The sequence below is a fragment of the Mustela putorius genome, unplaced genomic scaffold (assembly GCF_011764305.1).
Source record: "Mustela putorius furo isolate JIRA1106 unplaced genomic scaffold, ASM1176430v1.1 tig00537227_pilon_pilon_pilon, whole genome shotgun sequence".
Classification (NCBI taxonomy): Eukaryota; Metazoa; Chordata; class Mammalia; order Carnivora; family Mustelidae; genus Mustela; species Mustela putorius.
In genome coordinates, this window is record NW_025422368.1 from 1,783,949 (window position 1) to 1,924,225 (window position 140,277).

The 140,277-nt window shown below is 47.4% G+C and overlaps 4 protein-coding genes across 21 annotated transcripts; 3 read left to right on the forward strand and 1 right to left on the reverse strand.

Moving 5' to 3' along the window:
* The first annotated feature begins 16,840 nt into the window (after positions 1–16,840).
* On the forward strand, positions 16,841–23,875 carry NFE2 (nuclear factor, erythroid 2). 3 transcript variants are annotated; one of them, XM_004774555.3, is made up of 4 exons: positions 16,841–17,125; positions 18,801–18,963; positions 21,257–21,425; positions 22,603–23,875. In XM_004774555.3, the coding sequence occupies exons 3-4, from the start codon at positions 21,312–21,314 to the stop codon at positions 23,608–23,610; spliced, it is 1,122 nt and encodes a 373-aa protein (XP_004774612.1). In that variant the 5' UTR covers positions 16,841–17,125; positions 18,801–18,963; positions 21,257–21,311; the 3' UTR covers positions 23,611–23,875. The 3 variants fall into 3 exon arrangements, with proteins under 3 accessions (XP_004774612.1, XP_004774611.1, XP_004774610.1); XM_004774554.3 differs by lacking the exon at positions 18,801–18,963; XM_004774553.3 differs by lacking the exons at positions 16,841–17,125; positions 18,801–18,963 and adding an exon at positions 19,499–21,050.
* Positions 23,876–26,073: 2,198 nt separating this feature from the next.
* HNRNPA1 (heterogeneous nuclear ribonucleoprotein A1) lies at positions 26,074–32,565 on the reverse strand. 3 transcript variants are annotated; one of them, XR_006604638.1, is made up of 12 exons: positions 32,422–32,565; positions 31,757–31,873; positions 31,320–31,466; positions 30,965–31,175; positions 30,781–30,873; positions 30,608–30,700; positions 30,323–30,397; positions 29,976–30,134; positions 29,251–29,406; positions 28,939–29,004; positions 26,446–26,562; positions 26,074–26,215 (listed from the first exon to the last, which is right to left on the reverse strand). XR_006604638.1 is itself a non-coding variant. In XM_045073068.1 (11 exons), the coding sequence occupies exons 1-10, from the start codon at positions 32,434–32,436 to the stop codon at positions 28,949–28,951; spliced, it is 1,122 nt and encodes a 373-aa protein (XP_044929003.1). In that variant the 5' UTR covers positions 32,437–32,565; the 3' UTR covers positions 26,074–26,215; positions 28,939–28,948. The 3 variants fall into 3 exon arrangements, 2 of the variants coding, with proteins under 2 accessions (XP_044929003.1, XP_044929002.1); XM_045073068.1 differs by lacking the exon at positions 26,446–26,562; XM_045073067.1 differs by lacking the exon at positions 26,074–26,215 and having other exon boundaries at positions 26,371–26,562.
* A 525-nt stretch (positions 32,566–33,090) lies between these two features.
* CBX5 (chromobox 5) lies at positions 33,091–70,871 on the forward strand. Of its 4 annotated transcripts, none has more exons than XM_004774556.3 (5): positions 33,091–33,244; positions 52,440–52,618; positions 57,049–57,235; positions 60,743–60,843; positions 62,505–70,871. In XM_004774556.3, the coding sequence occupies exons 2-5, from the start codon at positions 52,482–52,484 to the stop codon at positions 62,653–62,655; spliced, it is 576 nt and encodes a 191-aa protein (XP_004774613.1). In that variant the 5' UTR covers positions 33,091–33,244; positions 52,440–52,481; the 3' UTR covers positions 62,656–70,871. The 4 variants fall into 4 exon arrangements, with proteins under 4 accessions (XP_004774613.1, XP_004774617.1, XP_004774614.1 ...); XM_004774560.3 differs by having other exon boundaries at positions 60,746–60,843; XM_004774557.3 differs by lacking the exon at positions 33,091–33,244 and adding an exon at positions 50,526–50,631.
* Positions 70,872–106,364: 35,493 nt separating this feature from the next.
* Positions 106,365–112,998, forward strand: SMUG1 (single-strand-selective monofunctional uracil-DNA glycosylase 1). 11 transcript variants are annotated; one of them, XM_045073107.1, is made up of 5 exons: positions 106,381–106,444; positions 107,144–107,216; positions 108,080–108,235; positions 110,296–110,588; positions 111,626–112,998. In XM_045073107.1, exons 3-5 carry the CDS (start codon positions 108,136–108,138, stop codon positions 112,151–112,153), a joined length of 921 nt encoding a protein of 306 aa, XP_044929042.1. In that variant the 5' UTR covers positions 106,381–106,444; positions 107,144–107,216; positions 108,080–108,135; the 3' UTR covers positions 112,154–112,998. The 11 variants fall into 11 exon arrangements, with proteins under 11 accessions (XP_004774623.1, XP_044929045.1, XP_044929042.1 ...); XM_004774564.3 differs by having other exon boundaries at positions 106,385–106,444; positions 108,080–108,305; XM_045073109.1 differs by lacking the exon at positions 106,381–106,444 and adding an exon at positions 106,451–106,746.
* The last annotated feature ends 27,279 nt before the right edge of the window (positions 112,999–140,277 follow it).

The window sequence follows — 140,277 nt, forward strand, 5'->3', positions numbered from 1 at the left end:
AATTCATGAACAGCAAAAGATAATCAATTTGGTATACATGGTATCAGGGCCTTCACAGCCACCACAGGTTTTCTCTTCTCCATCCATTATGTTCTTATTAAATTCTACTTTACTTCCATAGGAATTGTAATAGTTTCTCGCCAACCCTGCAGCCACTGGCTGGGTCCCCACGCACCACCACAGCCCCTACTTCAAAACCACCCCTTCACCCCCAGCTGCCTGCCGCCCTGAGGCCCATTATTTAATATTTTAAGAAAATCTTTATGAGGTAGGTGATTATTACACCCATTTTATAGATAAGAAAACTAGAGTTTAGAGCAACTACATGATTTACTTAAAACCTTACAAAGATTGTCAGCCATACATTCAGACATAGCAGGTCTGGTTCTAAACCATGTTTTATCCACAATCCACTCTTCTAACTTGTGGTACAGCCTCTTATGTATTCCAGTCCTACCTGAAGTTCCCTATGTTCTGTAGGGACTATGAGGAGTAAAAGTGTGTGAAGGCAGGGGGTCCTCTTTCTTTGATAGAGTGACAAATTTTAACAGTCAGACATTGTTCCAGAAGATGGCTCATTGTTAGCTCTCCAGCCTATGAGGTCACTGTGCTGTAGGGGGAAGACAAGTGGCTGGATGGGAGACATTCTTTTTGTGACTTGGACTTAATAAGCAGGAACCTTCTGGAGCACCTGGTTGGCTCAGTCATAGAGTCTTCAGCTCTTGACCTTGGGGTTGTGAGTTTGAGCCCCATGTTCAGGATAGAGATTATTTAAAAATTAAAAAACAAAACAAAACAAAAACAAACAAACAAAAACCCCAGACTAGAGCTATCTAAAGCCCTATCTAGAGTTAAAATTTTATCTTCCATCGCCCCTTCACTTGGAAAACTTTTAAGAATCAATCAAATAGGGAAGCCTAGGTGGTTCAGTCAGTTGAGGGTCTGACTCTTAATTTCAGCTCAGGTCATGATCTCAGAATGAGAGTCCTGAGACTGAGCCCTGTTTGGGCTTCTTGCTCAGTGGGGAGTCTGCTTGAGATTCTTTCCCTCTGCCCCTCGTCTTGAGCACAAGCATGCATACACATACGCTCTCTCTCTCTCTCTCTCTAATAAATAAATAAAATCTTAAAAGAAAAGAAAAATACTCAGGGGCACCTGGGTGACTCAGCTCATTAAGCATCTGCCTTCAGCTTGGGTCATGATCTCAGGGTCTTGGAATCAAGCCCCATATCAGGCTCCCTGTTCAGCGGGGCATCTGCTTCTCCCTCTTCCCCCTGCTCCTGCTCTCTCTCTCACTCTTTCTCTCAAATAAAATAACATCTTAAAAAAAAAAATAAAATAAAATAGAAGAATCAATCAAATGGGAAATGCATATATGCCTGATCCCCTCATACATATGCATACAATATAAAACCGTGTGTATACGGTTACAAACCATAAAAAATGCATGGGAGGGGCGCCTGGCTGGCTCAGTTGGTAGAGCCTATGACTCTTGATCTTGGGATTGTAAATTCGTGTCGAGTGTAGAGATTCCTTTTTTTTTTTTTTAATTTGATTTATTTAAGGGCTCCTGGGTGGCTCAGTAATTAAGCGTCTGCCTTGGGCTCAGGTCGTGATCCCGGGGTCCTGGGATCTAGCCCTGCGTTGGGCTCCCTGATTGGCAGGGGGCCTGGTTTTCCCTCTCCCACTCCCCCCTTGTGTTCCCTCTCTCACTGTGTCTCTCTCCGTCAAATAAATACATCAAATTAAAAAAAAAAAAAAAAGATCTGATGTATTTATTTGAGAGGGAGAGGGAACAAGCAAGGGAGAGGAAGAAGCAGACTCCATGTTGAGCAGAGAGCCCAATGTGGGACTCAGCCCCAGGACCCTGAGATCATGATCTAAACCAAAGTCAGATGCTCAACTGACTGAGTTACGCAGGTCCCCCATACTTCAAAATAAAATCTTAAAAATATATATGGAAGGAAAATGGAGAAAAAGCCTGGAAAGAAATATACCAAAATGTAACCAGTGTTTTGTTTTGCTTTGTTTTTTAAGTGCTATAACTTTTTTCAATGTTTCCATATTTTCTGGGTGTTCTAAAATGTGTGAGTGCTATTTAAAAGGAGAAAAATGGGGCACCTGGGTGGCTCAGTGGGTTAAGCCTCTGCCTACGGCTCAGGTCATGATCTCACGGTCCTGGGATCAAGCCCTGCATCAAGCCCTGCGTCGGGCTCTCTGCTCAGCAGGGAGCCTGCTTCCCCCTCTGTCTCTGCCCGCATCTCTGTCTACTTGTAACCTCTCTCTGTCAAATAAATAAATAAAATCTTTTAAAAAATAATAAAAATAATAAAAGGAGAAAAAGAAGCATTTTTTATAGGACAAAATCAACTTCTTTCCATGAAGCCTTCTCTGATGTCCCCAGGTGAAGTCAAACGTTTCCCCTTCATTGCCATCGTCGACTCTACTTTTAGCGTGTTGTAACACATAGATCTAACTCACTAGACTTGCCATCTATGTCCTATTCATTTTATTTCCTCAGCACCTCACCCTCAAATGGTAACACTCAGTGTTTACTGAATGGAATAAACATTTTTGAAAATGCAAGATACAAAGTGCAATGAACGGTGGGTGTCAAAGAGAAGTTTAGGATTAAAAGACTAGTAAGGAGCACAGATATTGAAAGGGAGTGATCCCTCAGGATGGGGGCAGGGGTTGTCAAGGTCTAGGAGACGCTGAGGTGTTGAGTTAGGCTTTGATTCATTCATGCATTGCTGAAATGCCAGGTAGAGTTTACAGTTTGGTATAAATAAAGATATGGAGGTTGGAATGGGTAAGAAAGCTTTTTTTTTTAACTTTTTAATTGTAAAATAGTTTAATTTATTTTATACATAACACACATCTTACCATTTTAACCATTTTTAGGTGTACAGTTTATGACATTAAGTACATTTGCACTGAAGTGCAATGATCACCACTATGCATCTCCAGAACTTTTTCATCATCTAAAACTGAAACTCTACCCATTAAATAATAACTCCACATTCTCCCCTGCCCCCCAGCAGTCTTTGGTAACCACTGTTCTACTTTCTGTCTGTATGAATTTGACTACTCCAGTACCTTCTATAAGTAGAATCATATAATATTTGTCCTTTTGTGTTTGACTTATTTCATTCAACATAATGACTTCATGGTTGTGTCAGAAATGTTTGAGAGATTGACCTGATGGCACAGAAGATTCAAATAAAGAAATACAGAAGAAGATGAAGATAAAACTGGAAAGATACTTTATGGCCGATTGGGAAATGCCTTGAATACAAACCTAGGTGGCTGCTGTAGTGGGACCAGTTGATTGTGGGAGCTGGAACTGTTACAGTCTCTTGGAAAGTATCATGGTGATATTCTCTAAAGTTAAACATAAGTACATCTTCACCTACAGAAATAAAAATATACCCCAGTACATAATGATAATACAAGAATGCTAATTGCAATGTTGTTTACAAAGACAACAAATAGTATTATTGTGTATAAATAAGGGAATATTTATACATTATTATTGTACATCCAGACCATGGAAAAATATGCAACTAGAAAAAAATATGTTCTGGCTGTATGCATTAAATTGGAGAAGTAGTAGAGTGGCATGTTAAATGAAAAATGTTGCAGGGGCATGTGGGTGACTCGGTCAATTATGTGTCTGCCTTCAGATCAGGTCATGATCCCTGGGTCCTGGGATCAAACCCCACATTGGGCTCCTAGGTCAGCGGGGAGCCTGTTTCTCCCTTTCCCTGGCCTGCCACTCCCCCTGTTTGTGCTCATGTATGTGTGCTCTCTCTCTCTGTCAAAATAAAAAAACGAAATCTTTTTCAAAAATGTAAGTTGCAGAGAAATTTATATAATATGATTGCATTTTATTTATTTGTGAATGGTAGAGGGAAAGGGAGAAAGAGAATCCCAAGCAGGCTCCACACCCAGCATGGAGCTGGATCCGGGGCTTGATCTCACAACCCTGAGATCATGACCTGAGCTGAAACCAGGAGGTGGGCACTTAACCCACTGAGCCACCCAGGTGCCCCAAAAGAGTGGATTATTAAATAGTTTTCCTTTATATATGTTGGTATTTTTTGACTTTGTTAGAAGCATGTGTTTATAATTAAAAGCTAATAAAGAGGGGCCCCTGGGCGGCTCTGCCTTCAGCTCAGGTCATGATCCCAAGGTCCTGGGATTGAGCCCTGCATCAGGCTCTCTGCTCGGCGGGGAGCCTGCTTCTGCCTCTCTCTCTGCCTGCCTCTCTGCCTACTTGTGATCTCTCTCTCCATCAAATAAATAAAATATTTTTAAAAACCCCAAAACTAATAAAGGGACGCCTGGGTGGCTCAATGGGCTAAAGCCTCTGCCTTCGGCTTAGGTTATGATCCCAGCGTCCTGGGATCAAGCCCCGCATTGGGCTCTCTGCTTGGCAGGGAGCCTGCTTCTTTCTCTCTCTCTCTGCCTGCCTCTCTGCCTACTTGTGATCTCTGTCTGTCAAATAAATAAATAAAATCTTAAAAAAGAACTAATAAAGAAAAAAGTGAATATCAAAATGGGGACAAAGTTGTAAGGATTAAATGAGATAATAAAAATATAAATAAGCTGTTAAGTGTTCTACCATTGTTATTCATTACTTATAAATAGTTGGAACCCACTGGATATTTCTGAGCAAAGGCATGAGATTATGGAAGCAATTTTTTAGATCTTTTTAAAAAAGATTTTATTTATTTATTTGTCAGAGAGATAGAGAGCATAAGCAGGGGGAGCAGCAGGCAGAGAGAGAAGCAGGCTTCCTGCTGAGCAAAGTGCGGGACTCCATCCCAGAATCCTGGAATTATAACCTGAGCCAAAGGCAGGTGCTTAACTGACTGAGGCACCCAGTCTTCCCTGGAAGCAATTTTTTTAACTGGAGCACAAATCATATCACAAAAGATTTGCCATTTTATTATTTTTTTTTAAGATTTTATTCATGAGAGAGAGAGAGTGCACAAGCAGGGGGAGAGGCAGAGGGAGAGGAAGAAACAGACCCCCTGCTGAGCAGGGAACCCTAGGACCTGGGGCTGCATCCCAGAACTGGGAAACCATGACTTGAGCTAAAGGCAGGCATTTCAACAACTGAGTCACTCAGGCACCCCCCAAATTAGCTATTTTAAAGCATATAAGTTAGTGGTTTAAGTACATTCACAATGTTATACAACCACCACCTCTATCTAGGTCCAAAACATTTTCATTATCCCCCCAAAAATACCCAACACCCATAAAGCAGTTATTCCCAATTTTCCCTTCCCTCTGGCCCCTGGCAACCACCAACTCGCTTTCTATCTCTATGGATATTTCAGATAAATGGAGTCATACCGTATGTGACATTTTGTATCTGGTTTCCTTCACTTAACACAATGTTTTCAAGATGCATACATTTCTCACCAAGGATAAGTATTTCATTTCTTTTCATGGCCATGTGATGTTCCATTGCTTAATGTACCTTGTTTTGTTTATCCATTCAGTGGATGGACATTTGGGTTGTTTCCACCTTCTGGTTATTATAGATAGAATAGTACTGCTATGCACATTCATGTTACAAACATTTGAGTACCTGTTTTCAGTTCTTTTGTTTAAATTCCTAGGAGTGGAATTGCTAAGCCATATGTTAATTCTATGTGTGACTTTTTGAGAAACCACCAAGCTCTTTTCCACACCAGCTGTACCATTTTTACTTTCCAGAGTACAAGGGTTCTAATTTCTCCACGTTATAACTAAGATTTGTTGTTTTACTTTCTTTTTTTTTTTTTAAGATATTATTTATTTACTTGAGAGAGCATAAGAGGGGAAAGGGTCAGAGGGAAAAGCAGACTCCCCACTGAGCAGGGAGCCCAATGTGGGACTAGATCCCAGGACTCCAATATTATGACCTGAGCCAAAGGCTGAGCTACCCAGGCACCCTCCTTTTTTTTTTTTTTTTTTTAATGACTATCCTAGTTGATGTGAAGTGGTGTTTTGATTTGCATTTCCTTAATGACTAATGACCTGACCATCTTTAAGTACTTGTTGGACATTTGTAAATCTTTTTTTTTTAATGTCTATTTAAGTCATTTACCCATTTTTAAAAAATTGGGTTGCTTGTCTTTTTGTTGTTGAGCTCTAAGAGTTCCTTATATACTCTGGATACTAGACCGTTATCAGACATATGAGTTACAAGTATTTTCTCCTATTTTGTAGGTTGTATGAAAGAAATTTTAAGACAATTAGTTGGAAAACAATGTGTGTAGGAAGGATTCCAGGAGCGATGAAGGGCAGAAAGACCAACTAGGAAACCATTGCAGTTGTAGTGAACACAGATTAGTAACAATGGGAAAATACCTCCAAAAGATTGTTTACCACAAGTGAAATTAGGAAAAGTCAGAGTATAATGGTTAAGATTAGCCATCTGTAGAAGAAGCAAATGACCTGCTATAGCTTCAAGAAAGCATAATTCTATCAATATATCTAAAGCTCTAGCAGCCTAATTACTTAAAGTAGAATGGCTAGAGCCCTAACACAATCAAACTCTAACCTAATCAATTATAACAAAATGGCTGAAGTGAACATAAACAGAATCAATTATATTAACTTGGCTGGAGCTGAGACTCAATCAATTGAATTGTACCTTGTCTTCACAAAAGGGGGAGATAATCTGCATAGAATTCCCCCTTCCCCACCACCACCACTACCACCACCAACAACAACAAAGTCAGTATTTCCCCAGTGACATTTAGGAAAGAAGATTCCTAGTTTGGCCTACACATGTATCTTATATATTTATAAAGAAGATGCATGTAGTTCTATTAGTTATTGAAATTATCCAACTTGGGGCACCTGGGTGGCCCAGTGGGTTAAAGCCTCTGCCTTCAGCTCAGGTCATGATCCCAGGGTCCTGGGATTGAGCCCCACATCGGGCTCTCTGCTTGGCAGGAGCCTGCTTCCTCCTCTCTCTCTGCCTGCCTCTCTGCCTACTTGTGATCTCTGTCAAATGAATAAAATCTTAAAAAAAAATAAATAAATTAAAAAAAATCCAACTAATTCGCTTGTTCACTAAACAGCCTTCTAATTATAATATTTGACTTCCAAAATTGTCAAGTATTTTGATTGGTCAGTAGGTTTGTCTAGGCCACTATAAGGTATATGTGGAACATTAAATCAACCAATGGCTTTTATTTCATGCTCTTTTGAGTTTGGTCAGCATAAATGATTTCTCCTAAAGTGAATTAAATGGACAAAATCAACTTCTCAGCATTCAAACTGAGGCTCAGATCCTCTTAAAGAAGAAAACTCAACAATGTTTCTATCTCTTGTTGCTCAACTCAGGCTTGGAAGGAGTCTTCTTTCATGGACTCAGGAGAGGTAGTGAGAGTTTTTGTTGTTTTGTTTTTCCATTCTAGAGTGGAAGGAAGACTTAGAAAGTGCTTACATCACCTAGGGCTGCTCATAGTTCAACTAAGTTAGGTGCTAAATGCTCCAACTCCCAGCCCAGGGCATGCTCTGCCTCTTGCTAAAGCAATCACTGATGGTTTCTACAGAATGGGAAACAGCACAAACAGGGGGGATTACAGACAGAAGGGTGTCTGCAGCCACAGCTGATGACCTGGAGATACGGGCACATCCCCTCCACAAGATGACTAGTAAGGGCACCAAGATTCTTAGATGCCCAGTAGGGGCACATTCTGACAGTGAAGCAGGTGGTGGGGAGACAAGAGAAGAAGGTAGAATCTTTCTGACCTAATAGCAGTCTGACATTGTCTCTGAAGTATAGGAAATGTCTCCCCAGCATACGACTATGACGACACTTAAGACCACAAAGAGGAAGCTTCCTGGGGCTATCTAGCTGCTGCTTTCATCTAAGAGAATGGGGTGGGAATTCCACTGGATGAAGTCTTAGGACAGCCATCTTGTAATTCAGCCCTACCTCTGAATTATTTCATTCCTCTTTCTCAGACTTGGAACCAAAGAGTCAGTTGTACAGAGAGCAACCTTGCTGTATGTGGTGCAGAACTGGATGTTAGCTATGCACGCAGAGGAATCAAATTTTCTCATTTTTTCACAGAACTGAGAAGGGATGGCCTTAGTAGCAGGGATACTTCTTTCATCTCAATACGGGAGAAGGCCGAGCATATGGAAATATACACAAATAAGACAGTGGATTCAGTATTGGAAAAATAAGACAATCCATTTAGCTGTGTCTATTTTATTAATGAAATGTGAGTCGAGGTCATCTGCTGACAGAGAAGTGGGGGGGAGTGGGTGTTGGAGATTTTCAAAGCGAGAAGGTATGAAACAAGTCTTGAGCAGAGTAGAAATGAGAATTTACCAGGGAAGTATAGTATTAGGTAATGTTGAGTTTTGGGGTCAGAAATTTAAGTGATACTAGTCAGCAAGAATCTGTGATTTCCTCTACCAATATTAAGCTGCCCAGGTATAGATACAGAGAAGCTAAATTGTTGGATCTAACCAGAACTTTTTTTTTTTTTTTTTTAATTTCCTTAAATAATCTCTACACCCAACATGGGGCTTGAACTCACAACCCTAGGATCAAGAGTCACATGATCTACAGACTGAGCCAGCCAGGAGCCCCAGAATTGATTGTTTTCCCCTCAGGAAAGTTCAGTGGAGGGAGAAATGGGGCAAGGAAGTGAACAGGTTTATAGTTCTAGATATAAGGGGAGGGGGTGGGTTATTTAAAGACTAAAATAAAGGGGAGCCTGGGTGGCTCAGGCAGTTAAGTGTCTGCCTTTGGCTCAAGTCATGATCCCAGGGTCCTGGGATGGAGCCCTGCATCTGGCTTCCTGCTTCACAGGAAGCCTGCTTCTCGCTCTCCCACTCCCCCTGCTTATGCTCCCTCTCTCGCAGTGTCTTTCTCTATCAAATAAATAAATAAATAATCTTAAAAAAGAAGAAGAAGAAAATAAAAAGATAGTATCAATGGTTTAAAAATTATTGAGAGAAAAGAGGTAATTGGGTGGGAGGACAGGTGTTAGGGTGTGAGAAGAAAAGGCAGAAAATAATGAACAGAAGTTAAGGTACTTGGATGTTATGGAGAATTTTATTTGGACTAAATTGTTCTAATATTTTTTTCTTTTCCAACCATTGGTCTTTCCTTATTTCTTCTTTGCACCTCTTCTCCCACCAGGAAGTAAGAAACAATGAAGTCTGCTTTTCGTTTCTTGTCTGGGTAACTGAGCTGCTGGCTCTCCCCCAATCCTCAATATGGATCTTGCTCTTTTTCTGTTTCTTCATTCTGGAGAAGGAAAGCTGATAGTTGAGGGAAGATGAGGTCAGGAGCACTACACCTTCCTCCTTGTGGGTGTCTCATTCTCTGCCAAGTGATCTCTTTGGGGAAAATATGGTCAGAGGGACAGCAAGCAGGTTATGAGTGTGGTTTTAGCTGCAACCGGAGAGAACACAGACAAGAACTGCCGACAGGGCAAGTATGAGGCCCTGGTGTGGAGATAGGCTTTTTGAAAGAAACTTTAAAAGCAGAAGACTTTGGGAAGGGGCCCAGAGGCACGTGGAAAATTCCACCCTTTATTTGGGGTCTCCATGTGCTATACAGAGGTCAGCCCAGGCTCACCACAGTGAGGAGAGCCCCCTTGTCAGTTTTGGCCAAGTTGGTCACTACTAGAGACTAAAAGAACCTCCGTAAAGCCCTGTAAGTTTTCCCAGGGTAGGACATCTCAACTTGCCCCAGAGTACTTGGAGGGAGCCGTCTACCTGTTAACTTTGATAGGCAACTAGATAGACTCCCTGGGGAGTGGGCCCTGAACCTCCTCACTAAGGCCTACTCCAGGAAACTTCCTCTCCACCCAAACCTCTTTTAACAACATTGGGGTTCTCATACACTATAACTGGTCAAATCTTATAGGGCTTCCCTCCACAACTGTGCATTTATATATATCGTATCTTCTGCTCAGAATGTTGTCTCCCATTTTTCTCCTAGGAAATTCATATTTTTTTCATCTTTCAAGACTAGTTGAAAGGTTACCTCCTCTCTGAGGCCTTCCAAGGGACAGTTGCTTCTTTTTTTTTGTTTCCCCCAAAACTAATTTTTTTTTAAGATTTTATTTATTTATTTGACAGAGAGAGATCACAAGTAGATGGAGAGGCAGGCAGAGAGACAGAGGGAGGGAAGCAGGCTCTCTGCTGAGCAGAGAGCCCGATTCGGGACTCAATCCCAGGGACCTGAGATCATGACCTGAGCTGAAGGCAGCGGCTTAACCCACTGAGCCACCCAGGTGCCCCCCAAAACTAATTTTTTAATTTTTTAAAAAAATTTATTATTTATTTACTTGTCAGAGAGGGAGGGAGGGAGAGAGAGAGAGAGAGAGAGAGAGCACAAGCAGGGGGAGCAGCAGGCTTCCTGCTGAGCAAGGAGCCCGAGATGGGACTTGATCTCAGGACCCTGGGATCATGACCTGAGCCAAAGATAGATGCTTAACTGACTGAGCCACCCAGGCCTCTACTCCCCAAAAACTGATTTATCTATTCTCACATCACTGGCCATATTCACTGACCTGTTTATACTTGTGTCTGCCCCATCAGACTTGTGAGTGCCTAAAGACAAAAGATCACAATTTAATCATCTTGGTATCCTCCAAATTTAGCAATTTGGCAAATACTCTATAAATATTTGTTGATTGAGTGACAGTATTTAAACTCAGAACTAGACACCTTGAGGTATACACAAAAAAAGACAAAATATGAAATGCAATCCTTCTTAATAAGTTTACCTATTCATTAACAACAATTTAATGCAATAATTTAATATATTTAATAATAATATTAGATGTGCCATATATGTGCCATTTAATAATGCTTACTATAGCTCAGGCACTGAGTCACTGAATTAAACACACATACCTGGTTTTAAACTCATTTACTTCTCACAATAACACATAAATATTGCTATTATCCCCCAAATTACTGGGTGGGTAAAATTAGGCTTGGAGAGATTAAAGAACTTGCTTGTGATCTCAAAGTGATCAGAGTATCAGAGTATAGGCATTTCTGACTCCAAAATTCATGCTCTTAAAAAAACTTTTTTTAAGATTTTTTTCTAAGTTTTTATATATTTACATAATCTCTACACCCAGTATGGGGCTTGAACTCACAACTCCAAGATCAAAAGTCTCTTGTTTTACCAACTGAGCTAGCCAGGCACCTATCAAATTTGTGCTTTTAGCCTTTGTGTTACAGGGCCTGAGTCAAGTTTTGTACAATACAGTTTATACCACCATTATTACAAGGCAATATAATAAAATACAAAATCATATGGTTCAATTTGCAAATAAAACATTTAAATCAGGGGCGCCTGGGTGGCTCAGTGGGTTAAAGCCTCTGCCTTCGGCTCAGGTCATGATCCCGGGGTCCTGGGATCGAGCCCCATGTCGGGCTCTCTGCTCCGCAGGGAGCCTGCTTCCTCCCCTCTCTCTTTCTGCCTGCCTCTCTGCCTACTTGTGATTTCTCTCTCTCTGTCAAATAAATAAAATCTTTAAAAAAAAAACATTTAAATCAGGTTATTAATTATTTGATATGTATAAGGAACTGGCAGTCATGGACTTTCCATATAAGTACTGTATGTACATCATCTCATCTGATCCCCCACCGTCACTTGTGTTGGGAGCTCTATTCTGCCCATTTAGGAGAAACTGAGGCAGGAGGAGGTTTAAATAAATTGCCTAAACTCACAGTGGCGTGTTGAGCAGACCCTCAAACCCAGATCTCTCTTCTACTCAGTACTGCCTTGGGTTGGTAGGAAGGGCCAAGCAGAGCATTCTGGTGGAGGGGAGTGGCTTGATCAAAGACAAAAAGCTGGAATGAGCTGGATGGCTGTGAGAAGGAGTAAATAGTCAAGCATCTGGTTGATTCAGCGGGTGGAGCCTGTGGCTCTTGGTCTTGGGGTGGTGAGTTTAAGCACCACGTTGGCCACAGAGTTTACTTAATTAAAAAAAAAAAAAGTTAAAGGGATGCCTGGGTGGCTCAGTAGGTTAAGCATCTGCCTTCAGCTGAGGTCATGATCCCAGGATGGTGGAAACAAGTCCCGCTTTGGGCTCCTTGCTCAGCAGGGAGCCTGCTTCTCCCTCTGCCTGCCGCTCCCCCTGGTTGTGCTCTCTCTCACTGTCTGACAAATAAATAAATAAAATCTTGTAAAAAATGTTAAAAAAAAATAGGCATGTAGCAAGTCTCATCCTCCAAGGAGCAGAGGGTGGGGCTTCCTAGCAGTTCTGGCCCTGCAGAGGATTGCAACAGGGTGAGGTGGGGGTAGGGGTTTGGGTTCCTGGAAGGTGACTGAAGCCCAGAAAGCTGGCCCTGTGCCCACTGTGTGGCTAAAGCAGGCCCGCCCAATAGTGCTGGTGGGAGAGCCATGGCCTGAGGGCTAGTTCCTGGAAGTCTGGCTGCCACCTGCCCCCACAAACTGCTGCATCCTAGGCCTGGATGTCTCCCCGAGTCAGGCTGCCCACTGGCTGGCTGCAGTTCTGTTCCAAGTGTCTCTCACATATGAGTGTGGCTTCCAGATAGGTTAGTCTTATTCCCCAAACCCCTGAGGGGCTCTGGCCTCCAGGCTTTGAAGCTCCCATCTCCTAATAATAATAGACTCACTTTCTTGTAGATTTCTTGTCATCTTCTCAACACCACTAAATAGGTATCATCATTATCATCATCATCTCCATTTTTCAGGTGAGGAGAGAAAGCTCAGAAAGGTTGGGCTGCCCAAGCCCACATAGCCAAGAAAGGTTAAGACTCAAGCCTGGGTCTCAAGATGCAGGATCTGGTCCTCCCTCATTCTGCTCTACACCATGCCCTTGTCTCTTTTGAGATTTAGAATGAAGCCCCAGGGGTTATTTCTTCTGGGCTACTCTGGACTCATCTGTTAGCCTTCATCCATTTTGGGTTCAGGGCTAGGCTCTGCTAGCAGGGCACAACTCTTAGAAGTCAGAGTCTGGAATCTGCAGTCTTACCTACTCCCTGGACCCTAAGCCCTAAGCAATTTTGGTCTGAGAGTGGGGCTCAGTCTCCCCTCAACTCCTGAGAAAATCCTTTAGGAATTCTTTTTTTTTTTTTTTTTAAGATTTTATTTATTTATTTGACAGAGAAAGATCACAGGTAGGCATAGAAGCAGGCAGAGAGAGAGAGAGGAGGAAGCAGGCTCCCTGCGGAGCAGAGAACCCGATGTGGGACTCGATCCCAGGACCCTGAGATCCTGACCTGAGCCGAAGGCAGTGGCTTAACCCACTGAGCCACCCAGGCGCCCCAATCCTTTAGGAATTCTTATCGCTGGAAAGCAACTTCCTCAAAGACTTTTTTTAATCCTATCTTTCCCCAAACTAGAAGACAAGGAAAAACATCAGCAGATGGCTTAGGAGATCTGGCTCCAATACCTGGGCCTCGGTTTACTTTAGTAAGAGGGGCCTCAACTATTCCCAGGTCCCAGACCCCCTCCTCGACCTCCCCCATCCATCCGGGGTAACCGCCGGGCTCTGGTGCCTAGGATAACACCCAGCCCTCCCCTTGCCTCCTGTGGCTGCCTCCCCTTTCCGTCTGTTGAGAGAGGAAGCCAGGGGGTGGCGGGTGCAACCCTGCAGGGCACTGATAAAGGGCCAGGCCTGCCCCCGCCCCCTGGGGCCACTGCGGTCAGACCAGCAGGCAGGCAGACAATGCAGCCGTCTCCCTCTGGGACCCACGGCCCTCCCCTGGTTCCACCTCTGCCCACCCCGCCCTACTCAGGAAGCTGGTTGCATAACCCAGTGGGGTGTTTGGCAACATTGCCTGTGGCTTGACCTAATGCTGGTGGTGGTGTGCACATGCGTTGGGGCGGGGTGGGGAGGGTGGATTGATCGGGGTGACAAGTCAGACTTTTGAGAATAGGTGAGCAGCCTGAATGGAGAATGGTGTAACAGTCAAGACATGTTGCCATGTTTTTCTCCACATTTTGTTTGCTACCTTTGCCGAAAGCAGGAGAATCTTGGGATTGGAAAATGCTAGGGATCCTGCGTTGCCAAGCCACAGGCACTATCCAACGCATCCAGGCGCCTAATCCCCTGCTAATCATAAATCAGACAAAGGAGACTGAAGAGAGAAGGCTGTTGACTCTGGACATCAGGAATCAGAGAAGAGGAGGCTGAAGGAACCATTCCCACCCCTGAGGGCTATCAAGCATGTTCTGGACTCAGGATGCAGGGTGGGAATGGCAGTCATGGCCTTTTCCTATAGGAGGGGAGTGGGAGAGAGGTGGGAAAGACAATTCTGGCTGGCCAAGCTGCCTCAGTGAAGGCTGTCTGTTCACTTAGTTCACCCTACTTGCTCATGTCTGTCCCCCCGAAATAAGCAGTAACTGCTTCAGACACTTCTGTAAATGCCTATTGCTTACAAGATGAAATATAACCTCTCTAGCTTGACTTTCAAGACTCTTTACAATCTTGCCCCAAACTTCCCGGGCTTATCTTCTAGTACTTCCTACCCCCACGCCCCACCCTAGTAGACCCAAAGTATTACCCTATGTTTTATGGCTCTGTGCCTTTATATCTTTGCTTGGAATACCCTTCTTCCTCTCTCTCCCTTGTGAACCCCTAGTCATTCTCCACAGCCCAGCTCAATTGTCATCTCCTCTGTGAAGACTTTCCTGAATTTCATCAAGCAGAAATTCAACTTCATAGCCCTTAATTTTTTTAAGGGCTTCCCGCTGAGGAGGGAGCCCAATGTGGGGCTCTATCCGAGGACCCCAGGATCACGACCTGAGCTGAAGGCAGACGCTTAATGACTGAGCCACCCAGGTGCTCTGGGTGACCTTTATTAGTGTAATTGACCTTTATTAGTGTAATTCCCCATCTAGACTGTGAGTGAGGGCATAGACTATATCTTATCCATCTTTGTGTTCCTGGAGTATAAAACATAGTAGACACTCAATAAATCTTCATTGAATGGATTAATGAATGATGAGGCTTGTGTTATCCACAGTTGTATCTGCCATGCCACAACAGTGCCCTGAGTTGGTAGTTTTCATTCAGTAAATGTTTGTTCACCAGCTGTAACCTGATATCATTATTTAATCAGCCACAAGTGTGACTATCATCACCCCTCATCCCCTCTGAGGGGCCCGAATAAGTATGCCACTGAGAGAGCTATATCTGAATGCCCAGATTCCAGGTATGTGACCTAGATTCATGCCCAGGTCATCAAGAGATTCTGAACCCACAAGTAACATGCCATGAAGCCATGGGTCCCCTCCTGTCCCACAAGGATCATGCATATAGAATCATGATCTCCTGGAATAGAGCCAGAACCCAAAGTGTTTAATCATGGGTGTAGTGTGGGGGTTGATCAACACCCACCTCCTCATCCTCCCCCCACCCCCAGCCTCCCAACCCCCGCACAGACACAAGCTGCCAGGAAGCCATATCAAACTGCCTCTTGAGTTGCTTGGTTGTGTTGCTGGTTGTGGAAGGTCCCAAGGGAGAAATGTAGTGCTGATGTAGGGGTGTAAGGGCGGGGAACACTTGGAGGAGGACTCCCAGCAGCTATTCTTTATGAACTGGGACAGAATATTTTCAGTATCTTAACAGTGAACATAAACTTTTTTTTTTTTTTAGATTTTATTTATTTATTTGAGAGACAGAGATCACAAGTAGTCAGGCAGAGAGAGAGGAGGAAGCAGGTTCCCCGCTGAGCGGAGAGCCCGATGCGGGGCTCGATTCCAGGACCCTGAGACCATGACCCGAGCCGAAGGCAGAGGCTTTAACCCACTGAGCCACCCAGGCACCCCCAGTGAACATGATCTTATCAAAGAATGTTGGTTGGGTGCCAGCTCTGCCTTGGGGTGACACCCATCTGCCTCCCTGTCTTTAATGATTTCCAATAGAACTTGAACTATTATACAAAGAAAAAAATAGAGAAAAAGTTTTAAGCTGCAGTTGTAAGGACTGAAGCTAGACATGGGAAGGACTTTCCTTACAGCTGAGAGCCACTAACGGGAAACTAGAAGGAAACAAGACTCCTGTGGTCTCTGGAGAGAGATCTGTTTGGCCTGGGTCTTGGATTGTGCATTGGAGACCAAGGGATGATGGAGCAACTTCTGGGGGGTACTTCCTGCCCTGAGAAAGAGCTGCTGTGGGTGCTGGGGGATCAACCCGATATCCTAAGACATGTGCGGGCCCGTCCAGAGGATGAGGCTGCCCTGTGTTTGGGATGCCCTGCCTGGAAGAAAGGAGGACAAAGGGCACCCAGGGCCCCCTTTAAGAGAGGTGAATACTGTCGCTGCTGGGTGCCCTGTGCACATCTAACTCCCCTCACACACTGACAACAAACCTGGCCAAGAAAGAGGCCTTTGTCCTAGGACATCTGAGGCTGCTGGGGGAGGGGAGAAGGCTACAGGTGAAAGGACACATCAAAGCAGCCACTGCCCCTCCTCCCCAAAATAGCTCCCCTCCCTCTCTCCCAGACCCGAGGCTTTCCTTAAATAAAAGCAATGCCCTAAAAGCCCACTTGCCTTAACAGCTGGGACACTAGACATTGGGTCCCTATCTTCAGCAGCTATGACTCAGTTTCCCTGTCCCTAAGAGAGTTAGGGGGCAGAGGAAGGAGGTTAGACTTGTATGAAGTTTAGAGGTCACCTTGGAGTGGGCCACTAGGTTGGATTTCATCCTATGCAAGGGAGAAACGCAGGCCTGGCTGGACTCCTGGTCTCGGAAGGAGGGCTGAGAGGCGCTGGAAGCCATGTGTGCCCCCGCTGGCCGGGAGCAAGGTGGGGGGCGGGGTGTGGGCAGAAACCACACCAGGCTCAAGTTTCCTCTCTTGGCCAGAAGGGGCAGGAGGAGAGGAGGGCCACGGGGAGAGGGGAGGGCTGGAGGAAGGACGGAGAGCTCAGGCCGAGGTCTTCAGAGAGGAGGCTGGTGCGCCACCAGGCGCTCCCCGTGCTCAGGCCGAGCCTCCACACTCGGCGCTCAGAAATGGCCCGGGGGCGGGGCGCGGCCTTCCCCCGTTTCCAGAGGTAGCAGGGATCCTCACCCGGGAGGTGTCAGCGCAGGCCCAGCCTCCCCAGAGACAGCAACGGGAGCCACATCTCTCTCCTCGCCCAGCTCGGACCCTGCCACAGGTGCCTGAGGAGCGGGGTGGGAGGTAGATTCCAGTGGGATCCCACGGGCGAGCTGGGGAGGTGGAAGGGGCAGAGGGAGAAAATGACCAACTTTCCGCACACCCGCAGGAGACCTCAGGCCTTCCCTGGCTGCCCCTGGCTTGGGAATTAGACATCTTTGGGAATTCATCTGGGAGAGAACCTAGATGGCTTATTGAGCACTCTTGAGATTCTTGGGTGAGAGGCTGTATGTAGGTGGGGACCAGACAGTCATCCTCTGAGGCCCCTTTGAGGGGGTGGGGGTGACCCAGAGTAACCTTCAGCAGGAGGGTGACCCCCCCAGGGGGGGTTGCCAACAAAATCTTAGGCCTATGGTACCCCCCTTTCCTTTACTCAATTCCATCATGCTGCCCTGACTGGCCAGCTGGGAGGATTTGGGGGAAGGTGAGGAACTGGAGACCCTGGATGCCTGGATACCTGGATGGGTGAGGAGCTCTGCAGAAGGATGGGATGGTGGGCGCAGAGCTGTTGAGGTCTTGCCTCCTTTGCTCCTTCTGGGCCTGGGCAGTTGAGCTCACTAGAACTGACAGGGAGAAGAAGGCATCCTACCCCGGTACAGTTTCTTCGGACTGGAAATCTTAGCAGCTGGGAAAGTAGGAGGCTGGGTAGCAGTGGAAGAGAAGAGGGGAGGTAACAGATCTGCTGGGGCTGGGATTCTCTAGTCATTGACCCCCAAATGACTGGCGTTTGGTTTCTAGGACCGAATGAGGATAACAGAAACTTGTTCCTTTCTGCCTTGTTCCCATCCACCTGTTTGAGTTGTGTATGTCCTCAGGAAACTAAATCTCACTCTGATCAACTCTCCCTCTCTCTTCCGGTTTCCTCTGTTCACCTCTATGTGTCTCTCCCTCTTTGGGGATGGTTCCTAATATTTCTAAATAGCTTGCTCACCTGCCACTCCACACCCCAGGTTTCCCTGATACTTCCCTATCTTTTCACTGCTCCTGTTGACACAGGGAGAGGTGGGTTGACCTACTAAACCTCAGAACAGGATCCCAGAGGCAAGCGCCTTCTCTCGTTCTCTCCATCAAGGCACCCCCACAAATGGTCCTCATCTTGAATTCTTGAATATAAAGCTGTGTGTCATTCTGTGAGTACTCAGAGACTATGATAAGAGCTTTCTGGGGAGCACCATCAGATTAAGGATCAGAGTAAGGAGGATGGATTATAGCCCCTGGAGATGGCGCCAGTCCTACCTGGTACATGTTGGTAGGGAGGAAGAGGGCTGTGTGACTTCAAAGTGCAGGTTAAACTGGAAAGTGAGAACTGTTTATTGTAAAGCAAAAGGGACACAGGGAGACCGGCTCTAGTCTCCCAAGAGCTGTTGTTTCTGCATCCTCTGTGACGTTTCGTTGGAGTCAATTCTGACTATGCCGTCCTCCCTACTCTATATCACTAGCTCCCAGTCCAAGTCACCCAGGCCCCCAGGCCCATCCTTAGAAAGGTAGGCTCCTAAGGTCCAGAGGGGCCTATGCCTGGTGTATAGACCACCAACAACCACTGACTATCTAGGGGAAACCATACTATTCCCTTTCGGCCCGGTGCAAGCTTGCCACTGCCCCAGAGAGGTGGTTGGAACTAGTTGATCTAGAGATTCTCATCAACTCCCTCTTCTCCGACCTCCTGCTTCCCACAGGGACCCTTCTGGATTCTCATTTCCCTGTCCCAAAGGTGCATGAGGAGGGGCTGATATTCTAGTCTTAGAGACCAGGACAGCCTAGAACCCAGCCTAGCCTGGGTCTGAAGCCTGCGTCTGGAGATCATTTGCCAGGCTCTTTTCTGGCTTTGTGTTCTTTCCTGTAAGTACATATGGTTGGACTAGTTTAGCATTTTTCAAGGTGGGATGGGCCTCTGGCATCGGAAACACTAGGGCACTTGTTAAAATGCTGCTTACTGGGTACCCGCACTTATGAATTCAATTCAGTGGGCCTTGGAGGGGCCGGGATATTGACAGGAGCCTGTGATTTTAGAAGTACGACAGGTGAATTCGGTGCAAAATCAGGTTTGTGACTCCCTGAGCTAGATGCCGTGTACTGCAGCATGGAACTTCTCTGGTCCTATCTCCATTTGATGGAAGAGACTGAATGGGGAACTGATTTGACCAAAGTCATGCTTTTGGAAGGCCAGAGAACCTGGTCTCCTGCCTCCTAGGGCAGGATCTTTGCACTGCACCTGCGAGTCAGATCCAGGAAGATACAAGGAGGGACAAAGTTGGGGTGGGGTGGGGGGTACGGTGTGAAGGACTATGAGGCAAGAGTCATTGTCCCTGCCCCCTAACCCCCTTCTCCATTCACTTTGCCTTTGGGCAATTTCCTCCCGAACCTGGGTGGGGGAGGGTGGGGTTCCGGTGTTGAAATGGCATCCTGGGCAGACATAAACACCCCACCCACTTTGCCCACGGGCCAAGCTCCTGGGCCTACACCAGCTCCCAGCACTAGGGATGGCAGTATAACAAAGGGGCAGGGGGCAAGAACTAGGGAGATCCTCCTTCCAAAAGATAATTTGCAGTCCTTACTAATTTTGGATTAAGTCAAAGAGTGGATTTCATATTGGATAGCTGTGATAGGCCATCCTTGTAGTGATCTAAGGTCATGCAATTTGAGGTCATCCAGTCCTGGCCTCTGTTCTTTTCTAAGTGTCTCCCTCTCCCAGCCTGCCTGCCTTTACTTATATGGTAGGGGTGGGGTGCTGTGTCTGGCCAGAAGATATTGGGAGGTCCCTGTGAAATCTACTTGTCTTCTCTTGTTGAAGGCTGGGGGGAGCAGGTGCAGGGAGACAGGTGTTAAGGAATAGGGAGGTGGGATGAGGAGAGGGGCAGATAGAAGGGAGAAGATGAAGACAGGGGTGAGGGTTTGCTGAGAACTGTAAGCTGCCCAAGCAGAAAGGGACCTCGAGTTCGACTTCTCCAACTCCCTAGTTTTATAAATGAGGAAACAGAAGCTCAGAGCAGTGTGACAGCTTTGCCCAGCCTCACATGGCTGCTCTGTGGCTGACTGGCAGCTAGAGCCCAGATCAAACATGGGTGGGGGTGCTGAAGGGGACTGTGTTTTTAAGATTCCAAAGAGATACTCCCCCAGAAGAAAAGAGATACCACAGGATGAACTGACTGAGGTGAACCGCCAGGAGAGGCTTGGAGTCTGGAGACTCAGGAGTGGGATGGGAAGGTGTCTGAGAGGCTGCTGCCTGCTAGCAGAGTTGGCTAGTAGACATTCCAGATGTATGCCGGCTCTTTATAGGGTTGAGTCTCAATTTCTGAATGGACCCTATAGAATCTTTGTGAAAATCATTCTCAAACTAATTCTTGTAAAACATCAGCATAGCTCTTGACAGTGCTTAATAAGCTTTTGCTATGGTTGTTGTATGCCCTTAGGAACCTTGGAAGCCTGGTGGTTTGGGTTGGGGTATGGCCAGGATGACCCTGTAGGGCCATAGGACAGAGGTCCAGTGTCTCCAGAGACCATTCCTCCTCTGCTGCCTCCAGCTGATAAACCTCTTATCAGGCTCAAGCAGGGGAGCCCAGAGTCAGGATAGGAGGAGAAGGCAGAACTGCTATCAGCCACCAGGCCTGGGCCGTATCTCAGAGAAGGGGAGGGGCTATCTGCTTGGCTCTTCCCACAACACGCTCCTTGGGGATCCCGAAGTACTCACTCTCAACCTTGGAGGATGAGACAGAGGAGGAAAACTGAGGACCGAGGGGGAAAGCAGGAGTGATCCCTGGAATTGCCCCAGAAAATGGGGGAAAAACAACCCCAGAAGATGTGACTTCTTCCCTGCCCGCTGATACAGTTTTGGGGAGCAAGAAGAAGGGGAAAGGGAAGGCACCTTGTCTGAAAAAGTAGGTAAAGACCTACTGTGCTCCCAAAGGACCTGACTACAGCCACAGCAGGTGAGGTGGAGATCACATGGCAGGGAAAGCCTTTGTAGCATAAGGAGTTGGTTGATGAGGACAACAGAGCTGAGGGCATGAAGCCTCTCCTTCTCTCAGCTGAGGCTGCTGGGAGATCTCCATGGAGGCAGGACAAAGTTGCTGGCCCCTAGCAGGGCATGCTTTAACCTAGATCTTTTTTTAAACCTCTTTCTCCTTTGACACAGGTTGCTGGGGCCTTTTGGGCTTTGGGGACCCGGGACCAGGCCCTGGCCCAGTAGGATGCCCCCGTGTCCTCCCCAGCAGAGCAGGAACAGGGTGACACAGTTACCCGCTCTGGAGCTGGGTGAGATGGAGTTGACTTGGCAAGAGATCATGTCCATCACTGAGCTGCAGGTGAGCAGGGTCGGGGGTACCTGGGAAAAGGAAGAGCAGAAAAATACAGAGTCTGGCTGGGACCTGAGGCAGGGGGTTGGAGCAAGCAGGGAATGTTCCAGGCACTGGAAAAGGATGGGCTGGAGTAGGAGGGAGATCTGGATGGAAGACCAGAATATGAAGGGGAAAAGGGTGTGGAAGAGCAGGGGAAAGGAGTGGTGGGGAAGAGTATAAGCTCTCTGGGCAGCCACACTGCTCACATCTCTCTATCCCACCTTCTTCCCCGCCTTTCTTTTCTCACCTTCTTCCCTTCTGAACTCCTCTCCTCCAATCCTGCCCATCTTCTTCCCTCATTTCCTCCCCCTGTCTTCAGATGCTGGGCCCCTTTCCCTCAGGTAGCAGAGCGGTAATTCAGGGGCCTGGAGAAGGGGGGGGGGTCAGACTATGACAGGGTCCTTGCCTCCTGCTAGTTGGACAAAGGGGTGTCTGTTGGTCTAACAATGATGCCTTTGTCCCATCTGGGCTGGAGCATGGTGTCTCCTCCATGTGGGTTGGGGGCCCTGTTTTCCAACATGTTCTCTCCTCCTCTCTGCACCTGGGCAGGGAGAGAGGGACTGAAGAGGAGAGGGTAGAGCTTGTGCTGGCTCCCCAAGGTGCCTCAGCCCCCAGACCTGGCTCTGCCCACTGACCCCACCCCTCTTTTCTCCCCTGTTGCAATGCCTGGGCCCTCAAGATCTGCCCTGAGCCCTCCTCCTGCTCAGCAGCTCCCTCTGCTGGGAACCCATGGGATGGCCAGGGTCTGAATTTGACCCTTTGACCCTAGATAACCACAGCAGGAAAGGGTTTGGGGAGGTGGGGGGATCATCATAGATAACAACTTCTTGTCTTCCTGAAGGAACTAAAGGAAGAAGTGCCACTTCAACCCAATAAGAACTTCTCCTGAGGAGGAGGAGATTCTATATTGTTGCAGCCTTAGATAGTCCTTTCCCAAGTCTGACATCAGTGACTTCCATTCCTGTTTAAGCTGCTTTCTGATTGAAATAGCTTCAACCTTACAAGAAGCTTTGAATGATTTTTAGCACTTTTATGTTCCCCTGTTATCTCACTGTGTCTTTCAGAAGGACCCAGCTTCTTCTGGAGAAAGAACTGGTTTCTGTCCCTCAGGCTGTCTCCAAAACCTCTTTGTCTTTTCTTGCAGGGCCTAAACGCTCCAAGTGAGCCATCATTTGAGGCCCCAGCCCCAGCCCCATATCCTGGGCCCCCACCACCCCCAACTTACTGCCCCTGCTCAATTCACCCAGATGCTGGCTTCGCCCTTCCTCCACCACCTTATGAGCTTCCAGCACCCACATCTCAGGTCCCAGAGCCTTCATACTCCTATGGCAACATGGCCATCCCAGTCTCCAAGCCACTGACCCTCTCGAGCCTGCTCAGTGAGCCCCTCCCAGACCCCTTGGCTCTCCTGGACATTGGGCTGCCAGTGGGGCCCCCCAAGCCCCAAGAAGACCCAGAATCCGACTCAGGATTATCCCTCAACTATAGTGACGCTGAATCTCTTGAGCTGGAGGGGACAGAGGCTGGTCGGCGGCGCAGTGAGTACGTAGAGATGTACCCAGTGGAGTACCCCTATTCACTTATGCCCAACTCTTTGGCCCACCCTAACTATGCCTTGCCACCTGCGGAGAACCCCTTAGCCTTAGAACCCTCTTCAGGCCCGGTGCGGGCCAAGTCCACTGCACGGGGGGAGGCGGGGAGTCGGGATGAGCGTCGGGCCCTGGCTATGAAGATTCCCTTCCCGACGGACAAGATTGTCAACTTGCCAGTAGATGACTTTAACGAGCTGTTGGCACGATACCCACTGACGGAGAGCCAGCTGGCCTTAGTCCGGGACATCCGACGGCGGGGCAAAAACAAGGTGGCCGCCCAGAACTGTCGCAAGAGAAAGTTGGAGACCATTGTGCAGTTGGAGCGGGAACTGGAGCGGCTGGGCAGTGAACGGGAACGGCTTCTCCGGGCCAGAGGGGAGGCTGACAGGACCCTGGAGGTCATGCGCCAACAGCTGACGGAGCTGTACTGTGACATTTTCCAGCACCTGCGGGATGAAGCGGGCAACAGCTACTCCCCTGAAGAGTATGCTCTCCAACAGGCTGCTGATGGGGCCATCTTCCTGGTGCCCCGGGGGACCAAGATGGAAGCCACAGACTAAGCTGGCCCAGAGGGGTGGGACTGGTGATGGAGATTTTCTTTATTCCCTTCTGATAAATGTTCTCCCCAGAAGAAGCTGGGTTCTCCAGACCAGAAGGGGACAATGGGAAACCTGGCATTTGGAGGACCCAAGGTGTATTCAGTAAGGCTTGCCTTGAGACAAGTGTATGAGGGGAGGTTGGAATCTCTTTTCCATGATTCAGCTTCCTAGGTCTCCAACCTCCACCTCTTGTTTGAGCTTTGGTCTATAAAACGCTCTACACAAATAGCCTTCCACTGTGTCTTCCTTCTCAAGAGAGTGATGAAGCTCAGTACTGAGTTTAGTGCTTGTTAGTGGCGGGAGGGGAATCCTGCCAAGCTTGTTTCTTTCCCCAACAACTTTGTATGAGAGATACACAAGAAATTTGGGCTTGAGCAGTGTGATTTACCACCTTTATTTCCTTTTTCAGAGCCCGAGATCATGGGTGATCTGAGGAATCACCAGGGAGGCCCACCCTCCCTGGTGGCCCACTATTTACAGAGCAGGGATTGCCGGCAGCACTGGCTACCTCTCTGTGCAAGGTCACTGAGGTTTAGACCTCTCCTTTGTCAGTCTTTGGAACACAGAATAGTCTAGAATGCCCCCAGGCCTTTTTTCTGTTCTCTCCCTCCTGCCTACTAATATAGGATGTCCTCATCCTGATGTGCCAGAGCTCTCTCAGAAGACAGAGATGCTCTTGATTGGAGAATTTGACTGGACATTAGTTTCAAGGGACTTCATACCCGAGTCTGGGCAAAACCTGCTCTCCTGTGGAGTAGGTTATGCCTTTTGGTGAACTCTTCTCCTTGGTTACATTAGACACACTATCCAATCTTCATTTCAGGACATCCCTTTTCTAGATCTTCAAAGATCTAGGTCTCTTACTTTCTTGAAGTGAATGCATTAAGTTCTAGAATCCTTTATCACATTGAAGTCCCATCAAACTTCTCAGACACTACACCTTCATCTCCCTGGATGGAGTTGGGTGGTTCCTGATCTTTCCAGTCACTGAATTAACACAAATTACCTCTTTGCAGGTATTTTACTTCTATTTACACTTCTACTCAACTTTACTAGCTCCAACAATGAAAACTTTCAAGTTCTTATAGACGCTCTACACAAATAGCTGTGAGCTATGAAAAGCAGATGATGATCAAAGTGGTATGGAGTCTTTATGCTTTAAGATTCTCAGAAATGTGGTCTCGAAGCTGGGTTAGGGAATGAAAAGTTTAAAGCTTCTGATTCCTAATAGATCTGAAAACAGACGCCTTGTCAACTTTCTCGAGAAATTGAAAATGCAGAATCAAGTTGTGAAGGGAAGTGCCTGGGATTACCTGTTCAGAAACTTGTTCACCTAAGGGACATCAGTTAAGATTTCACTTCTAAGGAAGCTCCCAAGTAGTAATTCTGAGGCAAAATTTGACCTGTACCCAACACTGAGCACCTAGGTTCTAGTACAGTTCTAGGCACTGATTTTATAATGGGGAAAAATGCCCCCATCCCACAGATAAACTGCAGCAGGTCAAGACCATACAAACAACTTAATACCTAACTAAAGCAAAAGGTGGAACGGTTTGGAGTATGACCTAGGTTCTATTCTAGAGGTTGCAAAAACTTGCAACAGGTAATCATCTAAAATTATAGAACTTACCATCAACCTTGTATTTGTAAAGCATGTAGCAAAATACATGACAGATACAGGACTCCATTTTTTCCAACAGCAATGTTTTGCACACTGATGGCCTGAGTTGCCCTCCTTCTAAACCATGACCGTGAAGAGAAACCTGTTCTAGGTAACTTCAAGCAACATGTGATAATTAAAATCACAACAATGGAGACTGCGTATACATTTACACCTTCCTACCCCTTCTATTAGCTGAAAATTGAGGCTAGATCTTCTCTTGAAGATGATTAAAGTTCAAACATTTGCTGGGGGATTTAATTACAGCTCCCAAATTTTGGGATTACTTCTGAAAAACTTGTTCTTCCCCTCCAGTAAGCTTTACCTGGTTCCAGATTTTTTGGAAGCCAGAGATAGCTGGCCAATAAAGGCTTGTGGAACAGTTAACAGCTTACTTCTAAGTGAGCAAGAGCCAGTTTCATTTCACTAAACCATGCTGCTGATGGGATAAATTTTACGTATTAATGTTAATAGAACCACTTACATTCCTAAAGGCCAAATAAGTTATCATTCACTATTTAGTTTGGGGAGAGGTGGGGTGGGGGGAGAAGCACTCCCAACAACCTAATTGTTCCCCCTGAATCTCAATTTCAACCTGTAATTTTAACATGTTTATGTTGTCCCACCTTTAATATACCTATTTTACTTGTTCATTTAGAAGGATCCAAGGAAGCATAAGTTAAGGAATGAAGGGGAAGGACTTCCAACTCCACTAAAAAATTCTGATTTATCATTATCATTTAAGGAAAAAAGTGAAACAGAACCAAGTTAAAAGCATTTTATTAAAAAGTCCATTCATAAAACTGAATGATTAATTCAAGCTGCATAGCAGCTAATAACCCCATGGCAGTGAAAATGAGGGGCAGTGGCTCAGATAAAGGTTGTCCTCATTAAGGAAGGATGTTGCTGCAAGAGAGAAAGAAAGAAAAAGTTATGAAGTGTTTACATATGCACTTGAAAGATTCTGCCAATTACTCATTCTGTTTACTGGGAATTCAACCGCTTTAGGTATTTTGTGGGCAAAATGGTAGACTATGAGATCCCATTTTTTTTTTGTTGTTGTTCTTAGGCAGCTTGTCATTCTCTACTTTGGTAATACCAAGCACTTTTGCTGATTAAGTTCATAAAAAGCTTACCTTTTAGCCATAAATTTGGACAGATGAGTTTCTGATTTTTTTTGTATTTTTTTTTGTATTTTTTTTTGTTTTGTTTTTTTAAAGAGAGTTGATTAGCCTGGAGTAGCAGACTCCTCCCTAGAAAAGTAAACAACCTTTAGAACTAGCTTTTCTGAGACCAAGTCCCAACTCCGGGTAAATCCCCCCACCCGCCAAAATTAATGGTCCACCCTCCCTCCCACCATGTTTTGGGGAAGATTCTAATGCATTACTTTGAGCCATTGTTTTAAGGAAATGGATTAAAGGAAGGCATGAAATAAATCAAAATTAAAGGGCAAAAATATATTGTCATAGAATTAGTGTTTACTTCCTTCATTTGGGAGCCAAGTCTAGGGTGTCAATTTAAAGCAATTGATCTCCAGAAAAACCAAGTTCAGCTTAACTGGACTAGTATTGGCTCAATACATTAAGAAAAATATAACAGAAAACTGGATTTTAGGTAACACTATATGGATGGAAGTAAAATCTGTTCTTACCTACCAGCATAGCAATAAAACCTTTCCTCCTGGTTCTGACTGCTAGTCCTAAGAGTCAGGTGTGCCTTACTCTTGTCTGCCTCCTTTCTTGCGATGGTCACTGAAACTTCACTCCCTCCGTGGCCTGCCCCTGGCTTATCTGTACTCCACATACCACAAGTGTCTACTCTCAGCTGTAGAGTGTCTGAGCTCGGAGCCATTCGCGCTATACTTGCTAGCAGTTCCTAGTAGCTGAACATCTCTCCTGGATCTTTACAAGGCATTGTCACGAATCCTGAGGTATCTGCAAACTCCCTCAATAGTTAAGGTTCCACCTGCCATTGCAAACTCAGCCAATATCAAACTCATGGAACTATCAACCATGCTTTCCCACCCGCCTCCCCTCCACCCCCCCCACCCGCCTCCCCAAACTTCCAAGTAACACACCCACGGGATGGAATACACAGTCCTAGTGATAAACAATTCTCTATGCTACCAGGTACAATGGCACTGAAATTGAGGGTACCAAGGGAGGGCTCAAAAGAACCTATGTAACAAATAACAATGATTGGATATTAAGTAACTGTAAAAGGCTTTAAATAAAAATAATTTTCTATACAATTAACATTTTAGGATGGTTGTGTGATGTACCATATTTAAAGGAAAACTGCAGTTAACATGAATATAATAAGGTTCCTCACCATCTCCATAATTTTAATGTCCAAACAGATTCAATAGTATGGTTAATCTATAAACCTCTATTAGGGACCCACCCACCAGAACCAAGTAAAACTGCTGTTTTCCTTTAATGTAAGCCTGTTTTTGTATTAAAAATAAGATATTCTTACTGGTGCTGGTCAGTTTAAAAAGGTCTCCCAAACACTTCTAATCTGTGGACTTATGGGGTGGCATTAGCCAGCAGCTGGTTTCTATTCTCTGGCAGAGTTTTGAACTTGAATTGTGATAGAAGCATTCAACATTATGAGGGGTAGTGGGTAGGGAAGTCCAAAGCTCTGCCAGTCCCAAATCCATACAGTTGTCATTCCATTCAAGAGAATATTAAATCGTTTATTGATTACACATGATAATGGATGATACACAAGCTTTAATCCCATCTATAATTTTATCTGATACCATAATTCAATTTAGATATATTGCATAGGATGTGCCAACAATCATATTAATAACCAAATAAACTCCAGGACTTTGCTTGGGTGACCTTTTAATGGTGAACTCCAGGTCACAACACATTAACTGTCAGTTCAACTACACCAAGGTTTGTGGAGACAATGGCTTCTGTGCCCAAGCAGTTTGCAAATAAATTTCGAATGGAACCTGGCATCACCCTGAAGGAATTCTAACTTCACACTGTTGGGGTAGTATACCAAGATGGCTTCAGAGTAGACTAACTTTACACAGCACATTTAAAAAAAAGACACATTTATTCAGCGTCATGATCAGACTATTACATTTAGCAATCAACAGCATGGGTGCAAAAAAAAAAAAAAAAATCTACATTAAAACCCTTTGTTGGAATGCTTTACACTTTCCACAGAACAGAAACTAAAATAACCTGTTATACAATTAGTCACAAATACAGTCCTCGAGTTTTTTTGCCCATACACATGAGTATTGTCTAAAACATGTCTTCTTTGTAGCAGCTAGGCCCTGCCACCACTGTGCTTGGCTGAGTTCACAAATCTGTTGTAACCTGTAGCTTCCCTGTCACTTCTCTGGCTCTCCTCTCCTGCTAAGCTTTGTTTCCTGTTGAACAATATGGAATAAAGTTGTTAATCTAAACATATTAAGACTCAAGGCTACAATCCAATAGCAAGTTTTTGTTTCCCACAAATTTTGCTGATCTGAATATTAACTTAATATTCAAAATTTTACTGCAATTATAATGTTAACTACTTTGCACTGCTCAGCTACATTAGGGTTACTGGGTTCATTATCATTTACAAAAATTAACTTCTAAGATAAAAAGTTGTTTACTTACCTGGCAGTAATTAAAACCTTCTGCCACTGCCATAGCTGCTGCTGCTGCTGGAACCACCATAGCCACCTAAGAAGAGAGTATGTCCCTGTTAATCTTTGGAAGTGCCAACAAAATTTTTTATACTGGGGGCAATGGATGTCCATATTTTCCAGAGTTTGAGCTCACTTGACTTTCCCAATTTGACTGCATATACCTAAAAGCTTTGAATTGTCAGTGTTTCACTACTATACAAACATTACCTAAAAATTAGTATTTTTTTGCTAGAACCAGCTACAGGTAACTAGCACTTCCAACACTGCATATATACGATACCTTGGTTTCGTGGTTTGGCGAAGTATTGGCCTCCACCACCATAAGGGCCAGAGCTTCTGCCTCCAAAATTGCCTCCTTTCATGGGTCCAAAATTTGAGGATTGATTGTTGTAATTGCCAAAATCATTATAGCTTCCGCCACCTCCAAAGTTGCTTCCTAGGAATGAGAAGAGGGCCTTTATATGCTACTGAAGATGGCAATTGTGAATTCTATTTAGTCCTCAGAGCCAAAAAAGCTGCATGTTCTGCTTGCCTTCCTCCCAAACTGATGACTCCAATATTCGATTATCTGTTTCCTCCTTTTCTGGGCAAAGCACTTAGCTGAGTAATCCACTACACTTTAAGAAGGTTTACCCAATTTACCATGGGGTTAACAGATGGTCTAGAGCCTTTGAAGGCTACTACCCATCAAGGGCACTACAAACACATGCTGGATATATCAACTAAGTGCCTAAGATCCCAAAGGAGTTGAAATATTAAATCCTGCTAGAAGCTAATCTAATTCTGATTAAAGACACCGCTATCCACTTAACCATCTATCTATCTTGGGAGTGAGGCGGCCCCAGCTTAAAGCTAGGAGGAGGTAGCATTAGCAAGCCCATTAAAAAAGAATACCATGCACTGTACCACATAATGCTTTTAAGAGCATCAAATCCCCTTATGGGCGTAAACTCTAAAGGGCTAATCTAGCTGTTGCACCAAGTACTTGGATCACTGGATACCTACCACTACCACCGCCATAGCCGCCTCCGCCTCCTCCGTTGTTATAGCTGTCATAGCTGCCACTCCCGCCATAGCCACTGCCCTGGTTTCCATAACCCTGTCCACCACTTCCATAGCCTCTGCTTCCTCCAGAGTAACCAGGGCCGCCTCCTCCATAACCACCTACAAGAATACAATTCTTCTCAATAAGACAAAAGTATTCAACAATCAAAACCTGTGCAAATGTAATGCCTAAAAGCCTGCACACCGCATGCTGTTTGTTATCAGAGCTAAGCTTGTCATGCACTAGTTTACTAACCTAGTCTAAAGGTTGCCAAATGAAAGTTCACCTATATACTCCTTAAACTTACCATCATTACCAAATCCGTTATAGCCATCCCCACTGCCACCATATCCACCACCACCTCGACTGCCACCAAAGCCACCTGGAAAAAAAAAAAAAAAAAAAACAGAATTTTAAACTACTTTTTAAAGTATATAAATTATACACAATTTATGCCCTTAATTTTATACTCAAGATTTAACCTTCTGGTTAGTTGAGAAGCCAGAACTACACTTAGATAAAATTTAACTTTAGGGATAACTGAACCACAAGGCTCACTATTAACTTAGTGGTAAACTATAACCACACATACCTCGACCACTGAAGTTTCCTCCGCGACCAAAGTTGTCATTCCCACCAAAACCACCTCCACGACCACCACCAAAGTTTCCAGAACCACTTCGACCTTTAAAGATAAGTTTTAAAGGTTAAGTTATACAGATTATAATTATTTAGCTGTCTGTAAAAATTATCAAATAAACCCACCTCTTTGGCTGGATGAAGCACTAGCCATCTCTTGCTTAGAGAGCGCTTTCCTTACTTCACAGTTGTGGCCATTCACAGTATGGTATTTTTGAACTAAAAAATTACCGAGAAAACACGATCTCAGGGCTTTGAACAGAATGTGGACTTCAGAACCCCTAGCAAAGAGCATGCCCCTGATACTTACTGACAATCTTGTCTACAGAATCATGGTCATCAAATGTTACAAAAGCAAAACCCCTCTTTTTGCCACTGCCTCGGTCAGTCATGATCTCAATCACTTCGATTTTCCCATACTGTTCGAAATAATCTCTTAGATGATGTTCTTCAGTGTCTTCTTTAATGCCACCAACAAAAATCTTTTTCACAGTTAAGTGGGCACCAGGTCTTTGAGAATCCTAATAGAGAAAGCCCAATTAAGTTTCTTGTATCAGCAAAAGTATCCTTAACAAAGATCACTAAGTGTGTTAAGAACCCCAAATGGGAAATGCACTTAGTGACACACTTCTAAATTGTTAGAGGCAGGAAAAAGTATCACTCACTTCTCTTGAGACAGCCCTCTTTGGTTCCACAACTCTTCCATCCACCTTGTGTGGCCTTGCATTCATGGCTGCATCCACCTCCTCCACAGTGGCATAGGTGACAAACCCAAAGCCTCTGGAGCGCTTGGTGTTCGGATCTCTCATTACCTGAAATGTTAACTCATTTAACACACAGTAAAACCCCAGAACCCCTGGTCATTTCTATCCCGGGTAACGTAATAAATTCTTTCAGCCCTTTATGCAAAGTCCTCCCGTTTCCCACTACCCGTCTAATCTAAATTAACTAGTACCTCCTAATTAAGTAAAACCACACCTTCCCTTGCCAAATTATTTTCAACCACAATCCTGTTAACAATCTTCATAAGCACAGTACTTAAACAAAATAATCCAAGTAAACCGACTAGTTCTACTGGCCTTTTGTCTCTCCCAAGTCTTACCACACAGTCCGTAAGTGTTCCCCATTGCTCAAAATGGCTCCTCAGACTCTCATCGGTTGTTTCAAAGCTCAGACCTCCGATGAAGAGCTTCCGCAGCTGTTCAGGCTCTTTGGGAGACTAGCAGCAGGGGAAAAACTCGTTACATATGGGCTATAACGCCAGACACTTTTCAGTTAGGAACCGCAAAACTAGGCAGCAACGTTACGTAGCCCTTATTGTTCCTTCGGGTCACAGCAAGCCACGTGCTTCTCCCCATTAGTGGAGACGTATGTGGGGGCTGGGAACCACGAGCGCATGCGTCTCTACTGTCCCTCCGACGCACGCGCAACAAAAGGACTAGGCTAAAAAATACATAACCAGCAAGGAACTATAGCTGTTCTTTAGAAAACTCGCCCCCTGTGACGAGGTAAAACAAAACCAATCGAATGTGCCTAACTGTTTTGCCAGGAGGGGCAAGCCTGGCGTGATAACCAAATGTTGCAGGACGGCGGCCTCATGGCGACGACGAGGACAAAATGGCGACCTGAACTTTGGGAGGGGTAGGCCCTGGCAGAAACCGAAGAACTGCCGCAGGAGCTGGCGCGAGCAACCCAACGAGGCTACATCCTACAGAACTCAGGAGGGAGCGAGGAAGAAAATGAGATTGGAGACAGCGTGTTACTCACCTCTGACTTAGACATGACGGCGGTGGGAGGGGAGACTTTAACGATGCTTACTCGGCGGCGTCCACAGGCAGAAAGGAGTAACCTAACGAACGTATCTGCCAGCCTACCTTCGGCCTCGCTTTTTTATCCCGCCTCCTCGCTTTAGGCATTGGTAGACTCCGCCCCTGAGTATCTCTGATTGGATATTTACAATAGCTTCCCCTTGCTATTGGTCTGTAGTCCCGCATTGCTGTTTAACGTCATCCGTTTGGGCGTTCTACGTAGTCTCCACCCCTTAGAGGCCATTGGTTCCCGAGTAATATTACCCTTAACTAGTGTGATTGGCTCGCCAACCAATCATTCATATTTGAATGTACCTAAAGTATTTAAGTAAATTTTTAATCCTTCATGGCCCGAAATTACGTTCAACTCACTTGACAAAGCACGGTTAATACTATGTATTAGGAAAGAAGTTATCAGGTGACTTTTTTTTTTTTTTTTTTTGCAAAGACCGCCTGCTGAGCGCATGTGTAGTAAAATGGCGAGTTTACGCAGGCGCATTAAGAAGTTCCGCTTGGCGCTTGGAGCACGTGAAATGGCGGGCGGGAGACGGCGGCGAATCTACAGCGCCTGCGTAGTGGCGGGAGTTGTGCCTCGTTTTGCGCAGGCGTAATGGGCGGAGAAAGGGTTCAGTCCCAGGATTGGTCGCGCAGGCGCAAGGAAGGATCCGTTTTGGCGGGCGGTTGGCGTTGCGCAGAAGGCGGCGGCCGTGGTGTCTTGTGGTCCGGCCTCACCACAGAGGATCAGGGAAGACATTAGCGTGAGTGATCGGTCTCGATTCCGGGTAAGTGGCGGATAGTCTTGCCTACCCATACTAGGTCTTGAACTGACTCCAATTGGGTCCGTTATTGTGTGAAATGAATGGACCGCGGGGTGGGGGCTAGTGAAGGGGGAGCGGTGGGTTCGGCCAACCAATGGAAGAACAGGGGCGGGATGTTTTATTCCTGTAAGTTCTGTGGAGCGTTGCAGTCGGAGAGTTTGACTGGCTTCTGTATGGGCCAATTGGCTCTACTTTTAGCTGCCGACTGATCGGTCCTTGGGCCATCGGAATGTGGGAGGCGGGTTTTCCGCTCCTGAGCAGCGTCTCCCTAAGCCAATGAGCACGGAGCGCGCGGTAGGTTGGGCTCCTCCAAGAGGCAGCGGGTTGACTCCAATGGGGAATGCAGGAGTCGGGCGGCTAAATGGATGGACCAAATTTGGAGCCAGTAGGCGGGTACCCTACGGAAAGCGCTCGCGCAGGTCGTCCAATCAGCGTTCTAGAAGAGGAAGGTCTTAAATTTGGGGTTGTGACGAGGATTCAATGTCTGTGATGGCGCGGCGGGCACGTATTTTATTCACAGTGACTTCTCTAACAAAGTCTTTAGGCTCCCATCCACATAGCTTTCTGGTAGGGAAACTATAAGTTTGCTCCTGTGTTGCTTCGAATTTGGCATCCCCCCCCATATCGTTACTTCTCACCACTTCACACTTTTTAGGTTTTTTTTTTTAATTTACATATAATGTATTTGTTTCAGGGATACAGGTGTGTGATTCATCAGTCTTAAACAATTCACAGCACTCGTCATAGCACATACACTCCCCCATTGTGCATCATCCAGCAACCCTCAGTTTTTTGGTTTAGAGAGGGGCAGGATATGTCTTTGGGAACTCACTTCTTTAGGACGACTGACTTGCAATGTTTGAACCAAAAGGATAAATCTCTAGTGTCGTGGAAAGGCGCCCAAGAAAAAAATACATAATGATGCATGTTTCTACGGACAAATAGATATTTGTAAATCCATAGAAAAAGTTTTGGAAGTCTACACACTAAAGTGTGTTATCTTTAGGGAGAGACTGAGATCTAGGACGTTGGATCTCTAATGTTTAAGTCTTTCAGGGATTGTAATTTGTGTCTAAAAATGAAAAAGTCAGTTTTTATGTTTCCAGTCATAATCACCTGCTTCTCATATTCTCTTTTATCCTTACACCTGGAGAAGGTGCTGTTTTTCCAAAGAACTAAGGTGATCCTCTGGATAAAAATACAAATTTTTAAAGATAATTTTTTTGTGTGTATTTAGTACCTGCTAGGGAGACATTGTGCTAAGGACTTTATAAGCAATATTTGTGTCTCAATGCTTTTATCTTAGTCTCTTCTTTGAGGAACTTTCCCCATATGTATATCTTTACACCTTTAAAGAGAGTTTCTAAGCCTTCTTTCTGCCCTTCCTTTAAGGATGCCTTAATTTTGATAAGTTGCTTAACAAGGGTGGTATTTAGGGTGGTAGGGACAGGAGGAGTCAGCCATCACCTGGATTATTCCATTGCCTTGATTATATTTCCTTCAAAGTGTTTTACAGACATTGTAATCACCTGTTGGTAACAACCACTGAGCTGATTTGAAGATGTTTTATAAAAATAAAGAAATTTTCATTACATGATGGTTTTGTCAGAACCTAAATTGCTCTCTTGTTCACTGACTTAAAGTTAATAGAAAAATGTTTAAATACTGTAAGTTCAACTATATATGAAGTATACTTCTGATTACAGACCTTTGTGACATTGTACAAAAAGTTAATTTTACTTGCTCTTAAAATGAACAGAGGAGAGATTTCTGTGATCTCTGACACTTGCAAGAGGACAAATCAGTTTCGTATCATTAAAAACTGTTTGTAGGTATGCTAATAATGCAGCTGCTTCTGCTGAGTTTATAAGAACTAAAGGACTCTAGATTAAGGTTATTTGTCCCTAATATATTTAGGTTCAAAAGGAATACAATCTTGGGGCGCCTGGGTGGCTCTAGTGGGTTAAGCCGCTGCCTTTGGCTCAGGTCATGATCTCAGGGTCTTGGGATTGAGTCCCGCATCGGGCTCTCTGCTCGGCGGGGAGCCTGCTTCTCTCTCTCTCTCTCTGCCTGCCTCTCCATCTACTTGTGATTTCTCTCTGTAAAAAAAAAAAAAAAAAAAAGAAAAGACAAAGAAAAAAAAAAAAGGAATACAATCTTGATCTATAGGGTTTCTTGCAGCATTATTGATGTTTTGAGCTAATATATGCCTCTCACCTCTTCCCTCACCCCCATTTGTGACTTATTAGAATGCCTCTACACGTTGCCAGATGCCCTCGGGGTGTCAGTGGTGGTGGTGCAAAATCACTCGAAAACTATTGATGTAAAACTATTGATGTAGGGGCGCTTGGCTGGCTTGGTTGGGGGAGCATGTGACTCTTGATCTCAGGGTGGTGACTTCAAGCTTCACGTTGGGTGTGGAGATTACTAAAAAAAGAGAGAGAGAGAGAGAGAAGAAAACCATTGATTTAAAGTGACAGATGCTGGGGGTTCCTGCATGGCTCAGTGAAGGAACATGTGATTCTTGATTTCTGGGTCATAGGTTTAAGCCCCACATTGGGTGTAGAAATTACTTAAATAAACTTATAAAAATAAATAACATGACAGATACTGGAGTTGATTATCTTGTCAAAATCTTTTATTTTAGTAATTGGAAATTGGAGGGAGAAGATGAGTGAAGTGTCTAGGAAGTAGCCTTTGATAAATGGATCACTACCTAACAGTTATCTCTTCAGAAGTAGAGAGATCATCACTCCATTGGATAAAAGGAGAATTTAATTAAGTTTTTACCATTTCTTGCACTCTAAACACGATTGCATCCTGTGTTTGTTTGGCTGCCTAAAATAATGGCAAATGTGTTTTGGACAGAGGTGGACTTTGCATTAGATGCTTATTAGATTTTCTCCTCCTTTAAGCCTTTCCTTTCCTGGAATTCTTTTGGATAAATGTGTCTCAGACTTTTGATCTTGACCCTTGCTAAGATACACATTTACATTGACCCCGTACACATATGGAAATAAGTTTCACTATATGAATATATGTGCAAAGCAGTCTGGTACTTTCTCATCTGCAGTACACTTTCATTTTTTTAAAAATGCAGGTCGGTTTTTGGTGGTTTCGTGGCTGTGTTTAGACCACAGATAGGGGAAAAAAGAAAACTGATCTGAAGAATAGGTAAATCATGTCGTCTTAGAGTACTCTGAATGGATTCCACCCATCTCTAGCCCAAGCTCCTTGGATTTATAAACAAATTAACCATGACCCTTTATTTGATTATTTTAATTTGAAAGATTTCAACATAAGCTTCTTGGTTTACTATGGTATGCAAGTACACATTGCTTTTTTGTGAATTCTCTTACAGCGTTAGAGTTAATAGGTCTGATGAACATTTCTCTCTGGTAGGGAAATTTTAGTGGGTTAATTTTTCATTGATATTCTGAGACTATCACATTGAAAACTTTTTTTTTTCCCCTTAAGATTTACTTTATTTGAGAGGTGCGTGGGTGGCTCAGTGGGTTAAGCCTCTGCCTTCAGCTCAGGTCATGATCTCGGGGTCCTGGGATCAAGCCTGGGATTGAACCCTGCATCAGGCTCTCTGCTCAGCAGGGAGCCTGCTTCCCCTCACCCCTAGTCTGCCTCACTGCCTACTTGTGATCTTTCTCTCTCTGTGAAATAAATAATCTTAAAAAGAAAAAAAAAGATTTACTGTATTTGAGAGAGAGGGAGAATGTGCACGCTTGTGTGCAGGAGCCAGGGGCTGGTGGGGGCAGAGAGTAGGAGAGGGAGAGAATTCTTAGATCCAGATGCGGGGCTCAATCCCAGGACCCTGAGATCATGACCGGAGCCAAAATCAGAAGTTGAATGCTTAACTGACTGAGCTACCCAGGTATATTGAAAATCTTAAGTTTGGACTGACTGACTTGCCTTTGGAGAACCTGGTTTGGTTCATTTATACTGGTCTGTTAACAAGACCAGATGTTTAGCCTTTGTTACAAAATTAAATTTCAAGTACTTGTGCTTACAACTTAAGGATATATTATATTATTGCTGGGACACGTGGGTAGCTCAGATTGTCTTCAGCTCATGTTGTGATCCTGGGGTCCTGGGATTGAGCCCCACATCAGGCTCCCTGCTGAGTGTGCTTTCCCCTCTTCCTTCCTCTCTCCCCTGCTCATGTTCTCTCTCTCTCTCTCAAATGAATAAGTAAAGTCTTTTTTTTTTTTTTTAAAGGATATATTATTACTGCCAAACCTAAAAGGATTAGTGTTTACTAAAAGGGAACATAACACATCTTCACTGGTCTGTCTGAAAACCAGTAAGACAGCTATCTGGATAGTAGGTGAGCAGGATAATGGTTGGGGCAAAAAAGGAAAAAGAGAACATTACTCTGCAGTGGCTGGATTTTTATATATCTGGGAAGGTTTTGGTAGTTTTTTTTTTTTTAAAATATTTATTTATTTGACAGATCATAGGTAGGCAGAGAGGCAGGCAGAGAGAGGGGAGGAAACAGGCTACCTGCTGAGCAGAGAGCCCGACGGAGGGTTCCATCCCAGAACCCTGGGATCATGACCTGAGCCGAAGGCAGAGGCTTTAACCCACTGAGCCACCCAGGCACCCCTTGCTTTGTCTGTTTTTATTTTCAGTTACCTTACGTGAAATTGGATTAAAGCTGTGTGCTGTGGATATTGATTTTAGAAGTAGTAGATTACAGGGGCTCCTGGGTAGCTCAGTCATTTAAGTGGCTGCCTTTGGCGCAGGTCATGATCCCAGTCTCCTGGTATCGAGCCCCACATTGGGCTCCTTACTAAGATGGGAGCCTGCTTCTCCTTTGCCTGCCATTCCCCTTGCTTGTTCTTGCTGTCTCCCTTTCTCTCCCTTCTCCCTCTGTCAAATAAATAAATAAAGATCTTAAAAAAAAAAAAAGTAGTAAATTACAATGTGAGATACCACTTGTAACTGACTCAGTATGGCTGCTATTTACACATTATTCATGAACTTGAATTCTGAGCAATTAAATCTTTTTTCTCTGACATAAAGTTTGATTTTCCTTTCCTCCTTATAAAGGATGCCTTTTAGCTGATCATTGTACTAATGGGAAAGAGTCCAGGTCATCCTGAGAAGAGTTGGCTTGTGCAGAATCCAAGATACAGCTTTGTTGAATTTCTGTAAGCTACTCGAAGCCACATATTCATTTCTGATGACAACTTTACACTTGTGTTGGCAGAACACCCACAGTGACAACTGGTGCCTATGTTTAGTCTGTCCAGGAGCTCTATCAGCTAACATGTTTGGGGAAAAACCTACACTGTTCTTGTTAGCAGCTATGTAAATATTAGACCTTGCGGAGTTTGTCTTCCTGATCTGCCAGTATTTTGTGGGGTAAGTTACATTCTCTGTTTGCCTCAGTTTACCCTTTGAAATGAGGGATTTAAAGGTTTTAGACATTCTTTGGGTTACTTGAAGTACAATTCTTTTTGGATCAGTAATTGGGTTTATATATATCCAGTTTATGATTTTTAAAAAATTTTATGTCCCCTGTGTAATAGTCTCCTGTGGCTGCTAGCCCAAATTACTGCAGACTTAATGGCTTCAAACAACAGGTATTTATACTTAAAATTCTGGAGGTCAGAAGTCTGTAATAAAGGTGTTGAACCCCCTCTGGAGGCCCTAAAGTAGAGTCCCTTAATTGCCTCTTCCAGCTTCTGGTGGCTGTCAGCCTCACCTCTTCTTTGTTTTCTCTGTGTCTCTGCCTGTCATAAGGATGGATGTGATTGTGTTTAAGGGCCAACCAGATAACTCTAGGATACATTTTTCCTTTCGCATCTTTTGCCATATAAAGTAATGTTCATAATTTCAAGAGATTAGGACTTGGATATCTTTTGTGGGGGGCACCATGCAGGCCACTACACCCTAGTTCTCTAACCCTTATCCATAAATTTTACCTAGTTCACAAAATAAAAAGTTATAGGGCACTTGGCTGGCTTAGTCAGTCGGTTAGACTGCCGACTCCTGGTTTTCATGATCTGGAGTCTTGTGAAGGAGTCCTGAGTGGGAATCTGTTTCAGATTCTCTCCCTCTAGCTCATGTCCACTTGTGCACTGTGTGCTCACACTTTCCTTCTCTCCAATAAGTAAAATTTTCTAAAATAAGGAAAAAGTTCTTTAAGTGATTTGTCTTTTTGGTTTCAAGAAAAAATTATTATTTTTTAAAAGATTTTATTTATTTGACAGACAGAGATCACAGTAGGCAGAGTAGCAGGTGGGGGGAGGGGGTGGGGGGGAAGCAGGCCCCTTGCTGAGCAGAGAGCCCGATGCAGGGCTCTATCCCAGGACCCTGGGATCATGACCTGAGCTGAAGGCAGAGGTTTTAACCCACTGAGCCACTCAGGTGCCCCAAGAAAAAATTATTTTTAAAGATTTTATTTTACTTACTCCACTAGGGCACACACAAGCAGGGGTTAGTGGGAGAGGGAGAGGGAGAAGCAGGCTGGAGCTGGATGTGGGGCTTGATCCCACAACCCCAGGATCAAGACCTGAGCCGGAGACATGATTGAGCCACACACACACCCCAAGAAAAAGTTACTTATTTATTTTTGAGAGAGAAGAGGGGCAAGGGAGAGAGAGAATCTTAAGCAGTTTCATACCCATCGTGGAACCTGACCCTGGGCTCTATCTCACTACCCTGAGATCATGACCTGAGCTGAAATTGAGTTGGACGCTTAACCGATTGAGTCACCTAGGTGCTCCAAGAAAAAGTTATTTGAAAAATGAGAGGCAAGTGGGAAAAAAAGCTCAGGAAACCTAGATTCTTTTCCCTCTTCTGTCATTAACTACTGATATAACCTTGGTTGAGCCATTTGCCCTCCTTGGTCCCTAGTTTCTTCATCTTACATGGAAAGAATTGGATAGGTGATTGCCAATAGCTTTCTAGACCAAAGACTTTGATGAAATGACTCCTGAATTGTCTTGGAGTTTGTTTTTTGAAGCCAGTGATTTTAAATGTGAGCAAAGAACTCATTCTAGTATTTTGGGCCAGTGGAGGCCTTTGCCTAGGATTTGAGGGATAGATGATTGACTTGTTGGTTGGCTGTCAAATCCTTGGGGTATTAACATAAGGTAACAAATTTGTTAATTGTGTGTGGTTTTCAAAAATAAGGTATTAATGGACAGGTTGGGCCATTTTTCACACTCATCCTACTGAGGCTGTGGACTGTATAGTCTGGATTTCCTTTCCAGGAAGAGTAGTTTGTCAAAAACACTGACAGATTTTTCTTCATGAAACTAGATAGTGAAGCTGGTTCTACAGTTTTTCACATGCAGTCATACTCTTCAGACTTAACTGAGTGCCTGTTCGATCATACTTCATTGCTAGAAACAACACTTAGAAAATGTGGGATTGAGATGGTGTTGTTGAAGGCACTATTCAAAGGTCAAATTTTTAGTACACTCTTATTATTACATGGAGAGGAGGAGGAACCAAATTGAATTCAAGTTTTTCTCTGATTATAATCTTCATTTCTTAGAATAAAGCAAGTTCATATCTGAGTCAGCAGGCATAATTATGTCGGAATAAAGTGCCCTGCTAAAGAGGTCAACCAACAGGCTGGGAAATCTATCTTAGGTTTGGTTTCTGCGACAGATCCTTGAACTCCATGTACCTTCTTTCTCATCCCTAAATCAGTAAGACTCACTTACCTCACAGGGAGTTGTGGAGGGTAATATACTGCTAATTTGTTCAGTATTTCACAACAATAAATTATATCTAGGGATCTGATAAAACATTGGCAAACTGCATTTATATGAGTACTTGGAGACAAGCATAGATATAACTTACAGATAGTTCAGAAAATTTATTAAAAAGTTATTTTAACTTCCTCTGTTATCAGATATCTTACCTTCTGTTTGCCGTATACTTTCCAAAGAGTTTTTTTCTTGTTTTTTTCCCCTAACAGACATGAGGTAGGTAGGGCAGATAGCCAAAGCCTGATTAGATGATAAAGGGATCAATTCATCACGAAGACACAAGAACCCTAAATTTTACATAACTAATAATAAAACTTGAAAATAAATGAAAGAAAAACAGTGGAATTGAAATATATACATTATAACTATATTACCATGCTTCTAAGTAACCCATGGATCAAAGACATCACAAAATTAGGAAAGATTTTGAACTGAATAAAAACGATGACATGACCTTAAAATTTGTGGGATATAACTAAGACAATGCTTAAAGGGAATTTTATAGTATTAAATGCTTCAGATAAAAAGCAGAAAGATCTAGTCAGTGACCTACATTTCTACCTTAAGAACCTAGGGAAAAAAGAGTAAGTTAAATTCAAATTAAGCAGAAGAAAGAAAATACTAAAGATAAAAACAGAAGGTAGTTGGTAAAGTATAAAACAAAAATAGAGAAAATCAATGAAAATCAAAGTTGGGTTTTTTTAAAATTTATTTTTAATTTTTTAAAAGATTTTATTTATTTATTTGACAGAGAGAAACACAGTGAGGGAACACAAGCAGGGACAGTGGGAGAGGGAGAAGCAGGCTCCCTGTTCAACAGGGAGCCAGATGTGGGGCTCAACCCCAGGAGCCTGGGAAACTTGAGCAACTTTCGAAAGTTGGTTTTGGAAAAGATCAATAAAATTAATAAACCAAGCAAGTCTGATTGGGGGTGGGGAGGAGACACAAATGACCAATATCAGGAATAAGAGAAGGAATATCACTACCGATCCTAGAGACAGTGAAAAAGTACTAAGGGACTATTATGAACAATTATGCCAGTGCATTCAGTGTCTTAGATGAATTGAATCATGTCCTTGAAAAGTAAACTGCCAAAGTTCACTTCAGAAGAAATACAGAACCTCACTAGCTCCATATTTATTAAAGAAGTAACATTTGTAGTTGAAAGTGTTCCCCCCCAGTGAAAGCTCCAGGTTTGAATGGCTTCACTGGCAGGTTTCACCAGACCTTCCCCCCATCCCCCTTCCTTTAAGGAAGAGGTAATATCAATTCTACAAACTCTTCCAGAAAATAGGTGAGAGAGGAACAATTACCAAAGCATTCATTATTTTTTTTTTTTAAAGAGTTTATTTATTTGACAGATTACTAGTAGGCAGAGAGGCAGGCAGAGAGAAAGGAGGAAGCAGGCTCCCTGCTAAGCAGAGAGCCCGATGTGGGGCTCAATCCCAGGGCCCTGGAATCATGACCTGAGCCAAAGGCAGAGGCTTTAACCCACTGAGCCACCCAGGTGCCCCAGCATTCATTATTTTTAACATCATCTGTTATCAGGCAAGCTTATATTTCTGTGTGTGTGTACATTTATATAAATATTTAAGATTTTTTCCTGAAGATTTATTTATTCTAGATAGAGAATGAGCCTATGGGGCAGGGGAGCACAGAGGGAGAGGAAGAGAAAGAATCTCAAGCACACTCCCTTCTGAGCATGGAACCTGATTCGGGGCTCTATCCCCAGACCCTGAGATCATGACCTGAGTCAAAATCAAGAGTCAGACGCTAAACCAACTGAGCCACCGAGGTGCCCCAAGATTTTATTCTTTTTTTTTTTTTTTAAGATTTTATTTATTTATATGACACAGAGAGGTATAGAGACCTTGAGAGAGGAGAGACAAGCAAAGGGAGTGGGAGAGGGAGAAGCAGGCTCCCCACTGAGCAGGGAGCCCGATGTATCAATCCCAAGACACTGGGATCATGACCTGAGCCAAAGGCAGCTGCTTAAAGACTGAGCTACAAAGTCTCCAAGATTTTATTCTTTTTCTTTTTTTTAAGAGATTTTATTTATTCATTTGATAGAGTAAGATAGCAAGAGAGGGAACACAAGCAATGGGAGCAGCAGAGGGAGAAGGCGAAGCAGGCTCTCTGCTGAGCAGGGAGCCCAGTTTGGGGCTTGATAGCAGGACTCTGGGATCATGACCTGAGCTGAATGCAAACGCCTAACCATCTGAGCCACCCAGGCACCCCATCAAGATTTTATTCTTTTTTTTTTTTTTAAAGATTTTATTTATTTATTTGACAGAGAGAAATCACAAGTAGATGGAGAGGTAGGCAGAGAGGGAAGCAGGCTCCCTGCTGAGCAGAGAGCCCAATGCGGGACTCGATCCCAGGAGCCTGAGATCATGACCTGAGCCAAAGGTAGCGGCTTAACCCACTGAGCCACCCAGGCGTCCTCAAGTTTTTCTTAATCTCTACACCCAAGGTGGGGCTCAAACTCAACCCTGAGATCATGAGTCACATGCTCCACCAACTGAGCCAGCCAGACACCCCATTTATATTTTTAAAAGTGTTGTCCAGGTTTTTTTTCTTCCCTTTGCAGCAGATCTATGAAATAAGTAGGGCAAATAACACCGTTAAGATGAACTGAACTGTTTAGTTTGACCTTTAAGTTATCAAACTGGGAGAGGACCACATCTCTTTATTCCTAGTCCTCATATTACTACTGTTAACAAGCTGCCCCTTCAGTAGCTTTTTTGTAACAGCCTTTGGGGACAGGACTAACCAGTGCTGACTTCAAGGAGAAACTTAAAATCCTCAGCCCTTAAATTGAAGACTGGGTTAGACTCTGTGCCCATGCAATGCTTGACACTTATCAAGCCCTCAATAAATATGGCAGAACGAGGATCAGAATTGCAATATTAATCATCCCTTCGGCATAGGATTTAAATTAGGATTGCAGTTGGAACTGGATAAAAAGAAACATCTTATTTGGTTTAAGGAACACATCAGAATGCTCAGTGGAAGAGCTGGGTGGTCTGAGATTGGCTATCCCTTTTAGCCGTTAATGTGGTGGCCTTTCTTTGCATTTAACTATCAATATATCTGAAGTGTAAAACACACTTTTATGATATTGTGGCATAGTAACTCACACTTAAATGTCAATAGAGACACTTGCAAAGACCTACAAGGTTCAATAATTTCTGGTGTGGGTTTGTTTCTCCTGTCATCACCCATTATGTATTTTTTTACAGCTTTTAAATTGCCACGGAGAGAAATTGGTCAGGATCATAATAGATGGCCAAGGAGCTGCCAAGGATACTGTTGCATGGATGGGAAAAAGTTCAATACTGCCTTGATTTTATTTATCTAAATTGTAGGCTATGACTTCAATATAATTCATGTTGCTAATATACCAAGGTAATGGCAAAGCACAAAATTATGCCATATGTTGAAGGAATGCTTTTACTCCATGAAGTTTTATAGTCTGAGATACGTTTCTAACTCCAATTATATAAAAACTCCTTTTTGTCAGCATGTATTAATCAGATTTTAGCATATTGACTTAAATTATAATCGCATCTCAACAGTTAAATTAGAGATATTTTAGAGTTTTTAGTTTATGGTTATGCAAATTAATTTTTATGTCTCTTGAATGTCTTCTCTAAACTAAGGCTATGAGAGAGTATAAATTGTCTGGTAATAGCAGAGGCTTTTTCTTAAAATAGAGGATTTGTTAGAATAACCTGAAGGGGTCTTGGTAACCCTTAAACTGCTGATGTCCAAAATCTGTGCAAGCTGGATGATGCCAGATAAGCACCGTGTCTTAATTTTATGGCTGTTTGAAAAATATGACTGTTACTTTAGTTGGGGGTGGATACTTCAGTTCTCCTTTAACCCTTCCATGTTTTGTGAATATGCTCTGCCAAAGTGGTATGTAAGAACCCAAGATTCATAGTAACTACTCCAACATTGCTATAACCCATTTTTCTTAAGATTTATTTATGGTGAAATTGCCAGGTTCGTCATGAAAGGTGACTGGATCTACTAGTTCATGCTTTATTCCATTTAATTAAGAGAGGAGTGGGTGTCAGAGTAACACCCACCTGGGACTGTGGTGCCTTAAGGGGAGTTCAGTACATTACAAGGACAGAGTTGTTGGAAAGCACCATCTGGAAGACATTTGCCCATAGTGGTGCCAAATTCTACTTTCTCATAAATCTTGGAACAATTGCATATCTAACCTTGCCCAGTGATGGGTTTAGGTGTGGCCTAACTAAATTTAAAGAGGACTGACACTTGAGAGAAGAAATTCAGTAGATTTTAATAAAGGAAAAAAAAAATACCATGTAAAATTATTTTGTGGGATTGTGATCTTGTAATGAGATATCAAGAATTTGTGTGTTACTTACAAATATGCCAGTGAACTAGACTGATAACTTCAAGCAGTTCTGAGAATTGCTATCGTACACATTCTTTTTTTTTTTTTTTTTTTTAATGGTGATCAGAGCTTGGAGGAGACCTCAGCTGAGTAAAATTTATAAGGCAGCCTTTATCTCTATTTATAATGTATATGTTTTAATCTAAAAGAACAAAAGGCCCTTTACTCCCTTGCTCACTGGAGCTGGAGGCTTAGATAATCAACAAACAGGATACTTTGCCCCGGAATAATTCTGTGACTGGATGAGGCAGTGCCTTGGCCTGATTTTTAAAGATTCACAAACTGGAGTTGCGCTAGCCAAACGGAGAACAGTTCCTCTCTCCACACTCCTTTCTATTAATAAAGTTTGTGTTGTCTATATGTGGCTTGTTAATGATATGGGTGTTAACGACCACAGTTAATCTTCCTCCTCAACTCTTTCTTAATCCAGTCTCTTAAATAGACATTTAAAAAGCTTTTAACTCCTCTTGAATTGGGTGCTCATGGGCTTTTGGTGGAGGTGGGGTGATAGTTATCAGCCCATTTAACAAAACCTGAGACAGCCAGGACAGCTGTAATGTGTATCTCTATGCCGTGTTTTTGTTAAAATGCCACATGGCTAATACTTTGGAAATCATAAATCTAGTGGAAGAAAACATCTTTATGGAGGTTATTTTAGTTTTATGCTGAATGTGTTACAAACTTAAAATCATTGGTGCTTCTAGATCCATAAAGAACAAAGAATACAGACCAGATTAAAACGGTTCTGTAGGGGCGCCTGGGTGGCTCAGTGGGTTAAGCCGCTGCCTTCGGCTCAGGTCATGATCTCAGGGTCCTGGGATGGAGTCCCGCATCAGGCTCTCTGCTCAGCAGGGAGCCTGCTTCCTCCTCTCTCTCTGCCTGCCTCTCTGCCTACCTGTGATCTCTGTCAAATAAATAAATAAAATCTTTAAAAAAAAAAAAAAAAAAGTGCTTTAAAAAAAAAAACGGTTCTGTAAATTTGGTTTCTTTTCATTTGTTTTATTTATTACAATAAGGCTATATAGAGGATGCCTTGAAGACAGTGCTGCAGCTGACAATCAAATCTTCACTTAAGCCACTAACTTTACCAAAGCCCTTTGGGGACAAATGGGAATTTCTCAAGCCTGGGCCAACTGAAGTCACCCATCAGCAGCATATTTAATTCATACATGTGATACGGAGCTTTGCCTATGCCCTCACTCCTTTCCCCTCTTTCTGGAGTCTTTCTTTCTGGAGAATTTTACCTTCTTACTGGGCTTACAGATTTTATATTGGAACTCTATAATAGGGGTGCCTTGTTGGCTCAGTCGGTAAAGCATGAGACTCTTTATCTTGGGGTTGTAAGTTTGAGCCCCACGTTGGGTGTAGAGATTATGTACATATAAAATCTTTGGGGTGGGGGAAGAAAAAAGAAACTCTAAAATGAAGAGAGAGCTCACTGATGATGTGTTTTGACATTTAGCCTGACTACCACCTCCAGATAGTTCAGTGGGTGGTTCAGTGAGGCAGTTTACCATTTGGTTCTTCATTACTTTTTTAAAAATAACAAAGCAAGCTCAGAGAAAGATTTAGAATTTTGTTGTATATATACTTTTGCTCGTAAGTAGTGATGAAAATAAAATGTGCTACACCAAGATCTAAGAAAAGCCACCAAGACAGCTGGCATTGCCAAGTAGTGACTGGAGGGACTAGAGCAGAGCCTGAACTGGACAAACAGAACCCAGAAACCCTATGTGGGCGATTCTGTGAATCCAGGATTGACAAATGGAAATAGCTAACCATTCCCTCTGTTCTGGATTGCCCCAGTTTTCTCTAATGGCTTCTCTAACTTCTGGGGACTTACAGTTTCTTACATATTTTTTCTAAAAACCTTTATAACGAGTGGAGTTTTTTGGTCCTCTTTCTGCTTCACTTCCTCACCTCTTCCTTCCCACCCCCCCTCCCGTAAGATTTATCTGTTAAAGAAGTCTGTCATCGACTTGGAATGTGGGTTCTACCTGTGCCTGACCACAGTGCTCTTTGATGTTTTTCCAAGGCTGACTTCTCACCAGATCCCTGGTTTAGGGGATTTTTTGCCCAGCACTCAGAGGCCTGTAAGGTAAATTTGCCTTGTGTCGTTGATATGAACGGTTGGTGGGGCCTGCTCTTTTCTCATGTCCTGATGGGCAGTTAAATTGCCAGAATCTATGTGTAGTTGTTGATGCCTTTACCAGAGAGTCACTCTGTGTCGTTACAAAAGGGCTGAGAGCTGTTATGTCTGAAAGACTTTAGAAACTTGAGAAGCTGCTCACCCCTTCCTATAGAGATTTCCACAAGGATAGGGTTGCACTCAGAGGCTCATCCTCTCTTCCTTCGTCATGGTATCGGGATTCTACCTTAATCACTCCATCATCCTGCCAGCCATGCCTCATTTCTCATACTCGAACTCTCCCTTCTCTCAAGCTCAGCGTGAACCACCAGTCTTGATGCTTTATCTGGTACAGGCTCTAGCCCTTAAATTGTCCGTCTGGCTTTGTGTTTCATTTGACCCTAATACACTGGGTCGCACTGTCTAAAAGAAAATTATGTCCCCTCCGATGTCTGAGTGCATTTCTCATTTCTTACTGCTGCTCCTGAGCAGATCTGTAACTTCAAGGTTAAGATAAGACACATTCCATCAGAACTATGTCGTCATCCTTGCCAGCTTCTGATCTGTGACTGTCCCAGAGATTTACAAGACAGTTGCGTGCCATTCTTTACAGAATATTATGGTTGGACTCTGACTTCTGGCATCAGGCCCAATTTGATTTGTCAGCTGTTACAAAACCCATTTCCCAAAGAGAAAGGGACCTTAGCTGAGTGCCCTTTAGGCAGTTCTTGAAGAGGGGAAAGGAGGAAATTGATCTGACATTATTTCCGGATGTTTTAGGAAGGGGGTAGACACCAGAATATTTTTGTCCTTTTCCTTGTTGATTTCACTTTCTTTTTCCTGAAAGGTTTCACTAAAATAATAATGTTGCTGTCATTTTTTCCTTTATCTCTTCACAGAATTACTGTTAGTCTTTTTATATTGCCATTTCCAGTGCTTTTCTGAGTGTTAGGGAGTAAGACTAAGCTAAGTATTTTGCCTTTAAGAGAGAATGTACCTTGTTCTCTGGAGCTTTATTAGTTTACCCATACCCGTACCTAGTTAACAAAGATAGTTCCCTTCTTTCTTGCTGTCTACTATCATTTTGAGCTGCAGGAGTTACTGCATGTGATAAGGTTTACCGGCTTAGGAATTTGGAAGGTCACATATTTCCTGCTGTTGAATTTGGCCCTATATTTTTACAAAAGCTTCTCTTTGGGGGACTTACCAGCTCTTTGGTCTCTATTTAAACTCACTGTTTCCCTAGGAGGTAGGCAGTGGGGATTTGGCCCATTTTAGTGATTCTGAGGTTAGGTCTCAAACTATTTACTCGAGATCATACATGGCAAGTTGATCACACAGTGAGAACCCTGATCTAATTCCTTTCCATTGTTTTTATATCCCTTAACTACAAAAGTATTAAAAAGTTAGGAAGAGTCCAAAAAGGCCTTTTAATACCCGGAGATTTTTCTGACAGGTATATTCAAATTTGAGGAAATCTTCTATAGTTAAAAACTGTCTGCTCTCATATCCTATAATTTCTTCTGTTTGATAACTAAAATAATCACTGTTCTCCACCTTTTCCTCAGTTGGGGTCTTTGCTTTTGATTGTCCCTTTTTCTTACTCTCCTATGACAGCTGCCTAAAGCTGTCTTAAAGACCAGAATCCTAAAGCAGAGGGAAGGCTTTGGAGCTCTCCAAAATGGTCTTTAGGGCCAGGAGAAAAGAAACTTGATGGGACTGCTATCTCTAAGTAGCTCTCTTCTTTATTGCAATCTTTTTTCCAAGTATTAGGGATTATTGATATATGGAGTTTTAAATTACTATATGGTAATGTTTTGGGTGGGTAGTAATTATTTAAAAATTTGTTTCATAATATTACAATAACAATTAATGGAAAGTTTTTTTTTTTTTTAACATTTTATTTATTTGAGAGAGCAGAGAGTAGTAGCTGGAATAAGGGGCGGGGAGTAAAGGGAGAGAGAGAAGCAGACTTCCCGCCAAGCAAGGGAGCCCTGTGCAGAGCTTGATCCCAGAACTCTGAAGTCATGATCTGAGCCGAAGGCAGATGCTTAACTGACTGAGTGAGCCACCCAGGCACCCCAAAACGTGTTTTTTGTTTTTTGTTTAGATTTTATTTATTTGACAGAGATCACAGATAGGCAGAAAGGCAGGCAGAGAGAGGGAGAAGCAGGCCCCCCGCTGAGCAGAGAGCCCCAGGAGGGGCGCCATCCCAGGACCCTGGGACCATGACCCGATCGGCCAAAGGCCAAGGCTTAACCCACTGAGCCACTCAGGCACCGCCCCCCCCCCAAAGTGGTTTTAATGAAACAATAATGGTTGTGGCTGGACTGCTGTCCTCTTTAAAAACTACTTATTACATTTTTTTCTACTTGTAATTTCAATGGATAGGTTCTTTGGTAGTGCTTCAAGTGTCTGGATTCTGTTTCTGTATCTAATAATCCCTCAAAGAAGGAAAGTTGTAGAGTATTTTGAAATACTTCCCTTCCCCCCTTTCTGTTATCCCGCATTCCCCCAAGCAATTTTAATTAACTGTTCAGTGACAGATGGTAGAAAAGGCCTTAAAGTGTTTCTGCTGTGCTGGGTTAGGGGTGAGGGGTTTGTACTGATCCTGTTGTAGAGCGACCTAGCTTTTCCCCTCCCCCTTCCAGTTGAGCTATAATCCTGTTAGATGATCTTAAAATGCTATTGATTAATTCCCGGTGCTCTTAGAGCAATAAGCACAGGTTTGGGGTTTAAAACCCAAGAATCAATTCCCTTGAGTTCTGAATGCCTTCGCTTTGAGGCTAGGAGAGTACCTTCCAACTTCTCCACCCAGTCTTCACTGAAAAGGAAAGTTAAGCCTTTTAACTTTTCCATTTGCCTTTCCGCACCCCCCCCCTCTTAGTCTAGTACTGCTGCCAGTTGCCATGGCAACGGGCTGGGACAGCTGCGCAGTGGCTCCCAGGCAGCTGGGTGGGGGCGGGGGAGCTGCCAGCCCGCCAAGCCCCAGACCTGGGAGGGGAGGCCCCTCCTGTTAGCCCAGAGGGAAAGAAAGAACTGGGGCGATCCGGTAGGTAAAGGAGGGAACCCCCATTCATCTTCTACCTTTGGGGCACCTCTTCTGCATGAAGGTATAAAGGGAGATTTTCCTCTTTCCTCCCTCAAACTGAAGAACACATATGTAAATCCTTGTTTTTCCTCGTGAGGCAGGGGAGGCCATAGCCACAATGCTTAACTGCATGCATCTTACCCGGGGCTGGTTTTAACCCCAGCGCTCTGACCTAAACTGCTCAGCTCCCGGAAATTCCAAGGTGAGTGGGGGTGGGGGTGGGGTACTCTCCCTGGAATATGACATTTCCTGTCTCTGGTGAGATCGGAGGCTGTTTGTATTTTAAATAAATAAGATTTTTTTTTTCTTGAAGCTTAGGACTCTCTTCTAAATTCATGGGAAAATTATTTTGAAACTCCTGTCTACATTCTCCCCCTCCATCCCCTCTTCTGAATAAAGTACTTTAATAAAATCTTAAGTTTTTTTTTTTTTTATAGGGGAGTAATGGGTACAGACAGTTTTTTGGGTAGGCAGACCTATTTATTGCTAATAGGTTCTGGAGATACCGTTTCCAACTAGATGTTCTTGGAATAATTCCTTAAATTTTGCTAACTTGAAGTAAATTGATAAATGCAACTTTTAATGTTACTTGACTTGAACACAATTCTGAGATTAGTAGTGGCCTTCCCTGTTCCTGGGAGATGTCTTCTAGTCAGGATGGAAATATTTTTAGAGAGTGCTGAAAAAAAATCTTTTAAGAATTACGGAAGAATGAAAATGGAGTTCAGCTAAGAAAACAGTTCTGCTACTCTATAATCCAGACTGTAGGCACCATTTAACTTGGTTAAAGAATTCTTAAAAGTGATTATAGAAACAACAATGTGGGAATTTTAAAAACTAGATCTGTGTTGAGTACCCCCTGGTGTGCATATTTCTGAGTTTAACTCAATTTCCATTTGTGTTGCTCTGCTTCAGCTTTCCTTGGGCCTATGAATGGTTCCTCTGTGTTTTGAGGCTTCGTGTTGATGTGAGTTTGGGGCCAGACTTCTTTTTCCTCCTCTTCTTCCTTTGGCCCAAAGTCAACTCCAGTTAAGAGAGGTACCTCCTTAACCATTTGGATTAGTTGAGCCATGAGAATTACCGAATTTTTTTAGTTTTTGGACTAAAAATGTTTGTTGTTGTTCTTGCCTATCTACCATCCCTAAGTGGAAAAAAAAGGCTTCATGTATCTGAGATGCCAGCCTTGCTTTTGTGAACTGATGGACACTTTTAGGGACGAGCTCAGTTTGTTTGAGGGAAAGATATACCAAGTCGCTGAAGACAGTGGAGAAAGATGCCTGAGCAGGCCTTTTTGTGCTGCCAAGAGACTAGTCAAGATCCTTAAAGCAGGGGAAGGTTACATTTTGGGGCTTTTCTTTTTTCATTTTTATGAAGAACCTTATTCACCTTAAAGGTAAGGTTTTAATTTTGTCACTGTTCATTTAACTGGTAGTTTTCTGCATTTGTTTGAGATCCTGGCTTGTTAACAATTATAGAGGTACCCAGGAGTAACATACCACACCACTTGTCTTTTGGAATCTGAAATTAGAGGAATTAGTTGTGTGTATAATAATGATTTTGGTCTTGTGAGCTGGAGAAAAAGCTGTTTTTGGGAAAGTGGGGATTGACCATTTTCTCCTTATATTCTTAGGAACCGTCTGTAGAATGCTTCAAGACCCAAGCGAAGGGTGCATGGCAACTTTGTGTTATCCCCTCTGCATTCCATCAAGAAAAGACAAAGTTTTAATTCCTTGCATGGATTTCGATCATTTTGTCCTTCCTCTTTGCAGGAACCCGGTGGCCTTAGTCCTTCAGGTGGAGCAGCGTGCAACATGGGAAAGAAAACCAAGCGGACAGCTGACAGTTCTTCTTCAGAGGATGAGGAGGAGTATGTTGTCGAGAAGGTGCTAGACAGGCGTGTAGTTAAGGGGCAAGTGGAATATCTACTGAAATGGAAAGGCTTTTCTGAGTAAGTGTCTTCTTTAGGCCTTAGCACTCTGCAGAGGTGGACACCTTTGGTTTCCTTCTCCATGAGCCACTGCCATCTTCGTCTTTTTCTCTCCTCACCTGCACCCCTCCTAAGAGTCAGAAGACACAGCAATAAACTAGTCTCTCCCTTCGAGCTGGTGTTCTAATGATAATGCTTTTGAGAGATACTATAATGAATTGGTTAGGTGCTTAGATGAGGAGCCAGATTGCTTAGGTCCAGATTCTTGTTCCACCACTTATGAGCTGGTTGACCTTGGTTTAGTTATCTTTTCCCTCCTCAATACAGTAGGAAGAGGAAATAGATGTTGGGTATATGTAGAGACTGACAGGTAAGATCAGTGTAAATATAAACTATTAGGGCTGGCCCAGTTGGTACAGCATGTGACTCTTGATCTTGAGATTGTGAATTCGAGCCCCATGATGGGTGTAGAGATTACTTAAAAATAAAAATAAAATCTTCTTTTAAAAAAAGTATAAACTGCTACTATTAGTATTCTTTTGGGTATAACTAAGCTAAGATATATACATTGAAACAAAAGTCATCCATTCCATAGCTCATAGCTTTCCAGAATGATCCTTGGATCTCACAAGTGACCTAGAGTGAAGGACTCCTCTTAATGAGAAACTTAAATCTGAGGCCACGTTTTTTTCCCCTCCCAATATTTACTTTTTTAATTTCAAATCTACAGCTTAGGCAAAAGAAATTGAACACTCAGATACATACCACCTAGTTTCTGCAATTAATACTTTAAAATCTATCTGGCTTTTTGTTATTGTTTTTTTGAAGACCTTAAAAAACCTTTTTTTTTTTTTTCCCAATGAGCTTTAAGAACGATACTGAAGTATTTACTAGAATGTCTGTTAGGAAATAACTGGTTTTAAGCGGAAGGGCTAAAGGTGATTATTCTTTTTCCTTGGAATAAACACAACTAGACACATTGAAGCACAGAGGAAGTAGCTTGAAAGGTAAAATATGTGTAATTGTTAGACATTTTGCCTCAGTTTTTGATTAATTCTCTTCCTCAGGATGACTGATAACAAAGAATGGATTTTCCAGAACCCAGTGCACTGGTAGGAACTGGTACAGGCTTCTTGGAGTGGCTTGGAATAGAAATATAATGCAAGGCACATGGGGAATTTTACATTTCTGGTGGCCACATTAAAGAAATTTTTTTTTTTTTTAAATATTTTATTTATTTATCAGAGAGAGGGGGGTGGGGAGAGAGCGAGCACAGGCAGACAGAATGGCAGGCAGAGGCAGAGGGAGAAGCAGGCTCCCTGCTGAGTAAGGAGCCCGATGTGGGACTCGATCCCAGGAAGCTGGGATCATGACCTGAGCCGAAGGCAGCTGCTTAACCAACTGAGCCACCCAGGCGTCCCAAGAAATTTTTTTTAAAAAGATTTTATTTATTTATTTGACAGAGAGAGAGATCACAGTAGGCAGAGAGAAAGGGGGAAGCAGGCTCCTTGCTGAGCAGAGAGCCCGATGTGGGGCTCGATCCCAGGACCCTGAGACCATGACCTGAGCCCGAGGCAGAGGCTTAACCCACTGAGCCACCCAGGCACCCCAAAAGAAATTTTAATAATTTATCTAACAGTGTATCAAAATGCTTTTTCAACATTAATAGTATAAAAATAAAGATATTTTACATTACTTTTTTCATGCTGAGTCTTAAAAATCTTGTGTATTTTACATTTTATAGCACATCTCAGTTCAGACTAGTCATATTTCAAGTGTTCAGTTAGCCACATGTGGCTAGTAGTTAGCACATTGAACATCACAGCTTTAACATGTAGGACTTATATGTACTAAATGGTACATATAAGTACATATAATGTTACTAAATTTTGACAGTACTTTTGGACAAAGGTCTGAATCAGGAGCCTTTGGAACATACCTAAGGCTATTTTATTACATAAGTCAGCGTTTCTCATTTGGAGCACTTTTGGCGTTTTAAGTGGGACAGTGCATGCACTACAGGATGCTTAGGATCTCTAGCACAGAGAGCATGAAATGGGGGTAGCATAGCAATCAGAGTATGTCCTCCATATTTCTGAAGAGGAGTGATATCACCACATCCTTTAGAGTTGAGAAATTATGAGTTTGAGAGACCTAGAAATAGGAATTAAAATAACATTGAAAGATTTTAAGGGTGTTTATTGGGCTCATTGAATCACCATTTGAAGTTGTTGGTCATTTCGAAGGTTCGTGAGACTGTCTGTATTTGAGTTACTGGTAACTTAGTAGATTAAAGAGGGAAAAGGAAGTTTGAGGTGGATGGATTAAAGCACTTATCCTTACTTTCTCAGAAGTGCCCAGGATTTCATTAAAAGACTAAAACAAATTTTGCCCTGTTAACATTAGCTAACTAAGTACCTACTACATGTTGGGCAGTGGTCAGATTCTTCTACTTCATGTGTTTTCTTTCATTCTCATAACAGCCTTTAGAGGTATTTTCAGTTTATAGTTGAGGAAGTTAGTGAAGCTATTTGCCCAAGATGGCATAACTGATAAGTGCTGGCACAAGGATCTAGTATCAGATTTCTTTGGCCCTAATGCCTAGGCTCTTTTTAAATTATACCATGCTGTCTTTTGGGTGGAGATTGGTTGTTGTAGAAGCAGCAATACCAATATGGTAGGAAAAGAGAGTCCCATTATAGGACTGTCTTTCCTTGCTATCCATAGAGATTTGCTCCTCTCCCTCCAAGTCTGCTTGCTTGTGTTCAGTGTTGGCACACCTCTTGCTTTTGGTGTCTTAATTTCTTTTGGTATCCTAGAAGAAACTATGTGGTTTGTGGATTTGGGGAAAGTTACTGTATGAGGTGGGGTTTTTGGTTTTTTTGCCTTTTGCTGAAGAACCAAGAAGGAGAGGCTTTTCTAGTTTTAGCTCAAATGATTTTGAAATAAATCTTGTCTCATTTCAAGCTCTTTTTGCAGAAAGTTTTAAATCTAGAGTAAATACCATATTTTTCCATTATTCTCCTTCGAGTCTAATTATGGTGTGTGTTCAAACCATGCCCATCTAAAGATACCGTATTTGAAAACCAAAATATTTTAAATGGATAGTACATACATTAAATAATTTTTACCCAGGTCAATGAAAGGATTGTAGAAACTGTTTCTATGATATATTTCCAGATATACTTTAATATAAACTAGTCCTTACTATTTAACCAAAAGAACTTCTGCCACTGGCTAGGAGTGAAGAGGATGCCTGATCTGGTTTTTCCTGTGGAGGTACATCTCATGATTTGATTCCATAAGCCTATAATGTAGTTGGTAGTTTGGTTTTCTGAAACCCCTGCCAGGAATAGAGAACAACTTTGTGAATAATAACTGTTTTCCTCATAATAGGACTCCCTTGACTCAAGTTTAGTTAGATTCAGTTATTCGGTTTTTTAAAAATATTAATATTAATATTTGTTTTTTGTTAATATAAAAATGTGTTTTGACTGCCTGGTAACAGTAGACTTGATTCCACAACATTGAATTAATGTACTCCAATCCCACTTCTGAGTCGTCTTCTTACTGTTCACCTATATTCTAATGATTTAAGCCCTTATACTACCTTTTTTCTTAATAAAAATCTTGCAGTACTTCCAATCTTGAAATAATTTATGGACATTTGTTCAGAATGTAAGTAACATGTTAAAGATAGTGTAAACTGGGGATGCATGCTTTGTTACATTCTTCTCAGGATTTGCATAGACGATTATATGAAATCACATTTTATAAAGCAGAATTCATATTTTGAGTTTTAAAAAACTTTTGAGGTATCATTTAGATATTTTAAAATTCATTCATTGAAAGTTTACAATTCAGTGAATTTTAGTAAATTCATAGAGTTGTCAACCATTACCACACTCCAGTTTAGGATACTCCCATAATTTCCCCAGATTCTCTTGAGCTCATTTATAGTTAATCTCAATCCCACATTTTGTCTCTAAATGTGTCTTTCCTACATTTCATATAAATGGAATCAGACAATATATAGTCTTTTGTATCTGGTTTCTTAGCATATTATTTTTGAGGTTCTTTCATGTTGTGGCATGTATTAATTAGTATTGTGTACCTTTTGTTGCCGAATAGTATTCTCCTTTATAAATGTACCACATTTATTCATCCATTCATAAATTGATGGACATTTGAATTGTTTTCTGTCTTTGGCTATTGAAATGCTGCTACAAGAAATTGCAAGTTTCTTTGTGGATATATTTTTTCATTTCTGTTACCAAGATTCTTAGGATCAAATTTGTTATCTCTTTTAAGTGTAGGTTTTTGTTTTTGTTTTGTTTTGTTTTTCATTTTGCCTACTTGTCTTCTTTAAAAGAAAGCACTGGATTTTTTTCCCCTCCTCATTCTTTTCTTTTTTCTTTTCTTTTTTTTTTTTTTGAATTCTTTGTGCCCAGGGAGCACAATACTTGGGAACCTGAGAAAAATTTGGATTGCCCTGAGCTAATTTCTGAGTTTATGAAAAAGTATAAGAAGATGAAGGAGGGTGAAAACAACAAACCCAGAGAGAAGTCAGAAAGTAACAAGAGGAAATCCAATTTCTCGAACAATGCCGATGATATCAAATCCAAAAAAAAGAGAGAGGTAAGCTTCTTTCCCCGCTTTTTCCACAATTGTTTTTGCCTCTTGCTGGACTCTCCTTACTCCCCAAGTGGTATTTTGGTGGTTTCTGTTCTAATGATGGCCTGCAAGCTAAATTGTTGAACAAAAGAGCTTCCAGGGTGGTGTGTTGATTAACTATAGCGCCCCCTCATGGCTGAATGAGAAATGTACTGTATATTTCACTGAATTGTATTAAAGTGGCAAAATTAAGACCCTGTAAAACAGCAGCTACTCCCTCTTTTCTCCATAAATGGGCAGCTAAGTTATCTTAGCAAGGGAGGGACTTGGTGAAGTTTTTAAGGGTAGAAAATGGCTTTAAAAAGTTTAGTACTTCTTGGAGCACCTGGGTGGCTCAGTGGGTTAAGCCTCAAATACATAAATAAAATCTTTTTAAAAAAAAAAGTTTACTAAGTCTTTCTTCCTTTTGTTTCAAAGATAGCACTTATTTTCAAACTTTTATATTCCTTTTTTAAAATTGATGAGAAATTCACATAACACACAACCATTTTATTTTTTACTTTTTTATTTTTTAAAAGATTTATTAGAAGGGCGCCTGGGTGGCTCAGTGGGTTAAAGCCTCTGCCTTCAGCTCAGGTCATGATCCCAGGTCCTGGGATCAAGCCCTGCATCGGGCTCTCTGCTTAGCCAGAAGCCTATTTCTCCCTTTCTCTCTGTCTGCCTCTCTGCCTACTTGTGATCTCTGTCGAATAAATAAATAAAATCTTAAAAAAAAAATTTATTAGAGAGCACGTGTGCGAGTTATTGGGGAAGGGCAGAGGGGAACGGGATAGAGTCACAAGCAGACTCCACCTGAACACGGAGCGCAACGTGGGGCTTGATCTCAAGATCCTGAGATCACAACCTGAACCAAAACCAAGAGTCGGATGCTCAACTCACCGAGGCGCCCCACAGTTAACCATTTTAAAGCATACAGCTCAGTGGCATGTGTATTCTCTTTTGATTCTATTATTTCTGCATTTTCTAAATAAATTAATTTTCATCTTCCTTTTGAATCTTTATTGTTCAGTTTGAAAAGTATGCTTATGAAATTTTGATTTGATGTAGTTGCTTTAGTTCTTCTGATCATTAATTCTTAAGTAACTCGTATAAGCACTATTCTTGCCTTTCTTTTTTCATCTGTATCTTTTTCATCTTTGTACACACACAGACACACACATTCCCCCTCCCAGCTTCCATTCCTTTCATTTATTTCAAGGTTATGAAGACTTTTGTGGTGAAGCATGTATCATACCCTTAACGTTTAATAAAATAAAAGCACAAGTCCACTTCTGAATCTTCTAGCATCACTGCCATAAGCATCTCTGTTTATCTTCATTCTGCTTGATACCCATCTTTCCAGAACGTTCATTCTCAGCCCTGGCTGCACATTAGAGTCATAAAGGTAGGGCGGGGGGATTTTTAAAAAGACCCAGTATCCAAGATTCACCCCAGACTAGTTAAATTCAGATTTCTGTGAGCTGGACCTAGGCACAGAATTTTAAAAGACTGACACAAGTGATAGAGAAAATGGGAGATCAGTGTTCCAAAAAGAATTGAAGTAAGTGAAAGATTGGAGGCTGCAGGTGGAAGTGGACTCTAGGTTTGTGTTTGTCTGTTTCCCTGATTAATTTTATTTTTTACAACCTTACTTTTAAAACCACTCTATTCTGGTGAGGTGTGTATATCATTATGATATAGTGTACTGATAAGGAATTTGAGAGTGCCTTCTCTAAGGAGCTAAGACTTGGTTCTTTCTTTCTATTTTATTTTTTATTAGTCCTTTGTATTCTGGCTTTTGGCATTTGATTCATTTTCTAACTAAGTAAAGAGACAAAAAAACAGCACAGCAGAAGACTTGTGACTAGCCATTTGTGACATACAGTGTATTTCCTCAACCTAAGGTTTCTGTCCTTTTCAAAAAGGAGCAGTTTGGCTTTAGACCTGCTAGCCAACATAAAGAGTTTCATTCCTAGGCCAGGTTCTGTTGCTGCTGACCTTGAAAACAACCCCCACACGTCCTTTGTAATGTTCACCTGGGGCCCCTGGCAGCATTCTCAGCAGTGCTGGCGGCTGTCAGGTAGATAGCTGGGAAGATAGGTGATTGTATGTATTAAAGGTACAGGAGGGGATTGCGTTTCGTTCTTTAGACCACTGCAGAAGAAATTTGTTAGTCGGCATTATGCCTGATTTAAGATTACTGCCTGTGTGATGATTTTAGCATTTTCCTCACCTCGGCTCCTTTTCAGCAGCTTGAACATTTTTCTTCCCTTCCCTCTCTATGTGGCAAACTGTTTTCAGCCCCCAGCTATGATTTACGACTCCGTTCATGCGCCAGCATTCCAGCTGTGAGCAGCTGTGTGCACATCTGGGAACCTCCTCCCCTTAAGCGCCCCAAAAGAGGCTGTGTTTTTGAGTCAGTATCTCCCCTGATCCGTGGATGGAATTTCCTTCCCAGTGAGGGTTCTGGTATCTTTGGGGACCACCTGGATCCTGAATACTTTGTATCTCTCAGAAAAAAGCAGGGTGAATGTCAGATCAAAGAGATTTTATTATGAAAATCAGACATCGGAGATTTAGTTCATTTGGGCAGTCTTACTAAATCTTTTTTATGTTGCCACTAGATAAGTTTGCATAATGTTCCATAATAAGGTTTTTAAAATTACCTGGTTTGTTTAAAATGTCACTGTTTTGTGCTTAGCAGTGCCAGCACACCCGAATCTGACTCTGCGCCTTGTCTCAGTGGCATGATTGCATTTTGAATAATCTTCAAGAAAATTGCCAGTTTGTTTTAAGTCATTGTCCAGTTCTATTCTGTAGTGCTAACAACTCATCCACATCAGGAGGGGATAAGCACAGACTAGGGCCTCTTCTCCCAAGTGTGTGGGTATTGTAGTATGTGAGCTCTGAAGGAAATCTGTTTTATGGTACTGCCTTGAATGATTCTTACCTCTGTTCTTTCATCAGTATAGACAACTGTGTGAAAAGAAGTATTAAAAATATTGGTCAGTGTTAAAAAGTATATATATATATATATATTGGTCAGTGTTAAGGTAATAAATGTCTAAGAAAATTAAGATTGAGAGGTGGTATATTTGAAGTTTGTAAAATGAAAAAGGCTTTAGTTCAGATAAGCATGGACTTGTTTATTATCTCAGAAGCAACAATTTAGGGGTATCAGTTCATAATATCAAGGAGATTAGAGAGAGTTCTTAGGTGATGCCTCCAGAATATCTTAAGGGCTATGAACAAGTTTTAAGGGCTGCTTCTAATTCTTGAAGGAGTATGGAAGAACAACTGCATCTTCTTACAAAAATATTTCTTGGCATCACTGTCACTGGCTGGCCCACTACTGTATTTCTTAAGTTGTAAGAATTCTTTGAATTGGTGACAAAAATGAACTTAGATTGTGCTTTGTTGAACTGAGAAACAAGTTTTTTTGTTTTGCTTTCTTTTTTTAAGCTGTAATCTTTCTTTATCTTCTATTTATAGCAGAGCAATGATATCGCTCGAGGCTTTGAGAGAGGACTGGAACCAGAAAAGATCATTGGGGCAACAGATTCCTGTGGCGATTTAATGTTCCTAATGAAATGGTGAGAGAGATTGGGCCTCACTGTACAGTTGTCTTCTTTGCTGGTGGCTTGAATTTGTATGGAAGATAGGGAGGGAAGATGGAGTATTCCCCAACTAAGAATTTTGATTATCAAGGATCTTTGGCTAGTATCACCTGTTAGTATTAATAGAAATTGTGGTTGGAAGTAGATTTAAGACATTCTCAGGCTTTGGTGTTAAGCGAAATTATTTTAGCCCCAGTACCTAAGATAGTTTTGAGGTAGGAAACATATAGACATGACCTAACCATTTATTTACACAGTTCTGAATCATTTACCGTCAGACCATGAGCCTGTGGCCATAAGATAGGAGTTGAGTGAGGCTTTCTGCCATCACTGAGGATCAGAACAACTGAATAATGTCTAAAGAGAAGAATAATCTCAACAAAAAGCATTAAGACTAATACTAGCCAAAGTGTAAGTTACTTCATCCGGTGGAGGGGGGCGTCTCTTAGAGGAAAGCGTAGTTACTTCCCCTCAATTGGGTTTCTTAAAGACAGGGTGAGATTTATGGTGTGGCCCTCACTGCCTCTCTGTTTCCAAGTGTTCTGGGCTTGTGATTTAAATTCGGTCTCTAAATAGAGGCTTCATGCTGCATTGCCACTGAGGAAGCTAATTTACTTTAAAGTTGTAGAATCAAAAGGTTTAATATTTTATCTGATCGAAATTTTGCTGGTAAATTACCCAGAAGCCTCGATTTGAAGAATCATTATACTCTGTCAGAAATAAGGAGCTGTACTGACTCTTTTTCCCACTCAGCCATATGTGTTACTTACAATTTACATTCACATACTAACTAGCTTTTTTTCCCACCACAGTCCAAATTTGAGTGTCTGCTCCGAGCTGTGTGTTTTCCCCTCCTCCTCCTCACTTATAATACTTAACCTCTATGAATTAAACGTCTCAGTTTTCTCGAAAGGGAGGTAGTTGTCTTTGCTCAAATCTCAGTGGAATTTTAATTTAAGATACTTTTTTTCCCTCAATTTGGAATACTGGTTAAGGGATTTGCTAGATTTTTTTTTGTTATATATGGTAGTAGAGCCTTTGTAACTTGGATAATTGAAATTTGCAGCTAATTCCTACATTTCACTTTAGTGACTAGATTTTACATTCTCTCTTATTTCCCCATATGTGAATACTGTTGTAGACTTGAGTTTCTGTTTTCTTATTATTCCAATCCATAGTTCTCACTGAAAGGATGAGTGTTTAAAAGGCCACAAGATGAGGAAGGTTAAGACCCTTTCAGTCAGATGATCCGGAAACTGGATTGAACATTCTGTGCATAATCAATAGGACTGAGTGTAGGTTTGATTGTGTTCACTCAGTACCTACAAATCAAAATTATGGGAGTAAATTTCTATAACTTCATTTTCAGCCTTTTGATTAAGCCTGCTATGTTTTCCATCTAAGTTCTAGCTGAAGACTTCTGGTTCTGTGTGATGTGGTAGTTAAATGATACTCACTGATAATTTATTCACTTGAATTTCTCCTAGAAAATATTGAGCTGTTAGGGTCCTTCTCACCTTGAAAGCAAGACGGAGAGGAAATTAAGTCGGTTAAACTCATAACAATATAAACTTTGGTTTAGGTAGATTCTCTCTCACTCTCACTTCCTCTCCTTCTATCATATTCTCTCTTTCCAGGAAAGACACAGATGAAGCAGACCTGGTTCTTGCAAAAGAAGCGAATGTCAAATGTCCACAGATTGTGATAGCATTTTATGAAGAGAGACTGACGTGGCACGCATATCCGGAGGATGCGGAAAACAAAGAGAAAGAAACAGCAAAGAGCTAAAGGAGGGGGTGGTCTCTGTCATTTCTCTTTGTATATAATACATTCACCTCCCTGCCTCCTCTCCCTTCTGCCCACCCCCTTCTATCCTAAACACATCCATAAAAAAATGTGCTTATCACTGTGCTCCACAGGAGAAATGTTGGTATTGGTTCTCTTGTAACATAACTGATGGTCTGATTCATGATAAGTGTCTCTCTGTGAAGACCAGGCATTTACATACTGTGTGTAATTCCCACAATATTTTCCTATGCCCTCATCTCTTCCTTCTGCTTCCCTGTGACCTCAAGATGAGTTTTAACTTTTTAATCACCTTAGAGTCTTGATCTTTTCAGGGTTGGTTGCTTTTTAGATTGGGGGATTTTGTTACAATGATGATGAGTTTTGGTTTTTTGCTTTGGTTCTTAAACCTGTTGATGACCAGCTAGCTTTTGTTTTGAGATGTTGGGATGGAAAAGATGTTCCCATCTTTTTTAAAAAGCCAGTAGCAACTGCCTACCTGTTGGGGCTTTCCCAACCTCGTTCAGCTCTACCCAGTAGAAGACAGGGTTCCTGGTGTGGTCATCTGGGCCACCCTCTGCTGTTCGTCTCCACTCATCCTCGCAGAATAGCTCCGTTCCTTGGAGAACTTGAAATGTTACACTCAGATTTGTCAAGACACTCTCAGCCCCAGGACTTTTGGCCTTGTTTCATAGCAATCCCTGATTCTGCTTCTGCAAAGTGGTGTAGTCTGTCCTAAAATGACAAATTATGAACTGTGGAGATTTTTAGCTATTCGTACACGAGGATGTTGGGGTAGGATACAGTTGTCTTTATGATCACCTTTGGTATATATGTATTTTTTCCTCCATCTCTCACATTTGGACTATATATATGTAGGTGTGAGTGACTGCCTGGTGCTTGCTTGTGCCAAGGTGCTAGGCACCCTCCAGCCCTGCCAGCTTTTGTGGCCTCCCAAAGCATTCCTGGTACCAAAGAGGCTTCAGACCTGACCCTCACTTCTCAGTGGACCCAAGTTTCCCCTTCATGCCATTATTTTCTGTGGGGAATTCTTGGAGGGGAGCCATCGGCCACAGTATCAATTTTAAATATTCATAGCGTTTGTAGTCGTAAATTTCTTGCTTTGTTGACTCTTGGATTTGCCACCAAGAGTCCCCAAAGGATTACTGCTCTTCCCTTTTTCCACCCTCAAACTCTTTGTTGTATTTTATTTTTAAAAATACGTTTCTGTGGAAGACTATCGCCTCAGAGTGACAGGTCCTGGCATTAGCATGTTGACAACAACCACCTGTTCCTGTTCAGAGTATTTCCCTTTTGCTTCTTTCTGCCTTGCCATTATATTGAGAGATTATTACCTAATCTTATCCTTCCATCCTTTTCCCCCCAAGAAATGCCCTATTTCTCTTTAGCCATTTTCTTTTAGTTGGGGGTGGGGGTTGGCTAGAGGATCAAGACTAAAAGTAAGGAGATAGCAGGGTTATGAGCATCCGTGTCCCAGTCCAAAGCTGAGGAATTAAGAATAAATGCTTGAACTAGCCTTAACTCTAGATTTCACCAGCCATTGAGGGGTTTTTTTTTTGTTGTTGCTTTTGATTTTTAAAACATATAGCTTTCTGGCAGGAGCAGTCAGCCATTTCTAGATTCAGAGTAATCAGGGGAATGGATAGATTGCTCCAGTCCACAGATGAGCTGAATAATATGCAAATCATATACCCATTCATAGCATTTGTTACCATTGCTTTCCTGCTCAGCTGCTGATTGAATTCTGTGTGCTTGTATAAATTATGTCAAAAATTACACTGCACAGTTGAGAAGACAGCTGTTGCTGCAGTGACATGACAGACTGGAACAATGAAGCTTTTGGTTTAAGTCACCCAGGAAAATCCTTCTGAATGGTAATGTGATTGGGTGAGAACTCCTAACCCATACCTCAAGTGGGTAGGAGTTTTTAATCTCCATCTTTCTTTACTCTGAAAGAATTCAAGGCCTAGATCGAGTGCTAGATAATTGACAGTTGGTTAGTACTTAATCTGATGGGCATCTGAAAGAAAGAAAGGATAGTCAGGAAACAGATTTGTCATACAAGTAGCCAAGGATATAATTAGGATAGACAAGAATAAGATAGAAGTAGGCCAGAGCCCCTGAGGAGGTAATCTGGGCCTGTTGATTTGCAGGTGGAGAAAATGACAGCTTGTCCACAGAGCCGGTTTGTGTCTCCCAGGGGCAGTGGGCATGTAAACTACAGTGACTGTTTTTCAGACCAAAATCAACATGTGAACAAAGAAAACAACAGAATTAGTTGGTGCTGAGATTGGTCCTAAAAAAGCTGGGGCACGTGTTTGCTGTGGTTATAGGTAATATTTAAAACATTCATCAAAATGTGATTTTCTTTTAGCAAAGGAAGTACCATCTACTAGTCAGCTTTTTAATATCTCACTTTTCACTCCATCTTTTCTGTTCATAGTTTACTGAATCATGATCTTGTACTGAATGCTGCCAGAGCAGTTGTTTTCTCCCTGCCTACCCACAACTGCTTCTGTAGGAATCTAGGGAGCCAGAGGCCAGCTCTGGCTTTAGCCCTCAGAAGAAAGGAAACCAGATGCCTGCCTTGTGTCTCTGGCATTTGTTAGTTCTGAGCAGCTCTCCTGGCCCTTGCAACCTCAAATGGAAATCTGTCCTTATGGGGCTTTCTCCTCAGAAGAGTTAGTAGCCATGGGCTAAGCACTCTTAAACATCTAGGTCTATGGTGTTTGAAGCACATTTTTGCTGTATTTATTTAGTCTTCTTCCAAAACATCTTTCTAATGCTGACTTTCTTTTAGTAATCAATGTTCAAGGGTCTCCCTTTCCATAGGAGGTAGCAGAGCAGAGTTTACCAAGGTCATTGTAGCTGCTTTTTGAGTCCTGCACTGGGCCAGTACCCTCATGTTAGGATTAGCCATTAGGTACATCAGCCCTGATGAAAGCACCCATTTTTAACCTGGAGAGAGCCATATCATTTTTCCTCCCACAGTCCAGTTTTAGTCTGCCCAAGGGAGCATTTGAGCCTGTGGTGGTTCCTTAATACAAGTCTAAGTGGTCCTTGGCTGTCCCCCAGCCATATCTGTGTACTGCTCTTTGTTCGTGATGCAGGTTAGTCCTGTGTCCATAACTTGAACAGTTAGGTTATTCTTAACTCTCTTCATTCTTGTTCTGTGGCTACCCTACAGTCCATTTTCCTGCTGTACAGGTCAGATCCTAGGGCAGGTACTTGGCATTTTCATCATGCCATTTTTTGGATCTGTGTTTAGTCCAGCTCACTGAAAGTACAGTAGGAGTCAGAGGAATCCATCCTGTGTCTGGGCTGGGGAGCACTTGTCTTTGCCCTTAAGGTTTGAGTTTGAGGGCCTAAAATACTGCCTTCCAATGACATGAGAACCCCAGGCTGGGTTAGGGCATTAGATTTGAAATGTAGAGGTTGTTTCTCACCAGTGAGGTCAAAGGAAAAGCTCATTTTGCATCTGTGATTCCATCCTTTTGGTTTAGGTTTTTAGATGAAAAATTGTAGTGTGGAGGTCTATACCTTTGTAATCAGATGGCCAAGCAAGCATACCTATGGCTAGGTGGAGAGACAAATGGTTTTGATCCAGTGTATTCTAGTTTCATGCTGGCTTTTTGGCTAATCATAAAAGTTACATTTTCAAAAACAGATGTTAGCAGCCTTTCACCCAGTAGTATACGATATGTTCAGAATTCAGTGTCCCCATCCAATTAATAGTGGTGGATTTGTATTGAGCTGTCCATATGGCGGCCATCTTAGTGTGCATCAACATTCATTTTACTCCACAAGCTTTTTTTTTCGTTTTGGGGGTACAAAGTACAAGAAGATACAGTCCCTGACCTCAAAAAACTTTCATACTGATGTGGGATGAACTGACTGTTAATAGTTCAGTGTAGTAAATGCTGCAGTTGGATACACATTTCTGTGGGGGGACAATAGGAGGGTGATGGTTCACAAGGGTGTAGACCTGGACCTTGGATGAATTGAGCTAACTGGCCATAGATGGACTACAACAAGGGCTTGTTTTATTCTAGAAAATAAGGATAACTGAAGGTTGGTTAGCAGTGCTGTTGTTTAGAGAGAAAATAACAGGTGAGTGGGGATTGAGAGCCCCTCATTTTGATCCCTGTTGTGGGCTCTTTGCCAAAGTATTTAATGGTCTAGTTAATCCTTGCCTGTGGAAAGTATTATCTGTGTTGCTGATACAGTTCTGTGGTGTTACATTATCATGGGTTCTATAACATTTATTCCTCTCGGACATTTTATCAGAGTTGCTCACACCTTTTTCAGTTTCTCATCCCTTTTGGAAAAATTAACATGAGGTTGGCTTTAAGCCTTAAACAGAAGACATACTTTTCAGTGACAAGGGATTTGCTCAAAAGAAGGCTTGGGGGTGCAGGTCTTAACACGTGAGCATCTACTGTGTACAGTGTAGTTTTATTCAACACTGCAAGGTGGTGATTTCTAGGCATTCGTGTGTCAGCTATGTGAAAACCTCTCCTGAAAGTGCACATACCCTGGCGTTTCAGATTTAAGCAGTCTAGGGAAGGCTAGAGGGAGGCCCAGCCCTGCTAAGAAACAGTTTGACTTTAAGAAGTTTCTAAATTCTGAACTGTGTAACCACAGAGTTGACTAAGTTTGGAAGTCAGAATTCGCAGGAATGAAGAGTAATTGTTCTGGAAAGTTAAAATGTGAAGGTTCTGTGGATAGCTTCATAAAACAATTCTAATTTCTTTGTGCTTGCGCTGGATTTCTTGAATTTTAAACTACCTCATCTTGTCTATTTAGAGTTAGCTTCAGCTTGTTATTGCCACTCTTTAACATCATGCTTGACTTTGGTTGTTTTCTGGCATGAAATTTTTTTTTATGTCCTGACAGCATGTTCTCTTGCCTTTTCATCCTGATCCTCATTTCATCATCTCATATTGTTGTTCTGTCAGAGAAATGTTTTAAAATAGTTTAAAATCTTGGCTTATGGGAAGAAAGTGATCCTTAATGGTATTTGTCTCTGGGATCAGTAAGAAAAAGAGTTAAAACAAGATAGTTGGGGGAGGGGACAGAACCTGCACTGGAGGCAGCTGAGGAGGGAAGAGCCATTAATTAAGACAATTTCAAAGTCAACTGATTGTGATCATTAATGTCACAATAGATCAAAACCTAATTATCACAGCCTAGGTAAGAGCCATCAGTATTAATCGGAAAATCTAATAGGAAACTATTATCAAGAAATTAGGCTAAATTGAATGCAATGAACTTTTTATCTTGCCATTCTGTTTGTGTGTGTGTGTGTGTGTGTGTGTGTGTGTGTGTGTGACAGAGAGAGATGTCCCCTGGCATTGGCAGGTGTGACCCTCAGTTGATCTGTGTTCCAGTGGCTAATTCATCACACTTTTTGAGGAATTCCAAACAGACTGAACCTGAACAGTCTTTGTTATTTTAATGTCTTGAACGTTATCCTCACCTGGACTTGTCCATTGTGATCAGCAGTCAGTGAAAAAGGGTTAATATTTAGGTCTCGGGATAGTTGGTCCTTCCTGGAATGAGAGCATCCCTGGTGGGCATTATACTGTGTGTTGGCAAATCATTCTTTGACTTTCTGATGTATGTAGAGTTGTGCTGCTCTGGCTATTGCGAGGGGGTACAGAGGAAGAGAGGGGCTTCCTGCCTGGAGGTTCTTCAAGAAGACCCGAGAAGATAGAGTTTAAATTGTGTCACAGGGCTTTTAAAGCTCAAGTCCGTGTGTTGCAGTTTCTGGTAGCTTTAGGATGTGATTCTAAGCTAGAACTGACTGTGGTTTTAGATTTTTCCCCCTAGTTTTAGGAGAAGGGTCATAATGATTACTACCGAAGTCCAGTTGTAAGTTCAGAGGTGGGGAAGGTATTTTTTTTTTCAAGCTTGATTTCATCCAAGAGTTACGCGCCTGTCGGGATGTTAAAGAATATTACAAGAGTCTTACAACTAGTTTTAGAGAACACTTTATCCCCCCTCTCTGAATGGAAAACTAGGGGTCACTTTTTATATCCTTATTCTCCAGAACCATTCATGAAGATCCTGCCAACTCCTGCAGTTGGGCTGGCACAGAAAGGCTGGAAAGATGCTGCCTTGTGGGCGTTGAGGGGAGGGACAGGCGGCAGCAAGAGGGTGTCTGGTGGCCAGATCCTGCCGCTTGGCTTAGCCTGGACAGAGTGCTGTGGCCACCATTGCTGGTTGCTAGCCTTGAGCCCCCTCCTCCGACCTTGCAGCTTAGAGCACTACCAAGACCACCACTGGGGACAAAGGTTCTTGCTCAAATGAGGTCTTGTTCTTGGATTTTAGGGCTTAGGAATAGGAGTTACTCAGTATAGAACTTTGGAAAATCAGTATGACTTACTCCCTCGCCTCTTATGATAAAGTATTCCTTTACAGAAGAATTCATGCCCTTAATGCTTAAAATGTAATTTTATTTGCAAAACATCCATTAACACATGATTTTTAGAAGCAGTCTGTGTTTCCAGAGTTCCTTACATTATGCCAGATAAATCATAGGCCCTCTGTTAATACTCAAGGGTTGGTTGAGTTCTTCTAATTTGCAGAGTGACGTGTACCTGCTGACTTCCTTTTGCTTGCACATGCACTCCAAGAAGTAAGGTGCCCTAGGGAGTGAAACAAGAATTGAGTGGATGCTGACTATGTGTGCCAACCTCATCTGACTCATAATGGCTGACCTTGGGCAAGTCACTCCTTTCAATGCCTCAGTTCCCCATCTGTCAAATGGGGTTGATGATACTGACCTACCTCACAGGGGTGTTGTGAGGCATTGTAAATCAAAGTTGGTAGAATACTTTAGCCGAAGTCTAAAGTCTAGACCTGACATAGGCTTTCCTCACTGAGCTATCCCAAGGTTGGAACTCCTAGTGACCTCGGCAAGTTCTCTGCCCCCCACCCCTCATCAAAGCTGCTAGTTCAGATGTTGACAGTGTTTTTGTGAATGTTGGAGTCTTAGTAGTCCAGACATAGGATGTTACGGGGGAAGGCACTTAGTATTTTCCATGTCTTGCATCCACGAAGAGAGGCTGTTTCAGACCCAAGAGCATTGGATTAGGGAACTATGAGGCAGGGATGCTACTGCTTGTTTCTTTCTGCAGGTTGGGAATTAAGGTCCCATTCCCCATGGGATTGGAACAGACTTCAGCTGTCTCAGGAGAAAAATGAATACAGTGGGCTTAATTTATATCATTGCTTTTATCATGTCCTCCCCCTACCCCCACCAAACTGAGTCACTGCACCCCTTGCCTCCCCATAGGAACAAGCTGGCTCAATAAACATAACCACTTTCTCCTTCCCCTACCAAAAAAGAGCCACCTTGGGAAAATTTTTTTCTAGAGCTATGTTTAACACTCTTAAAGCTTCATCCAACTTAACTGTACTCATTTGTCATCTTTTCTCAGTGTCCACAGTCTGAACCTGACTTTGACCTGTTTTTCCCTCTGGTTTGGGAAAAGTTTGGACACTTATTCCTATTTGCCCAAATGTGGGCTCAGCCAGCTCCTCTTCCCAACAGGGCTCTTTTTCCTTTCCTTCTCTTTGGCCCTAGACGTGTAACCCATTCAAAAGCACAAGGTCCTGGCCCCTTGCTGCAGTCACATTCTGGTTCTCCGTGCTTTATGGACTTGCTCTGTTCCCCAGCTCTGGTGGCACCAGGTAGTTTTGTGGTGTTCTGGAGGATGGAGAGAGCACAGTCTGACTTCTTGCCAAGTAGCCAGGAGTTGATTTACCCATGGACCAGCAGCCTTGCCGCCTTTCCCACAGGATGGGATGTGAGAGAGACTGAGAGGCTGGGCATCTTTGCGTACTCTGCCCCATCCTGAATAGCAAAACACATCACATTTAGTAGCCAGATTTCTAAGTGGAAAAATGGGAAATTGAATTCTCTATGGACCTTTTTGGTTTGTGGGGGAGTTTTGGTTGTGTTTCTTGGTTTTAGTTCAGCCAAACATGTCGGCTTTTCATTTTTTAATTTTTTTTAGGGTAAGTGATATATATATATGTTCGCCTTTTAAATGTAAATGTTTAAAAGTAGGCAATTTATGTGTTTCCACAACTGACATTGATGCAGACCTCATTCTCTCCCCCCTTCCACCTTCCTCTTTTCCCTCTTTTCATACTCTTGTATTGGTTCTAATAAATGGTTGCTTTTCAAATACGGATCCTGAGTGGTGGTTTGAAAATGTGGGTCTGACATCCTTCCTTAATTTGGTCCCTGGAATGTCAGCCAGTTGTCACACATGCCTTTCTGAAAGAGCCCCGAGACTTCCAGAACAAGGACTTTCATCTAACAATTGTTGGTCTCTGACTTGCCACAGAGTGGCGCAAACCTGAGGTAGTAAGAGACCGTGTTTCCTGTTTTGTAGTCTGTTCCCTTAACCTGGTCAGACTGTGCCTTCCTGGGATCTGCACTCCTCTCTGCTGCCAGGGGCTCAGAGAATAAATACTAACCTTCAGTAACCCAGAGATCCCAGAAGAGTCAGCTCCTGGTCATTAGAATTTGTGGAAAACCACATTGACAATCTAAATCAGGCTTAAAAATCCCAGTATATGTGAGCTTGCAAATAGAGCTATTTTATTATCTTTTCTGATTTGCTTCACAAATACTAAAGAAACTATTTCTCTGATGACCTATTTCTCTGCATGGGTTGGCAGGGGGGAGCAACTGGAAGTTGGATTAAGAGGGAAATATATAAGTAACTTACTAATTGGTAAAAGCCTGGTGCAGTTTTAAATCTCATGGACACAGGCAGAAACTCTCACAGAAGAGCAGTGAGGAAGGCAGAGGGGTCCCAGAACATAGACCTGCTCCCACTGAGATAGAACATCCCTGAAGGCTGAGCCCTTTCCCACATCTCGTCTGCAATTTCCCCTCTTATTTTCCCTTCTTGCTGCTGAGTTATAGGGTCTCCCCAGTCTAATCTCGTAAAGTCTTATGAAGACATCTGTAGGTTGGCTGGTTTAATGGTCCATGACCCCATAAACATGGGACAGGAGAGCCATTTGGTCCACTTCAGAGCCAGCCCCTTCTGGACATTATTTATTTCCCACCTCTGAAGCCTGGGACTGTTTGCCCCCTTCCCTTCCCTTTCCTAGTTCTCTCACCCTCACGCCACTTTGTCTCTGCCTAGAGCCTGCGCAAGGCGCGGCTCCAGGGTTTTGACACCCACGCTCCCACTCCTAAAACAACTGTGTCTTGGTTTTTGTTTCCCTCCAGTGTGTCAGGGGGGACGTATGCATGGCACTCATTCAGGTGAGCTCATCATCGCACATAACTCTTCTCCCAGGACTGTTGCCTCTCAGTGTGCTGGAGGAGTCTGGAGCCCGGCTGTTTTGCCTTCCTTTTGTCTCCACAAAAGGGCTGCAGAGCTAGTGGGATGGTTGCAGCACCGGCAGCCTGGGGAAAATGGAGGACCGAGTACAGGGGGTCTGTGCTTAGGTGGGCTGCCACGGGGCATGCGCTCTGTTAGAGTAAGAGGCCCCCCAGGCAGCCTCCACCTTTGGAAGGAAGCGGGAGCCCCGGTGTGGAGGGCTGCTGCCCATGTCATGCGTGCTTGCAGACGGAAGCCCATTACAGCCTGCGGACATGTCACGCTGCTCCCCAAGCCTTGAGGGTGACCTGTGGAGGGGCATGGGGGCAAGCCAGACAAAAGCAGAGGGATCAGCTGGTGTGATGAGCCTGCCACGCGGGACTGGGGGGCTCTTCCGCTAGCAGGGGTAGGGGAGGTAAAGACAGAAAGCTCACAAATGCTTTCACTCAAAACACTCCTGCTTGAAGTCAGGGACAGCCTGAAGACACATGCTGGGAGGGGTCTGGTCCTGAGCTCTCTGGTTCCTTGGCCTTTGTTTCCTCCTCCCCTCCCTCAGCTCTTCTGCTTCCCCCACCCCCTCTGCAGCTGTTAACATCTTGCTTTCCAGGTGCCGGCTCCCTCCTCTCTCAGCTTCTGTCTTTATTTGTGTGTCTGTATTTTTTATGGTTTCTCCCCTTTGTGTACTATATCGCGTGTGTTTTTCTCTTTCTTTGTCTTTTTTCTTCTCATTTCTGTTCTCTCCACCCCATGTTCTCTCCACCCCCTTTAAATTTCATAAACAGCCTCAATTTGGACATTTAATTTCAACCCCATCAAATTATTATCTTTCTTGCAACAATCTGGGACTCTTTACGAGCTCTTTCTACCCCATGCCGCCTCTGGAAACAGGTGCATCTCTTTCTGTGTATAATGGGATGCTCCCTCCCAGATGGGGAGAGGTGATGCCTCATGCCTTTTCTGAGCAAAGCCTTGTGGTGTGATCATTTGGTTATGAGCCAGGGAGAGAGGAAGAGAGGCTGAGAATTGCGCTGGCTGATAAATCTGGGGGCTGCTGAGATGAAAAGGTTTGGGCTTATCGTTGCACCTCTTCCTTTCTTTTCCCTTCCTGCTGCTGCTGTCTTTTGGGGAGGAGGCTGGCGGTGAGCTGAAGGATGGGCCCTGGCTACTGCAGGCTGCAGCGAGGAAATTCTGTTTCCATGTCTGCAGCAAGGGTGAGGGTGGGAGGAGGTGAGATCTGCAGTGCGGGGGAGGAAGGCAGGTGAACTGAAGCCCTTGGCTGTGCTGTGCACACACAGGATGGACCATACCTTCCCGCTATTTCCAGCACCGTGAAGCACCTCTGTGCTGCCTGTTCCCCGATAGCCCTGCCCCTGCTGGAACCCTCTGCTGCCTCACGTTTCAACTCCCAGAGACCTGTGCCTGATTCTGCCCCTTTTGTCCTGTCATGCAGCCCCCTCATCCAGTAGCCCCCTCCTCTAGTTCCTGTCTCCCTGTTCCAGTCTTACCTGCACAAGGAGCAGGGAGGCAGAGGGGAAGGAGCCACCAGGATCCTCCCAGCAGGGGGCAAGGCTGGTCCCCCTGTTTCTTGGAAGTGCGGAGGATGGGGAAAATCTCTCTTGCTCTGAAACCAGCACACAGGATGCTCCCTTTTTCCATCTTTTCTCTGCCCTTTCTGCCTCTTCCTTTTACTCCTGTTCATGTCCTTTCTCAGTACCTTTTTCCCTTTTTTTCTCTCCCTGTTTTAATTTCAATGTTTCTAGGAATAGACAGCTAATAAGAGGGCTCATGGGAAGGAATTGAGAGGGAAAGAAAAGTACAGATTTTTTTTTTTTCTTCCTCCCCTTTCTGCTCCTGGGGAATTGGAGCATCTCTCCACCCTCGACCCTCCTGATTCTCTCAGCAATGATGTCTACAACAGGGACTCTTAACCTTGAAAAACCGCTTCTATTTTTAATTGGGTTGTTCACATTTTTGTGTATGAGAGAGACCCTTGTCATCCCCACAAAAGCAAAGTCAGTTCTCTGTGGTACTTTTCTGGTAAAAAATTTCGAGGTGTTCACTTTTGATAATTTTATAACTCTCCTTGAGGTGATGGGAGTCTGGGGTGTTGCTGTTCAGCTACACCAATTGCATCCTTATTTCCGTCTGAATTTGTGGCTCCCTTTCAGCATAGGAATATAAACTTCGTTCTAGGGGCGGGTGGTGTCTTGTTGCTCCATTCATCAACCTAAGGGATCATGGGGCAAGTAGAAACTGTTTCCCTGATTCCCTCCTCCACCCCTAAAAGGCAGGCCCAGCCTGCTGATAGAGGGAGGCAGGGAACAGTGGTTGGGTGTATTATCCCCACCTTGCTTTTTTTACTCAAAGCAGAGAAGAGGGTTTCCAGTTGGATTAGGGAGCTGGGTCCAGTGTGGCTAGGAAAGACACTGCTTGGATAGAGGGCGTGGAAGAGAGAGAGAAGGAGGCACAAGGTTGTCTCTGTGAGAAACTGGGAGGATGGAATGAAATGAGGAAGGGTGGGAGATGAGAGGCTTGGAAAAACCAGATGCTGTGCAGGGATGTGTGTGTGCCCCAGCCCAGATGCAAGGACCATGGAAGCTCACAGAGGAGCCTGCAGAGCCCTCCGAGGCTGTGGGCACAATGTCGTCTTCACCCAAACACAGACGGCTGGCACTTTACTTCTGAAGAGCTCTGGGCAATGAATCAACTTAGCATTTACCCTCATGTGTTTGGAGTCAGAATAGTCTTTGCTCTGAACCGGATGAGTGCCCTGAAAATTTAAAATATATTTTTGATTACTTCAGGAGGCCCTCTGCAGCATCCTGAATGACTTCAATCTCTACCCTGGCATGAGGGATGCAAGGCCTGGAATCCTCCTGTTTTCTGCTCTCCATCCCCAGTCCTGCTTCTAGTGTCTCAAGAAGTATAGGGGGAGGGGAGATTGTGGGTTGGCAGTGCAGGGGTCTCACCGGCTGCAGAGAAGATGTTCCATCCCTCACAACTGACCAGCTCTTGCTGTCGCCAAAGGAGAGGAAGCCAGCAGCTCCCCTCCCTCCCAAAGAAATGGCAGGCACACACAATTGTGTGTATATGAGAATTCGGAAATAACTCTCAATATACATTTGTGCTCATATGAAACTATTCATCTCCACTGAGTCCAAGTTGAGTCTAATGGAGGGGAATAAATGGTCTAGGAAATTCAAGGTAGTAGATAATTCTCGAATCATTTATGAATATGATTGAAAGGTGCTTTGGATGGCACACAGGCTTTGGAAGGTGCTTTGTGGGCTTCTCTGGGCCAAGAGGAAGAAGTTGTTAATAGAGGCAAACGAAGGCAGTTCTCAGCTCTGCACCAGGACAGCCATATGGTTCAGAAGCAGAAAATTGCAGGCAGCGTGTCTGTTCAGGTGGAAAGGCAGGGAGGCTGGAGAGGGCCTCAGGGGCAGCATGCGATTGGAAGGCCAGTCAGCATGTTGGAAGGCCAAAGGCACAAAGAATGGCAGGATGAAGTGTAGATTGAGAGAGGTTAGGAAGCAATAGAAGCTCATAAATGACCTCACTCTAGAATTGGCCAAAGCACCAGCCCAGAACAGCCCTAGTACTGGGAAAAAATCATTAGCTTGACTTGAATCATTAGGCTTTGTCATTCAGAGGCTGTGTGATATTGGGTAAATTAATTTCCCCCTCTGGGTATGAGTTTCCTGGTGGGGGCAGGGAGGGGGAAGGACTTGCATCAAATACTGAGTAATAATTTCATTTTTCACAAAATATTTTGCCTTTTATTATAATAAAACTGATATAAGGAAAAACTGGAAAGTATAATTCTATCATGTTAATGTAATTAATATATTTTTATGTTTGTGTGCTTGACTGGATTTTGTCCATATGAGATAAATTCTTGTTTTTATGTAGTGTGTATACCATTTTGTATTTTTTTCACTTAACATTATAAAATAGTTCCACAGCACTATGTATTCATAACGATCACTATTTTTATTTATTTTTAGGATTTTATTTATTTGAGAGAAAGCATGCAAGAGTGCTCAGGCATGAGCAGGGGGTAGGGAAAGAGGGAGAGGGAGACACAGACTCTCCTCCCCTCCCCCCAGCAGGGAGACCAGGACCCTGGGATCATGACCCGAGCCCAAGGCAGACAGTTAACGACTGAGCCACCCAGGCGCCCCTAAAATTTTATATATTTATTTGTGAGAGAAAGAGAGAGAGAGCACAAGCAGGGGGAGCGATGGGCAGAGAGAGAAGCAGACTCCCCACTGAGCAAGGAGCACGATGTGGGACTCGATCCCAGGACCCTGGGATCCTGACCTGAGCCGAAAGCAGAGGCTTAACTGACTGAGCCACCCAGGAGCCCACAGTCACTGATTAAAATGATCATGATCTGTCATGATCAAATAAATACATAAAAATCTGTCAAATAAATAAATAAAAATCTTTAAAAAATAAAAAAATAAAATGATCATGAAGGTAGGAGGTATGGATTCTGCAGAATCCCGGGTCTGCAAGGCCCCCTCCTACCTCTCTGACTGCTTTATCTCACCCTTCTACACTGAAATAGTGGTGGTTCCAAGGTTTCCCTTCTCAACTCTTGTTCTCATTGCCCTGTTTCCTCCTGAGATAGTTCATCCACTCTCATAATTTTGGCTACTGCTTACAATGAGGCTCATGACCCCCAGGTCTATATCTCTGCACCCCAACTGTTTCTTGTTTCCCCTGTATCCACTTGCTTTCTTTTGCTTCTTTCTGAGGATCCTGGAGAGTTCTCAAAGCCAAGAACTTTACTGATGGGAGTTCCATGTCATCCCTGCCTTCTGGAGCTCATGGTCTAAGGCACAGTTGGTACTGGGGGGTGGTCATTGCAGACTGTGAGAAGGATGAACAGTGAATAAGGATGCGAACATAATTTAAAGAATGACCTGTGGGGTGCCTGGGTGGCTTAGTTGGTTAGGCCTCTGCTTTTGGCTCAGGTCATGATCCTCGAGCCCAGGGATCAAGCCCCACATTGGGCTCCCTGCAAAGTGGGGAGTCTGCTCTTCCCTCTAACCATCACCTGTTTCATGCTCTCTCTCCACTCTCTCTCACAAAAAATAAACAAAATCTTTTTTTTTTTAGATTTTATTTATTTATTTGACAGAGAGAGAGATCACAAGTAGGCAGAGAGGCAGGCAGAGAGAGAGGAAGGGAAGCAGGCCCCCAGTTGAGCAGAGAGCCCGATGCGGGACTCGATCCCAGGACCTGAGATCATGACCTGAGCCGAAGGCAGCGGCTTAACCCACTGAGCCACCCAGGCGCCCAAAAATAAACAAAATCTTAAAAAAAAAAAAAAAGACATGATATGACATCAAGGGAGACTGTATTTGTCTTCATCATCACAAACGGGTGAAACTCACCGAGAACACCAACAATAGTTGGCAAGACCTTCACTGCCCAGACTCTCTGGCCACCATTGGCCTCAGCCCCACAGGCCTTCCTCCTGCCCTCCTGCTTTTGGCATGGGACTGTCCTGGTCTCAATACCCTTATCACTGAGGCTTTCCCATCAGTGGAATTTGTGCTTTATGTCCCTTGAAACACCAGAAGGCTGTTTCTGAGTTTGGGATCTCCAAAAAAGTGGCTCATAAATCATTCAGGTCCTGGTGGGGAAGCACAAAAGACAAAATGGGGGAATTGGAGGAGGGTGATGGAGAGCTCACCGAGGAGAGCAGGGGAAAGCATTGGAGATGGAGAAAGGAGAGGATTTCTGGAGGGTAAGAAGGAAGAAACTAAGCTTGGAAGAAAGGAGAGGGGAAATGGGAGTGGAAAGGGTGGGTGCATAAGGTAAAAGGAAAAGGAAAGAAGAAACAGAAAGGTGAGCTATGGGTAGGGAGTGGAGGGAAGGCATCACACGAGGGAGGGGTGCACAACCACCTGGACACAACCACCACCCAAAAAAGGTGATGGGAGTCTTAGCAGGGACAGTTTCAGCAATCCTCCTGTCTGGGGGAGTAGGAGGAGAGGGTGAGGCAGTCCAGCAGTTCCCAGCCCCGGGGAGTGTCAGAATCCCTGACATACATGTATACCCATGGCCTCTTGTAAGCTAACCGAGTTGCTGGTTGTCTCACCCAGAAAATGCCCCTTCGAAGCTCTGTGGGTGGGAGTGGGCTGGAAACCTATATGAATTCCTTCCATGTTGGGCACACTCTTCTCCGGTGTGAAGCTGGATCCAGACTGCATCTCTTGGGGGATAAAGTCAGCGTTAAGAACGGTCCTGGGGGCGCCTAGGGGGCTCAGTTGGTTAAGCATTCAACTCTCAGTTTTGATTCATGATCTTGGGCTCCTGGGATCAAGCCCTGCGTGGGGCTCTGTGCTCAGAGTGGAGTCTGCTGGTCTCTCTCCCTCTGCTCCTCCCCCTGCTCGCTCTCTAAAATAAATAAATTAATTTAAAAAAAAAAGAATGAAGGGTCTTGTCATCAGAGTCAGAGAGACCAATGTTTAATAAGACAAGCATCCAACAAACTGGCACTTTCCTGCATTGAATGCATTTACCCTTCACAACTCAAGAGTTCTGCCCTTTGTGATCTGCCCAGGTGCCCGTTGATGAATGGAAGAGCCAAGCCTGGAACCCAGGTCTGCCTTCCCCAGAGTTCCCTACTATATCCTGTTCCCAGAGGTTTTGCCTGTGCCCCTCCCCCAACGCTGGGGTGCCTGCTTAAGGCAAGACTGTTCACAATCAAGTGCAGGCTGGGCACTTAAGGGGCCTGGGAGAGCCTGCTGTAAATTGGCCAAGGGAGCACAAAGCCCCAGGAAGCAGCAGGAAGCACTGGAGAAGGGGGGAGGGGAGGGAGAGGACGTCAAGATGTGCCAGAGAGGGAACAGTAAGAACAGGGGAAGGAGCTGGAGGATCAGGCCTCCCTCAGTTTACAGGAGATGGCCCAGAAGGGTGGCCTGGCCTCTAGCTATTAGCCAGCCTGCGGTGTTCTGGGGGTTTGTGCTGCCCCCTGGTAGCCATTGAGGGAAGAGCAGTCAGGACCATTGAGCCCACAAGCAGGTCTGGCCCCCACCCTATGGGAGAAACATCTTGTTCTTGCAGAATGCGTACTGGTGAAATTCGCCCTGGAAACCCCAATACTTTAAAGCTTCTTGGTGTGGGTCACTTAGTGGAAGTGCTCTCCTCCCCAGGGAAATTGGCAAGATGGATCCTCATATCATCTGCCTGCAATGAAATGTAGTAAGCATTTCATTCAATCATTATGAAGTCCCTATTAAATGGTCAATAATATTTTCATTATTCCCAGTTGAGGAGAAAGCCTCTGAGAAAGTCACTTTTCCAAGGTCATGTAGCCCTAGAGTTTAACCCTAAACCTCTTGACTCCTGAGTCCAGTGCTCTCTCTCTGCATCAGCTCTCCACTCGTCCTCCTGCTTTCTCACTTCTCACAGTGTAAGGGATGCTTGGGCCAAAAAGATGCTGGAGAGGGAGGAGGGACTCACCTGTGGGCTCACAGACATCACGTAAGGGACGGCACTCTGCAAAGCCCGAGTGTCTCTGTATGTGTGCCATATTCCACACATTCAAGAGTGCCTGGGAGAATCGGGAGCTTCATTCATTCATTTCACTCTTCAGTATTTCTGATCATCTCCTAGGCGCCTGGCTCTGTGCTTGGGAACTGGGAAAATGCAAGGAACAGACACAGTTCCTGTCTTACTGAGGGGGCCCCAGAACCTGGTGGGTGAAACTACCCAAACGTGTATGTGGCAGATGTCATTTAAAGTTTCCAGAGGTGAGAGAACTTAAGATGTCCCCAGAGGAGGGCAAGTTTTAGGACATAAGGATGTGTGTCAGCTTGTCAGTCCTGCTGGACTGTCAGCAGCAGTCCAGGTGGAAACCAGGCTCAGGTAAACGGCAGGTGAATGGAGAGAGCTTTTGGGGAGGTTAGTGGATCTACAGTTTGGTATAACCAAAGCACAGGCTATTTGTGTGCCTGGGGCTGACTACAGAGCAGGTGATAAGGCTACAGCTAAAAAGAAACCGCCAGAACATGAGGGGTTCTTCTTGGCAGGAGTTAACAATATAAGCTTGCTTTTCCAAGCCTAGGGAGTCCACGGAGTTTTAAGCTGTTGACCATGATCAGACCTGTTTTTTAGCAAGGGATCCCTGGAGGCACGACTACCTCAGAGGCTAAACACACCAGTCCTGGCAGGAAAACCTTACCAGAAGCGCCTGGCCAGAGGCGTCAGAGAAAGGTGACTTCGTGCAGGAGACAAGCTTCGTGCAGGTTGAGTCCCAGGGAGATGGGGGAGCCGGGAGCGGGGTTTCAGGCCTGGAGTGCGGCCCTGCGGGGCACACAAATGCCCAGAAGGTGGCGTGAGCCGGGGGAGGTGTGGAGGGCAGGGCTGCTCTGGCCACGGCTCCCGGAGCCGTGAGAACCCGCCGGCACCCGGGGCGTGACAGGAGCGGCTCAGGGGCGCGGATTGAGCGCCCGCCCCGCGTGGGGCCCGCGTGCCCGGAGCCGCCCGCCAAGAATTTATGTCCCACAGCCGGATGCAGCTGTGCACAGCTGGGCATGCAAATGTATGCAAATTTACACTGCCGGAGCCTAGTCGCTAGGCACGTCAAAGGCTGGGGGAGGGGGCGCAGCAAGGCTCATGCTCTTCCGCTCCCCAGAGGGGTTCAGACAGGATGGGTGGGGGCATCTTCCCCGCCCAGACGGTCCCATCTCAAGACCCTGACGGTCGCTTGTGATGAATATGGGGTCCCCTCTCTGTCCCCTTGGTGACCTTGTGCACCCAGCCTGAGGTGCGGAGAGAGCGGCCTCTAGCAGCGCCGACGCTAGCTGAACTCCCGTGCTGGTGGTGCTTTCTCTCGCTTTGCACGGGAAGCAGCCGCTGATAATCCCACACCCGCCCAGGGCCTCAGAGCTGTCCCTCTCCACAACGCCAGGGAAGGGGAGGGTCGGAAAGCCTGTCTTCTTTCATCCCTTCTTTGCGATCTGTCCTGTTTCCCATCCGCTTCTAGTGAACTCCTTCCAGACGTCTAACCACAGTCACACTTGCTACTGTTTCTGTTTTTCCTCCTGTGATTTGGAGAGAAGACTCTATTCCCGAAATCCCAGTTGGGTTTTAAGGGTGTGGTGCTGGGGTGAAGGATTCCTGGGCACAGGTAGCCACCGAGACCTCCCAGGGAAAAAGTCTACCGCAGGCTAGACCTAGAAGGGACTATCATCTCTCTGCTCTCGCCCGCTTTCCTTGCTGGCTTTTCCCACGACAGCCACAAGGGGTCTTCCTTGCGCCAAGAATGGGAAATCCAGCGCCTGGCGTGAGCGCGCAGGCGGGGGCGCCTGGCGCAGTGTCCTCTCTGCGGTCCCGGAGCACCAGACCCGCAGGCGTCCGACCACCCCGTCCTACCCAGGGGACTCGACCCAATCGGGGACGACCTTCAGGTCTCTTACCCCGCGCCACAGACTGGAGAACGGCACTCCTGGATTCCTGCTTCTCCTTCCGTTAAGGCAAGAGAGGAGCCAGAGGGCTGGGAGTCAAGGGGAGGAACTGGGACCAGACACATAGTAGGCGCTCAATAAATGTTTTTGAGATGAATGAATGTGGCCGTGTCCTGTTTAGTAGCTGGGGGAGGGGCGAGATGACCTAGATGCGGTTGAGCAGGATCCTGAGGACAGGAGGGCTCCTCCCTCCCGGGGAAACTGAGGGCATCTATGGGCCCTGGCGCGTGGGACTTGGATATCGGTACAGCTGGGGAGGTACAGTACTGAGATGGGGAAATTGGAAGCGCCGGAGCAGCCAATCAGAAACAACTTTGGACAATGAAAGGCAGGAGAAAAGAACCCAATCCTTAACAGAAGGCCTTGTTGGGATGGGAAAATGGGATATCAGTGCGGGTAAGGGACAGGAGGTATGCATTGCTTAGCTAAGAGAAGGAAAGTTAAAGCACTCACTTTCTTCCGCGAGGACAGAATTTGTTAGGTTTAGCCGCACCTGCAGCAGGAGGAATAGTGGTCAGACACCAATAAGGACTTCCCGGCTGGAGTCCTATGGGGAATTGTGGTAGTGTAAGGGAATGATGACGTCGTTCTCGGGGTATAGAGACAAATTACCTGAAAACCCTATCAGGGGTGGTGGGGACAGGAGAGAGAATATAGAAAGCTAAAGGTTGGATGCAGGTACTAGAAACCTAGGTGAGGCGTCTTCCCCTCCCCCACGGAAGCGACTGCAGGGCTCGAGCTTCCGACCAGGTGCTCTCACTCTGTCCCGCCCACCCGGACAGACTCCTGGGTGGCCTCTCCACCCGCCCCCCGTCCGGATCTTGCTGGGGGCCCATCCCTAGCCGGATGGGGCGAACTGTGTCTGGATGAGCCCGAATCTCCAGCCGCACGCTGGCGGCACCGACCTCCTCCAAGATTTGCACATGGGCTCCCACGGCACCTCACCCGCCCGCCCACCACTTTGATGCGCTCAGGGCACCTCCTGAAATGTCCACTCTGCACCCCAAGGAAAGGGGCTCTTTCAGGAGGCTGGAGCTACTTGCGCCGGCAGCACCGGGAGTCCTCTCGCTCCTCTTGCTTCTTTTCCTGGGTGACCCTTCATCTGTAAACGGGGACCACACCTTGATTAGCACACAGTAGGGACATCAAATATAGCCTGGGGTTGGAGGCCTGGTTTTAAGTCTTGCACTTACTAACCGTGTGATCGCGCTTTGAAGCCTCCCATTTCCTCATCTGTGAAATGGGGATGTATTGTCGTGTTCCCTTCCAAGGAGGTTACAAGGAGGACTTTGTGAGGTAATGGAAGTGATAGCGTTTCGTTTCGTGCAAATTGTGAGTAGTGGGAGGTCAAGCCACGGAAGACACGGCATGCAGAAGCATATTCACATACACACATGTTGAGGCTCTTGGAGGTGGTGCTAGGTCCTGGTGACGATTAAATCAAAAGCTGGAGAGCCAACTGTTAGCGATGCTAGCTAGACAGGGACCCCAAGAATGAGAGGACTGTCTCAGACTGTCCCTAGGGTCCGATTTTCCAGGGTGAGACCCTGGTTTTCTGTGGGATTCTGGACGCGGCCCCAGAAGCCTGGCATGGAAGACCCCACTGTAAGCGTCCCGAGTCCCGGCTTCCAGACCCGGCTCCCAGCAGAGGGCGCCCAGGCCCGCACGACCACCGCCTGAAGCCTTCGCTGGGTCCGGCCCGCTTCCCTCGCGCCCTCTGCTGGCCACCGGGGCCACCGCCCCGCGGCCCCCTACCCCGTGGCCACCATTCGGGCAGGTTTCAGCATGTCTGTCCTCCTGGTCACGCTCCCCTGTTGAAGCCCGACGGATGCCAGACGCCCGACTCTCCACCCAGACCTGACTCTTAACTCGCTCTACCTCATTCTCTGTGGAAGGAGGGCCCACTTCCATCCCACCTCCTGGAAGTGTGAGTTCATTAAAGTCCCAGTGTTCCTGCTCATCTCCCCACACAGGCCGGACAGAAGGCAGTGGGTAGTAAGGAAAATCTTAGCAGCCTCATGCTTATAGCCTTTATATGACTTAAGGAGATTTCAAATCCAAACTGTGCTTCCAGCTCTCCCTGGCCACCGCCTGGTCCCAACTTGTCAGCCCTTCAGGATCTCCCAGCCTAGACTTGCTTCAGTCTTCTAACTGGACCCTCTGCCTACCTTCTGTCTTCTTCACCTTCCATATTCTTTTTCTACAACATCAATCAGTGTAGGTTATTCTTCTACTTGATCCTCCAGTAGCCTCCCTTTGCCTGTAGGAAAGGGTCCAGACTCCTGCTCTGGGCCCCTGGGTTCTTAGCAACCTGGCTTCCTGTTTCATCAGGTTACCCCCCTTTCCTCCCTGCTCACCATTCTCCAATCACTTCCTGCTCTTCTGCACCTCTGCACATACTTTCCATTTTCTCTTGGTAAATTGCTACTCATTTCTCCAAGCCCAGGTCAAATGTTCCCTCTTCTCTGACACCCCCAGGCAGAAAGTTTCTGTGCTCCCATGGATTTTATACACACTTCACTTCTGGAAGAGCTGGTGCACAAGAGGGTCATTCACCAAGCAGACCTAGATTGGACTGCCAGGATGTACAAGGACAAATAAAAACCAGCTCTTGCCCCAGAGGAGCTCAAGTACTTGTGTGTAATGGGGGAGGAGTTGAGGGGGGAGGGAGGGAGACAGACTTGTGAATACCCCATGGTAAGTGCCATAAAAAAAGGAGAATCCGTGTCTTGTTTCTGGTCCTGGGCTCCGAAAATGGCAGTGATAGCTCCGCCTGTTTACGGATGGACTGGACACCACAGTCATCTTCCTCCCTTACTGCTGGGGTGGGCTTCTGCTTCCTTTCCCAAACCCAGGAGACCAGCTGTTCCTTCTTTCTTCCTGTTATGTGTTCCCCTCCACACTGGGAGGGGGGTGCTCCAGACCTTCTGGATTCTGGAGACCCAGATCTAAGTTCTGTGCAGAACTCTATTTCTCAAGGGCCTAGAAACAACTGGTAGGAGGAGGCCTTCTCTTCCCTGCAGAGACCCCTGAGACACCCCACTTATTCTTGGACCCCACCCCAAGTCAGTCTACCCCCACTACAGAACTCACCTCGTCCTTGCTTGTCTAGCCTGGGGCTTGGGGGCAAAATCATAAATTTGGGAGACAAGAGGCGAGATAAAGATCATTTGTTGAAAATGGTGTCATAAATCATTTGCTGGAGAGAACACATCCATGAATTCCCCAAACCTGGGTGCTCAGCTACCCGCCCCCCACAATCTCCTTGTTGTGGCCCCCCCACACAAAAAAGGATAACCCACCCCACCCCCCAGACTTCCCTGGTCTGGAGCTTGAGGGCTGGAGGGCTGGAGGGCTGGAGGGCTGGAGGTTGCCAGGCCAGTCTGTTGCAGTCCTTCAGTTGCATTCTCAGAAAGCCCCCAGGCCCTCCCAGCTTCTACCTTGGGAGGGTCTCAGGATGGAGAAGGCCCATCCCCCCTCCCCTTCCCTGCCCATATTAATGATCACATTTCTAAAAGAGCCTGGAGGGGAGATTCCCAAACTCCTGGTTGCAGAGTTGCAGGCTGAGGATGAACAGATAAATAATGGCTTGCCAAATTAATTAATTATTTTATTAGCCTGAGTAATTATTAATCAGGTCATTAATCACCCAGCTGTGCACTATGAATAGTAATTGCGAGGCAGTGGTGGGGGGCAGCCATGGCGCAGGTTATGGCTCTAGGGTCTGGCAGAGTCTGGACCTTCTCCGGGTCCTGGGAAGCTTTGTAAAGGTTTACAGGCCCCATCATTCGCCCTACCCTCACCCCTATGCTTAGAGATTGGGAACAGAACCTGGTCTACCCAGATCCCTTCACAAGAGGAGGCACTAACTTCATCTTTCTCCTCCTGACTTGCAGGACTCAGAAAGCTGCAGGACATGGAGGCAGGGACAGGCATACAGAGGTGGAAGGGAAATGAGAACTTGCACTTGGAAGTGTGTGTGCGTGCATGGGGCAAGGAGAGGGTAGACATGGTGGGGGAGACAGAGAGACCCGGGCAAGTCCTAACTGTGCCAGCTCTCCAACATTCTCAGTCTGACTGGTCAGGTGATATAGTGGAACAGTGCTGGGATTGACTCCAAGTTTCACCTTTGAACCTGATGCTTTGTCATGGTGTAGAGGCCATCAGACAGGGCAGAAGCAAGGGAGGGAGAGACCAGAGGAGGGAGGAGGAAGGACAAGGTAAGAGAGTCAGAAGATAAGAGGGAGGAGGGAAGGATGGACATGGCTCTTGATCTCTGGATTTGGAACCCTGCCAGCTCCAGTGTTCTTCCTTTTTTCTTGCTGGGGCATCTGATGATTCCTTGTGTGTCCTCTTTCTCACACAACCTATCCTAGTCAGGACCTTCTCTCTCCTGACGTTTGGAGTGGGCCCCGGCTTCTGAATCTTTCCCCTTGGCTCTTTTCTGGGACTCTGTCCACTGCCCCATGGGCTTGGAGGGAGGGGAGATGGGAGGATAAAAGGAAGGTGAAGTGGTGGCAGATTACACTTGCCTTTGACACCAGCAAGTCATTCTGTAAGTATCATCTCCATCTGCTTGCTGTTTAGCAATCCTATCAACTCATAACCCAGCAAGGGGCCCCTTCAGATAGTAGTAAGCTCTACTTCCTCATGTTGTCCCTCTTCCCTGGATCAGGTGCTCCCAGGTCCCCTTCCCTTCACCACTCACTTGGGGAGGGGTCGGAGTTTTTAGGCATCCCTCTACTATAGCCCATTTCACTTTCTGTTTATGGTAAATTTCACTCTTTATTTACAGAAGGTCCTGCTTTGTTTATGACCTGCCTGGGGTCAGTTTCATTTTTGTATCTCCAGTCTCTTTCCCATGCTCTGTGTGTTTATTCCTCTGCTTGGGGCCCCTCATTGCATGCAGGCTCTCCCCTAAGACCCCACTCCGAGAGGGCACAGGGGAAGGGAGGGCCTGGGACCGATTCCCTGGATCCTGCTGCTTGAGGAGATGTCGGGGCTAAGAGAGGGCTCAGGAGGGGTGTGGTGGTGCCTCTGACTCCTGGCCTGGCGAGGCTGAACGTAGGGATATCTACTGAGGAAGAGAAGCAAGCTAGAGGGGTGACCTGGCTCCTAAGAAGGCCTTCCAGAAGAAGAGGGCTTATGTACCCAGCACACTGGGTTGGGGTGCAGGCTGCTGTGAGAATAGGGATCTCCAGCCTCCTCCAGCCCTGGCCCCTGGAGGGCCTGTCTGCGACACATCCCTGTTCAGTGTATGTTCTCTGCAGAGCTCCGGGGGCAGGGCCGGGGTCAGGCACAGGGGCAGCTTCTGACAAGACAGAGCCTGTCCTGAGATAAACACAAACACAGGGCCTGGAACCAGCCTCTTGTTTGGAATTCTTGGTGGTTGGGGGGTGGCAGTGTTGGGGAGGGGCCGGTGGGTGGGAAAGTAATTGGAGGGGGAAGGGCAGACCCACTGGAGGGTCTAGGGGCACAGCAAGAGGGGACCGCAGCCCTGCAGTCCTTGACATTGCTCGAGGACTTGTTGCTGGTGACTTTGAGGAAAGGCCCAGCTTCCAAAGTCCCCCAAGACAGACCAGCCTTTGCATGAAACCACTCAGTGGTGGGCAGGGGTGGGTGTGAGCAGGGGAAGAGAGATCTGGGGCTTCTCAGCACCTTGGGGTCAGGAATGGGAATGCAGCCCAGTCTCAGACATAGTTACCAGTCCTTCCTCTTGTCTGATTTGCATGGCTCTGGCTGTCAGGGATGGGGTGGGGGTGGGGGCTCCGGAGCAGGTGGAGGAAGCAGGCTCCTTGGTCTTCCCTGCAGATTATCACCAGGAGTTGTTCATCTCAGCCAGGTTCTGAGCATTATCTGGAAAACGCTCCAGGGAACCAGCTCCAGCCCTGCCAGAGTCTTTATCTCGCCTGCAGACAGACTCAGTTAAACTCTTCCCCTCCCCGTGTTTATGTGTCTGTGTGTGTGGGGGGGGGGGGGCAGCCTCCTCCCACCCCTAGCAGCTCCCCCTTTCCTTATGTCTTTGGGGGCATCGCTGATATTCTTCCTTCTCCATGTTCTCTCTTGTCCCCAGTCTTGGTCAGGCTGGGACACTGCTGCAAAGGAGGTGTCTTGTCCCACATTCTTGGAAAGCTGGAGAGAACCTCACGCCTCCCTGAGCTTCCTCTCCTTCCTAAGCTTCGGGTTTCTCCGTAGCAGAGGGGAGATGAGTGTGCAGTTCTCCCCATCGCCAGCAGAGGGCAACACACACAAGCCCAGACAGAAGGGTGTGGAGGCTCAGGGGGTCCGAGGTGGCCAAGGCGGAGATGAGAGGTGGGACAGAGGAAGCTTGCAGCCTAGGGACTGGCTTGGGGCAGAATTAGCGGAAAGTTTCTAGGTCACTGAATGGGGTGGGAATCTTTAGTTTTTGCCTTATTTACAAACTCTATAGTAGCCAATAACGTTGGCTACAATTGAGGGCTTGTACTTTATAATATGTCAAATTCTCCACAAAAGCACGAGGTCCTATTATTTTCACTTTACAGAAGGGTGAACCGAGGCTTGGGAAGGTTAAATCATGTTAAGGCATGTGCCCAAGGTCATAAGCAAGGAACTGTCGAGCTGGGATTCAATGGTCCTTGGGAGGTGGCCCCTGCGTGGGGGTTGGCCTCCTCCCCCAGACATGCAGTAAGGAGACTGGAAGAGGCCCTGTGGCGCCCACCCTACCCCCTCTCCTTCCGGCACCCAGCAGGGTTCAAAGGAGGGGTTGGGAGGCTGGGCGGGGGACCCCTGCCCCCACAAGCCTCCCTCAGCCTGGCCAGATGCCTTTGGGGCCTGGAGACAAGAGCTGGAGAATGGGGCTGCCATAAACAGTGTCCGGCCGCACGGTGAGGCTGTAAAACTAGCCCGGCCGGCCGCGGCTGGAATGCGGAGGGATCCAGGAAGGATTTTCCGGCCCCCTGGTCTGGCCTGATAGCATCTTTGGGGCCCTGGGGTCAAAAGGGAGCCCGCCTCCCTCTCCTCCCTTTCCTGGCCATCATGCTGTCTTCTTACCCCTTCCCTGCCCCCTCCTCCCCCACCTTTCTATAGCTGTGTCCATGTGTCTCTCCCTAGACTTGGTTGCTCTCGGCCATTCTGAACCATTGGTACACTGCCCCCACCCCCGCTGCTCCCCGAGCCCGTTGTCTCTGTAACTCTGAGACTTGTTTGCCTCATCTGTAAAATGGGGAACAGTGCTAGCACCTGTCTTAGAGGATAAATGGTATTTGTAAAGCACTTAAGACAGTGCCTGGGTCATATTAAGTGCTTACCTGTCTATTAATATAATAAAGATGAGTGTGTTTGTTCCGATTTTCTTTCCTGCCCAGGTATCCTGGTGCGCCAGTGGGTTTTCTTCTAACTTCTCCTCACAGCCTTCCCCGGCATGTTGGAAGGGAAGCAGCTGAGGGGAAGGGTGGCTCTAAGGACCGGGTACATGCTGGAGGTCCCATCAGTCCAGACCCTAAGCTTGGCTCCTCAGACCAGGCGGCCATCCCTTCTCTAGCCAGCAGGGGGCAGCAGATGCCCGGGCTCTGTGATGCGCCCGAAGGGGTGTCCCCCAGCTACCGGGCCCTGCTGAGGGAAGGGGCCAAGGAGGGCCATGAGGAGGACCCAGTGGTTGTGGGTCTGTGGCAAGGCCAGGTTGATTCCTAGGGCCTTCCCTCCTTCCCCTGTGCCTCTCTGTGTGTGAGGGTGGAGGTGGGGAGGAGCATATCTTGTCTGTTGTCCATGTTGTGACATGTATGGGCACGGGCGTGTGATTTAGAATGTACCAGAACCACCAAATTAGCATGTTATAGCCAGAAGGGACTCCGAGATTGTCTAATGGTCCGATCTCCTTCTTCAGAGGAAGAGGTTGAGGCCCAGAGAGGGCAAGCGACTTGTCTAGTGAGTTTTGGGGCTGAGCCTTGGGACTCCTGCTCTGTTGCTCTTACTAGTGCATCTGTGCGTGTTGGTGTGATTTGGGTGTGTGTGCCATTCAAGTCAAAAGCCTGGGCTTGGGGCGCCTGGGTGGCTCAGTTGTTAAGGGTGTGCCTTTGGCTCAGGTCATGATCCCAGGGTCCTGGGGTCGAGCCCCACATTGGGCTCTCTGCTCAGCAGGAAGCCTGCTTCTCCCTCTCCCACCGCTCCTGCTTGTGTTCCCTATCTCACTGTGTCTCTGTCAAATAAAAAATAAATAAAATCTTAAAAAAAAAAAAAAAAGCCTGAGCTTCCGGACAAGTGCACGCTCAGTTCCCAGCACCCGCGGTTGCCTCTGGGAAGTGGTTCTGTCCTCACTTTCCCTGGCTCCCCTTCCGGGAGGCTCTGCCCTGGCTTTCTTTTTCATGGCCCAGCAAGATGAAGATTGGCCTTCTTCCCTACAATCTGGGCCTCCGGAGATTGAAGCTCTTATAATAATAACAGTTAAAACATTTGTAGAGTGGTTATTGCCCACATGCATCAGATCATTTAATTACAGAATCCTTCAACAACCTTACCAGGGAGGCGCTCTTGACGACTCTCACTTTATACGTGAGGACACAGAGGCACAGAAAGGTCAAAGGCCTTGCCCAAGATCACACAGTGAGCAGGTAATGAAGCTGTCCTGGGGGAGCTCCAGGCACCAAGCACAGGGTATCCTACAGCGGGGAGAGCCCTAGCCACCCCCTCCGCCCACTGCTGCCGGAGGGCTCACCATGGGCCAAGTTCTTCTCACCAGGCACCGGCTTTCATCCTCAGGAGAACCCAGTGAGACAGGTTTGATCACCTCCGCTTTGCAGGGAACAGAAGTACAGCGGGTGAGCAGGGGAGCCAAGCCTCCGTCTGCGCTCTGGCTGGCTCTATGTGAAACCCACACACTCAGCTATCTGCTGACACAGTGCTCTCAAACTTTACATCACCTGAGATCTTGTTCAAAGGCACATGCCAGTCCAGTAGGTCTGGGGCAAGGACTGAAACGCCGCCTTTCTCCAAGCCCCTCCAGGGGCCCGAGGCTGCTGGCGCATGGTCCAGACTTGGAGCACTAAGGACCTAAGGCTCCTCCCAGTCTCAGCGTTCCAGGCTTTCTCTGGGCCTCTGTATCCCCATCTGTAAAAGAGCATCTGTGAGTCAGGATTCTGAGTTCAGAGTCTCTCCATCCTCCCCCCATTACCTTATGCTATCTCTCAGTGCTGGTGGCAAGGTGTCCCAGAGAGGAGGATGGGGTGGGAGTCTTAAAGACCTCCTGGTGTGCCCTGTTTTCTAACAGCTGGGACCCCTGAGGCCCCAGGAGGGTGGGTCTTCTCTCCAAATCACAAAGGACATTTGTGGCAGGCATGGAACTGAAACTCACGTTCCTGATTCCCAGCCAGGTGCTCAGTGCTCTTCCAGAAAGGGCCTTGGGTGTTCTCGGAAATCAGGGAGTCCGAACTGCTAGGCAGTGGAAGGGCTGGGGGTTCCTGTGAAGGTCTGTGTGAGTTTTTGTTAAGGGCAGTAGCTTCAGGGCGTCTGGGTGGTGGAGTTGGTTAAGGGTCAGTCTCTCGGTTTCAGCTCAGGTGGTGATCTCAGGGTCAAGATCTCAACGTGGGGAGATCCAACACCACATCAGGCTCCATGCTCAGTGCAAAGTCTGCTTAAGTTTCTCTCTCTCCCTCCCCCTCTGCCCTTAACCGCCATGTACTCTCTCTCAAATAAATAATAATCTTTAAATAAATAAATCTTTAAAAAGAAAAAAACAACAGCCTGCTTCTCCCTCCCCCATTCCCATTGCTTGGGTTCCCTCTCTCGCTGTCTCTCTCTGTCAAATAAATAAAATCTTAAGAAAAATTAAAAAAAATTTAAAAAGTACAATAGCTTCAAAAGGGAAATTGAGGTACCTGGAAGCAGGTTGCCCTCCTTTCATTGGTGCCATCCCATCAGCTTAGGTTTCTCTCTCCTTCCTTCCTTCCTCTCCGCTTCTTACTGTCCTTACTCGCTATCTACTTGCTCTAGCCCACCTGTTCCCAGCCTGCCAACACCCAGAGTCACACATGTGTCTTTGAATGGTCATTGACCAATCTGCATGGACAGCTCCACTCTCCCTTTCTCCAGCTCAGTCTTGTCTCCCCATGCTCTGTGCTCTCCAGCCGACCTTCAGCGGGAACAAGTGTCCTGAGGTTGACAGAAGGGGACCTGCTTATCTGGAAGGGTCTAGAGCAGGATGGTGAGTCCTATCCAGGCTGGGGATGGACTTTCTGCAGAAGCCGGGCTGGAAGGGGGTCCCAGAACTTCATCCCTGCTTTCAGAGGCAATACTCAGGTTGATCTCTCTCCTGGCCTTTGGCAGGGGGTGCAGCGAAGCACCCATAACCCTTGGTATTTTCATGCCACTGACACTGCCTGATCTCTGGAGGGGTTTGCTGACCTCACGTGTTTATCTGGAGGACGAGTGGCCCAGCCACCTGTCGAGGCAGCCCCCTAGCAGAACTGGGCCCTGCTGCTCTTGGTCCCTGAGCAAGACTGAGGCCCTTCTCCTGGCCTTTCCCCACGGACTCTACAGAAGTTTCTGCCTCCTGGGCAGAGGCCAGGAGGGACTGACTGATGGAGTCATTCATTCTACCAAGGCCTGTGGAACTTTTTCCGTGTTGGGTGCTGGGATGGACATCACATACTTGGGTTCAACTCAGGTCCTGGTGAAGAAGGGGAAGGAGCCCATACCTGAGCCCCAGAGTGGAAGGGAGGCCTCAGCCACATCAGCACTGAGAGGCAAGGCCAGGAAGAGATTTCCCAGAGCTGGGGACTGAGGAGGAATGGAGAGGGGAGAGGTCCTTCCTGCCTGCACGTGTGGGCTCTAGTGTGTGGGTGGTGACCTGGGCAGGTGACTCTGCTTCTCTGGGCCTCACGTCTCTCCCCTGAAAAGGGAGAGTTTGAGATGAAGTCAGAGTTCTCAGGTGCTGACTCAGAATCACTGGGGGATTAGGGAAGTGGGGGTGCTGGTTAGGATCCAGATTCCCAGGCCCCTCTGATCCAGGAGCTCTGCTGTCAGGACCTATCCCTGTTCCCCAAAGCCTGCCGTGATTTGGATGGGCAGCCAGTGATGGGTCATGGAGCTTGGAGGCTGGAGGATGTCCTGAGGCTCCTCCTGCCTCCAGCTCTGATTCACTCATCTGCCTGCAATTGGGAGGAAGCCACTGTGCTTGACTTGTGACAGTTCCAGAAGCTTCGATCCCAGACAGGCACTATCACCCTTATTGTGGGGAGGAAACCGAAGCCCAGCTCTGTTACATGAAACAATCCTGAGCTTTTTAGGTCCCCACTTCAGGTCTGTGACTTCCTTCTCCTCTCTCTGTGTTGGTTTCTCTTCTCTTCATGGATAACCCTTACCCTTTTCCATCTCCCACCATCTTCCCTTCCGCTTCTCTCTCTTGCTATCATTTCCAATTTCTGAGCATCTTAAAGAGTTTCACAGAATGTCCTTTTTTTCTGGGAAGTCTTCTGTGTCATTTGCCCTAGGTGCCTCCTCCAAGGGGAGTCCAATATTCCCCATTCCTTCCTTATAGATGGGCAGGACAGAGGATCATACGCATCAATTTTCTGATGGTCACCTGTCTTACCTGACTCCCCCTTGCCTCCTGCTCCCTCCCTCTCATCCATCCCCAATTCAGGTTTCAGAATTGTTTGTTTGCTTTATAACAGAGGCAAAAAGCCAGAATAAACCCCAGGGAGAAGTCCTCTCCAGTCCCAGCAGGAAGGACTGAGGTTAGATGCCTGGAAGAACTTCCATATAGCCAAAGGGAACAGTCCTGGAAGGAGGCTGTGGATTTGTGGAGGTGTGGGGAAGCCTGGTCTCTATCCAGGTTTATGATCCTTTTCATTTCCCCAGTTCCTCCTCTTCACACATCCCAAGTCCCTATAGGGTGACTCTGCGGGAGGGCCCAGTGGTCATGGCTTCCTTAGGGCCCACTGATGCTGAAGGACAGACTGAGGCACCCTCCTGCTGCAGACTCGTCCATTGTTCCTGCTCTGGGACCTGCACTCTCACCGTCCCTGACAGCCATCCCTTATCACAGGGGATCGGCAGGGAGCCATCTTCTCCCTGAAGAGATCTGTGTGTGCATCCTTACATCTGTGGAGCCGGGCTGTGAGAGGCTGTGGTGGGGGTGTGGGCATGCTTGGGGGTTCCCCCTGCCCTTGTCCAGGACCTGCAGAGGTCCTTCTGGGCTCTGCCCTGCCCCTCACCCCCACCCCTGGAGTCAGCTGGTAGGTGTGATGAGCTCAGGGCTACAGATTGGGATTCTCTCCAAAGGCGGGGCGCCAGGGGTTGCCTCCACTGGGGCTGTGCCCCCCTGATCCCTTGCTCCCTGGCTGGGAAGGCTGGGGCTGCTGCAGGCCGACCTGCCTGTCCTGTCTCCACATGGCCACAAGGGGGCTCCGGGTTCAGGTTTTTCTTTTTTTTTTTTTTCCCCATGGAGCGGCAAGGATTCCCAGCAGCCCCAGAACACTGAGCTTTTCTGGAAGTGTTGGCCATCCTCCTGCAAGTGCCGCTTGAAAGGTCTCTGCCAGGCTGGGAATGTGGCCTTTGCCCTTCATAGTCCTATTCTAGAAGTACCTCTTTTCTCTGTCAGGAAGTCTTCCCAGTTGTCTACCCTCCATGTTTACTGCTACTGGGAGGCAGAGATGGGGCTCAGTGAGCCACTTTTTTTTTTTTTTTGCATTACCACTTCTTCTTACACCCCTCCCCCACGCTTAAAGTAAAGTATTTATTCTCTTCCCCATTCTCTGACCATTATAGCTCCAAATCTGCTCTGCCATCATACCTGAGGACTGGGTAGATGGCAGAAGAAAGATGTAAGCTAGACATTAGGAGGGACTTCCTGACAGAAAGGAAGGCATGAGCTTCTGAAGGGTGATGTACACAGGTCGGTTGCCTGTTTACCTGGGGTGAAGCTCTGGTTCTGTGGGGTTGGGAGAGTCCTCTGCGATCCTTGGTTCTACCTACACTTCCCTAGCCAGGGTTAGAGAGGAGAGAGGGGAGCTTGGTGTATTCACCTGTCACTGTGCATCTCTGAGCTATGGAGAACCATGGATATTTCTGGGCCTTTGGATTCTGGGGATAAGGGAGAAATCTGTGTGTGATCTTTCAAAGAAAACACCTGAAGGGCGCCTGGGCTGGCTCAGTTAGTTAAGCGTCTGCCCTTGGCTCAGGTCAACTTCTCGGGGTCCTGGGATAGAGCCCCACATCAGGCTCCCTGCTCAGCATGGAGTCTGCTTGTCCCTTTACCTCTGCCCTCCCCCTGTTTGTGCTCTGTCTCTCTTCCTCAAGTAAATAAAATCTTTAAGAAGGGGGGCATCTGGGTGGCTCAGTGGGTTAAGCTTCTGCCTTTGGCTCAAGTCATGATCTCGGGGTCCTGGGATTGAGCCCTGTGTCGGACTCTCTGCTCAGCAGGGAGCCTGCTTCTCCCTCTCTCTCTGCCTGCCTCTCTGCCTACTTGTGATTTATGTCTGTCAAACAAATAAATAAAATCTTTTTAAAAAAAACTTAAAACAAAAGCAAACACCTGAATCCCTCTCTCCCCCGCTGGTGATCATTGGCTGAGGCAAGGATGAAATAACAGAGCCATTTTCTGCATCCGCTTAAGTGTGTCTTCAGAACCCTTGTTAAATCTTTAGAATCTTGGATTGAACCTCATCAGCCTACTAGGCAAAGACTGAGTCACTGCACGGACCCTCTCCCTAGAGGGGGAAGTGAGACCACAGCCTCGCACTCCTCCATGCGGTGTAGGAGGTGACTGGTTCCCCCCAGCCCCTGTACCTCGACTTTCCCAGTGTGATGTGAAATGTTGTCTGCCTCTCTTTCTTGTCTGTCCTCAATGCCGAGAAGGCCTTGGGGACTTTGGGAAGAGAAGGGCTTTGGACCCAGATTCCACATCAAGGAGGCAAATGGAGCAGCTCTCTGTCTGGGTGCCTACATCTGGGGGTGGGGTGGGGAATAACTCCTACCTCTCAGGTGAGGTAGTTTGTGTTAAAAAAAAAAAGCCTCAGGGCACACAGCATGGCAAGGGTTTCTGTTTTTTGCCCCCTCCCCAGCCTCACTTGTTCTTGGAGAAAGAGAGATGTGCCCATTTCCCAGACAGGAAAATAGGGACAGGAGTGTTACTAAGGCCCAAGGCCAGGGTTTCTGCTGGGAACACTGGAGAATTGGAAGTTTGGGCTCCCCCCTTCTTCTCCGTCCCTCTTTCCTCTTTGGCCTTCTCTGACTCTTCTCCCTTCTGCCCTTCACTCCACCTCTTTTATTTCTTGTTTGTTCTCCCTTTCTTCCTTCTTCCCCTGCTCCCCTTCAGTTCAGTTCCTCTGTTCCTCTACCTTCCTCTCTTCATTCATTCATTGAGCATGAAGTTAGGTGGAAGGGATTATTTAGAAAACCAAGAGGGGCGCCTGGGTGGCCCAGTGGGTTAAAGCCTCTGCCTTCGGCTCAGGTCATGATCGCAGAGTCCTGGAATTGAGCCCCATATTGGGCTCTCTGCTCGGCAGGGAGCCTGCTTCCTCCTCTAACTGTCTCTGCCTGCCTCTCTGCCTACTTGTGATCTCTGTCTGTCAAAGAAATAAATAAAATCTTAAAAAAAAAAAAAGAAAAGAAAAAGAAAACCAAGAAATGCCATCCTGCACACATGGACAACCTCCCGGGACTCCTCTTGCATATTGCAATTGCATATTTCTGTTTGACCTCCCTAACAGGTTGATGCCTCTGTTCCAGCGGTCTGCATTGGAGAAAGCAGGTGGTAATGAAATTTGGTCCAATTAGACAATGTAGGCTCTGGGGAAAGGGCTGAACTGGACATGGGAGCTCCTGCCCTTGAAGGACTTGTGGTTAGGGAGAGAGGCTGGGCTATCAGTAGCAGTGTGACAAGTACTACCTTCAGGGCTTAAATATGGTGTGTGTGTGGGGGGGGGGGCAGGGAGCCTCAGAGGAACAGCAGGGAAGGCTTCACAGAGAAGGATGAGCTGGAATTTTCCAGTTCATGAGGTGCTGGGAAGAAAGGTAGTCCTGTTAGCAGAATCCCTATGGGCCAAGGTATGTTGCTAAGAAAGGGCAAGGGGAATTCAGGGCACTGCCAGGGATTTTGTGTGGCTGGATCCCAGGGAGATTGTGGGAGACTAAAATCCCAATCTAGAAGTTAAGCAATGATATCTAATGGTTAGCTCATTGGACAACAAGAGGAGTGTTGAACGGGGTCTTGCTCAGGCCAAATGAACAAGGACAGGGTAGGAGAGGGGACATTGAGAAGAGTGGCCTGGGCTCTCATTTTCTCCCTACTTACTGCCTATATGGCCCTGGGAGACTTACTTAACTCATCACAGGCCTCAGTTGCCTCATCTAGAAAATGGGGATAGTGATGCATCATTTAGCTGGAGATAGGTAAGACAAAACTGTGTGGATTCTTGAGGTGCCTTCCAGTATTGAGGACAGTATCACGACCACTCTGGACTGTGTGACCAAGGAAGTCTTCATGGAGGAGGAGGACTTGGTCCCTGCCCTTAAAGAATGGCTAATGTTGAACTAAACAGAGAAGGGTGGGGAAGGTTGGGGGCAACGTGGGGACAAGGTCAGAGGAAGGACAGTACGGAGCTGGTGCATGGGGTTGAGATACTGGCTGCAGGGTTGTGGGGGGAGAGTAGGTGGCCCTTAGCAGGGTCCTTGGCAGAAGGTACATGACAAAGACTCACTGGCCCCAGTGTGGGAACCCCATCTGCCCTCCCACCCACCTTCTCTCTGCCCCCAACCCTCCTAGGGGCCAGACTGAGCCAGAGGGAGCCTGGACTTAGAGGAACAAGTTCTGCGGGATGACTGGGAATCAGGGACATGCAAACGAGATGCAAATGATATGCAAATGAGCCAATCCCAGCTACACCCCGGCCTGAGGTTTGTTTTGTCTGGGGCGGAGCTAACTAGGGGGAGCGCATGGGGGGAGCAGCTGGCCCATTCACCTTCCCTGCCTTCACCTTCCTGCTGGGGCTCCTCCTGCTGCATCGGATAAGCCTGGCCAGGCGTGGGGACACAGTCCTATAGCGCTCTTTCGGTTCTGCAGGCCCAGGAGCTATCCCTGCTGCTGGAGCCCTTACCCCTCCTGTCCATCCCTGGTTGACTGGCCTGGCTCCTGTGGGAGCCTCCTCAAAGCCCTGGGAAGTGTCTGATCTCACTGAGAGGGTGTGTGAAGGGCAGGTCAGAAAGATGGCTGGAGACAGAAGGGGATGCTGGGATGGGACCATCAACGGGGCAAGGGAAGGGTAAGGGACAGGGCAAGGAGAGACCTGAAGAGAACAAAAATTCCCAGGAAATGGATAGCCTTGGATCCTGTGAACACAAAGCCCCAGAGATCCTGAGAGACACATTCCAGCAGAGACCCTGACTGACAGAGGCAGACAGACAGAGCCCTTCTCATATGTCCAGCCTGAGACACCAGTGCGTCTGTCAGCTTCCTCTGGCCTGTCTGCCTGTCCCTGGCTGATGGTCCCTTTGTCTGTCTAGCTCTTTGTTTGTTTGTCTCTTTGTTTGCTTGTCTCTCTCTGGGCTTCTCCTTCCTACCCCCCTCTGCCGTCTGTCTGTTGGTCCAGACCTGTCTGTCTGTAATTGCCCTCTGCCTTGTCTATCTCTTCAGGGAGAGAAAATTGCTCACTGGGATCGTTCTTACTTTTCTTCCTCCTCTGGAATTTGGGTCTCAATTCCCTCCTTTCTGGGATGGCCCCATCTTCTGCCTCCTATAATATATATATGAGAACCAGGAGTGTGGGTGGATGACCATATTTATGATTGCTCAGGCATTAGAACAAAGGGGTTAATTCATTGGAGAGACAATACTGCTTTCCAACCTTCTAAGGACAAAGCAAGGAGAAAATAATGACTGCAGCATGAGGCACAGTGGTTAGATATTCAGAGGGACTTCCCAAAAGGGAGGTGTGGGAAACATTACAACAGGTCAGCTTAAAGATCTAGCAACCACCTTCATAATCTCCTACAGAAGCGTCCCATGGAAGCGAGATGGGCAACATGACCTTCCCAGTCCGTATAGTCTAAGAAAATGTCTTTTAATGTTGTAAGGTAGGGGGCTTGCATGAGGTGTCTCTCATACCTACCAATCTCCTACACCAGACACCAGCTATGGAAGTTCCCAGCTTCCTAACTTCCCAGGTGGCTGGGGAGAGGGCCCCAAGGGAAAAGGGTGTGGAGGAAGTGCTATCTATTTTCCCCACCTCCAACCTATTTCCCACCATCTTCCCAAGCTCAGGACCACCCCCCCCCCAATCCATGAGAGATGGCTGCTGGGGACGGAGTGATGTATGTAATGCAGATAAAATGTCAGCAATTCTAAATGGGTCCGGAGATGCAGCCGTGGGGGGGGGGTGTGCAGGGAGAGAGGGCGGAGCAGGGGGGAGAGAGGAAGGGAAAATGAGATGTGGGTCTTCACCAGGGATGGCAGCAGGGGCAGACACCCCCTCCCCCCAGCAAAGGCCAGCAGAGGGTGGGCCCAGGCGGCAGGAGCCCAAATGAGATTTTGAAGAGGGAGCTGGAGGGTGGGGGGTGGAGGCAAGGAGGAGGCGGGTGGGGGCAGCGGGGCCCGGAGCTGCTGATGTATAGCGGTTTCATAACTTCCTCAGTATTAAAGGCAGGTTCATGGGGAGGGCAGCGCCATTAATCACCAGGCTGAATGGGGCTGGGATTTGCTGAGAGACGCGCTTGCTGTCTGCTGCGCCTGCCCGGCTCAGGGCGGGAGGGGGCAGGCAGGGATGCCCCTCCTGAACTAAGGGGTAAGACCCCAAGAACCTATTCTGGGTGTGGGGCAAGTGGGTCCTTGCTGGTGTGGAGGGAGCTGGGAGGAGGCTTGGAGGGGGCTGGGAAGGGGCACTGGGGACCTTGGCAGAAAGAAGGAAAAGGACGATGAGGGTTGTGGCAGGTCTAGGGGAAGTGGAGTAGGGGCTGGGGGGAATGATGGGGGCCAGAGGCTGAGGGAGGCCCTGGGGGAGAAAAACTGGGGAGGGAGGATTGTGCATTTGAACATGAAATTGATCACATGTAAATATAATGCAAATAGCATGCAAATGAGCACAGGATTTCTCTGGGTCCACAGCTCAGGCATTCTATTTCTCAGACTGAGAATTGGGGCCAATTTGCATCCAGTTGCATGCCCAATGCCTTGTTTCTTTATTATTAATATTTTCAGAGGGACAACTCAAGGTCTTAGTTGTCAAGATTGGGGAGGGCTGTGAGGAAGCCAAGGTGAGGCTTGATGCCCCTCTGGGCTTTTGGTAGAAGGGTGGGGTCACCCCTAGGAATGGTAATATCAGGAAAAATGAGAGGCCTGGTGACCCTGAGGAAGCTGAGTGGTCGGAGTCCTGGGTTGTACCTGTATTGGCGGGGGTCAGAGAGGCAGAGGCTCAGTCGTGAGGCAGAAAAATGGAGAGAGACAGATCTCCATAGCTTTGCAGACAGACTCTGAGCTGGTAAGAGGAGGATGCGTTGCATGTCCTTCGTGGTAGGCTTTGTCATCCTCTCTTCCAGGTGACGAATGAAACGATCGGTGTGAGGTTCCAAGGGGTAATGATCTTCCTAAGGTCAGACTGCTGGCAACTGCCAAGCCCCCAACTCCAAGTTTCCTTGAAAGTTGAGTGCTCCTTTCAACCCACTGTAGGAGTATCTCTGAATGACAAAAACAACAACAACAAAAAGAGCAGATACTCTTGTTTTCAACAGATACTCATTGAGCACCTAAGAGGTACAAGGCAGGAGGCCTATGCCCAGAGAGAGGAGATTGAGTGCTGACCTCTCAGAACAATTTAGCAGGGGCCATAAAGCATTTTAGGAACAGGTGAACCGCTTACCAGTTGGTGACAAGGGTCTCCAGGGAGGTGCAAGCAGCGGGAGGATCAGAGAATCCTTCTAAGGGGAGGTAGCATTTGACGTGGGCCTTGGGGAGTGAGAGGAACTTATCCAGTGGCAGCACACTCTGGGCAAAGGGGACAAAACAGGCCACTGCGCAAAAGCAGGAGAGAAGGAGTCAGTGGTGCTTTCCAGAACATGCCAGGATGGAGTGTGTGGAGAGGTGTGAGGAAGGGACCCCCCAGGCTGAGGTGACAATGGGGGATTGGGGTATGAGAGCATGGGGAGGCCAGATCAGGCATGCAGGCGTCCCTGGGAGGCCAGCCAGGAGCGCAGAATAGGGCAAATCACTCATTCCATCCTTGATTCAGTCAACAGACATTCCTTGTACACCAGACACGTGCCAGCAGTGCCTAGGTAGCTCAGGAGGCAAAGCCCAGGTGTGCTCCCTCCTTTGGGGTGTCCAATCAGCAGCAGTGTCCTCCTCAGTCGTGGGGGCGTGGAGTCTGGCCCTCACAGTGCTACTCTGAGTAGCAGAGGTGCAAGCCCACAGGAAGTACTTAGCGTGGTGGGTGTGGGAGGAGAGATCAGTCAGGGTTCGTTACTATCATCACCCTTATCACTGCTCTGAAAGGTATGAAATGGGAGACATAGGCTGAGAGAGGGGTCAGCCGTCCACTGCGAACCTGGGGAGAGAGGGAGCTGGATAGCATGGGAGGAAGGAGGGGACAGGCTCACAAGGGCTTGCGGGGGACAAGAGAAGGCAGGCAAGTGACAGAGCCAGAGATAAGGGCAGGGGAAGCGTGGTCTGGGAGCACTGCAGTGGGAGAAGCAAGGCTGGGCGGACTCATCCTCGGTCAAGTCCCCGCTCTCTGCTGGTGCGCTGGGAGTGCAGGGCAGGGCAGGGCCTGGGTGCTGGGCAGGCTGGAAGCGGGTATCTTTGGTCCCCTTCTATGCGGCCCTTCCTCCAGACTCTTGACTCCTCTTTGGCTCCACCTGTGGGAGAGGCTCCTCCCACTAGGCCCCCAGTCCTGCTGGAGGCCTTGGGGATCAGGCCAGGCCCCTTGGCTGGCTGTCTATCTGATATCTGTGTGGTCTCCTCAGGAGAATTGCTCTGGACAACTCGAACACCACTCAGACGGATTGTCAGGCCTCCCGGCCCCGACATCTCCCACCACTGCATCAAGCCAAATTACTCGGTCGCCCCCCAGCCTGGGGCCCTGGTGAAATCCGATTAGTGAAGAGAGCCGTGCTGAGCTGACAGCTCCTCCGATAATTGCTTCCCAAGTAAGTGATGCAAATCAACCCATCCAGCTTGTCCTGCTCCTCTCCTGGGGATCCAGGTGTCCCAGCCCCAGGACTGGGAGAACACCCGAGTTGGAGAGACTTGGAAGCTGTCACCTGCCTTCAGTTAAGTGGCCATCAATCTGTAAAGCTGGTCTGGGCTGCTGGAAGAGCTGGGGGTGGTGAGGCTGGCCAGGGACCCCGCTGGCTATACATTTCTGTCTCCTTTGAGAGGTTGTCATGTTGCCTCTCATCTTACCCCTTGGAGAAGTATCCTCTGTACCCATTTGCCAGTGGGGCAGAGGAAGGCAGAGATACAGGAGACACAGGGATAGGGACATGTTTAAATGTGTCCCTGTGGACAATGGAAGGTTGCATCAGCTGGGCTTTCCTGGTTTCCTGGTTCTCTGGTTCTGGGAGGGAGAGGGGAGCAGGACCTGTGGGACCTGCAGATAGCCTTCTCCCTCTGTGAGTATCCTCCCCACTGGGCTGGGGAGAAATCAGGGTCCTTTTAAGAGCCTGTTAATACCTCTTTCCTAGTGCTTTTCCTTCCTACATCTTTACCTCAAGTTCTTTCTTTCTCTGACCCTCTCATCCAATTTCCTACAGATCTTGGAGACCTGAAAAGTACTTCTCTTGTAATCCTAAACTTCCGGCCCCTAGACTTGCCCATATGGGTCACTGGCTTTGTGGAAATCTCCAGGGATGTGTTGCCCAGTCTTGTCCTGTGTGTGTGTGTGTGTGTGTGTCTGATGTGGTTCTGTGGTCTAGATCTTGGGTTCTCAGACTAGCGTCTGCCTGAGACCCTGACACATGGTTATAACAGCAATAACTAACCTTTAGAGAGCTACTATTCTGAGCTAGGCACTCTACTGAGCACCATGTAACTAAGTCATTTAATTATCACAAAAGAAGAGATGGTTTACAGTGATAATCCCATTTTACAACTGAGCTAACTGAGGCACAGAGAAGTTAAGTAACGTGTCCAAGGTCACTGCTAGTAAGTGGCAAAGCTGGATTCAAATCCAGGCCATCTGAGTCCCAAGACCATGCTCTAAAGGCCTCCTCTACGCCACCTCTCTTCTCTGTTGCTCTTTTAATGTTTACTCGGCTGAGAGAGGGCAAGTGCCCAGCGTCATAGTGGAGCTTGGGGATATGGCCACTGAAAGGCAAACACCAGAAGCCCTTTGGGGTTCCCTAGGACAGAGGTGGCAGGAGCTACCAAGGGTCACATCTGGTATTTGGGGAGAGGGAAACATGGTCTTCATCTTTTCCAATCCCCAATATCTATTTTCTGCACCCAAGCCCTGCAGCTAGACAACTCTCCTCTCTACTCTGACAGCATGGAGCAGGGACAGGGCGGAAAGATCCCCTCCTAAGAGCCGGTGAGCTTGAAGTCAGAGCTAGGATCACCAGAGGCCGATAGATGGCGCTCATGGCCCAACACAGCCTTAGGAGCTCGCTGAAACCAAAGGAAAACAAGCCCTCAGGTTAACCCCTTCCTGCCTGGGCTCCCGCCCCAGGAGCAGCCTGGTGGGCAGCAGAGGGCCCTGACCCAGGCCCAGCTAGCCCCAAAGGAGTGACCCAACTCTCTAGGCTCTGTTCAAGCCACAGGCCTTCTACTGTCTCTACCCCATAAGTTCTATCCATAAATGACAGTCTGCCAGCTTTTGGAGACTTCCCAGAGGGCCAGGAGCCTGGGACACAGTCAAAATAGGTTGGGAGGGCTTCACCCTAGCCCAAGTTTCTTCTCTAAGACTCTACCTCTTGAAAATTTATGGGTCTCTGTTTCTAAGCACCCCCACTGCAGGGCTTCTCACTTCCATCTTCCCTCAGAAGGACCCACCAGCTGGGGAGGTGTAGCATGGCCTAGATAGAGAAGACTCCCAGACCCTTCTGGGGTCAGCTGCAGGGACTCACTGTGGGGTTGCCCAAGACTCAGTTTCTCCCTATGTTCAGGCCTCCTATTTCTGGGCTCCTGGGATAAATGGGGTTACAGGGACAGAAACAGTTATCTAGGGACGCCTGGGTGGCTCAGTTGGTTAAGCGGCTACCTTCGGTTCAGGTCATGATCCCAGTGTCCTGGGATTGAGTCCCGCGTCAGGCTCCCTGCTCAGCAGGGAGCCTGCTTCTCCCTCTGCCTCTGCCTGTGCTCACTCTCTCTGACAAATAAATAAATAACATCTTTTTTTTTTTTTTTAAAAGAAACAGTTATCTAATTCTTCCTGGAAGCTGACATTGGGAGTTAGGGCCCTGGAGGAACACTGCTTGCCTGTCATGCATTTCCCTCATTACTTTCTTATCAGAAGCAGACTTGGAAAGTGGAGGGGCTGCCATGGTGATAAGCTGGAAGTGGTTGGCAAGCAAGTGGCAGAGGGGTAGGGTGGGCAGGAGGGCTGTCCAAGGGATGGTAAAGCCCCTAGAATTTAAGTAATAAGATGATAGCACAGTGTGGGTCCTTGACTGCCAATATTTGTTTGGTAACATGCAAATGCATAGATCTATGAAGGCAGAAGAACCTGAGGGGCCAGTCAGTTCTAGAAGCCTGGGATACTTTTATTTCAGACATTCCAGAGAAAGAAGCAGAGGCACAGGGTAGATGTACATAGAGGGGGACAGATACACAGATACAGAGAAAAAGCTATACTGGCTCAGTCAGTTAAGCATCAGACTCTTGGTTTTAGCTCAGGTTTTTTTTTTTTTTTTTAGATTTTATTTATTTATTTGTCAGAGAGAGAGCGAGAGAGAGTGAGCACAGGCAGACAGAGTGGAAGGCAGAGTCAGAGGGAGAAGCAGGCTCCCTGTGGAGCAAGGAGCCGGATGTGGGACTCGATCCCAGGACGCTGGGATCATGACCTGAGCTGAAGGCAGCAGCTTAACCAACTGAGCCACCCAGGCGTCCCTTTTTTTAAAATATTTTATTTATTTATTTGACAGAGAGAAATCACAAGTAGATGGAGAGGCAGGCAGAGAGAGAGGGAAGCAGGCTCTCCGCTGAGCAGAGAGCCCGATGCGGGACTCGATCCCAGGACTCTGAGATCATGACCTGAGCCGAAGGCAGCGGCTTAACCCACTGAGCCACCCAGGCGCCCCTTAGCTCAGGTTTTGATCTCAGGTTGTGAGTTCAAGGCCCATGTTGGGTTTCACACTGGGCATGGAGCCTACTTAAAAGACAAAACAAAACAAAACCCCCCATATTTAGAAAGTAAGGGTAGAGATACATTTACATACGTGGTGAGAGGCAAAGACACAAAAAGGGAAAGAATCTGGCACAACCAAAAGTTCAGGAAATAACAGACTTTGTGAGGTGGATGATTAACTCTGTTTCCAAAGTCTGGCAAATGTGGGGGGTGGTTTCTCACCTTTGGTGTCAGAGGGTTGTTGCTCACACTTCCTTAAAGCCCATGCTGCTTTTGTCTGTTGGTAGGAGGGCAGGGAAAGGTTGGCGAGGGGGTAGCATCCTTGTTTTCTCACCTTTTCCTGTTCTAGGGTCTACTGGTCTTCTTCTTTACCACCTGTAGGGAGACCTTGCTTCTTCCTGATCTCAGGAATGGCTGTGCTGAGGTGTGCAGGAGGTGGGACGTATCCAGAAGGCAATCAGCTTTATGGAGTTTCCAGTACAATGAAAATCTTACAGTTAGGACACAGACTAGACTGAGGTCTAGTCTGGGGTGCCTTGGTGGCTCAGACTTTGGCCCTCTGCCATCAGCTCAGGTCCTGGGACCTACCCCACATCAGGCTCTCTGCTCAGTGGGGAGTCTGCCTCTCCCTCGCCCTCTGCTGCTTTTCTTGCTTGTGCTCTCTCTCTCTGTCAAATAAATAAGCAAAATCTTAAAAAATAAAGAACAAAATTAGGAGTGGACAGCTCTGGACATTGTTTTGGACTGGGGAATTGGGAGGTAATGGATTACTAGGCACAGCCATGGGATTAGGAATATTCAGGGAAGTATTTGAGGGGAAGGATTGGGAAGGATGGGAGATTATAGGGGTGGGTAGATTGCATGGCAGAGGAGGGAGAGAAGTCAAATGTGAAATGTGAAAGCTATGGAGACATAGGCTTGGGCAATGATGGGAGATAGAAGAGTCTCAAAACCATTAGTAAAGAATTGTTAGGAGATTCCAAAAGTGCCTCTGTGAATGTTTTATTATTTTTATATTTTTATTTTTTAAAAGATTTTATTTATTTATTTGACAGAGAGAGATGACAAGTAGGCAGAGAGGACAGGGAAAGCAGGCTCCCCGCTGAGCAGAGAGCCCGATGCAGGGCTTGATCCCAGAACTCTGGGATCATGACCTGAACTGAAGGTAGGGGCTTAACCCGCTGGGCCACCCAAGCGCCCCTCGGTAGATGTTTTAGATACAGTCCTTGGAGGTCTGCAAAAGAGAGATCTCTTATCTGTGGGGCAGCAGGAGGACTAGAAATGGTTTTTTAACCACTGTTAATACTCTCACGTGAGTTTTGAGATTGGGGATGGTTGAAGTTCTTTGGTTCGCAATCCTGTTAGGGAAAGTCTTGTCGATGAATTTTTGGAAGTGGGTTGCCCTTTAGGGCTAGAAACTAGGACCTTCGTGGTCCTTACTGGGCCTGGCCTTCCTGAAAACTTTCTTGATTTTTTTGCCCCTGCTATAAGAGATAAACTACGTTCCCCAGAGTCACTTAGGGCTAATTTAAGAAGCTTTCCGGGGATCCAAGTATTTCCGGCGGAAGTTCCTGCGGCTACGCCAATCTCTTTCCAGAAACAAAGTAGACTACGACTCCCACTGTCCTCCGAGCGTGGGGGCGGGGAAGGGAACCGGAAACCGGACGGAGAGCTGAACCAGGTGAGGAAGTAGGAGCCTGGGAACCTGGGGTCCTGAGGCATGGCTTGGGCTCTCAGGCTTGCGGGGCGGTGTCGGGTGGGGAGTCGGAAAGTTTGTGCTTTGGGGACCTTCGCTCTGTCTGGGGCTTGCCCCGGCAGAGGAAGAGTCGAGCCCACGGAACCGGCCCGGAGAGCCTGCGGGGACGTGGTTTTCCCGTCGGGCGGAGCCCGAGGGCGGGCGCGGAGATTTCCTATGGACCCTTAACCGATGGCCCTCTCAGAACCAGTAGGAGGGATAAGTGGTGTTTTCAAATCCAAGTTCTGGTACTACTACTGCTGTTATTTTAAGGATTTGCTGATTGTCCCTGTCGATTCCTAGAGTGCTTCTAAGGGACAGGGGAGTGGATAGTGTCTTTGATTCCTTCTTCACTTCCTTGAGTTTAGTGTCAGAGACCCTAGATAGCCAAACTTATTGCTGGATTACCCTGAGCTTCCTTTGCATTTAGTATGACACTGTAATTTATAATATATCGTTTCTTAAGTCTTTGATTCTTGGTGGCTTTAGATAGGACTTTCAGGTTCCTCCTTTGGGTTCTCATAGTGTATTGTTTAGGAAGTTAAAGCTCAAACCACAGTGTATTAGAGTTGTTTATGTGTTCTCTCTCGGTAGTTTATGAGCCTGGCTTACATTTTACTCATTTTGGATTTCTTCCTTGTCCAGAGACGACCACAGTGCCTACCGTGGAGAGACTCATAAATTGGGAAAAGAAAAAAAAAAGAGTTAACAGTTGGTGGTAGGTTGGATGGAATTTGTGGTTTTCATTTCAGAGAGAGGAGGGTTAAATGGTTTGCTTACGAGAAACTTAGAGATAAAACCAGGATTAAAAGTGGATTTGGAGGGCGCCTGAGTAGCTCAGCGGATTAAGCCTCTTCCTTCAACTTGGGTCATGGTCTCAGGGTCCTGGGATCGAGCCCCATTATTGGGCTCTCTGCTCAGCAAGGAGCCTGCTTACACCTTTCTCTCTGTCTGCATCTCTGACTACTTGTGATCTCTCCTTCTCTGTCAAATAAAGAAATAGGGGCACCTGGGTGGCTCAGGTCATGATCTCAGGGTCCTGGGATCGAGTCCCGCATCAGGCTCTCTGCTCAGCAGGGAGCTTGCTTCCCTCTCTCTCTCTCTCTGGCTGCCTCTCTGTCTACTTGTGATTTCTCTCTGTCAAATAAATAAATCTTAAAAAGAAAGAAAGAAATAAAATCTTAAAAAAAAAAAAAGTGGATTTGGTTGAAACCCAGACTGTGTCTTTTGCTCTCAGATTAGGTTTGAAACTGGAATGCTGCAAATAAAGCCTTATCTTTTTTGTTGTTGCTGTTGTTGTTGTTGTACCCTGCAGCCTTGCTATCTCCAGCACAGCTCAACCTAAGACTTGAGAGAAGTCCCTGAGCTGGAGCAGCCAGCCCCCTAACATGGGCACTACATGGGGATGTGCACAGCAAGGGCTCCAAAGATATTTGAATTCTACACGGCTTCCTTCTTGGCTTTTGTTTGAGCCCAGTTGGCGCTGGTTAGCCACTTAGACAAAACAGTGACTTCGGGATCAGTCTGGAGAAGGATTTACTAAGTTTGGCCCTGACATTTTTTCTCTCCCACTTCCCCTAGGCTAGGGTCCAAGAACAGATTGATGGATCAAGCTGTTCTGTCAACCCTGAGGTCTCATGAGGGAGAAGAACCTTGATCCCTGCCCCATGGGAGGCCCAGACATGATGGAAACACACCCAGAGCCTGGCAAACCCTCGGAAACAGCTGGAGTGCAAAGTGGGCAGCTGAGCCTTGAGTGAACTTGGGCTGTAGAAATGGAGAAGAGTCCGTCAGGAAAGACTCCTTGGTAGAAGGGCCTTTTATTTATTTATTTGAGGGAAGGCATAAGAGGGGAGAAGAAGAGAGGGAGAAGCAGACTCCCCATGGAGCTGGGAGCCCGATGTGGGACTCAGTCCTGGGACTCCGGGATTATGACCTGAGCCAGAGCAATCGCTTAATCAGCTGAGCCACTCAGGTGCCCGGGTAGAAGGTCGTTTTAAAGAGGACTGAAAAAGGTAGGATGGACAGAGTTGAGTGGGTATTTGTTGACTACCTAATAAAAGCTAGGACCTCAAAGATACAGAGGGAAGTTGAATGGGACCTGGCTTCTGATCTCAAGTCTAGGTAGGGAGGCAAGGTGTGAATTCAGGAAGAAGCCATGAACCATGGTGACGTGCAGTGGTTTGAGCCTTCATCAACCAGAATTTTGTTTAAAATACAGATTCCAGGTCTCAGCCCAGCCCTGCTCCTGTGTGGGATGGGGCTGGGAAGTTTCAGCAGTGCTACAGTGTCCTAAGGAGGGCAGGCTTTACCAGTGAGATCATTGGAGCTGCATCTTTAGGATGGCTATGATCTGGGTGTGTGGAGAGGCAGAGGCGTCATAGTCCTGGTTGGCTCAAGGAGTGTATTTGGTTGGGTTTGAAGAAATGGCATGTACAGATTTTTGGGAATTGGGGTGGGAAAGGCACTTTTGAAAGAGTGAGTGTAAGTGTTAGGCTGGAACACTGGGTTTGCATGGGAAATGTGAGGAGGATTAGAAGGAACGGTCTTTGTAGGCTATAGAACTTGCTTGAGTGTTCCCTCTGCCTCCTCCCCGCGTCTTCCTTCTTTCTGTTCTGCTTCTCCACTTCCTTCTTGCCTCCCAACCCTCACTTGTATGTTAAATCTGATTCCATCCTTTGTATTGCTACTAATGAATGGATATTATTCTGAGTATTTGGGTGAGAAAACCTGAGGCTCTGACCATGATTACATAGCTTGTAAGGGTCTATTCTGAGTCCAGTAATCATCCTGCACTGAGGATTCTTTTTTTTTTTTTAAGATTTTATTTATTTATTTGACAGAGATCACAAGTAGGCAGAGAAACAGGCAGAGAGAGAGGAGGAAGCAGGCTCCCTGCTGAGCAGAGAGCCCGATGCGGGTCCTGCTGACTTGATCCCAGGACCCCGGGATCATGACCTGAGCCAAAGGCAGAGGCTTTAACCCGCTGAGCCACCCAGGTGCCCCTGCACTGAGGATTCTTGAATGTGGGCAAGAAGCTGGGCTGGGCTTTCGGGAGGTGGGGGCGGGGTGTTGGATTAGCAGGGTGGCTGATTGAACCATCTCAGGCAAGATGAGGGTGGTTAAAAGCATGGCCTTGAGTCAGATAGTTTGGGTTCATATCCCAGCTTCATTACTTGCGTGACCCTGGGCAAGTTGCTTGACCTTACTAAGCCTCAGTCTTCTTACCTGTAACATGGGAACAATAACACTGGCCTCTTGGGGTTGTTACAAGGATCAATGAGGTGTACTTGGCACAGAGCAATTGCTCACCACCTGGAAGCAATTGTAATTAGCCTTCTGTAATTAGTCTCTGGGCTCTGGCGGTGCACCTGCATCTCATTCTTCAGCACATTGGTTTCCAGAACACAGCCCATCCTGGCTGAGCTTGTTTTATTAAGGATGACATTAGAGGTGCGGAAAGTTTGCCACTGGTAAATATATATTGAAAACCTCCCATATACTTGGCATGGCCTAGGAACTAGTGACTCAAGGCTTATATCTGATGGAAAGGAGGTTTGGAGTGGGGGGAATGACGGGTTATTCTCATTAGGTGACATAGGAAGAGGAGGGATGCTTGAAGCGGGAAGTGGAAGGACCCTTCACTACCAAGAACTGAGATGAGCTCTGTCAGACCTAGAGGGTGGAGGGTGACTGACAGTCTCTTCTGCGCCCTAGAAAGTTTAGCCCTGGCCAGTCTGGATCCCTCTCACTCTTCGGCTGAAGGCTGATGGAGCCTCTGTCCGTCTCTTTTCCAGGTGGCAGTGACATGGCTGTGCCCCAGGCTTCTCCACCGGGGCCCCTCCATGAGCCTGCCATGGATCTCCAGCCTTGCCCTCGAAGCTTGGCTGAGAGCTTCCTGGAGGAGGAGCTGCGGCTCAATGCTGAGCTGAGCCAGCTGCAGTTCTCGGAGCCTGTGGGCATCATCTACAATCCTGTGGAGTACGCGTGGGAACCACACCGCAGCTATGTGACCCGCTACTGCCAGGGCCCCAAGGAAGTGCTGTTCCTGGGCATGAACCCTGGACCCTTTGGCATGGCCCAGACTGGGGTAAAGGGTTTGGCTTCCCCTGGATGGGGAGGGGGAGGCTCCTAGGTAGATATTTGGCTGTGGGTGCGGTGGGGGAGGAGCATGTGCCTGGCTGTGGACACGTGTGGGGCCGGGCCCCTTGGCCCCTCCCAGTACACACGCTGGCTCCTGTGGTCTCAGACGCTCTCCAGGCCCCGCTGCCCAGAGTTAACCAAGCACATTAATGGTAGTTCCGTTTCCCCTGTGAGCTGTCCACTAATTGCCTCTGCGAGCCCTTCCTTCCTCCGGCCCCATCCTTACCTTGCCGGATCTCCTCTTTCCCTGGAGTGTGGTTAGGGTCAGAGAGGGACCCGGAATACCAGGTCCTCAGGGAGACTGCCTGATGGAGGTGGGTGTGGAAGAGGTGCGGGGCTTTTACCTGCTTCTGTGTCTGAGCTGAGGAGAGGCTCAGAACAGAGTCTGCTCTGGGGGCCTGTGTGCTTTCCTTTCAGACCTTGGGATGAGTGAATGCCCCTCAGTGGGGGTGCTTGGCAGATCGGGGAGGGGATGAGGCTTCAGGGCAGGAGGCTCAATCGCTTTTATTGACCCCAGCTGGGGGATGAAAGATGATCAATGATGATCGATGGAAATGACAGCTTGAGGCTCCGGGCTGAGAGGGCACCCAGAGAGCACTGGTCAGTCCTGTCCTTGTGCCTCCTCTAACACTGGCTGTCTTTCTGTCTCAGACCATCTGTCTGCCCCAGTACCACCCATCACATCCTGTGGAGGGCCAGATAGTCCCATATACTCTCTGGATGTGGTTCCAAAGGCAAGTGGGGATAGAAGTAAACAGATTCTTCTGCACCACGGTCCACAATAAAAAACTGGAGAAGGATGGGCAGGATCAAACTATAGGGCCCGAATCATCCTTGTCTCAGGCCTTTGGGCAAAAGTGCTGGGGATGGGGATGGGGTGTCCAGGCTGGAGCCTCATGGTGGGTATGGAGGGGTCAGCTGGTGCAGAACCCTGGTGTCCGATCTTCAGACTGAAACCCTCCTGTCTCTCCCCCCTTCTGGCAGGTGCCCTTTGGGGAAGTGAGTATAGTCCGGGACTGGTTGGGCATTGGGGGACCTGTGTTGACCCCACCCCAAGAGCACCCGAAGCGACCAGTGCTGGGACTGGAGTGCCCTCAGTCAGAGGTGAGCGGTGCCCGGTTCTGGGGCTTTTTCCGGAACCTCTGTGGACAGCCCGAGGTCTTCTTCCGTCACTGTTTCGTCCACAATCTGTGTCCTTTGCTCTTCTTGACTCCCAGTGGGCGCAACCTCACGCCTGCTGAGCTACCTGCCAGGCAGCGAGAACAGCTTCTTGGGGCCTGTGATGCGGTCCTCTGCCGACAGGTGCAGCTTCTGGGGGTGCGGCTGGTGGTGGGTGTGGGGCGGCTGGCGGAGCAGCGGGCACGGCGGGCTCTGGCAGGCCTGATGCCCGAAGTGCAGGTGGAGGGGCTCCTGCACCCCTCACCTCGGAGCCCTCAGGCCAACAGGGGATGGGAGGCAGCAGCCACGGAGAGACTGAATGAGCTGGGGCTGCTGCCACTGCTAACAAAGTGAGGGCCCCTGTGGCCCAGCACAGGAGGTTTTCTAGGCCCCCAGGTTATCCCAGGGGGAGCAGAGGACTGTGGGTGCCCTGGACTGGAGCCACAGGCTCCTTCTGGTCTCCCTGGTTGCTGGGACCTGCCGTGGCAGTTTTGACACTACTCCCTGCATCTTTTACCTTCTTTGAGCGATGCCCCTGTGGTAACCGGCTGCACGGAGCCTTGGTGTCCGAGGAGTGCTCTACCTCACCGTGTCCTGGGGAGCCTCTGGTCAGCTGTGAGTGCTCTGAGCAGTGACTTCTGAGGCTGTGTTTGAGAGAAGAGCCTGCCAGGATCCTCACCTGTCCTCTTAGAACAACTGCCTTCAAGCTGAGCCATTTCCTCACAGGGACCAGGACAAATGGAGGGCTATGGGTGTTACGAGTGAACTTCTTCCGGGAGACGGAAGCTGGATCAGAGAAAGGATTCAGCGTGGCCCAGTGGGGAAGACCAGAAGACTGGCTTTCTTCATCTTGGCTTTGAGACTTCATGACTTTGGACCAACTTGATTAACCTCTCCAAGCCTCGGGATCCTCGTCTGTAAAATGGGGCTCCCTGCTGCATGGGGTGGGGGTGGGGGTTAAGTGAGATAACACTTGAAAGTGCCTTGCTTTGTGCCTGGCAGGTGGGGGCTCCTGCTTCTTGCTTTTTTGCCTCTTGATTGGGGTGTCACTGTACCACACTACAGGGGGAGCTCCCCCACTCCGAAGACCTTGCTGGGTGAGGGGTGGATCCTTGTCCTGCTATAGGAGGACTGATAACTTTTTATGAAAAACCCAGCCTGTGATTTTTCAGTCTGAGCATTAAAAACTCTCAAACCGGGGCGCATAGGTGGCTCAGTCAGTTAGGCGGCTCAGCCAGTTAGGCGACTGCCTTCGGTGCGGTCATGATCTCTCAGGTCATATTCACTCAGGTGCCCCACTCAGCAGGGAGTCTGGCTCTCCCTTCTCATATCCCTCTGCCCCTACCCCCACTAGTGCATTCTCTCTCAAATAAATAAATAAAATCTTTAAAAGGAAAAAAAGGCTCCTAAACCCTTCGTGTGGATCCTTTTTTTCCCCTCTCCTGCATGTCCAAGATGGAAGGGTTAGTTTAGATTTTCCCTTAACCTCTTCACTGTTTGCAAGGTGTTCTTGTGGGTCTCTAGGGAGATGATGAAAAAAAGAACTCTTGTGGTGTTATCAGAGCTTAAGGGTCTCAGAGGTTTGTCTGCTACTCAGGGCCCTGTGGGGAGCAGGTGATGGGTGAATGGGAGCACGCTATTTCTGTCTAACTCATTTCTTATGTCTGTAGGATGACTGGTTGGTGTGCCCTTTAATAGGGCTGGAAAGGTGACTCAGGTTGGGAATAGAGTAGGTCTTGGGACCTTAATGAGGAACACATGGTTGGATTCTAGTTCCTGGGACAGGCCAGCTTCCAAAATGAAAAAGATTTTTAGTATAGGTGAGCCTGGCTGGCTCAGAGGAGCATGAGACTCATATCAGGGTTGTGAGTTGGAGTCTTATGTTGGGTGTAGAGATTTATTTAAAAAAATACATATATATGTATTTTTTATATATATATATATACAAAAATATACATGCATACATATATATATACATATATACATTATATATATACATATATACACATATATATGTAATTTTTAAAATTTTATCATATATATATATGATAAACTTAAAAAAATTTTTTTCTTAGTGGAAGTGTCCCCCTTTATCATTTATATGATAAAGAATTTAAATGGCTTTTGTCAGTTGATTCCTGGGAGGCAAGTCTCTAAATCCTTGAATTTCCCAAGTGATAGGAGGGTCTTTGTTATTCACGGAGGGCGCCTCAGACCACACACCCAAGTTTATGCTGAAGTTGACTCTGGCCGAGGCCTATGCCAGAAAGGCCAACCCTTTGATTGGCGTTAGATTGGCGGGTTGGGGCTATGAGCCAGTTGATACCAGCTTGAACTGGGGGCTGGAGATCGAATTCAACCATGGGGGTCATGATTTCAATCGATAATAGCTATGTAATGAAACCCTGGACATACATTTTGGCGAGCCTCCTGGATGGTGAATACGATGGGTGTGGGGTGCTCTGTCCCATTTTGGTGGGACAGTTGGGACTAGCGGCTAAGTTTGGAACCCTTTCAGATCCCTGTCTCTTTGTATCTTTTGGGCTGCTCCTGATTGGTATCCTGATTGGTAACAAAACCGTGGTTCTAAGAAAGTGCTTTCCTGAGTTCTGTCATTTGAGTGAATTACCAAACCTGAGGGGATCATGGGAACTCCTGAATTGTAGCACATTAGAAGTACAGGTCACCTGGGGACCTCTGAACTTGCAGCTGGCACATGAAGTGAGGGAGGTCTTTTTAGGGACAGTCTCCTTAGACCTGTGGAGAGTGTGCTGACTCAGGGGAGTTACCATCTGAATGGCATTGAGACTTCGCACCCCCCACCCCAACCCACAACTTAGACTCCTTTCCTCTCTGCTGTCAGGGCCATGATGCTGAGCTGTTCCTGCCCCGTGGTGCAGGGCCCTGGCTGAGACACTGGGCTAGGTACACAGAGAGGGAAGCCATTGTGCCCCTCTGCATTTAGCCGAGGTGGAGAAGGCTCTCTGGAGGAGGTGGCATTTCCGGTGGCCTTAGAGACTGGGAGTTTGGGAGAACATCCTTATGTTCAGGGGGTGGTGAGTAGATGAGCTAACTTTGCCCGGTTGGGAGGAAAAGCTAGAGAGAGGTAAGTAGAAGCCATCTTCTGAAGGATCTTGAATGCTAGACCAATCTTTTTTTGTTTTTTTTTTAAAGATTTTATTTATTTGACACAGAGAGATCACAAGTAGGCAGAGGGGCACACAGAGAGAAAGAGAGAGAGGAGGAAGCAGGCTCCCTGCTGAGGAGAGAGCCCAAGGCAGGACTCGATCCCAGGGCCCTGAGATCATGACCTGAGCCGAAGGCAGAGAGCACTGGAAGTCCATCGGGGAAAGTGAGATGCACAGATCACACACACTTAGAACACCCAACAGACGGGGATGAAGGAACAGGCCTCACAGGACGCAGGGTAGGTGCAGTGGGGTCAACAGGGGAATAGGGAGGTGATTATAGGGAAGGTGCCCTCGTGGGACAGCACAGTCTAGGTGAGAGCCTGGAATTGGGGGCAAGACTCATGAGCTGGGGTAGGGCCGGGCAGTGCACAGGGGCACTAGAATGGTCATGACCAGGGTGGTGGCTTGAAGACTTAGGACCCGACATGCTGGATCTGGCTTCTAGTAGAGCTGTCGTCCTTGCTTTTTGGGGTACATCTTGTCCACAAACGCTGAGTAGGGTCCTGGGCCTGCCTTTTCCTAAGGGCACTATAGTAGTCTGCCAGGGCTGCCCTAACAAAAATGCCACAGCCTGGTTAGCTTAAACATGCTTATTTTCTCAGCGTTCTCACTCTTGAGGCTGGGAGTCCAAGATGCAGCTTCCAGAAGGCTTGGTTTCTCCTGAAACCTCTCTCCTTAGTTTATAGATGGCGGCGGCTGCCCTCTCACCGTGTCTTCCCATGGCCTTTTCTTTGCGTGTGTCTCCCTGCTGCCTCTTTTCTTACAAGGACACCAGTCATTGGATTAGGGCTCTACCCTTATGACCTCATTTAACCTCAGTTACCTCTTTATTTCATTATTTATTTATTTGAGAGGGTGTGTGAGAGAGCGCACAAGCAGAGGGAGCTGCAGAGGGAGAGAGAAAAGCAGACTCAGCGCCAAGCAAGGAGCCCGACTACAGCTCCCATCTCGGGACCCTCAGATCATGACCTGAGCCGAAGGCAGATGCTTAACCGACTGAGCCACCCAGGCGCCTCTCAATTACCTCTTTAAAGGCTCTTTCTCCAAATAAATTCGTGGGGGTTAGGGTTTTAACATGAATTTGGGGAGACACAATTTGGCTCATAACAGGCATCTCAGGTCATGTCAGTGATTTTCGTGTCCCCAACCTATGTCAGCCTGTAACAAAAGAGGGTACTCAGGAGTGCCTTTCTTCCAGTCTAGGGGGGTAGGGTGGTGGAGTGGCTCAGCTACCTGAAAGGGCAGCCTGATTGGCCGCCTATGCCCCCCAATTCATTCTAGAACAGTTTTTTTCAGTGCAGATGAGATGTCTTTAAGGAGGGGAAACTCATTGTTTTCTACTGAGCCAAAGGGAACAGAGACTTGAACTGCAACAAAGCAATATTGTGAGAAATATTTTAAAGCCAAATTGAAGTGCTTTGGGATTATCTAGAGTTTTGCAGTCTGACAGAGTAGCCACTAGCCATGTGTGGCGGTTTAAGTTAATGGGGCACCTGGGGGGCTCATTCAGTTAAGCTTCTGACTTTGGCTCAGGTCATGATTTCAGGGTCCCCAGCTCCACATGGGTTCCCTACTCAGCAGCGTTCCTTACTCAGCTCCTCCCTCCCTTCCACTCCTCTCTCTCACAAATAAAATCTTAAAAAAAAAAAAAAAAAAAGTTTTAAGTTTATTGAAGTAAAATTTAAAAATTCAATTGCTCAGTCACTAGCCATATCTCAAGTTCTCAAGAGCCACACATACACCACAGATATGGAACATTCCATCATTGCAGAAAGTTCTCTGGGGCAGCATTGATCAAGAGATCAGTGGCTTACAACCCTGCCCGTGAAATGGAATTCACCTGTAGAGGTTTTTTTAAAAAAGGCACGTTTCTGAGTTCCCCTTTAAGAGATTTTGATTTGGGAGGTCTGCAATGCAGCCTCTATCTCTTTTTCCTCTTTGTGCCACAGATGCACAGCCAAGGTTAAGGCAGGATTGCAGTGGGTGCCCGAGGGCAAGGAGAGGGTCGTTTCTATTCCCTTCCCCAGTAGGTAACCCAACACCTGGCACAAAGGAAGGTTTCAGGACAACTCTGCAAGTAACGCATGAATTTGGCTTTGGAGATCTACCCCAGGATGCCCGTCCCAGTACCACAAGTGTCCTGAGTTTGTTGCTTTTGCCCAGTGATGGTGATTGAAATTCTGGTTCAGAAGACTGACAGAGGCTTAGACTGACGGAGGCGTGCACACACCTCTGTCATTGTCCTCATGTTGTTCACTGCCCGGTGCTGGGAGATGCAGACATATAATTATAATGAAAAGGAAAACGTGTTGTGGGCAACTTCTAAACGCAGTGCTCTGGGCATAGGGACTAAGGAAATGATTAGCCCTCCGAGTGTGAACAGGAGATGCGAGTGCCTGTGAGGGAGGGCGGTGACTGCAGGGTTCTCACATCCCTTGCTGTCTTGCTTCCTCTGCCCAGGGGACCCCTGTGGCAGGTCTCCAGGAATTTCTCAGCCCCACCTGCAAGGGGATAGGAAACAGAATGAGGGGGGAGGCTGGAGGCAAGGAATTGGCACCACTCAGGGCTGGGCGTGGCTTTGTGGGAGACTGTCATTTGATCTCTTGTTCCATGAAACTTTGGTATGGAAAACTGCAAGAGGCTCTCACCTAGACGGTGCTGTCCCACCAGGACACCTTCCCTATAATCACCTCCCTGTTCCCCTGTTGACCCCACTGCAACTACCCTGCAGTCCTGCGTCAGGGGATGTCCAGGTGCTGGAGCAAAAAAGACCAGAACCCCAGCCTGAGCATAGCTGGGCAGAGAACGTGAGTGGAATGAAGGGAATGGCGGTTGCGACCCAGCCAGACTAAGTCTCGTCTCCACTCTTCAAATATTCTTTTTTTTTTTTTTTTTTTTTTTTTTTTAGATTTTATTTATTTATTTGACAGAGAGAGAGAGAGAGAAGGCAGGAGGGTCAGGGAGAAGAAGAAGTAGACTCCCTGCTGAGCTAGGAGCCTGATGAGGGACTGAATCCCAGGACCTTCGGATCATGACCTGAACCAAAGGCAGATGCTTAACTGACTGAGCCACATAGGTATCCCTTGACTTCTCAGATATTCTTGTTTAAGAGGATGTAGGCCAGCTGTTTTGGTTTCTATTTTTTCCTAATGCCGTAAAGAAGGAAACAATTTCAAGTGAAGTCTGAGACACTGAGGTTAGACACATGGATAAACTTCCCAGCTATGACCATCAGGTGATACAGAAATAAATTGTTTAAGAGGAAGCTGAATTGCTTTCTTCTTCAGAGGCCTTAATGCCAACCTGGCCTCAGCCCAAGCTTACCAGTCAAGGTTGAATTGTAGTGTATTTGGGGGAAGTTTCTCTCCCTTTTTTCTTTTCCTCCTTCTTTTGACCCTTATTCTGTCCAAAGCAGAACAAAACAACGGCAATAGAATCTTCTTGGCCCTTCTTCTGCCCCTAGATCCTGCTCAAGGATCTCCGCCCCATTTCAGTCTCTAGGCCTGGCTTGCAGAGGGGGTGGCTGAGAGCCCAGAACAGTCCTTCATAGTGGCCTGTGCCAAGCCGGGTTGCCATTTCCATTTTCATTAATTGAAACAGCTTGACCCTGATCATTTCAGGCCAGCAATTTCCTGTCTGCTGGTTGGGAGTGTGCAGAGGACATGCTCAGCCGGTCATTCCGTCCTTCCATCTACCTTGATGGTGCTAACTCCTAGTCCAGGCTGCAAAAATGGGTCTCCTATTGTTAGGAGACAAGTCCAGCCTCATACACATGCCCAGCTTCACCTCTTGGTATCTCTGACTTCCTGTGTTTTTAGGAAGGCCTTCCCAGTGTCTACCCTCAAGTCTACCTGTTGTAACTTGGGCTCAGGTTTGTTTGTTTCTTGGTTCAGTTTTAAGAAATTTGATGACTGATGCAGTTACCTCTCAGGACCCCATCTCCTGATGCTTTCTACTGTGGCCCAAGAGAAGGAGATGTTTCAGGAGGAAGGGTTTGCCTTCCACCCCTTGAAAGACACAGAGTCAAGCGATTAGGCGTGTGATCACACACTTGAGTGAGAGAGTGAATGTGTGTTTGAGGAGGGTCTTACCCCTCTTTGAGGAGAGTTGTGTGTCACCCTGGTAAGTCACTCAGCACTTGTCTTGTTCCTGTGTTACAGTTTCAAGGGGTAGGGTGATGTGTTCCCTCTCGAGTGTGGGTTTCCAGTGTATTCTGTACATTTGTGTACGTTTGTGACCCATTGGGGTCTTTTTTGTCTTGGCATTTTTTAATCTTCCAGAGGGACACTTGTGTCATTTGGTGTGACCCGTTTTTGCTGCTGTCATGTCTTTGTGTGTGTGTGCTTCCGTGCCTCTTCAGGGGACTTGTGTCTTTTTGAGTGTCCTCTGGCTCCGTTAGTGGCGGGGCGGGGGACGGGGAGGGAGCCCAGACGCGAAGGGGAGCCGTCGGGGCGGTTGGGGGGGCGGTGTTGGGAGGGGGTGCGCTGCAATCTGTGACTCGGAAAACAGATTTGCGGAGGAGGCGAGCAGCCGGGGCGTGCAGAGCGTGCGGGGCGGGGGCGGGGGGCCGCTCTGGCCCCCAGCTCCTCCGCAATCCAATTAAATAACATTTAAATGCATAACCAGCCCGCGCGGCGATGAGGCTGGAGATTGGAGCGGGCGCGGCGGCGGGCCGTGCGGGCGGCGTTTTGTGGAGCTCAGCGATTCTGGCGGCAATTTCCCCGCTCCGCGCGGCTTTTACGAGCCGGCTCCCGGCGCCCGCCCCGCCCCGCTGCGCCCGCCCGCGCCCGCGCCGCCGCCTCCGCTTCCCCCCAACCCCCCGCGCCTGCGCCGCCGCCGCCTCCGCTCCCGTCCCCCACCGCCCCCCCGCCCCTGCGCCGGCTCCGCGGCCTTCTGCTCTGTCCGCGCGCACCGCTCCCCTGCGCCTCTCCCCTCGGCTCGCCGCGCCTCTCTTTGTCTGGCTTCTCCGGGCCGCCCGCCCTCCCTCCCTCGCTGACCGCCCCTGGCTCCCGGCTCCCGCCCCGCCGGGCTGTCTCGGACTCCACCTCGGCCTCGCCCGCAGTCTGTCTCTCGCTCTGGGTGTCTGACTCCCCGCTGCACCTCGTGTCTCCGACTCCTGCCTTCTGTCACCTTTTGCTTCTCTCCCATATTTCTGCCTCGGACTGTGATCCCCTCTTCCTGGCCGGTGCCCTCTCACAGCTTCGGTTTCCTTGCCCCTGTGGCCTCTGCACTCTCCCCGTCGCACAGCCGTCCCCTCCAGCTCACTTGCCCTCCCCTCGACTCAAGGGGCCTGTGGCTGGGCCCTGTGGCCTTCCCAGTCCAGCCTCCACCCCTCAGCCTACTTCCACATGGGTGCTAATGGGGGGTTGGTGACTGGGAGCAGCAAGAAGGGGCAGATGAGGGGAAGGGAGCATAGGATAAGAAGTGGGAGGTGGGGTGGGCTTGATGGGCCCAGGCCTCCTGGATGGTGGTGGAAATAGGGAGTCAGGAGTGAATGACCAGAAGAGATCCCTTCTTCCCTACACCCATTAGGGGTGGGGCAGAGAGGACTGCCACATTTGGCATCCGGAGGTCCACAGAGTACCAGAAAAAGGTGATGTTATCAAAGTTTTCTGCCCTTCTGAGGGTCAGCCGGAGAGTGGGATCCTTCCTGAGGAATCGGAGAGGGGCTGTTCTCCTCTGAGGAGGAAGACAGAAGAAGCACGACCAGCCATTTTGTTTCTTGGGCGGCACCAGACTCCGTTGCCTCCTCTTCCTCTCCGCTCTCTTTTCTGATCCCTGCTCGGGCCTCTCAGCATATGGAGCCTGCCATTTACCAGATGCTACGTGCCCATGCAGATTTCTGGGAGAAGAGGATTCCTGACAAAGGGAGCAGCAATGGCGAAGGCCCTGACGAGAGCACGTGTGGCATGCTGGAGGAACAGCCGTGAGGCTGATGCCGCAGAGGAGAAGGAATAAGAGAAGAGACTAGGTGACGGGTCTGAGAGCTAAGGGGAGCCAGACCATGTAGGGACAAGGGAGTCACAATCTGGTTATACTTTGCAGAGAGAGCCAAGGAATTTGCTGATGGGCCAGATGGGGTGTGTGTGACAGAGAATGGAGTCAGGGTGAGACGGGGCATCGGGCCTGAGTGACTTAAAGCACGGAGTCACCACCATGAACTGACATGGAGACAACCTCAGGAGGCGCTGGCTTTGGGAGGGGGTCCTTGTGGGCTGTGATAGGTTTGAGCTGCCTGTTAAGCATCCCAAGCCGAGGTCTCTGGTGGGCAGATGGATACCCAGGGCTGGAGTTCAATAGGGAAGTGAGTCAGGCTGGAGATGCAAACTTGGGAGTCATCAGTGACACTGAAGGAGATGCCCTGAGGAGTGAACACAGTTAGGAAATAGAGGACATTCAATGACTAGGTCCAAGCATTTCAATATTTAGAAGTTGTGGAGTTGCAAAAGAAAAAACAAAACAAAAATTCCCCCCAAATGCTGAGACATCACAGTAAGAAAGATTTTGGGATGGGGTGGGGTGGGCAGCCTGTCACTGGCCTGTATCTAGGTAGTCCCAATTCACTCGCTCGGTGTTGACTTTATTCCCCTCCAAACTCCACACACCAGCCAGACCGGCCACCTCAGCCCACCCCTGCTCAGGGACTAATGAGAGCTGCTGAAGCTCAGCCTTCTGATCTCAGAGCTAGGGAAAACGAATTGGGGTGAGAAAGGACTTGATCTTGGTTTGCCTTTACTGGTTTGCCAGTAGGGAAACTGAGGTCCTGAGGACAGTGTCTCATCTAAGGTCCCTGTGTCAGTAGGTGGCCAGGGCTCCTGAGACATAGCTGAGTGCTCTCTATACCTCCTCATGCTGCCTTTTGGATCACGTCTCAGCAACGTGTTTACTTAACTAATGTTTACTGAGGGCCAGATTCTGCTATGCAGAACAGCAATGGAAGACTCTGAGGGACCCAGGAGAAACAGATGATGGAAGTTTTTCCCTCAGGAGCTTGAACTAAGGTCCCCTGACTAATTTTCCCATTCTTTGCCCATCTCTTCACTTTCATTCCTTTTGACTCCCCAGCATGGACTCTCTTCTTTCCCCACTTTATGCCCTAGGTCTTTCCTTCCCTCCAACCCTGCTCCAACACTTTTTTCTAGAAGTATCCCCAGATCACCATGGATTACCCTACCACTATGTAGCTCAGGCCCCACACCTAAGAATCGGACATCTTGTGCTTTTTTTCCCTCATCTTTCATACTTAGTCTGTATGCAACTTCTGTCAGCCTTATCACCAAGTATCCCACATCTGACCACATCTCCCAATCTCCACTTGAACAGTCCTAGTGAGACACTCTTTGTCCCATGTGCACTGCTGATTGCTGACTAACAGGCCTCCTGCTTATCCCCCTGCACATTCTCCACACGGCCATCTCTCCCTTGAAGCTCCCATCCCATCTCCTAAGTCTGTGTGCTTCTTACTAGTCCTGTGCCCTTCAAACCAGTCCACCTGCCCGGTGTGTGACCTCACCTCGCCCCTCTTGGCTCCTGGGGTAAAGGGTGCTAGAGGGTCTGGGGCTGTCTTCCCCCTTCATAAGAGCCCTGAAGACCCCTTTGTGGGAAACCATCCGCCTGCACTGGGGATGGGGGTGTTGTACTCTCCTAGAGGGGCACTCAATGGAGAGGTTGTAAGATGGCGGGTGTCTCTGAAGTGGCCGGGAGCATTCAAGGGATTTGTCTGAGACCCACTTTTCCTCATTTCCATCTTCTCTCTTTCTTTCTACTCAGCATTCTCCCTCATTCTCATAGGGCCTTCCCTTCTGTCTCACCAATTGACTCTTTCTTTGGATTGGGGGATGAGAAGCCTCCCCCAGGAACGTTGGGCTCTTGAGAGATTCTCCTGTTGAAGGCACCCTTGTTCCTGACCCAGGCCTCCCTCCCACTCCATCTGGGCTGGAGCAGCCAGATGGGGAAACACTGATCTCATCCTCTCCAGCCTGGGCACCTGGGTCTGAATCACTCCCCATTTCATCCCCAGTGCCTAGCACAGCACTTTGCACCCAGTGGGTGCTTATTAAATATTTACTGAAAGGATAAAGGAATGACTGAATAGATGTCTCAAGCATTCAGCTTCTCTGTTGGGTCCCTGGCCTGGCCTTTCTGGTGTTTCAAACTAGTGCTTTCAAACTTTAATGTGTACACGAACCATCTGGGGATCTTGTTAAGCTGGAGAATTGGATTGACCAGATCTAGGCTGGGATCTGGAAGTTTGATTTCTAGCACGTTTCCAGGGATGCTGATGCTGCTGGTTCTCAGATCACATTTTGAGTAACAAGGCTCTAAGGGGAGGTGTCTCTCAGATGGAAGGTGCACCCCATCTAAAACTGAAAAAGAGAATGATGAAGATTGGGAAAGACAGAGATAGTGAAAGAGGAGCCAAAGGAAAAAGGAAGGCCACCGCCACTGATTTAATGGCTCCCAAAGCCTCTCAGCAGCCTGCATCCCAACAGCCTCCAGAAACCCAGAGGCTCTGCAGCATCTCCCGCACAGCCTCTGTCTCCTGGGGGCCCCAGCCCTGACTTGGGGGAATGGAGCTTTAGAGACAGCTGCCACCCCGTGTCCCCGCCTTTCTCTCTACTTCTGAGAACTCCATGATTCACAGAAAAGAAAGCTGGGCAGAGACACAACAGGCTTGGAGTTTTTGTTCATATCCACAAACCATTACCCAGACTACTTCTCAGCACCAGGCCCAGAGTGAACCAGAGCTGGGAGGCCCAGCTTGTGGAGAGGAAGACAACTTGCATGAGCGAGAGAAGCTAATTTGAATTTGGTCTTGGAGGAAGATGGGGGAGAACTTTGATGAGCATTTGGGGGCCCCAGGAACTGGTGGAGAGGGCAATCCAGGCCAAATGGGCTGGAAGCATGTAGGTTCAAGGCAGGTTCCTTGAGCCATAAGGGGGACCAGCAGCAGGGAGAGGGTGAGTGACAGGGGAAGGAGAAGCTGTAGGGCCTCTTCTAGGTCTGCACCAAGGGGTTTAATTGGCTTTAAATGCCCATCTGAAGAATCAGTACTTTGGTGTGACTGCAGATTTAATCTCTATGCATTAGGGAGCCATGAGATGTGTGTATTGAAAGATATGCTTCCTGGAAAGCTTTTCCTCCTGTTGGTTCCCCTGACCTACCTGGGAGGGACCCATCTCTGTGTGTTGTCATGTTAGTCTGTCTGCACTCGCTGGAGGCTGTCAGGCTTTGAAGGTGAGAAGGTGGTGCCTGGGTTTGGGAAGAGCTGGGGTGGTCCCTTCCTCCCCCACTGTGGGGACAAGCTAATTTTGCGATGTGGGAAGTTTTCTGAACTTCTCCCTTAACTCCAGTTCTTTTAAGCAGGAGCCCCTGATGAGGACAAACTGTTTCAGGAAAGGGAGAGGGTGGGAAAGATAAGGTCAGTTTTTCATGGCAGCTGAGGAGGTAACAACGTGGCTGGTCCATGGTGGTGAACGCTTGGACACCCCCCCCCCCACCAGGAATGTGCTAAAAAGTCTTTTGTCTCATCAACCACTCACCATGCCCTCAGAGTGTTTCAAGGCTTGGAGTGGGTGTCTCTGGGCACGTCACCCGTGCCATATGCTTGGAGGCTTTCCTGCTTAGGAACCTCCAGCGTTGGCCAGGCCAGGTGTCAGCCTTCCTAAGAACCAACTTATAAGGGACGCCTGGGTGACTCAGTTGGTTGGACAACTGCCTTCGGCTCAGGTCATAATCCCGGAGTCCTGGGATCGAGTCCCGCATCGGGCTGCCAGCTCCATGGGGAGTCTGCTTCTTCCTCTGACCTTCTCTTCGCTCATGCTCTCTCTCACTGTCTCTCTCTCTCAAATAAATAAATAAAATCTTTAAAAAAAAAAAAAAGAACCAACTTGTAAGTTTCACATGTGTTTCTTGCATAGGCAGAGATAGATAGATGGGCAGGCAGGGACTTTGTCCCAAACAGTCGACTCAGGAGTGGGGGGGGGGTGATGAGAGGGCTGGGAGGGGGGCAAGAAACCTGTCCCAGTGCTGTCAGGGACACACCTCAGCCGTTTCTCAGCTCTGGGACAGTGTCCTATGGGCTCTGCCTCTCCCTGGGTCCCAGGACCTCTGACCTTTACATTCCCCTCTGCCCTCGAGCTCCTTCAGCTCCTAAAGCAGTTGTGCCCTGCACATCTCAGGTACAAGCTCCACCTTGTAGGGTGACAAGAGAGGTCTGTGTCAATCACAACGTTGCTGTGCAGCACCGAGTAGGTGCTCAATACATGATCGATGAACACATGAAGGAACTTCTGGTGTAGGCAAGGAGTTTTTAGGCCACAGCCTGTTTCATTCATTTTCACTGTTAGGACACTGACTGCTGAATTTAGGTTCCCCTGCGTCAGTCTCCATCCTTAGGTTTCCTTTCCCAGAACATTTTCTTACCTCCCCCTTGTTTCTCCTTACTCTTTCATGGGTGTTTTAATATTCTGTTACATCTTGTCTGAGATGGTATATCATCTCAGATCTTTTGGGCAGGAATGTGGGGTGGGAAAAACCAGCATCTCTGAAGATAATGTCACATTTCACTTCAGCCACTGTGATTTCTTTTTGGTTGCTACGGCGGATCCCCAAACAAAGGGGTTGCTGATCTGATGCAGTCCCAACGGGTCCTGCTGGTCACAGGGTAGGGTTGGGGGGATTGTTGGTGGTGGGATGCCTAGAGAGCATGCAGAAATCCAGTTTGAAGTTTGGTGAGGAAGCATGATCAGAAGAGGGGAATTGAGGGAGGACAATATAAGAGGAGAGAATTAGAAAATGGGTGAAGCAAAGAGGAGAGATCAGAGGTGAGGCAAAGATGGAGGGACATAGGATCTGGGCCTCAGCTTGTCATCTATAAAATGGGGCTAATAGGGCTGTTGCCAGGAACCAGAAGGTTAACATGGGTGACATGCTTAATGGGTAGTAAGCCTTATATACTTGTTTGATAATGATAATAACAAATGGGGTAATATTGCCTAAATCACAAGGGTTGTTGTGAGACTCAGGGCTTGTAAACACTTTGTAAATAACAAAGTGCTAATGATTTAGTTACTATTATTAGTATTCCACTCCTGCAGTTCTTTCCACTGCTGATGAGGGGGAGCCTCAGAAGGAGGCATGGACCCCTGGGTTCTGTTCTGTTTTGAGGACAGTTTTCTTCCTCCCCTTCTCACTTCCTGGTGAGCAGAGTCCAAGCCCCTCAGCCTCCCTGCTGCCTCATCTGCCCTGGGGGGAGAAGGTAGAGGCTGACAGGATGGGTGCAGGAGGGGGGCCAGGAGGAAGCCAAGCTGAAAACGAAAGGGGGAGTGCATGGTTTGGAGGCGCCTGAAATCACGTTTGCATGACGAGCCACACCAGCTCTGGCTCTCTGCTTTTCCACATAGGGCTCTTCCTCCTTTGTCTCTCAGCCTGGACTCTGGTCTCCTCTCTTGTCCCTTCTCTCCTAGACACTTCTTCTCATTTCTCTTGCCCCTTAGTACTCCCTACAGCCCCCTCCCACACAGCTGACTCCTGCTCTGAGGTTCCATTCATTATCCTTCAGATCGGATCCTACACCCCCTATCTGCCCTCAGTTCATCTCCCTGTAGCCTCTCCCCTAACAGCTCTTCCATTACCTCATCTCTGCACCATTCGCTCTTCTCTTTCTGCCTCCACATCTCCCATCTTACCTGCCTGCTTCTATCTTCCTCTTCCATATTTGTGCTCCCTTTCTCCTTCTTGATGCCCCTGCCCCCACTTCCAGCCTTTACCCCACCCCCCCATTCCTCTCCCTGTCAGCTTCACTGCTTGGATTTAGGGTTCACTGCATGGCCCTCATTCACTTGCTAAAATGATAGTAAGAACAAGACTAAAATATAATGAGCACCTCCACGGACAAGGCAATTTATGTATGAATTTCTGCTTTGTGTAATCCTCTCAATAGCCCTGTGAGGTATTGTTATCATCCCCACTTTACAGATGAGGACAGCCAGGTGTAGAGAAGTTAAATAAGTTGCTGAAGGTCTCACAGGTGGTAAGTGTTGGAACTTGAATGCAAACCTGACTAGGGAGCCTGTGCTCTTAGCCACAGGAATCAATACTGGCCCTGGGAGACTGTTCTCGTGTTCCTGCCCAGTGAGCTTCAGAGAGCCCTCTTTCTTTAAAGTTTTATTTATTTATTTATTTACTTTTTTTTTTTTTAAGATTTTATTTATTTATTTGACAGGGAGAGACACAGCAAGAGAGGGAACACAAGTAGTGGGAGTGGGAGAGGGAGAAGCAGGGAGCCCGCTGAGCGGAGAGCCCGATGTGGGGCTTGATACCAGGACCATGGGATCATGACCAGAGCTGAAGGCAGACACTCAACGACTGAGCCACCCAGGCACCCCTATTTATTTATTTTAGAGAGAAGCAGAGGGGGCTGGGAAAGGCAGAGGGAGAGGAAGAGAATCTCAAGCAGACTTCCTGCTGAGCATGGAGCCCAAGGTGAGGCTCCATCCCAGGAGCCCAAAAACATGACCTGGGCCAAAATCAGGAGCCTGATGCTTAACAGACTAGGCCACCCAGGCGCCCCCGAGAGCTCTCTCTCTTTAAACAGCATCCTGGCATCTCCGGATTCCTCCAAATGTCATTTGGCCCCTTCTCCTTTCTCTGCACGAGGCCAGATCTAACCTACCTCAAGAGCCATGGGGCCCCTGGGTGGCTCAGTGGGTTAAGCCTCTGCCTTCAGCTCAGATTATGGTCTCGGGGTTCTGGGATTGAACCCCTCATCAGACTCTCTTGCTCAGTGGGGAGACTGCTTCCCCCTTTCTCTCTGCCTACTGCTCTGCCTACTTGTGATCTCAATCTCTGTCAAATAAATAAATAAAATCTTAAAAAAAAAAAGAGTCTATTCCATGTGATGGCACCACTAACAGCCCCTGTCACCTCAGGCCCTCACCATGATGACTGCGAGGCAGCTCCTATTGGCATCCACATTTCACATGTGAGGAAACTGAGGCACAGAGAAGGAAGTACCTTGCCCACAGTCACACAGTTCATAAGTGGCAGAGCCAGGATCAGAGCCCAGGTGTTCGGCTCTAGAAAACCTGCCTGCCTAAGCTGTCACCCTGCTTCACCCAGCTCTAGGGAAGGCCAGCTTTGGTCTCACACCCATTGCTGCCAGCCCAGCTGTTCTGGGAGGTTCTTGTGATTAGCCCTCCCCTGGGCTGCCCCGCGCGTGTCCATGGGCAGTGCCTGCTGTGGTGTTACCTCTGCCAGCAGTACGGACAGCTCTCCAGATCTGGTCAGGCCACAGCCCTAATCGGTGCCTGAGGGGATTTATTGGCTGCTGCCCCCGGGGAGCAGGGACAAGTGTTTTCCTCTCCAGCCCTGCTGCGCCGCTTCCCAGCCTGACAGCTCCCTCGTTCCGGCCCATCGCAGCAGCTGATTTACCTCGGTGGCTGGGGGATTTAGCTGCTGTCCTGGCTCCTACTATAAATCCCCCGGCAAATAACCGAGCTCTGCATCACAGCGGCCGACAGGGGAGCGAGTGGGAGCAGATGGCCGCTTTGGCCATGGGGTATGGAGGGCAGGGATGGCCAGGGAAGGCTCCAAGGCTCTCTTGTCCACCACTGGCCCCAAGGCCGGGCTGCACCTTGCTCTGGCCCATGGGGCTCCCCCTTCACTGCTGGAAGCTGTAACTGCTCCGTCCTGCCATCTCCCTAACCTCAGCACTAGCAGGTTCTGGTCGCTGTGGAACCTGATCCCTGCTGTCCCATCTGAAATCTACTTGCCTGACATCGTGGGAGTGGGACAGATCTGCCTATGGTCCCTGGGGTTGACTAGGCTTCAAAGAGTAGAACATTGCTGGGTGTTCTGGGACCCTGTTTCGTGCACATTGGACCCAGGTTCTACCCTCCCGAGAGAGCAGCTCAAACCGAAACAGGGAATGGTAAGAACTTCCCAGTGAGAAGGAGGGAAAGACACCAGGTTGTAGGTGACCTGAGCAGGGGCTGAGTGAGGGAGACCTCCACAAAATAGGCTTGAGTCAAGTTAATCCCAAAGGGGAGAGGTACTTCCTAAAAATGAAGGAGGGAGGGTTGTGGGAGCTGTGGTCAGGACCCCCAAACCTTCCATGCCATGGCCCAGACTCAGTAGCACAATATGGCTGCTCAGATGTCCATATTGGCCTGGGATAGGTGGGACTGGGTAGGGTCATCCCTCTATGACTGCCCCTTTTTATCCTGGCTTCCTTCTGACCCCTCTTTCTCTGATTCCTCCAGTGTCTTTTCCCTGCTGTCCCTGCCTGGTCCCCTCTGCTCCTTCCCATATGCCTTATCTTTCCCATGGCACCTTCTCTGTACCCAGAAAGTATGTCTGTCACTTGACGGACCAGGGTTGGGCTGAAGCTTGGGGCTCCAGTTCCACTCCCTGGAACCCCTCTCAGCCTGGAGCCTGTCCCCGGTGTCCATGCCATTTTGTTCTTCTACTCCTCATCCATCTTCGCTGTCCCCCTCCCTACCCCCCTGCCATGGCTGCCTCCGCCTGGGAGATTACAGACACTGAATCAGCAGCCAGCTTCAGCGTTCTGCTGACAGAGGACTTTCTGCCTCTGAGGGCTCCTTGGTGGGATCAGGCCCCCTCCTGGAGCCTGGGCCCTTGGGGTGAGGGGAGGAGTGGCTGGAGAGGGAGAGGTGAAGGGCTGAAGGTAAAGGAAAGAGGAAGAATAGAGAGATGAAGGGAGAGGTGGAAAGAGGAGCCATCTGGGAGGAGAAAATACAGGAGAGATGAAAACCTAGTGAGGGAGGTGGAAAGAGAAGCAGCAGGTGGGGAAGTGGGCCAGAGGGGGAAAGGGGGAGGACTGGAGGGTGTGGCAGTTCAGTGGGGGGTGAGCTCCATCTACCAGCCCACAAACCCCACCCTGCTCCACTCTCTCCCCTCCCGGAGCACCCACCCAGGCAGGCCCCTTGGAGGCCCAAGTTCACTGGGACTAGGCTGCAGGGTGCAGGCTGGAACCCACCAACCCTGGGTCTGGGGCTCTGCCTTGCGCCTCCCTCTCTCCCTCTCACGTGGTGGTTTGTACTTCATCTTGTTTGTGGGGCGGCTGGGCCTGCTCTCGGGGTTTAATGATCTGTGCCATTATTTATAGCTTTGCGCGCCGAGAAACACACTGAATTTATCGCTTGCTTCTATAAATAACCCTGGCAAACGGGTGCCCAGGGAGGAGGGCGGGAAGGGGAGGGAGAAGTGAAGAAAGGAGAGGTGGGGAGTAGGGCAGGGGAGGTCTCTGTGGACTATGTCCCCAAAATGGGGTGACATGTGGGCTCAAGGACAGCAGAGGCTGGCAAGACCATTGAAGCGTGGGTGTGTGTGAGGGCAAGTTAGGATAAACAGGGCAGTGTGTGTCCCAGTGAGGAGGAGCGTATGTTTCTGAGGGTGTGTGTGAGTTGACTGTGTGCATGTTTGTGTTTGTCCCTGGTGCCGCTTTGGTGGCAGTGAGGTTGAAAAAGCCCCAGGCAGCCCCAAGGAATGGCTGCTTTGTCAATGGGTGTCCAATGGACTGAGAGGCAGCAGCGACTAGAATCAGGCCCCTTTCTCTCTGCTTGAGGCGACAGGAAAAGACGACAAAGAAACTGTTTTTCCCAGAGAGGCAGCAGAAGGAAGAACGGAGGTCTAGGAAGCAGGCTGTGTGGTGGTCCATGTCAGGCTGGACCAGTAGTGTCCACTAGGGTCCCAGCTCCAAGGTCCAGAGCTTCCAGGCCTCTGGGGCTTGGTTGAGTGGAGAGGTGGGGGTGGGGGAAGGTGTGCATTTGACCGCAGCCCTCCTCCAAGGACCTGCTGGGAAGCCTGATCCAGGTGGGGGTGACCCCCTCCACCCACCCCCCCAGGCCCGCCCACCCTCCAGGCAGATCCAAGTGCCAGAGCTGTGGTCGGCTGATTGCACAGCGCAGCTGTGCCTGCCCCTGGCCTTCGCTCTGACCGTGGACTCACTACCGCCCCTCCAGGACAACCCAGGAGGGATTTGGGGGAATGAGGGCCCTGGCACTGCTCAGCTAGAGGGCAGCGGTCCTGGCCTCACCATCCCTGCCAGCCCGGAGTCCCCTTCTGCTCAGCAGTGCCACACAGATTGGCTACCGCAGCGATTAGCTCCGGGAAGCGCTCTGCATCTCTAATGAGAACATTTGCATATATAACGAAGAACCTTCACAGGTGTTGGAGAAGCTGCCCCTCCTCTTTTCTCCTGCCAGCTGCCACCCTGACCTATGGTTCTTAGGGTATGTGTGTGTGGGGGGTGTTCCTGCCCCTCAGCTGCAAGATGCAAGGAGGGGTTCCCCTTTTTGGTCAGAAACAGCCCAGGTGAGAGCCCCTTGTGTCAGTGTGCTTGGTACAACTGCATGTGACCACGCATGAGCCTCTGCACGCGCGCGCACACACACACACACACACACAAGGAAGGTCAAGGTCAATGTGCCCATCTCTGCCCAAGTGTACTGCAGCTTGTGGTTAATTTACCCAGGTCAATGCAAGTATGCAGAACACGTCCCAGGCTGCGCCCCCACGAGACGCGCCAGGCACGGGGCTGCCAGCACGCACTCCTTCACACCCTGGCACCAAAGCAGGCAATTAGAGGGAAACGCACCTGCACCAACACTTCCCTCCAAACACGGTCCCCTCCCTCCCTCCCTCTTTTCCTTTCTCTTCTGGAACCTTAACCTTCCCGCAGGGTTTCTCACCAGCCCTTATTCAGGCCAGACCTCAACTCCCTCTTCCGCGACCCCACCCCCACTCGCTCCTTCAAACCTATTGAGCACACAAGAGGCCATTTTCCTTTAAACAAAATGAGTCAGAGGGGCCCATGCACCCTAGAGAAGTGGCATTGAAAGTAGAGAGGGAATGGCAAGGTGAGGGCTATTGGTGGGCCATAGGTTAGGAGCTGGGGGTGTCTAGGGAAGACCAGAGACTGGGGGCTAAAGTCCCCACAAGGTCATTCTCAGGTTATCCCCTACAGCTCTCCACTCTCCCGCTGCCCAGCAGCCAATCCCCAGCCCCGCCGCCACCCCCGAACCCCCCGCCCGCCCTCCCGTTGGTCCTGCCCAGCCACGTGACCCTCCCCCTCTCTGGCAGCTGCCCGGATGATGGATGCAGCCGCTCAGCTGTACCTGTTGGGGGACAGGGACTGCGCAGCTCCTAATTACCTCCTTCTCCAGCCGGGGGTGGGGGCTGGGCTGTACTACGGCTCCCTCCTTGATCCACTGGGGCCAAGGCTGACATCCTGAGCTAGAGCCTGGACTGGAGGCGGGCCTCCCCTGAACTGCTCTGGGGTAATGGGGTGCTGGGACCCTAGCCTGGGGTTTGGAGTCAGGGGCGTGCTTCCGGAAGGCTGATGGAAGGAAGGAACGCACACTACCAGTGACCCAGAAAGCTGAGCTAGGACTTTGAATAAATGACCTTTCTCTGAGTGCTTTCCACTGAGGGCAAGATTCAGGTTAAATGTGGAGGGGAACTTCCTGATAGTCTGGGATAAGGTACACTGGAGCAAAAGACAGGCGGAAGTAGAAGTTTGGAGGACTTCTTAGAAGGCAGGCAAATCAGATCATCCTTTTCCTGCCTGATGGGAGGCTCCCAGCAAGTAAGTGCGGAAGCAGGCTGGAGTTCAAGCCCCGGGGCTTGAGGGAGACCATGGAATGCTCCTGCAGCGGTGTCGTGGGGTCTGGCCGGTGACCCTGAACCAGATGTTCATAGAGATGGTCGCAGAGCAGCGTGGGAGGCTGTGTATGTCTGGACTTGCCTGGGGAAGAATGGGGAAGAGCTGGGGACTGTGAAGATGAAAGAGCTCCTCCAGCCTTCTCCATAGGGCCACCAAGGACATACGGGGCAGGTATTTGTCTTCAGTAATTTAACAGGGCAGTGGGTGACCTGTGGGTTCCAGTGCCCAAGCTGGAGATGGGCAAACAGATGGTTACGAATGGGTGGGACCCCTACAAGATTTGTTCTGCCTCCCAGATCCTAGAAATCTCCAAATTAGGAATCTCCATGTTTTTTTTTTTTTAAGATTTTATTTATTTATTTGACAGATCACAAGTAGGCAGAGAGGCAGGCAGAGAGAGAGAGAGAGAGAGAGAGGAGGAAGCAGGCTCCCTGCGGAGCAGAGAGCCGGATGTGGGGCTCTATCCGTGGACCCTGGGACCATGACCTGAGCTGAAGGCAGAGGCTTTAACCCACTGAGCCACCCAGGTGCCCTGGAATCTCCATGGGTTTTAAGAAGGGAAACCAATGGGGTGCCTGGCTGGCTCAGTTGGTAGAGCATGCAATGTTTGATCGCAGCGTCAATGAGTTCGAGCCCCACATTGGGCATAGAGATTACTTAGAAATAAATAAATAGGGGTGCCTGGGTGGCTTAGTCTGTGAGGCATCGACTCTTGGTTTCAGCTCAGGTCATGATCTCCAGGTGGTGAGATGGAGCCCTATGGGAGGCTCCACGCTCAGTGCGGAGAGTGCTTGAAATTGTGTCACCTTCTCCCTTGGCCCTCCCCCCGCTTATGTTCTCTCAAGTAAACAAATACATAAATAAAATCTTTAAAATAAATAAATAAACTTTAAAAAAAGGAGAAAGGAATGCCTTAAAAAGTAAAGAATAAATAAAAATAAATGAATAAAAAGAAGGGAAACCGGGGAACATCAGCAGAGAGCTGATGTTGGCACCAGTGGGTATAATGGTGTGGCTGTGATCATTGATGACCCCACCAGGATTCATTAGTCACAATCCCCCCATTCTTGAGGGTCTCTTGGCTGAGACCCTTGGCACTCTAGCTCCCACAGGAAGACAAAATAAAAACAGCTGTCCCTGTAAGGCAGGGCTCTTCCTTACAGTAGTCAGTGCCTTGCTCTGAAGGCAAAGAGCACATAGGCTCCTAATGCCCCCCAGGGACCTCTCTTCCAAATGGTTCTCCCATCTCTTCTTCTGCCTCTCAGGATGCTTTCCCCTCCTCTCTGAGTTTACATTGGTCTTGGTTGAACTGTCCTCAGCAGTTGAGGCAGTTGAACTGCCCCCACGCCTGCCCCCCCACCTGACTCACTGTCTTTCTGAGCTCATGGGCTGCTGGATGGTCAGCCCTGGGTGTCCTTCACTACTGGCAGGAGATTTGGGGGAAATGTCAGGTGGGGAGAGGCTCTCCGTGGTCCTGGGTGTGTATCTCCGCTTCTAGGAGGGTTCTTTTCATGTGCACACTGGGGGGCAATGCTCTTGTCCATTCAGGGTGGTTATGAGGAGGAGACAGAAGGGTCAGGGAGCTGGTGCTCTGTCATCTCTCCCCTCAAGTGGACCGGCGTGGTTTTGTGAAACCAGACTTTCCTGATCTTAGCATCATGCTTATGTGTAGATGTGGCATGCACGTGTGCACACACACACACCACGCACAATACACACACCCCTAGAGCCAGCGCACCGGTCCTTGCTCCAATGCTCCTGGTGTTTCAGGCTTTCTTTCAGGCAGTCTGCCCTGGAAGCTGCTTCTAGGGCAAATTTCCAAATAAACCCCCTTGCGTGGGTCCCCCTCTTACCCCAGATGAAAACTTTTCATGACTCCCTGGTGCCCGTGGGATAAGGTTCAGACTCCCTAGCTTAGCATTTGAGACCTTCTCTGATCTGGTCCTAACCTGACCTCCCATAATCCTCCACAGGAGTATTTTCCTAAAGAAATCCAGGTCACTTGGGGTGCCTGGGTGGCTCAGTGGGTTAAGCCTCTGCTTTCACCTCAGGTCATGAAATCAAGCCCTACATTGGGCTCTCTGCTCAATGGGGAGCCTGCTTCCCCCTCTCTGCCTGCCTCTCTGTCTACTTGTGATCTCACTCTCTCTGTCAAACAAATAAATAAAATATTAAAAAAAAAGAAAATAAAAGAAATCCAGGTCACATACACTTACATTTCTCTTCCTGCCTGGCTCCCCAGGGGCCATGCCCTATTCTCATTCACATTTCTACTGGGTTAAGCTCGCCTCCTCCAGGAGGCCTTTTTGATTGCCTCCACTTATAGCAACTTATTTTTTAGGTTGGTTTCTGACGTTCCAAGGAGAAATCTTTCTATTGGTTAGGATGTGAGGGGCCCCCGTCCTCACTTCCGAGCCTCTCTAGGCAGGGCCTGTCTGTATTCCTCTTTACTTCCCATGTCCCAACACGGTGCCTGGCATCTGTGTGTATAAATTGCTGAGGACCTGGCCCCCGTGAACAGCATCCATCTGAACTGGATCAGGTCCCTGTTCTGACTCTTCCTGGCTCTTTGATCCCGGACAAGCAGCTTACTTTATCTGGTCCCCAGTTTTCCACTTGTCCCATGAGGAGTTTAGACCTCCATGATCTAAAATATTGTGTTTTCCTCAGGTTAGGTGCACGGATGGCCCCTTTCGGCCCAGATGTAGGAAGCTGGGGGGGTGGGGAGGGGTATCTAATTCAACAGCGGTTTGACTCCAGGGTCCAGGGAGTTCTCCCTCCCTGGGAGAAAGCAGACTGGTGTCAGGTCTAGACAGATTAAGTGTGATCTTAGACCCCTTCCTTGGCCTCTGGCACCCTCAGTTTAGCTATATGGAAGAAAGAATTAACGTTGCAGGCTGCTTTGGAGCAGTGGAGAACATTAAGTAGGTGGGAGCTTAATTCACGTGCAGTACAGATAAGGACAGTTATCTGGGGAGTTGTGCCTGGGTCCCCTTACCATCTCGTTTCTCCTTGTGTGGGCTCCTCTCTGTATCTTTTCTCCTTGCTTATTGCCTGGGAAAACTGCTTCTCACCTCTCCTTCAGTCAGCCTGAGTGGCTTGGCATCAGGCTTTAGTGGTGGCCCTGGTCCATGGCCGGTGGGCAGGGTCTGGGCTGCAGCACACCTCAGGGCCCTTCCAGACAACTCCTCTGGCAGAGTCTTCTGTGGCGATATTGCTCTGCCAGATCTGCGAGATTTCCTGTCACCCCTGATTCCCATAGTCCCAATTCCCCTGCCCCCGGGACATCCTGCCCCCATCTGACCCTGACCTCTGGGATCTCTCCCAGCCTGAGACATGTCCCCCTTCCCTCATCACCCTTCCCTGGGAATACTGAGGCTAGAATTGTCCACAGGGACCAGAAAAATTCCTTAGAAATATGAGGAAGAGGGAGGGGTCTTCAGTGAGGGGAAACCCCCGTCCTATATTTCAGCCTCTGTCTCACTTTTGCTTCCCGTGTTACCTTGGGGGAGGTTGGATGAAGGCCCCAGTATGTACCCCCAAACCCCTATGCCCCAGCCTCTGTAGGACCTGAAATGCAGGGAACCTTTTTTGTGCGGAGCGGAAGGGTACCTACAAAACTTTTGTAGGGGTACCAGGTTCAGGTGACCCGGGATCTGGCTTCCCACACCCTCCTCACTCTGTGGTCTCCAGGGATGTTGGGTGTCTCTAGACCTGGGAGCAGCTGCTTGGTTTATGGTATGTGGGGCGGTTTATTCCTACTGATGCCTCTCAACCCAGGGCTCTAGAGGGAAGGGGGGATGGGCCATAGAAAAACTGAGGGAGAGGAACCAAGCCTAGCTTTGGAAGGAGGTGGGTTGGTGCCTTTTCCCCTCCTTGGAAGGATCTAATAAGAACTAGCACCTTCTCCTAGGAAAGAAGGACCCTAGAAAAGGGTCAGCAGTTTGCTATTTGGTGGGGGGATTGGGGGAGTGGGGGTGCTAGAGTTACTAGAAGTGCAAGGTAGAGGGCCAATAACAAAAAGTGTCAGTCAGGGTACCTGGCTGGCTCCATTGGGGGAGCACGGGACTCTTGATTTGGGGTTATGAGTTTGAACCCTATGTTGCCAGTAGAGATTACTAACAAATAAATAAACAAATACACTTTAAAAAAAGGAAAAGGAAAATGCCAGTCAGGATTCAGCAAGATTGGTTTGGTTGTGAATGCCAGTGTCCCAAGTATCTGGGTCATTGCGAATAAGTGTGTGAAGGCCCTTGAGACTGCGGCTGAGTCACAAAGTTGCATTTTTCTGCCTGGGGTAGGCCTCTGCTGTGGGAGGCCCAGAAGGGGCAGAGGGTGGGGTAGAGTCACACAGCACATGCCACTGACCAGGGGCTCTCCTGATGGGGCTCTCTCTTGCTGTTTCCCAGCCACTCTTTTTTTTTTTTTTTTTTTTTAAAGATTTTATTTATTTGACAGAGAGAGACACAGTGAGAGAGGGAACACAAGCAAGGGAAGTGGGAGAGGGAGAAGCAGGCTTCCCACAGAGCAGGGAGCCCGATGTGGGGCTTGATCCCAGGACCCTGGGATCCTGACCTGAGCCGAAGGCAGCAGCTTGACACCTGAGCCACCCAGGCGCCCCTCCCAGCCACTCTTGATCTGAGTTAAAAACAAACTATATATATGTGTGGTTATATATAGACACACACATATATATGTATGTATGTGTGTTCTACAGTCTCCACAATCTCCCATGCTCCCTCCAACCCTTCTTCCCCCTAAATAGTTATGTGTGAACTTTGACCCCAGGAATCCGCTTGTGGGGAGCATTTTGGGAAAACATGATAGAACCTCGTAAAGAACTCTGACAGCTTGCAAACAGCCTGTGCTAAATTGCCCCTTCAAGTCAAAATTAAAGCAAATGTCTGTTTTATAGCCGTGTTTTCTTGGGCTGCAGCTATGGCAGGAGCGCGGGCTGCTCCAAGCTGGGAAGCCTGAGGAGAGTGGAGGCACTCAGGGTGGTTTGTGCCTGGGTTGTGGACCAGCCCCTCTCCATGAGCCTTCTGGTTCACTCCCTGCATGCCTCCCTCCTCCACCACTTTGCTGTGCAGTGAGGGTGTGAAGACCATCCTATCAACAGAAAATCTTTCTTCCGGCCCTTCCTCCTCTCCCAGGTCTTGCTATTTCTGGGGGCACTGGCTTCCTAGAGTACCAGTGGCAGAAGTCCTGAGATCATCCTGGCCAACGGCTTGACTTGGGGTCTGGATATCCCCAGTCTCTAGGGTGGGCCTAGGGTTGCTGCTCAGGCTCCAGACCACTCCTTCGCTCACATCGTTTTCTCTGGACCTAGTCCACATTTATGTGTCAGGATTCAGGATTAGGTTGCTTTGGAAAGAAGTTCTAAGGCGAGGACGACGACGATGATGATCATGGAAACCTTAATGGTCTCCTCTAACCCCTTCATTATACCTTTTTTTTTTTTTTAAGCTCTTATTTATTTATTTAACAGAGATCACAAGTAGGCAGAGAGGCAGTCAGAGAGGGGGGGGGGTAGCAGGCTCACCGCTGAGCAGAGAGCCCTATGCGAGGCTTGATCCTAGGACCCTGGGATCATGACCTGAGCCAAAGGCAGAGGCTTTAACCCACTGAGCCACCCAGGTGCCCCCCTCCCTTCATTATACCTTAAAGGTCTCCTCTAACCCCTTCATTATACAAACGAAGAAAGTAAGGCCCAGAGGTAATGTGTTGAAGAACATTCTTGAATTAGGTGAGAGGAAGTCTGGGCTCTAATTCTGACCCAAATCAGTTCCCCTCTCTGGGCTTTGGTTTCCTTCCCTAGACAAAGAAGTGCATAATGATGACAATAGTCTGTTTGATTATTGACCCCTAGGATGTGCTGGTCTTAAGTGCTACACGTTTTCCATGGGTCACCCCATTTAATATTTAATATTCACTCACTTTAGGGGGGGGGTAGCAGTGTTCCCATGAAAACACTAAACCAAGGGAGGTTAAATAAATTGGCTGAGGTCCTTAGGTGGCAAAGGCAGAATTGGAACCCTGGCAGTCTCCCTCCAGGGCCTGGACACCCAGTCACTACTTGGGTGAGGACTGCACCAGATCAGCCTGCTGGGGAGTAGGAGCCCAGCCCCCTGATCCCCAGGCTGGTGCCCATTCCACTGGACCAGGCTGCTGGCTCAGCTAGAGTGGTGCAGGTCTTAGGCTGTCTGGAGGGTGCTAGGGTCCCCCCCCAACCCATCCTCAGGGCTATGAGCGTGATACTCAGCACACACCCTGGGGAAGGGGGCTTCGGGCCAGAATGGGGCTTTTTTCTTTTTCTTTTTTTTTTTAATGACAGCGAGAGACACAGTGAGAGAGGGAACACAAGCAGGGGGAGTGGGAGAGGGAAGCAGTCTCCCCACTGAGCAGGGAGCCTGATGCGGGGCTCAATCCCAGGACCCTGGGATCATGACCTGAGCCGAAGGCAGACGCTTAATGCCTGAGCCACCCAGGTGCCAGAATGGGGCTTTTTGAACGAGGCTTCCTGAAAGACCAAGAGAAGCTTTTAAGTTTGCTATGAGGGACCCCGGAAGTACGAGGGTTCTCGATCAGGACAGCAACAATACAATATTATAGAAAAGGTCCTTCCTGCCCCCCCAACCCTGTGGCATGCCCACTTTGGAGATTGGGGTGGTAGGCAGCCGTCCTGGCTCAGCCTGCAGAGCCACACAGTGACCGCCTTCACCCCCCATGTCCCTTACACCTGGTTATTCCAGCTTCTTCTCGGAGGCTTTACTGCTCGAACTAGATGTTGGATCTGGCTTCCTCCTCAGAAGACAATTTATGGCGACATGTCGGAGACTCTGTTTTAATGAAGTTGCAAAAGTAGGTTAATGGGCTGTGGGTGTTTTTCATTCCCTCCCCCCTGCCCCATCTCCACCCCTGGGCCGATGAATGATGCCTTCCCCAGTGCAAGGCAGAGTCTGGCTGAGGATCTCAAGCCCGGACTCCTATGCTCACACATCTCTCCCTTGGTCCCTGCTGGAGCCCTAGGTATCCTCCTCCCTGCCGCCAGCCAGGCACTCAGCATGTCTAGCCCCAATCCCTCCTGCTGTAGTTGTGGCCCAGACATGCTCCCAAGTCTGCCCGGAGCATGGCAGAATTGAGAGGCAGAAGCCCCAGGGCAAGGGCTGGGGCTGGGTGGGGGACCCTGGGGAAGAAGGAAGCAAGAACGATGTATCATGGATTTCTTTGGGATTAGAGAGGCCTGGAGGTGGGTGCTTCCCTATCAGGGACCTGGCAAACTCCGCACGTGGACTCTGATATTTTGGGGGGAGGAACTGAGTTTCTGAGAACCTGTCTAGTTGCTGTTCCTGCCTCTCTTAATCATATCTGTGTCTCCTTTGACCATACTTGATACATGGCTACCCTTGCAAATACTTGCTGAGTGAATGACGGACACAAGAGTGAGTGAGGCTTCTCTCCCTGCTCCCAGTCTCTGGGGCTGGAGATCACCCTCATTCTTGTTCACCTCTGAAATGGCCCTCGGCCTGTTCCTCCTCGGGATCCACCTGTTCCACCTATCTGCCCACTGCTTGCCCCATACTGCCATCTCTGAGGAA

Excerpts from the sequence above, each read along its gene's own strand:
- NFE2 (XM_004774555.3), top strand. The coding sequence starts at position 21,312 with ATGCCCCCGTGTCCTCCCCAGCAGAGCAGGAACAGGGTGACACAGTTA. Across the intron at positions 21,426-22,602 it reads TGTCCATCACTGAGCTGCAG|GGCCTAAACGCTCCAAGTGA; the intron begins GTGAGCAGGGTC and ends CTTTTCTTGCAG.
- SMUG1 (XM_045073110.1), top strand. The coding sequence starts at position 108,136 with ATGAGGGAGAAGAACCTTGATCCCTGCCCCATGGGAGGCCCAGACATG. Across the intron at positions 108,236-110,295 it reads GGAAACAGCTGGAGTGCAAA|GTGGCAGTGACATGGCTGTG; the intron begins GTGGGCAGCTGA and ends TCTCTTTTCCAG. Across the intron at positions 110,589-111,625 it reads TTGGCATGGCCCAGACTGGG|GTGCCCTTTGGGGAAGTGAG; the intron begins GTAAAGGGTTTG and ends CCCTTCTGGCAG.
- CBX5 (XM_004774556.3), top strand. The coding sequence starts at position 52,482 with ATGGGAAAGAAAACCAAGCGGACAGCTGACAGTTCTTCTTCAGAGGAT. Across the intron at positions 52,619-57,048 it reads AAATGGAAAGGCTTTTCTGA|GGAGCACAATACTTGGGAAC; the intron begins GTAAGTGTCTTC and ends CTTTGTGCCCAG. Across the intron at positions 57,236-60,742 it reads AATCCAAAAAAAAGAGAGAG|CAGAGCAATGATATCGCTCG; the intron begins GTAAGCTTCTTT and ends TTCTATTTATAG.
- HNRNPA1 (XM_045073068.1), bottom strand. Across the intron at positions 30,701-30,780 it reads TGCTTCATCCAGCCAAAGAG|GTCGAAGTGGTTCTGGAAAC; the intron begins GTGGGTTTATTT and ends TTATCTTTAAAG. Across the intron at positions 29,005-29,250 it reads CGCCAAACCACGAAACCAAG|GTGGCTATGGTGGTTCCAGC; the intron begins GTATCGTATATA and ends CTCTCTTCTTAG.